The sequence below is a fragment of the Biomphalaria glabrata genome, chromosome 3 (genome assembly GCF_947242115.1).
Source record: "Biomphalaria glabrata chromosome 3, xgBioGlab47.1, whole genome shotgun sequence".
Classification (NCBI taxonomy): Eukaryota; Metazoa; Mollusca; class Gastropoda; family Planorbidae; genus Biomphalaria; species Biomphalaria glabrata.
Window position 1 is genome coordinate 50541652 of NC_074713.1, and position 120523 is coordinate 50662174.

Here is a 120523-nt window from a genome sequence, read left to right on the forward strand (position 1 = left end):
ATAGGCAGACAAATAGGCAGATAACGAAACAGGACAAAACAACGTATTGACAGCTTCGCTTTGTACTTATTATTATAGGATTTAGGACAGAGGCATAGCTAGGGTGGGAGAGGGGATAAATGTGAAAATTCCCCCGTGCCCCTACTTGAGGAGGGCCCCCAAATGATTTTATTTTTTACATTAAATAAAATATTAAATATTACGCAAAATGCAGGGGCCACCAAAAAGGTTAACCCCCCCCCCCCCCGTCCTCCAAATGATGGCCAATTCCTAGCTATGCCATTGACCTTGAATACAACAATCAAACCGCAGTAAAAGTTTCTCTAAGGCCGGATTTACCATAACATGAAAGATGCGTTACACACAAACAATAAAACGAGCAAAATAAAAACAAATTGACTAGACCTGGTGCTAATTTGCAATAAAGTGAGATTCATAAGTAACGAATATTCTCATTTGATTAGAGTAACACCTTTAGTAAAATCACTAAATTTAGAAAGCCTTCAGGACAGAAGACTCAAAAGTAAAGTAACTATTATACATACAACACTGAACCATAATCTTCAAATACAAAAACAAAATCTAATAAAATACTCAGAAAGACACAAAGATAAAGGCATATTCCTCGTCCCATATGCTAGGACAAATTTGTACAAAAACTCCTTCTTCCCTAGTGCTATTAGAGCATGGAATGGGTTGCCTGAGCTAGTCAGGAAAACCAGTGACTTGGCAGAATTTAAGGCATTGGTTAATATGCATAGGACGTTATCATCTTCTTTTTTGAAGTAACGTCTGTATTATATAAGATAAGATAAGAAAGGGAAAGCACTCTGTTTGATGTAATCTGTCTACGTGATGAGAGCATCCCCTCCATCACCCTAGGGAATACACTGCACACAACAGGATGGTGGCCTTGTGAGTTGCGCTCTGGATTGTCGTCTAGATGGTAGTGGGTTTGAATCCAGCCCTCCGCCACCCTGAGGCAGGTTTGGGAAAGGATCGAATAATATTCCATTCTGAAGAAACAGGTAGAACAAAACAGCATCACTTTGCAGCAGAAATGAAAGTTAATTATTAAAGTCATCCGAATGAATGGCGGTGATAATTTTTGAAAGATCGTAAAGCGAACATCAAAAATGTGCTGAACGTCTCTGTTGTGATCATTGAATCATGATTGAATATTAAGCAGACATGGTTTATATTTGGCGCTGGAGAATCGGAGAGATCCATCTAAATATGGACACCTTTTTTTTGATAGCGTCCATTATAATCAATATATTCTTTTTTGTTTAGTAGACCTGCGTGATGAGTGGAATGACAAAATGCATGACGCTTAGGACGTAATCATCTTCTTTTTTTTGAAGTAACGTCTGTATTATATAAGATAAGATACGATCCATTTGATTATTTTAAAGTCCTATTATAAACATTTTACACAGAACACATTGTTGGAGGGGGGGGGAGAGGGAAAAACCCGTTTAAATTAAGTTGTTTAAATCATTAAGTGCCATAGAAATTATAATCTCCGACCCACTCCCTGACGATCTAATGAGTCGCGGAAGGAGAGTATTTCAGAAAGTAAATACCATTACACGCAGAGAAGATAACTCTTATCAAGACCCAATCATAACACAATGGAAGAAAAACTTTTGCTAGTTCACTCCCTTCTGATAATAGCTGATAGCCTCTACCGTCTGGTTGTGAACAAATCGATCCAGTGAGTGCTTTGGTGTAGAGATTATTGTTGTTGTTTTTTAGCTATATGAGTCTGGGACGATTCTAGGTAAACGCAAACAGGGAGGTCTTCGGCGATGGAGGAGCTCAGGGCAGAGGGCGCCAGTTGAGAAGAGGCTGCAAGCATTGTTGGAGGCCTGTTTCTATGGAGACAGCTTGTCGCCAATCAAACGGTGCGGAGGATCTAAGTCTCCTAAATGCGAAGAGCATGAAGTTTGTTATGTGCTTGATAATTATTAGGTCATCCTCGAGTTCAGTAAGATGTCTTGTAGTGGGGCCTGTTTTATTCGCGTAAAAGACGTCAAAGATAGAGTAACGTTTTTAATAGATCTTTAACAGACGTCTCTTGCGAAAACCTTATGAAAAGACTTTAATTCGAATTTCGACGTTTTGTAAACGTTGGTAATAATGTCATTATATTTACAATTCAATACAAAATGTTTTGATATAATAAAAAAAAAAGAATAAATATGAAATTATATAAAAAAAAAAGCTTATAGATCTATAACGGAATATATATATAAATAACATTAGCTTTATCTTCCTTTTAAAACCCAATTAATCAATTACCCCTAATTAATAAACTACTTCTTCTTCGTTCTTATTTTTATGTTGGAGCGTTCAGATGACTAGACCAATATATGAGATGAACTGCGCAGTGGTTTCCAAATCAGGGAGCTCTCCATGTAGTTTCCTTTCTATTTGGGTGTTTTGGGGCCATTGTCTTGTACGGGCCTGTTGATAAAAGAGCAGTTTTTGGAGGACATGGACGGCATTCTCTGGTGACACTCCATATGGGTAGATTTCACTGGTTCCAATTTCGAGCTTCCGGTACATATGTTGTCGCATTTTGTTGTGTCCGGTCCTGAGTCGAAAGATTAGACGATGACCTTGTCGGGATAGCTTATAATAAGCATACTCTTTCTTGTGATTTGGATGAGAGCGTGTCCATTTCTCATTTAATTAACTAATTGGTTAATTTTTGATTTATTCAAATGTTGTCATTGACAATTAGTAATTGTGCAAAGTTTCAACTTGATCCAAGACTGGGAATTAAGAGAAATAACGTGTGCAAAATTTGTACCAGACAGACAGAGTGAGTTGATTAGAAGTTTTGTAAAAAAAAAAAAAGACCACCTAAGTGTCCCAGCTTGTCGATCTTCTCTGGGGAGAGTCAATAATTTTTCTAAACACACTTGACTTTTTGTATTGTTTTACTCAATGCGCTATGATCCTAACACTTCTTTGGACCAGTTGGGACAGGGCGGGGGAGAGGGGGTATACGTGTCAATGTTAGCGTGATCGCTTTTTAAATGCATAATAAAAAGAAACGTGTTCACTCGGGGCTCAGGCCTCCTCAGGCGGACTAATTTAACTTATACCACCACATCTGTCAAGTATGATTTCTTTCCCTTGTTCAATAACAAACAAAATAATTACCAATTATTAATTTATTTTTTTAAATTGACTCTTGTTTTGTCAGATACAAGAAATAATTGTGCAAAATTTTCAACTTGGTCCGAGAGTGGGTGCTGGAGAAATAACGTGTACAAGAGTTGACTATGTGAGTGGAGATAAGCTTTGTTAAAAAGGTCTTCAAACAGTCCTGTGGTTGACACATTCACTTTGAATTATGAATGCCTCAGATGTGATATTGTCTGTCAATAGACTATTATATGTACTAACGATTATAAAAAAAAATTGAACTCACTTGTCAATCTATATCATTAATTCATGTATCTAAAGTAGTATATGCATACCGTAATATTTAAGAAAAAATGATTGATGAAAACCAAATAAACATAATTTTATCTAGTAGAATACTTTTACATTTCTTACATATTTATTTGTACTATTATTGTTATCAAAATTTATAACAATTTATAATTTAATGACGACCTGCTAACTATTGTAAAAAGACGAAAGCTTAAAACCTATGGCCACATTACAAGATCTACGGGGCTCGCAAACACCTTCCTTCAGGGAACAGTGCCAGGGAAAGAAGAAGAGGCAGACAGAAAAAGCGATGGGAGGACAACATAAAAGAATGGACGGGCCTGCCATTGAGAGAGGTTCTAAACAAGGCAAAAAAAAAGGAGGAATGGAGAAAGACGGTTGACCAATCTTGCCTGGTGCCCCAACGGTCCAACAGACTAAGGGAGGTAAAAAGGTAAAAAAAAAAATTTAATGAAATGCTGTAGTAACAATTAAAAATCACATTCCTTTAATAAATTTTCATGTTTGTACAAAGCTTATATTAACTCTTGTCTGTCTGGAAAAAGTTAGTACACATTATTTCTCCGAAATAGTGCTAAATAAAAACAATTGGTAAAAATATTTCTAATCGCACAGATTTATTGTTGTTGGTCTAGATTTAAAACAAATATAATCACATGACTGATCCAAACTAATTCATAACAAACGAATATTCACATTTGACTAGAATACCACCTTTAGTAAAATCACTAAATTTAAAAAGCCTTCAGGATAGAAGACTCAAAAGTAAAGTAGCAATTATACATAAAACACTGAACCATAATCTTCAAATACAAAAACAAAACCTAATAAAATACTCAGACACATTCCATTATGCTAGGACAAATGTTTACAAATGCTCCTTCTTCCTTACTGCTGTTAAGCTGTTAGAATGGGTTGCCTAAGCCAGCCAGAAAAACCAATGACTAAGCAGAATTTAAGTCATTGGTTAACATGCATGACTAGATGCATGACGCTTCGGGCGTAATCATCTTCTTTTTTGACGTAACCTGTGTATTTTATAAGATAAGATAATTGATACCGTTAAATAAGATCCTGGCTTCTCAGTCAGCAATAAGCAAACAAATACCATTATCGTCAAGGCTTAAAACAATACTTCATTACCTTGAACAAGTGCACCTTTCAATTAAATTCGTATAAGTTTTTTTTTTTTTTTGTAAAATGTTTGTAAAATGTTTTACATGTTTCGGATGTTCCTTCAGAGTTGAAGATAATTACTTCCTAGTCCAAACCTCCCGCAGGACGACGGGGGATGGGAGCGGGCAGGGTTTGAACCCGGGACCATCGATAAATCTGAACGACAGTCCAGCGTGCAAACCGCACGACCAGGCAGCCATCCATTTTTTGGAAGTATGCTCTAGATTTCATACTACAATAATAAGATATACTTACTTAATTAGACATTGGGCGGTAAGCTGTCTCCACAAAAATCTGTCACTGGCAATGTCTGAAGCATATTCCCACCTGGGGTGTCCCCTGCTCTGAGGTCCATGTACCAATTAGGGTCGGTTTCTTAACATTGAAGGGCTTGCCATTTATCGGGCATTGTACGCCCTGTTAGGGTTTCCAACACCTTCTTCGGGGTTGGGCCGCATGTAAAATTATCTTTATGTTTCAAGCTTACCGTTTCTGTAGCAATTAAGGTTTTACAGGGTGGGGTCTCTAGCCCCACGCCAAACCCTCCTTCTTTCTCTGATATACATCGATTTGTAATTTTTCTCTTTCGGTAATAATACCAGCTACAATAATTTAAAAACAATTAAAAAAAACAAATATCTACAATGGTTTTAAGTAAATTATGTAAGAGTCTAAATTGTTGCAGTCAACACAATTTTTCCCCTTTACCGTTTGGGCTACTATAGGCCCTTCGTGCCATGGTTGTTACGCCACTGCCCACTGCCTCCACTTCCTTAAATCCAACCATGAATCATAGCAGAGAAAATGCACAAAACAATCTCAATACGTTTTCCTTTGACCTGATTTACTCTTTAAAATTCTTCACCATTACCTATTAGGCTAAATAAACGCTCAAAAATAATTTAGCAGTGCGCATTTTAGATTATGCGCAGATAAAAAAAAACGTCGACTAACTAACTAAAGAGCGGCGATCGAAAGGCATCTGCATCTTAGCCACTAGCGGATCCAGAACTTTGGAGTGGGGGGGGGGGGGGCGATTTTTTTCCAAACCCTAACCCTAACGCCCAGTTAACCCTAACCCTATGCATAAACGTGCGTACAGCATATATATATATATATATATATATATATATATATATATATATATATATATATATATATATATATATATGTATATAATAATAATAATAATAATAATAATAATAATCTTTATTATCCGTAAGGGAGAATAAAATAAGACTGTTTCTCAATCTTCCGCGAAAAAAAAACAGAAAAAAAACAGTCATGTTGAGGCCTTTCTCTTGCACGCTTGGGGATCTGGGAAAGCGCTGTAAGTTTCCTCAGTGGGGTTCGGGGCGAAGCCCCGACACCCAAAAGCGCTTTCTTGCATTTTTCACTGCAGAAACGCATTATCCTGACATCTACAGCTCATCACTTATTAGTGGGGTTCGGGGCGAAGCAGGTCGGCCGAGTGGGGGGGGGGGGGCGATCGCCCCTACCGCCCCCCCCTGGATCCGCCAGTGATCTTAGCTCTAAAGAAAGGATCTCTCCACAATCCCCCTCCCTTTTCTCCTCAATAAAATTTCCACAATATAGGATGTGGCGAGGAGCTATTTCTTGAGCATGTGACCATTGACCACTGGGGTGATAATTTGCATGACTCTGACCAGAAGAATGTTCTGGTCCCTTATTTTCGTCGCATTAAAATGTACTGCTTTCTCCCATTTAAAAACTTGGTCCCTGCTGCTGCTGTTCATGTATGTATCATGAATTTCCACAGCTGAGATTTATAATTATTTCGTTCTGACACTACTTTCTCCGTGTTAGCGCGCTAAATATGGGGTAGTAGAGATCAATTTTGTGTAGTTTAGATTTGAATACATTTTTTGGTCATTTTTTCTAATTTTCAGTGGATGCGGGATTGAGTCGCTGGATCGGGTAGGCCTACTGTTTAATATCGATCTCGTTTTCAATATTATGGGAATTCCCGTAAAAAAAAAAAGAAGTCCCCTTTTGTTTTGGTACACAACATTAAGGTACAAACAGTAGATCTATGTCACGGACTGACGAAATATGGCGGAAATAGTTGGCAATAGTACAACCGTTATTTTTAGCTCAAACTAAGCAAAAACATTTTGGATATAAATATAAATAAAGACATTATCTTTGACTGCACGAACATATAAACTCTAGAATCTATCTTGATTTAGATTCTAGATCTAGATAGGTCTAGTCCAGTGCTACATTTATACTCACAAACTGTGAAAAACTCATGAAACTGTTAAGTGTTTTAGTTTTAGTGTTTTAAATTGTTTATTTATTATAATTATTTATTATTATTAGACTTCGACTTAGACTTAATTAAGTCACTTAAGACTAGTCACTAATTAATAGTTAATTACCCAATTAAATTAATAATTATATATAATAGTAAGTAATTAATAGTGTAAACACATTTTATTTTTATTGACTGTCAGTGACAGTAATAGTATGTGACTATACAGTATACTACTATAGATTATTATAGTAGTTAATACTATCTAATTCTAATAGTGTAATAGTCTAGAAATAAAAAAAGAATACAATAACTAATGATAGTAACAGATTCTAAATTCAAAGAGTCAATCTAGTATCTACTGAGAATCTACTCTAGATCTACATCTAGTTAAGTAGTTTCTCTAGCTCTCTCTAGTGACAGTCTAGTCAGTGACAGGTCTATTAGTTATTAGAGTTGAGCACATCTGAATCTGATCTCAAATTTCCAAGACAAAGGCTAAATTCTTCAACTAGATCTAAATCTACTTCATTGGACTTCAAGACAGTCACAGTCACTAAGACCAAGTGTTAGTGAGCAACATTATAGATCTAGATCTAATTATTTTATATTACTTATTAAGTTATTATTAATTATTATCTATATATATATATAATTGTCTTCTTCCCTCAACAGTTTAAACGAGTAGTAAGGAGTAAAGGAAAGATCACTCTGTGGATAGTCCACGAGAAAACAAGAGAGGGGGAGGGGAGAACACGTAGTCACAAAATAGCAGGGCAGGACTGTTGGAATATCACTCTTTTTTAAAATTTCTACCTCACGTTAAAAAAAAGGGGGGGGGGGAGTAATCTACTCTGTAGTAACTATCGAAGTGACAGAGCATGCTCAACAGTTTGGACACAGTGGAAAGATCACTCTTTTATTTTAGAAACTCGGACGAAGGGAGTTATCCTAGGTAATTTAAGAGTGAAAAAAAAAAAAGAAAATTTTCGTCTGTTTATTTCAGGAGATTGGTATGAGTTTTCAAAAGATTTTAATAATTTCCGGATATTTACAGGACTTTTTCGTATATTTTGCAATTTTAGGAGATTTACAGGACCTCCTGTTAAATTGACAGGCCGCTGGAAATCTGTTATAAGTTATAAAATGGTTTAATTTAATAATTTATACACCTAAAAGTGCTGGGACCACTACGGTCGTACAGGTTGCAGTGGCCTAAGGTTGGCCCTGCAAAATATAGGCGTATGCTATGCTGCCGGTCAACTAGTTTAAATATTATTAGGCTAAAGACTATATCTATAGAGTCTAATCTAGAATAGTCTAAGTCTAGCCAGTCTAGAATAGCCTAGATCTATTATAATAATTATTTCAGGCAGAGTTGTGTTTACTGAGCGCCTAAAGGCAGCACGGAAAACCAACTCCTAGATACCCCCCCCCCCCCCCCCCCCCTAACTGGTCCACAAATGAGATTGGACCAAAAGCGCTCTGAGCATGTTATAAGCATGAAAGTAGCGCTAAATAAAAAAGCTATAAAAAAGCTATGTTATCTACAAATCAGTGGTTTTGTAAATATTACACATTTTATATCTGGGTTAAATAGTGTATTTCATAGAGTTAAAAGTTATTTTTGCCAATAATATTTTGTCATTAGGTTCTACATTTTTGTTGTAAAGTTCTTTGTTTTCTTCATTGGGTTAAATGCTCTCATCTTAAACTTCAAAAGTAGGGCCAAATCCTTTTTAAATGGACTTGGATAAATTAACTTGTCTTCCAAGTTTCTCATATCCATGATCTGTCATAATTTCTAGAAATTACATTTTTAATAGCCATTAGGCATATTGCACTAACCTATGTAATACATTTTACAACTTCTTTTAACTTTATTTTTTTATCATATTATTTGGATGGTTGCTTGGTGTATATGCTGCAATAATGTTTGGTCGTCTTAATTGTCCTGGGTTCATACCCTGCCCAATGCTATATCCCCGTCGTCTTGTTGGAGGTTTGAACTAGAATGTCTTCAGATTATTTTATTTTTAAACTCAGAAGGAACACTCGAAACGTATAACATTGTACATACAAAGATTAATTCATTATCTTTTTAAAAAAATGCTTCAATGCTTCCATTATTTGAGTTCTTTTGGGGGACTGCATTTTTCAATGGCAAAATAGTTAAACTTTATTAATGAAGTGAATTAAATTCTATAAAATTGAATGGAAATTTTTGATAGTAGAAACAAAATGTAAGTTTGCAAAAAAAAAAAAAAAGAAAGAAAACTTTTAAAATTGAATTCTAATTGAAATGGACTTTGGTACTATCTATTATGTAAGGAAATCATAGTCAGCTTTAAAAATAAAGCTCATCAATCAAACATTATACCTTCATTAAAAATTAGAAAATCAACTACCTTCTATCACTGCCACAGCCTATCTGCTCTAATAGCTTAAATAAACATTGTTTTTCCTTGAATCATATTATTTTACTTCTGACAACAGTAGAAATAATCCAGTCAGATTAGATTGTTTAAAATGTATATTACAAGTTCTAAGCTGGTGACATAATGATACTGTGTAAATGTGTGTATTTATAAAACTGATTCAATGTCATATTAAAGATAAACAAAAACCTATTAATATAAAGGTTGACATTTGATGTGTTTCAGGAAACAGATCAATGAATGAATACCTTACTGATATGTTTGGTTCAGATGACAGTTTTTGTGAGAAAGAAATCTCTCGCATTAGCTATCAGAATGGACAGAATGTGATGGAGGAGCTCCCAGCCAACCTTCCCCCTGAGGTATATGAGTGTGTACAAATGTTTTTTGTACAATAGTGTATTTAAAAAAATATCTCTACAAGTTTATTGTAGTTGTTTTTAATGTTACTATTCTGTTTTTGTCCTATGATGTCCATGTTTTGTTTTTCTTTTTTCCAGGAGGAGGAAGGAAATGTTGAATACAAGGTAATGAAAATTTTATGTATTTTCTAAGATAATTTCAAAACAATATTTAAATCACAAAAATAGATGTTAAAAAAACAAAAGGACAATTTTTAATTATAATTGCAACCAGTCTTAAAGAAAATTAAAATTACAGGTATTTTTTTTTTTTTACTAAATTTTTTGTTTTCACATTTTCTTAAAATTTACAAATGAAATAACTTAAAAATTAATAAAACTCTTCATCATTTCTATTTTCTATTTCTAAGCTGAAGCTGGTCAAGCCCTCAGACTTCCGAATGGAACATCTTGTAACTCAGATGAAATGGAGGCTAGAAGAAGGACAAGGGGAGGCAATTTATGAAATCGGTGTCGAAGACAACGGTTTTTTGACTGGTCTTTCTGATACTGAAATGGACGCATCCCTCTCAACTCTGAAAAAAATGGCTGATAGGTAGATCTTTTCTACTTAGCATATCCTATTATTTTCTTTAAAATGTCACTGTGTAAACTGCAAATCTTTGAATAATGTCAGTTTGCTCTATGGTCAAATTGAGTTAACAAACATCCTAGCAACACAATGAAATAGATTAAGTAAAAACATTAATTGGTAGTGACTAATAAATATAATTTTAAATAGGCTGGGTGCATCCATTGAAGTCCTGCGTGAAAAAGTGACAGAAGTAGGGGAGAGGAAGAGGGCAATGGAAGTTTTGGTTCGGAAAGTACCAGACGACCAACAGGTAAAGACTTATGCTCAAGTTCTGACACTTATTGCTGTCATATTTTTTTTCCTGTTAATCTGCTTTACTTACAGAGGGTATTTTATTTTCCAGTTCATTGACCTGAAGCTTGCTGTCCTGGGGAATGTTGACGTCGGAAAAAGCACCATACTTGGCGTGCTCACACAGGGGGAATTAGACAATGGGAGGGGGAGGGCTCGATTGAATCTCTTCAGACATTTGCATGAAATTCAGACAGGAAGAACCTCAAGTATCAGCTATGAGATTCTGGGATTTGATGGAAATGGACAGGTAACTAATAAGTGATATACTCTATCAAAATATAAGACCTGATTCATAAAGCAATATGCCTTTGCTACTATATCAACACTGTTTTGAACTGATTAAGAATAAGAGAACTGAGTTTTTTTTCTTTTAGTCCGCCTTCCTTAATGTATAGGTTTGAATTCTGTCTGATGGTGTGGACCATATCCTCCTGTGTGGCCCTGAATTTCACTGTTTGTCAAGAATATGTGTATATACAGTACTTTATAACCTTTATCCAATTAGGATGTTATAATAGGGATCATTTTAATAATGGAAAACATCTTTACTGTGTTAATGCATCACAAATGAACATTGTTAGCAGAAAGGTTGTGAAAATTTGTCTCATAACCAGTCAAAATATTTTGTTTGAGACCATAGATAGAATTTTTTTTTTCAGTTCTTGTTTATGTTTCCATGTCTATTAACTTCTTATCTTTTGAAATAGTCAACATTCACTTAATCACTATGCCCTTGTTGTTTTGTTATATTTGTTATATTATATATATATATTTTTTTAATGTTTACATTAAAACTATTTTACAACAAAAAAAAAAGGTGGAAGATGAAGAAAATTTTTACTTGAAATTTGTTAGTTAGGCTTTACTTTTGATATTTATATTTAAAGTTTTGTACATTTAATTTGCGTTTATTTATGATTATTTATTTAGGTTGTTAACTACAGTGCTTGCCGCAGCATTGAAGAAATATGTGAGAGATCCAGCAAATTGATAACATTAATAGACCTTGCTGGGCATCACAAGTATCTTAAAACTACAATCTTTGGACTGACTGGAAATTGCCCTGACTTTGCTATGCTGGTCGTCAGTGCTAACACTGGCATAGGTAACTTAAGGCAATTTAAATACTGAACAAAGTTTTATCACTAATATTCAAAGGGAAAAAAAACAAAACAAACTTTTCTCATATAAAGCTCTTATTGTAATGAATTATTCCACATTAAAAGAAAATGTGTTTATTAGAACTTATAAGAAGGATCACAATTTATTTTTGAGGGGGTAATTATGACACATTCTAAAGCTTTTTTTTTTGCATATAATGTCTTAAGCTTCAATTTGTAAAATTATAAAGATATCAATGAGGAACAAAATTAAATGGTTTCTTGCGGTTCATAGGTTTATCAGTCTTCTTTTCAATATACGACTTCTATTTGTAAGCATTTTCCTTTTCCAAACTCTTTTAGAGTTTAAATTTTAATTGTTAGCAGTCTTCTTCTTCAATGTGTTGTACACAAGCAAAGTAGATGTTAAGATATGTTAGAATATCTGTGAACTATCAAGGCCTCTTGAACATTGTTATATATAATTGTTTTGATCTACATCAACAATTACAGTCAACAAAGATTTTGTTAAAGTACCAAGTAAACAAAAATTGTGTAAATAGCAAACTTTCATTTAGAAAATGTAATATTAGTACTATATACTTCTATATACTTAGTCTGATGGACCGTTGGGGCACCACAAATGATCTGTCAACCATTTCTTCATTTTTTTTCCAGGATGAACTATATTAATTTCAAAGTTTGTTCATCTTTGTTTCAGCGGGCACTACAAAGGAACATCTTGGTTATGCCTTAGCCCTGAAAGTGCCAGTGTTTGTTGTGGTGAACAAGATTGACATGTGTCGTCGTGCAGTCCTCGACAGGACTCTGAATCAACTGGAACAGATACTCAAGTCACCAGGTGTAAAGAAAGTCCCATTCCGGATAGAAAATTCAGACGATGTTTTAACTGCTGCAGGGAACTTACTTGCAAATAAGTGAGTTTTTACAAATATTTTTTATGTCTTTTTATTCTGTTTTGTACTTTCTTTAAAATGTCATTTCATTCTGTTTTGTACTTTTTTTTTATGTCATTTCATTCTGTTTTGTACTTAAGTGTCATTTCATTCTGTTTTGTACTTTTTAAAAGTGTCATTTCATTCTGCTTTGTAGTTTTTAAAATGTCATTTCATTGTTTTGTACTTTACAAAAATTTTCATTTCATTCTGTTTTGTCTTTTTTTTTTTTTTTTTTTTAATGCTTCAGAAAAAGTGACTTGAACTCTTCTTACATGCATGTCTTACATAAAAAACAACAACATTATTATCTTGTTTTATTGTTTGTAAGTTACAAGCTTTAAATGGTGTGTCATACTTTTAAATGGCTGCATCACTTTCCATTGAATGTTTATAGTGTATAAGCTTCCATGGCTTCTATACAAAGCTGTTTGCTAGTCAGATGAGACGTCCTGCTAAGTACATGAGTTACAATCTAACATTGAACTCCTGCTAAGTACATCAGTTAAACTCTAACATTGAACTCTTTCCCTCCATGTTCCTACAAAACAAATCATTTTGTCCTTTAGAGTGTACTCCCCTGTTATGATTAAAAAAAACCAAAGATTTACTGCTGCAGGGGTAAACGACTGTATAGAAAATACATATTTGCATGTTTATTGTACTTTATTATTAAACTGTGCTTGTCTGAAATCACATAGTGATACTCCTTTCATGCCCCATTAACACAAAAAAAATTATTCATTTTTTCCCTACTTTCTAGATCTAGTTAACAGTACGATGACACGGGTAACTGCATATATTTGTCATAATACTGGCTCTTTGAGGTAACAAAATACCTAGAAACACTTTGTAACAAGCTGATTATTTTTGTGTTTCAGTATTACTCCAATCTTCACAGTGTCCAGTGTCACTGGAGATAACCTAGATCTACTTAAACAGTTTTTGAACATTCTACCGCCAGTGACCCCGAGCTGTGAAAGAGAGAAACGAGTTCAGGACATGACAGAGTTTCAAATAGATGAACTTTTCAGTGTACCAGATGTTGGTACTATTGTTGGTGGTATCATTCATAGGTCAGTAAAAATAGAATGAACTCTAGTGAGATAGTTCAGAAAAAATCCAACTTGTTGATAGTATATCAGGACCATAGTTAGAAGGATGGAAAGATAGGAGGTTCCAGATCATTCAGGTTGACATAACATCCAAATCCTATAAGATTTGTCAGGCTCATTGTAGGGTGTGGGTTTAAAAAGTTTGTTTTCTTTTATGCTCTACATCACCTTTACCTATCCCTTAGTCTGGTGGGCTGTTGGGACACCACACAAGATTTGTTTACCATCTTTCTCCATTCTTCTCTGCCTTGGATAGAACCTCTTTCAATGGCAGGCCCGTCCATTCCTTTATGTTGTTTTTCCATCACTTTCTCTGTCTGCCACTTCTTCTTTTTCTTGGTACTGTTCCCCGAATAAAGGTCTTTACGAGCTCCATCTTGTAATATGGCCATAAACTTTTATTTGCATTTTTTTACAATAATTAGCAGGTTTTCTTGGGGTTTAATTGCAGTAGTAACCCTGTCTCTAATCTCTTGGTTTGTGATGCGGTCTTTAAATATGATACCTGGGATCCTTCTGTAGCATCTCAATTCCATTGCTAGGCTCCTCCTTCTAGTTCTGCAGTCAGCGTCCAAGACTCGCAAGCATATAAGAATATGTCCATGATCAGTCTGATTTTGGTGGCTATGCCTTTGTCTTTCCATATTGTTTTGAGTTTTGCAAGTGCTGCTGTGGACTGTGCACTATAAGAGAACTGAAAAAAAAAATGCTATTAACTTGTTTGAAGGTTTTATAAATAGTGTCCATCTTTTTCTTGCATCTTTAAAAGAAAAACATTTTTTTGCATATTACTGTAAAAACTGTCATTTTAGCATTGGGAATAGAAATTCAATTTGTAATTACTACTTACCGAGATGAGTTTATAAACAATGAGTTGAATTGATGAGTTAATGTGAAATTGATGAAAACATTTTATCTTGTTTATTCATTACAAAATTTTTTAGTTTTGACCTAAGAAGATACATTCTACGTTATAAAAAGAATAGTTCTGATTATATGTTGTATTTACTCTTCTAGAGGTTCAATTCGCGAGGGAGACCAGCTTATGCTTGGACCCAATGACACAGGAAGCTACAGAGAGGTAAAGGTCAAAACTGTCCACAGAAACCGTCTTCCCTGTCGACTGATACAGGCAGGCCAGGCAGCATGTGTAGCTCTTATGGATGTGGAGAGAAAGGATATCAGGAAGGTCAGCATCACATGCCATGTAGTTTCTTCTTAATCTATCGTTATATCAACAACTAGCCGGATATGACCCGCGGCCTGCAGGGCCTTAATTTCGCTATTACTGATCTACTGGATTGAATTAAGATCTATGTCAAATTTGGAGAATGTTCCCTTCAAATTTTTTTATATTTTGCCACAAAAAAAAGAGTAGAGCATGTAAATGGGTTTACCTCTTCAGCTGAAATATTCATTTCCAATATAAATTTCTGAGAAAGCTGGGTTCACCTGATTTGTTAAAAAGTTTTGTTATTTAATAGAGATACAATTAGGTTACATACACTATGGTCTCCGCCATGATATAGGGAACTTTTACTTACTTAGACTTAGGTCCTCCCGCGCCGTTCGGCGCATTGGGCGGCAAGCTGTCTCCATAATGATCTGTCACTGGCAATGTCTGAAGCCTCTTCCCATCTGGTGTCCACTGTTCTGAGGTCCTCCATGAAGGTGTGTCGCCAGGTAATACGAGGACGTCCCTGTTTGCGCTTTCCTCGTTTTGGCTTCCATGTTATCGCAACTCTTGGTGTGCGTATTCATTTTGACGTAGAACATGTCCCGCAAACCTCATGCGACGCTCAGTCACAACCTCACTAAGTGTTCGACTCCCAGTTCGGCAAAGGATTTCCTTGTTTGAGATCCGGTCTGTGTAACTGACTCCCAAAATCCGTCTCAGCCATCTCTGTTGAGCCACATTTAGTCTTTTCTCAATTTTGACAGATGACTTCCACGTCTCACATGCATATGTAGCAGTTGGAATGACGATTGTGTTGAGAAGGTGTATTTTTGTCTCGAGTCCAATGGCTTGGCTAGTCCAAATAGGCTGCAGCCTTTGGAAAATGCTCCCTGCCTTTCCTATTCGGCACGCTACATCATGGTAAGCATCTCCATCATTTGTTATGATGCTGCCAAGGTACGTGAACTTGTCCAGCTCTTCAAGCTTTGACTCGCCAAGTCTGACGGGGACACCCTTTGCCTTATATCCCACTCGCATAATTTTAGTCTTATCCAAGTTTATGCGGAGGCCAATTTTGGGTGCCTCTCTGTCTAGGCTCTCCGTCATTTCTTGAATGCATTTATTTGTAGCCCCGAGTAGTGCAACATCATCAGCAAAGTCCAAGTCCGTCAATCGGAGTTGTTCATGCCATGGAATACCAAAGGCAGTCTGGTTCATTGCTCTCCTCATTATGTAGTCGATGGCTAGGAGGAAAAGGAAGGGAGATAAGATGCACCCCTGTCTCACACCTGTCTCAATTGTAAAAAACTCTGTTGTTCCCTCTTCTGTTTTAATGCAGCAACTAGACTGACTGTAAAGGTGTCGTAGGATCTGGACGAATTTTTCTGGTATACCGTATTCTCTAACTATTTTCCATAGTGATTCTCGGTGGACACTATCAAACGCTTTTTTGAAGTCCACGAAACTGATCGTTAGCCGTTGTTGGTACTCAAAACTTTGTTCTATGATATTTCGTAAAACGAAAATCTGCTCTGTACATGATCTGCCTCTTCGGAAACCTGCTTGTTCTTCTCTGAGCCTTTCATCTACAGACTGTTGAAGCCGTCTCAACAAAACAGTGCTGAAAACTTTGCCTGGGACAGAGAGGAGAGTAATGCCCCTCCAGTTGTTACAGTCTGCCAAGTTGCCCTTTTTTGGAAGCTTTACAATCACTCCCTTTTGCCAGTCCTCTGGGACTTTTGAAGTTCGCCAACAGAGATTTAAGAGATCAGTCATTCTGTTAACAATGCACTGTCCCCCATATTTTAGCATTTCTGCTGATATCATGTCTAGTCCTGGTGCTTTGTTATTCTTTAGCACTGCAATGGCCATGGTAACCTCCTCAGCAGTTATTGGGTCTGTCTTGACCTTGAGATCATTGTCTGGAGAGGGGTCCTTGAATATGTAAGTTATGTCTGGCGACAGTTGGTTAAGGGTCTCTTTAAAGTGCTCTACCCATCTTGCATCCTGTTCTTCTTTCGTTAACAAAGTTTTGCCTTGCTTGTCTTTTATTGGTGCCCCATGTCCACTCTTTGCTCCAGTGAGATCTCGGACAATACGATGGAGGGTTTTTGTGTCATTTCTGCTTGCAGCTGCTTGTGCCTCTTGTCCCTTCTGCTCAATCCAGTCCCGTTTATCTTGCCGACAGCTTCTCTTTACTTTCAGATCTGCTTCCCTATAGGCTTCTTCCGCTAGGCTGCGATCCTGTGTTTCATTTTTCTGATCTCGTCTACGTTTGGCCTCTTTCCTCTCATCTATCAATTTCCATGTTCTGTCTTGTATCCACCGTTCCTTGTATGAACCTCGCCTCCTTCCGATAACTTCTTCTGCGCACCCAATAGTGGTATCTTTGAAGTTGGCCCACTCTTCTTCAAGGGTCAATATATCTGCAAGAGCCTCAAAGCGGTTCGTTAGTTTCAATTGGAACTGTGCTGCAGTATTGCCGTCTTTAAGCTTCTCTACATTAAATGGGCGGGGTCGTGTGGCTCGTTTTGGTTGGCGTTTCAATCGGAGCTTACATTTGCCACTGACAAGGTAGTGGTCTGAGCCGATATCAGCTCCTCTGCGGGTCCGCACGTCTAACAGAGATGACCTCCATCGTTTGGAGATGCAAATGTAATCTATCTCGTTGAAGGTTTCCCCATTTGGTGATCGCCATGTTTTTTTGTGTATTTGTTTGTGCTTAAAATATGTGTTTCCAATTGAAAGGCTGTTGGATGCGCAGAGAGAAATCAAACGCTCGCCATTATCACTGATGTTTTCTGCAGAGCCATATGGTCCCATTACATATTCAAAGCCAGTTCGGTTGGGATTGATTTTGGCGTTAAAATCTCCCATCAGTAGAATTAGGTCGTGAGTAGGTGTTTCATCAAGAGTGGTTTGTAGTTGATTATAGAACTGATCTTTGATGGTATCTTCTGCATCCTCTGTAGGGGCATAAGCTTGGATGGTAGTGACTTTAATTTGCTTTGTTTGGAGTCGAGCTGTAATGATGCGGTCACTGATCGACTTCCAAGCAATTAGCGCTGAAGCTGCTATTTTAGACATGATGATTCCTACACCACCAATGTGCTCCTTGTCATGTCCTGAATATATTATTGTCTTGCCATCATTGATAATTTTTCCACTTGACGTCCACCGCATCTCGCAGATCCCAAGGATGTCCAGCCGATAAGAGTCAAACTCTCTTAAAAGTTGGGCCAGTTTACCGCATTGATTCAGGGTTCTTACATTCCACGTGCCTATAAGAGTCGGTTTCCTTGCGTTGAAAGGCTTGCCATGTATCGGGTATTGGACTTCCAGTTGGCTTTGATCCAACACCGTCATCAGGGTTTGGCCGCCCTCGCCGCATGTATAGTTTTCATTATGTGTCGAGTTATGCCAAGTTTTATCAAAATTGGTCAAATTGATTGATTTTTATTTGGGACATACATACACATATACATATGTCGTACTTTCTGCTTTATACATTACACTTTGTTATGTTATATGTAAAATAAATGTTTAATCTCTGAATTGTAATGATCTATTTCACAGGGCATGGTTCTAGTTAGTCCTCAGTCTCCAATAGTTTGTTGTAAAGAATTTGAAGCTGATATATATGTACTATTTCATAGTAAAAGCATTACCAAAAACTTTCAGACTACAATCCACATTGGTACAGTCAGACAAACTGGGACAATCATTCAAATAGACAGAGTAAGTACAATAGACAGATTCTAAAGTGTAATAGCTTTGTTTTTTTTTTTTTTTTTTGTAACTAACAGCTATTGAAAAATAAATAAAGAAAGAAAGAACATAATTTTGGAAAACTCTATAAAATAAAGAAATTCAACAAAATTTTAACTATAGCTATTGGACGATTACATGAGGCTGCAATCCAAAATCTCCCCCCTAGTATAAATGCTTGCTTCCAATTGGTTGAGATTCTCCATTGATCACTGCAACATCTCAGCGGAGATGCCACCATTTAGGTCTTAATTCCCTCATTGCTCTTGGCTAAGTAGTGTAAAGCTGACTCTTAGATCCACAAGAAAGCCTAATCACAAATCTGCATGTTTTGTGAGATGATGCCACCAAATTTGGAACTAACAGGATGACAGAACAATGTTCATCTGTCTTTGATTTCAATGTGTGAAGTTGCACTATTCAAGATTGGCCTAACTTGTTAACATGCATAATTCACAACATGCTTGAAATAAATGCTAAATCAGAAGGGATAAGAGCAAACATTCTTTTGGGACTCACTTGTAGCTGCCTAGGAAGACTGAGAAATAGCTATAGATTCAATACTAAAAATCAAAAGCAGAACAGATCCAGTCTCTTCGAGGCTTTAAATTCAAGCTTTCATAGTGTGTTTTAAGAAAACCTGACTATGAAGTTAAAAAAAACTATAAAAAAAAACAACCTGCATTTTGTAAAACTAAATGATAACAGTTGACGCTATGGCATATATCTGCCAACCATATTGCCTTGATATGAATCTTTATCGAGGTATCTTGGATTTTTTTTCTGAATTCTTGTACAATCAAAACACCAGTATTAATTTTACCTGATAATTCTTGTATAAACAAGTGCAGTTATTGCTGACCACATTATAGCATTGTAATTTTGTACACTTTTATAGGGAAACTGAAGCAGCATTCTTGTGAAGATATACTGTAGGACAAAACAATAACCATAACAATCTTTGTCTTGTATTGGTCTTTAAGATCACCTTTTGTGATGAAGTGTGCACCATTCAATGTTAGCCTTTAATATCAGCTTTAAGACTCTTATAAGAGACCCAGCTTGATGTGGCTTGAAATAAATATTTATTATTTTGTTGTATCTTCAGGTTACATTTTGACATTTCAGGCTCGTCTCAAAATTGTATCTTTATCCCTTGATTGTCAATAAAATCTTCCTACTCTCTCTGATTCCTTGATTGTTAATGACTACTTCCTACTTTCTCTGATTCCTTGATTGTTGATGAATACTTCCTACTTTCTCTGATTCCTTGATTGTTAATGAATACTTCCTACTTTCTCTGATTCCTTGATTGTTGATGAATACTTCCTACTTTCTCTGATTCCTTGATTGTTAATGAATACTTCCTACTTTCTCTGATTCCTTGATTGTTGATGAATACTTCCTACTTTCTCTGATTCCTTGATTGTTAATGAATACTTCCTACTTTCTCTGATTCCTTGATTGTTGATGAATACTTCCTACTCTCTCTGATTCCTTGATTGTTGATGAATACTTCCTACTTTCTCTGATTCCTTGATTGTTAATGTCTACTTCCTACTTTCTCTGATTCCTTGATTGTTAATGAATACTTCCTACTCTCTCTGATTCCTTGATTGTTGATGAATACTTCCTACTTTCTCTGATTCCTTGATTGTTAATGAATACTTCCTACTTTCTCTGATTCCTTGATTGTTGATGAATACTTCCTACTTTCTCTGATTCCTTGATTGTTAATGAATACTTCCTACTTTCTCTGATTCCTTGATTGTTGATGAATACTTCCTACTCTCTCTGATTCCTTGATTGTTAATGAATACTTCCTACTCTCTCTGATTCCTTGATTGTTAAGGAATACTTCCTACTCTCACTGATTCCTTGATTGTTAATGAATACTTCCTACTTTCTCTGATCCCTTGATTGTTAATGAATACTTTCTCTGATTCCTTGATTGTTAATGAATACTTTCTCTGATTCCTTGATTGTTAATGAACACTTCCTACTTCCTCTGATTCCTTGATTGTTAATGAATACTTCCTCTGATTCCTTGATTGTTAATGACTACTTTCTACTTTCTCTGATTCCTTGATTGTTAATGACTACTTTCTACTTTCTCTGATTCCTTGATTGTTAATGACTACTTTCTACTTTCTCTGATTCCTTGATTGTTGATGAATACTTCCTACTTTCTCTGATTCCTTGATTGTTAATGAATACTTTCTCTGATTCCTTGAGTGTTAATGAATACTTCCTACTTTCTCTGATTCCTTGATTGTTGATGAATACTTCCTACTCTCTCTGATTCCTTGATTGTTGATGAAAACTTCCTACTTTCTCTGATTCCAGGATCACATAAAAACGAATGAGAAAGCCAGAGTCACTTTTATGTTCAAGTATAAACCAGAACATATACGAGTTGGAGCAAGACTACTCTTTAGAGAAGGGAGATCCAAAGGCATGGGGGAGGTCACAAGAATCATCCCATTTGATGAAGATATTCACAGATGAACTGATGTGGGGAGAACTTTGTCGACTGTAGTGACTTTCTCTTACCTTTTTGTTTCCAACCCAGTGAATGTGTGAAGTAGTCAGGCCAGATAGGATTGGTTCAACTACTAGAGATCACTATTTATATCCAAACCTGTGATATTATCATCAATATAATGTGGAGTTAACTTCCTTCTCATGACATTCTTCTAAGAAAGAAAAGCAACATAAAACTAAACCAACAAGGTAAAAATTTATTGTAAACATTTACATGTTTTTCCTTTATAAGCTGCTCTGGATGGTATGGAAAGCACTTTTCAATTTGTACTGTTTAATAACTGAGCCAGCCTTAAGTGATTTTTCAATAAAGAAAACTTAACTCTTTGACTCCGGAATTATTTTCCACATGCATTACTAAATCAATGTATCTGCATATCTTAGTTTTATATCGTGAAGTGCTGCACTCTTCCTTAATCTTCAGACTTGAAGACAACCTTTTCCTAGTGAAACCACCCTTACAAATTTTAATATGTATTTCATAATAAGGTGATTTGTGTAAGAACTTTAAAGTCCTTATGGAAAACATATACATCTCTGTGTAATCCAGCTCAGAGTGTTCAGTCCATGTCAATTTACTGGGACAGAATATCATTTACCTTTCTCTTGTACAAGTTTTTTTAGATGATTCCGAAATCTGAGATAAATTTTATCATAGCATTTTTCTGCTTTAAAAGGTTAATAAAAGCAAATTGAATAAAAAATAAATTATTTTGCATACTATTAATAAATATATCTAGGGAGCTGCATGTTTATGAGAATTGCAATCGCAAAATAAAAACCTTATCCTTATTTGTGAAGGTTTTATGTAATTCACTTGAAAGTATCAAAGATTGTACATTTACTATTCTGTTTTTTTTCTTCTTCTTGTTAAAACTTTTATGGAATTTTCAATTTTTTCTTGTCAAATATCTTGAACAAATTATTTTTATAAGGCTGTGGGCACAAGACATACCAGTGGAATTTTACTCATGTTATTATGGAATGTTTACTTTCTTCCAAAAGTTATTGAGAACCTTCTCACCAATCTTGATCTTTAAACATGATTGAATTAAAACTCTTGTCTTTCTAGTTATAGTTTTTAAAAAGTAACTTTGTTTTACTGTTGTTTTTTTTCTTCTTGTTGAAGATAAGGCACTGACCTGTGTAGAATGGTTTAAACTTAATAGTGAATTTTGATAGGCATTTCCTATTACTAACTTCTGTCAAAAGTAATGGTTAGTCACACAGATGGAAAGATAACTAAATGATTTTTAAAATGATATATTTTTAAAAAGTTCCTTGAAAATCAAACAATTAATCAAATAGCCGGATAATTAGAAAGCATTTTGAGTTATATTATTACATAAAATATTTTACCAAATAGGTTTTAGTAGATATCTTACAATCATTAGTCTTAAAATATAAATATTATTTAGGTAATTCACTGTGATTGCGTTCTGGGTTTTTATAAAGTTGAGTATCCAAGTAATTGTGAAATTTCTGTGTTGAGTTACATCTTATGCTACACAAACTCATCTCTATTTTATTGAGCTTATAGTTGAAATACTGCTAATGAAAGCCACTTTTCTAATTGCCTATACAAAATTAATTAAGTCAATGTTTTCAGTTTCAAAGAAATGGTTGTCAGACTTTATATTTTTTAATAATGATGTGAAGTTGACTTAAGTGTCCATTTAGTTTTCTTTCATCCTAGACACTATACTAGTGTTTTATATTTCTCTGTAATTAGATCTATTTCTGTCTTGTAAATAATAGCTGTATGCACTCTATTTGTACATGTTGCTTTGAAACCATGATGTTGACAAATATTGAAAGAACATCAAACATTTTCTTTTACAGTTTGATAATAGCATATTACTCCATGATTCTATCTGGTGAATGTTTTTAACTATAGGAGAATTGTTTATTTATGTAAAAATGTATAGTGTGTGTATAAATCTTTCTGTGTGCTATATTTAGCTTTGATACATTTAGATGTGAATTCTATGTAATGCATTTTTTACTTCTCTTGAAACATTTTTAAAACTACATTTCCCAAAACATTTTTAAAACATTTCCCAAACATTTTTAAAACTACATTTCCCAAACATTTTAAAAACTACATTTCCCAAACATTTTAAAAACTACATTTTCCAAAACATTTTAAAAACTACATTTCCCAAAACATTTTTAAAACTACATTTCCCAAACATTTTTAAAACATTAACCAAACATTTTTAAAACTACATTTCCCAAACATTTTTAAAACTACATTTCCCAAACATTTTTAGTTTAAGTTTTTCTTGTTTTATCCATTTATTTTGAATGACAATAAAAACAAAATGAGCTTTTAAAAAGTTGTTTTGTTGTGTCTGCTATGTTTATGAAACAATTTTAATTCTATTTTTTGGATGGTTTTTCTTTTGTTTGACTGCTAATAAAGAATTGCTAACTTCCTCTATCTTCCCTTTAAATTGATAATTATTAGATTATGAAGGCGTTGTAAAATAAGTTTTTAGTCATTGATGAAAAAAACAGGTTTGAGGCTTACACGTGTGATGAATTGAACTAGAGTCAAAGTTATATTTACAGAAATAAATAAAGGATTTAGTTCTATAAATTTTCTTTCTTTTATTTTTTAAAATAAGACTTAAGTAAATTAGTCATGGAAATATGCTTACAGTCCACTAAGTCTCATTATAAACAATGATAGATATAGTCCTCTCATCATAAACATCATATGTGTGGACTTTGGTCATACTGATTCATGAACATAACATTAAAGAAATCAAATAGAACATTGTTGCTGCTGAATACTATACCATTGTGGTTATAAAGGAATTTTTTTCAGATATAGTCTCAAGACCAAACTTTATATTTCTGATTCTTATAAGTCATCATCACCAAACTCTATTTGAGTAAGGGCTTGAGAATCTTAAATCCTCTCTTTCAAAGTCCTGGACAAAAACTCTGCCATTTTGTGTAGTGCTCATAAATGTCAACATACAGGTCAAGAGCTTGAGGCTTCCCAGATGTAGAGATCGAATCTGCAAGTTTGGGACAGTCAAAAAGAGTATTGATGCACTTGTTTCCAGGGAAGGCCATGTCAAGGTACCTCATGTGCTCCCAGACTCAAGTGTTGTTTTTTTTGGGATTTGTCACAGTACTCAAACCATTTTTCCTTTTCTCTTATTTGGATTCATTAAGGTTACTCACAGGCTTATAAATAGATATAGATTAAGTCTTTCGTTTCAAATGTAATTCTGATAGGCAAGGAAAGGTAAACCTGTTTAAACATTGTCCTATTGAATTATCTCCTATTACAAGAAAATAAAAACAAAACAAAAATGTAAACATTATAATAAACATTGAAATTCTATGGCAACTTTTTCTGGATGGGGAAATTTTCTTAACAATTTGATTGGGGTGTGATCAGAGAGAGGCAGAAATGTAGGACATAGGGGCAGAGTTTTATATACAAATATTTATACCGTATGCAAGCCCAGACTATAAGCTGAGCTGTGATAACATTAAATGTATATTCTTTAAATTAAATACACACAATAAACATCATTTTTTAGAACAAGGCTAAGGAGCCAAAATAGCACATAATACAAGAGTATACAATCTAGTCTCAAGCACTGATAAAAATTTGTGATTAGAAAACAATGTCGTTCAATCACGTTTTTGATTACAAATGTTAGTGCCATTTTTCCTTCAAAATTCTGGAATCTTGGTCTATTTAATTTGTTATTAATGCGATGTAAAAATGTATAATGATCTCAGTGAAGTGACAAATGTTGTGTTTGGCTGACTCAGTTTTAAGAAACATTATTTCTATACACCATCATTAACAGTACTTGTGTGTATAATGTTATAATAATGAATTTATCAACAGAATTAATGAGTACAATACATTTTAAAAGCTCTAAAGGTTATGATCTAAGAAATTTTAAATGCAAGTAATTGTTTAACATTTTTTTAAGCAATAGAAATATCAAATACTATTTTAAAAAGAGTTGGTAAATTGGTAAAAATTCAGCAATTGGCAAAAACTTGGTCGACTTGTCGAGTCTGGTCGTAGGTGAATCAGTAGAATTCTATACCTTTCTTGAAAGACGCTGGATCCATAGAACTGGTGCATGTATTTGTATGTGACGTTTGACTCTATCCAAATGATTGATTCCTTCTTTACTGTCACCTCTGATTGGCATTGACTAGATATTGGACCACAAAAAGTAAAGGATATTTATTAGTGTTGACAAAATGATCATTTTTTTATTTAAAGCCATAAAATACAAGACCAGCTGTCATTTGAGCCCTAATGTCTCCAAGAGGAATGAGAGTGTAATAATATTCTTTGCTCTATAATTATAAATATATCTATGATAATATTAAGTACCTGTGGTGATTGTGTTTGTATATAGTAATGTAAACAACACTTGATAGAACCTTGGTTGTAAGATTTAAGGAATTCTATATTTATTCATTATTATTTATTATTATTTCATTGGTTGATTAGGTAAAGTGGGGTGACGGCCCTTGAGATTTGTTATTGTTGTCAGAGGCCTGAGTTTTGGAGCCTAGTTGTATAGTATAAGTAATATAGAAGTCAGTTTTCATAATTGTGCATATTTGATAGTTAACATTTGATGCGTTGCCTGCAACTACAGTTATCCTGATGACTTTTTATTAAAGTCATATTCTGTTATTAATTCATCTCTGGCTTCTCGTTGAATTATTGAGAGAAGTACGTTGATGTGTTACGTCTAAGCCAATGTACAAGTTCACAACAGTACCCCTTTCAGACCTTGCGATCTATAGGGCAGATGATGCAAAGGCCATCTGTTTCTGTGGCCCACGGTTAACGAGGGTGTTGTATGGCCAGCACAAAAACCAACCGCTTTTACTTTTCCCCAACTAGTGTCAGGTACCCATTAGAGCTAGGTGGACTCAGCCCAAAGATCCCGAAATAAAAAATCCCATTCTCTACCAGGATTTGAACCCAGGACCCCTGGTTTGGAAGACAATTGCTTTACCGCTCAGCCACCATGCCTCCTATCTATAATATCAGATAAAAAAAATTTGGGTCTTTATGATTTATTAATAATCATATTTCTAAAAGGACTATTGGCTGCCTTTCCTTTATGTCTCATTTATTATAATTTTTGTTAAGTGTTAATATCAATAGCTAAATAGTTGAAACGCAATAAGATTTTGTAACATTTTTATATAACAACTTAACCTATTACATGAGGACATTCAAACTCACACTAGGGTATACTAAATAGTCTGTCATAGCTCTTTACAAATGTATCAGTCTACAATATCTTACATCATGTTGTCATCCAGGGTATCTAGTGTTGATATGATTTATCCAAACCTACAGACCAACACCACAAATAGAAAACTGCTTACAGTGTGGAACATGAACATATACAAAACAAATCTGGATAAATATGTTACCTTTTTGTATTATGGCCTGTCTGGCTTTAACAAATGCTTGTATGTCTGCATCCACTTTACTGTCACCAGTCAGTGTAAAATTACCAACAGTTGGGTAGGCAGGTGGCTTGGATGTCCTGGACAGACATTGGGGCCAATGCAGAAATAATAGAGATAATTTGTCTTTATTTTCAACTTCAATAATTGTATTACAAATGGTAGTTTATATCAGAATTTAAAGAAAGCTTCAGGGAACAGTGCCGGGAAAAGAAGAAGAGGCAGACAGAAAAAGCGATGGGAGGACAACATTAAAGAATGGATGGGCCTGCCATTGAGAGAGGTTCTAAACAAGGCAAAAAAAAGGGAGGAATGGAGAAAGACGGTCGACAAATCTTGCCTGTCCAACTGTCCAACAGTCTAAGGGATAGGTAAAAAAAAAGAAAAACATTAAATTGATAAACAAAAATGATTTCTTCAGATTTAACTATGTGAAAAGCTTTATTGTCAACCACTATAATTTTCTTTTTAATTTAAAATTCAATTAATTAACTCTTTTAGTGCAGTGTTACTCTCAGCGAGTAACTTCACTAGTGCTGGCAAGTGCGGCATTACCCTAAAAAGTAACTTGGATGTGGGACCAAGACACTTTTTTTATAAGCAAAATGCAAAAAATACTTTTAAAAAACCAACAAAGCTAATGCTTATGTAGTTTGGATCAGTCATGTAATTAAATTTGTAATAGCAAAAAAAAATCTGTGCAATAGGAAATATTTTTACCAAATGTTTTTGTTTCTTGCAATTTCATGCTTTTAGCTTTCTTAATAAGCTATGATTCTTTCACTTGTCTGGACCAGTTGGAAAGGGATGGGGGAAGAAAGAATGGGGTATCTGGGTGATCAATTTTTAAATGTATTGCTATTAGAATTTGCTATTAGCATTAACTATCAAGTGTAATACATTGTAAAAAATACATAATAATTAGTAACTCACATGGGGTAAACCATTGTTGCAATTGAAAATTTTGACTAACTCTTTCAAAAATGGTAGCCTCCTTATAAACTGAGAATAAAACATAAGCTATAAAAACTTACGGAGTCTGACCAGAACTACTTCCCCTGTCACTGTCTGAAGAATAAGTTTCTCTGGTGAATGTTCTGTTTGTAGGAGGTCCTCTAGGTGGCGTTGGCACAGGAGGTGTGATTGGAGGAGTTTTCCAAGCTGACATTACTTTCTGATGACTGAACCCAACTTGAGACTGCCTGGATTGGGACTACATATTGGTTTGGGAGATCATACAAATATCAAGGTATTTATTAGAGTCTAGAATTGCATTATGTGTGGCAATGAAATGTACACATATAGTTTGACAATAAAATAAGAAATAAAGAAAATAAGAAATATAAAGAAGTTTCAATTTAGTAATTGAATGCAGCAATGTGACATACAAAAATCCATTAGTAAGTTTTTTAAGCTTACCCTATTTTGGCACATATACCCTGCATACACATATACATATAGCCTACACATATACCCAGCACAAATTACAAAATGAGTGAAAACAAAATTGCACAACTTGCACCCTTAATACCCCACATGTGAAGAGTAGATTTATGAAAAAAAACTACTGCTAACATGGTTCACTTATTGGAAAAAGGAAAGGAAGTGAATAGGATACAAGTTTCGATGGCTTCACTCATTCACTCACTATAGTGAGGACAGTTTCATTAGTGCAACTGGCGATTGATTGTGGGTGTATTGCATGCATTGTAGTCTATACATTTTGACACTACCAGTATCAGCAAATTAGTATTGTTGCTTATCACAATTGATTACTGGTATATAAAAAAATGCTCTGCCGCATTAGTACTTTTTGTTTTCTTGAGGTTTATAATGAGATGCGCATGAAGCTTTGCAATGTACATTTCATAACCACACAGTGAACTATAGGAGGCATAAAGACCCACCGGTATATCCATAGTTTCCAATATGCTATTTTTAGGAAAATACATTTTGTAAACCCTGTACCTTTGTATACCCCGCACAGCTGCCATTTGTTTGGAAAAATTGCATAACACGCAGGATATATGTGCAAAAAAAAAAAAGTTAATTTCAATGAAGTAATCCAACCTGTCTAGCACTGTAGTTCATCTGCTCAGCCCACCAAAGCTCAAAATCTTTCATAAGTTTGACTTTAGACTTTTCTAGGAAGTGTTGCAAATGTTCAATTTCTGTTTTCATTCCCCGAAGAGTTGTAAATGTTTCTTTGTAACTAGGTAGTGGATTGGAATAAAACATTGATTGAAGAATAAAACTAACAAGAAAAAATGATGTGAACAATTATTTAAAACAGAATGTAATTACTGAATTAATATGAAAGCTGTTTGAACACAAGTGATATAGGCCTACACAGGAGAACATTTATTTAAAATGTAAATATGCAGAACCAATAAATAAAACAAGAGTAACAATAATAAATCTGTGCAATTAAAATTTTTTTTGCTCAATTGCTCTTACTTAGCGCAATCTCATGCTTTTAGCTTTCTCAATGCACTATGATCCTATCACTTGTCAGGACCATTTTGGAAGGGGGAGGGAAAAAGGGGATATCTAGGTAAAGGTTACCATGATAGCTTTTTAAATGCATTTAAAAAAAGGTGTAGACTTGAATTAGAACTTGAGGTCTTAAGCCTCCTCAAGGGAACTAATTCAACTTATACCACCACATCTGTCAAGTACAATTTATTTCCCTTGTTCCATACTAAACAAAAAAATTGATTACCAATATATAGTTGTTGTCAGGTACAAGAAATTATTGTACGAAATTTCAGCTTGAGATTGGGTTGGGGAAAAATAAGGTGTACAAACCTTTTACCACACAGACAGACAGACAGAGTGAGTTGATATGAGATTTGTAATTATGCACGGTAGCTCAAAAGTAAAATACAATACAGTGCTTTATACAAAAGGTGAAGGTCACAAATCTAGGATTTTCTCTTAAACTTAAATTATTTCTTGCTTTTCTCAATAATGAATCAAAAGTTTTGAAGTCTTATTCTATATTATCTGTCCATCTATCCCATGTCCTATACCTATAAGTTACAGATGATTTTAAAATGAAATAATTACACACATCATTCTCTCACAGATTCAATGTCTGCTACAAGAAAATTTTATGAACATGATTGTAAAAAGAAAAAAAAATCTTTCCCATAATTCTTTTTCTCTCAAATGGTTTTATTCTGATTTATTACTTCATTTCCCTCAGACCAGTACTTTAATTTAATTTTGCTAATTTTGAAACATTTGAGAACTTTATTTTGTTTAGCAGTAATCAATAGTTATTTCCCTTTAACAAAAAAAAAATTAAAAAAATACACAATTAGGCTTTTTAATTTGATAATACGAACAATGTACAGGAAAAAAAGAAAAGTTTTAAAAACAAAATGACCTATTTACTTACACATGTTTTTCCTGCTCCATCTTTATTTTAATGTCTCTCTCTACATCAGTTTCACCATCTACTGGGAGATATCAATGAATTAAGAGTGATAGTGAAATGTATTTTGAATTCCATATTATTAAAGGCAGGCAAACAGACAATTATAATAATGACATAATCTTATAGGCAAATGTTTATGTAAAACAAAACAGATTCATGATGAAAAATTTTTAAATGTTAAATTCCATGATATGCAAAAAAAATAATTTTAATTGAATAATAATATTTAAATTTTATTTAAAAAATCAATTTTTCAAATGAAATGTTTGTAAGAGCTTACATAATAATGTCAAAATCAAAGTTAACTTCTGTCATACCATGAAACTGCATTACATTTTAACTCATTTTCAATTTTAGATTTATAGGCTATAATGAACAGACATAACATTTTTTTCTTTACTGAATGGGAAAAACTTAAAAACTTATTTTCATGACTTTAGAATAATTAAACCCATACATTTTATTAAAGAAGCCACTGTTGTTGTTTTTTTAAATATTTTACCTTCTAAGTTGTTTTGTGTTCTATACTGTGCCAGGATATTTTTCAAATGATCTGAAAACAATAACATCAAAGTAGTCAGGTACAAAAATATAAAAAGTAAAATTTTGTGTAAATAAAGTTTATATTTTTTTTAATTTTTTTTTTAAAGCAAACAAAGAAAATCAAACTCAGAAATACTAAATTGATTTAAAAAATCTTCAAACTATTAAAAAAAAAAGAAATAAAACATAAAACACTGAACCATAATCTTCAAATACAAAAACAAAATCTAATAAAATACTCAGAAGGACACAAAGATAAAGGCACATTCCTTGTTCCATATGGACACATTTGTACCAATGCTCCTTCTTCCCTAGTGCTATTAGAGCATGGAAATGGTTTGTCTGAGCTAGCCAGGAAAACCAGTGCAGTGATTTAGTAGAATTTAGGTAATTGGTTAATTTGCTATTAATCAGTATAACACATATATCTTACTCATTTTTTGTTTGGATTTGTTGAGTTGCTCTCCCATTGCTTTGGCTTCCCCATATCTTTGTTTCAATATCTGCTTGTTGGATTCTATCTTCTCTCTATCTCTGTAGTCCCTCATGAAGATATCAAAAGCTTCCTGTCTGCCTAGTGACATATCACCCACTGATAGAAGTAGAATGATAGAGCATTATTAGTTCATAAGAGTTGTTGGTGGTCTTAATAAGTCTAACAGAGAGGATCAGTAAAAGTGTTTGATCATTTTGAAAGCTATCTGTACCAATAGTTGGTTACAAAGACAAGTAATCTTTTCTTCTTCTATCTTGTATATATATATATATATATATATATATATATATATATATATATATAGTTCATCAACATGGTTCAATGATGACCCCTGGAGCTGGAGCTAGTGTCGTTTGCCTTGCTTTTCTTCTCTGGCGTTTTTCTTCTGCTAGCATTGTTCTTTTTTCCTCAGCAACCTGTGTGCCAGTTTTCACAGCGCGACGCCATGATGCCCTGTCATGTGCCTCTGTCTCCCAGGTGCCTGGGTCTATGCTGAATGCCTTCAGAGAAGCTTTGAGGGTGTCCCTGAAGCGCTTTCTTTGACCACCTTGCGAGCGCTTTCCTTGGCTTAGTTGGCCATACAAGAGCTGTTTAGGGATGTGGTGGTCTTCCATTCTGTAGACGTGACCTGCCCATCGCAGCTGGATTGTGTGGATGCTTTGCAGACACGCTCTTCGAAGGACTTCAGTATCTGGTATTTTGTCTTGCCATTTGACATTTAGTACTTTTCTCAGACATGTCATGTGGAAGTGGTTCAGTTTCTTTGCATGTTTACTGTACACTGTCCATGTTTCTGAGACATAGAGCAATGTAGGGAGGATGACGGCGCTAGAGCCGTCATCTATCTTGTAAAGCTTTTAAAAAAACAGTTTTTTAGGGTATCTTTTGTTCTAAAGCATGCTCAGTGTGCTATGGTCCAACCTCATTTGTGGATATGCAGGATATCTGAGGGCAGGTTTTCATGTTGTGGGCATTCAGCAAACAACATCTCAGTGTGAGCCAGGATTCAAGTACCATTGATGGGTATTCAAGTGGTTTATGACTTCAAATCAAAAATGTACTTTTTATAATTTCCTTCAAAATAATGTAATTGTATTGATATTCTAGAGTGACCGGCTATATAAAAGAGAAGAGCTGAATTTCCCATTTAACAGATCATACATTTTACCTCGGCTTTCAGGGTGGCCGAGTGGTAGAGCGCTTGGCTTCCCAGGTTCAAATCCTGGTGAAGACTGGGATTTTAAATTTGGGGATCTTTGGGCGCCTCTGCCAGCCAGCTCTAATGAGTACTTGACATTAGTTGGATAAAAGTAAAAGCGGTTGGTCGTTGTGCTGGCCACATGACACTCTCGTAAACAGTAGGCCACAGAAACAGATGATCTTTAAATCATCTGCCCTATAGACCACAAGGTCTAAAGGGGAACTTTTTTTAAAATGAAAATTCAAGTCCGTAAAATTCTAACTTGTCTATCAAGAGTGGTCAAATACTATAGTGATAGAATACCACTTGAATGTTGTTTCTCAAGAAAGTATATAGATAGGATAATATAACGGAAATTGTTTTTTTAGACCAATTTTTTTTTAATACTCAGGAAAGTGAACAGTTTCAATGCTCAATTTAAAAATAGACATTGGTCCAAACACCAAGTTGCATTATGCTCTACCAGTTCACTATTGTTCTCCTTCAAGGCGACAGCCCTGAAAACATACCACATTACCATGCAGCCATTCTATTGCTATTAGAATATATGAGATCAAATGTATTCAAAGAAAAATGTTTTCATTTCATAAAATAATCTCAGGCAGTAACTTTTAAAGGAAGAAATTAATATTAACTCTTTATCTCCGTAATTATTTTCCACCCTCTAGTACAATTTCTCATTGTTTACATTTACACATTCTACCCTGTTATGATTAACCTTCAATAACATTTTTGTTGGTAATCAGATATGTCACTTTTGATATAGAATTATAGGAGAATGCAAGCTCTTTTTATATAACACAAATTCAAGTTAATTAAGCCAAAAAGTAGTTTAATTTAATGGGGTCAAATCAACGATGGTATAATTAATTAGGAGAGAGAGAGTTAAAGATGTCTTACAAATTTTTGTTTTCAGTCTCTCGTCATTTTCTTGAGTTGCAGGACTTGACTTAATATCAAATGTCTTCTGTCTGTTCATTTTATTTTCTGACACAGCTTGGGACTGGCCGCCAACTTCACTCCCAGTTGAAAATCTTCTTTTATTTTTCTGCTCAACATAATCAGTTTCTTGTTCATTGTGTGAATTGGAACTGACAGTTGAGTGTCTGTTTTGAGTTACTTCCCTTGCTGTCACATCTGCTGTCCGCTGTCTTTCCTTCTTTAGCATATTTACAAGAATATCTAAATGTGGTTAAAGGAATTTTGAGCTTTGTTTACTAATGAAGTATAAGATACAAGGTCTAAAAAAAATATCTTTAGAACATAGAGTATAACAGAATAGGAAACAAAATTTATGTCTCAAATTGTTATAATAAATCCAACTGACTAGAAAACCGGAATACACTTCCCAGCCACATTGTGGCACCTGGTTGCAAATGGTCAATTGGGTAGTTAAACAAGACTCCTGCTCGGGTGCTTAAAACCATTATTTCATTGCACTAGTCAGGGATTAAATGAGAGCTCTAGCAATGCTGTCATGATTCACAAGCCGTTCCTCAAGGGGCTGCATCTTCAATGAACAACCGGATTGGTTAGTGAGTTAGTGTGATACTTTAAGAAAGAGGGTTGAGATCCCCGGTTTACTCTGGCTTTGGGGTTTGAGTTTTGAGTTTAGGCATTGGTCTCATCTCTATTCCCAAGCGGCTAGGTACTGGCAATAGGGATGTGATACATGAACATCTACTTGGACCCCTCCCATACAGAACAATTGTTCACGCATGCCAGCAGAAGTGACCTAGAATTTCAAGAATCTGGACTCTCTTGATAATTACAAATTATTGAATTAAAAAGTATTATATTGTTGTGATCAATACAAATTATTTATAGTTAGCAACACTATATGAAAACTAACAGTATTTTATAAACAAAATAAATTAATACATAGACAATTTAAACAGACAGTTAGAAAGCCAAAGTCAGTACAAATGTGAATGTGTAAATTAAGTTGATAAAAGTACCAACAATATACAAATATGTAGCAAAATATACATTTAAAAGAAACACTGTTAGACCAAATATATTTTGCTCACAGCAAGATAGCACAAAAAACAAGCAGTGCCTAAAAATAACCTTAGATTTTTCCCAAGACAAAGGATACTAATCTCATGATCTCTTTGCTCAATGAGTGACTTGAGTTTTGCTGTTTCTGCATCTCTGTAAGGACTTATGTCTGGAATAGATTCTTCTCTAAGAGGCTGAATTGAAGATATTTGAGAGTTGGACATGGAGCTCACTTTTTCATTGATGTATCTCTGGAATGAATGAAATGAACAAAAACAAAGGATTTACTTTCAGCTAAGTACAGATATGTTCTCATATAGCTCAAAAACAAATGATACATGCCAATGTCAAGGCCTAACTTAATCCCCAAAATATTTAATCAAATGTAATAATATTAACTACAGATCTAGTTATAATCAATTCCTACCTTCAAGATTTTAAAACATTTTTGTATTTTTCTTAAATCATGTCCAATAGATAAACCACATTCTGGATCAGGATCCTGCACAAAACTTTTCACAGCAACCTCACATCTGCATTCAATAAGCACATGATGTCATAACAGGGAAACAAATATTTATCTTTGGATTAGTTTTGAGTGTATCATGTACTTGAGCAGCATTTTAAGGAAATACAAAAACTAATTCACAACAATCTTAAATAATCATTCAAATTTGTATCAAAATTACTTAGGCTATTTTTTTTTAACCATAAGCTTATATTTCCTTTTTATTGCATTTATAAATACTAATGGCATTAAATGATCTAATATAAATTTCCAACATTAAATAGATCAAATGTAAACTAAAAAAAAGACCTATTATATAAAAAGGATTTTGTAAAAACTTGTTAAAAATAAATTGCACCTTTCAATATCTTCAAGTGTTAGCTCTTCAGAGATTTGTTCACCGGTTGCTAAAGCAAGTTGATCTCGCAGCTCTGCATTTTCTCGTTTTAACTTGGCTATCAACAACCTTGGGTCTAGTTCCTCATTCAGTGTGACATCATTTTTTATCATAGCAACACGCTGAGCAAATCTACAGGTTGAGATAGATTCCTGTCTCAAAAGAAATCAAATAATGTGAAGTTTCAATGCTGGAATTGAGTTTTTAAATAATTGTACTGTTTAGCCAGCACAACTTGAATAATCAGTCTGGGACAAGTTTTAAGATATGGGTTACATACACAACTGAACTGCTAATATTTATCATCAATGAGACAAATTATGTGAGTCACATATCTTGTATTTGTTTATTTCTGTCACCATGTAGGTATTTTAGATCATGAAATTTTTTCAACTAAACTGGAGATGAAAGGTTAAGATATCAGTTAAGTAAACAATCAATGTTTAGGTGGCGTATTGATACTGCTAATACATAAATTACATACATCTATGTTACTATGTTCCAGAGAACAAGTTGCAATCATTGTAGTCATACAGTTTCCTCCCAGACTGTCTCGCAGAACTGAAGTCATCATAGAATTCCGATATGGCACATGCTGGCGGTTCTTTTCTGACAATGCTATAATAACCTGAAGTGAGATAGAAATAAAACAAAATCTAGCAGCTACTAAAAAAAAATCAATCATTTCAGTAGACTATTCATTTCATAGGTTATTTTGCTTTTTAAAGAAAAATAAAATGTAATTAAACAAATTTTTAAAGTTTTATCATATGAATTTCAATTTTTTCCTGCAATTTGAATATTTACCTGTTCTAGATAATGAAGTGATAGATTAATGTATTTGGCTTCAGTCAGCAGAGTTCCATTCACTCCAGTTTTTGAAACTCTCTCAGAACTAAGTAAGTAAATATATATCAGTCAAATGTTTATAGCATTTTCTGCATTAAGATAGATTTATGTTCACATAAAACATTAATAAAAAAAAAATTAAATCTTTCCATTTATTTTTTTACAAGTAATGACAAGAAAAACTTTCTTTAATCTAGATCAGCAAGAAGATCTAGTTTTAACAGGATAGATTTAGATCAATGAGTATAGAAACAAAGATGTTACACTAGAAAAATAAAAAAAATTACAAAATGCATTTACCCCGCCAGGTCAACCAAATGAAGCTTTGACCGACAGATTGTTGCAGACCCTTCCTCTTTTGATGTTAGATGGACAGTAAATATACAGTGAGACCTGGAGGAAGCTTGGTTCATTGGAGTCTAAGTAAAAAAACAACAACTTTCAGTTCTAAGGAAACAATCTTTGTTTCGCACACAAAAAAAAGTTCATTTCCTGAAAGATATTTATCACATTTAGTTTACTGCAATAATCCTGATTGCTGGTATAATCTAGATCTGCTTTTTAAAAGTTTTCTCTATATTTTATGGTGGAACCTTATACCCATTAATTATACCATATTGCTCTTTTATTTTTTAAGACTGAATTTTTTTTTTAAAGCAAATTGCTTTAATATATTCTATAATTAAGTATTCTCTTTCCTAGAAGTCAGTTTCATTGCTATGACCATCATTACATTCATATTAAACTTATTTTTAAAATAATAAGAAATACAGAAAAATGTTCAGCAAATGTAATTAATTTAACATTTGGAATGGAAATTGATTGAGTGATGATGGATAACAAATACGGAATAAGCTACTAAGAATAGCCTACTTTAACAAGAATTGTGTTCTATTAAAAACAGGAAGATGAGAAAAAAACAATGCTGCAAACCTCTGCAATCATTCTGTTTGTGTCTCCAATGAAAAGCAAGTTGAGAGCATCTTCCTCTGAACCTGCCTGATGTACTGTCAAATTTTTGAGGTGAATGTTTTGGTCCGCATCTTCCATGAGAGAAACTTTACTGTATAGACAAAAAAAAAGCAAGCTTTGTGTGGTGGTATAACATTGAACAGAAACTTTAATAATATCTTTGGTTGTGAATGTTCACATACTTTACAGCCTTTGATACCTCCAATTCAATTTATCACAATACACTTGAATATATGCTTTTGATAGAAACTAATACAATGCAAATGAAATAGTTATCATATCATCAGTGGCGTAGCTACTTTTATCTACAAGTCCTTTTGCAAAAAAAAAAAGAAAGAGAGATGGGGGTGGGGGTGGGCAGTTAGGTGCTCTACATTACTGAAAATTATAAAGAAACATTTCTTGGTATTTTTTTATTGACACAGAAAAGAAACTAATAAATTATTAGGCCAGCAAACTTCCAGATTTTACATGTGAAATGAGTCTCATGGTATTACCTTAGTTTTCCGATTATAAAATCACTAGCAAACTGATTACAACACCAGTAGTAATAAGGGAACAATATGTAACAAAAAAATAAAATAAGACAATTCCAAAGACTATGAAATATCAGCATTATATAGGATAATAGCTGTTAAGAGGAACAGTTTGTCAAGTGATGATTGCCTAATCACTAACGTTTATGACTTTATAAAATAACATGCATAATTTAGGACATGTGGAAAATGTTAACTGTGATTAAAAATTATGAATGATCCTGATCAATGACAGTTTTAAAGTCAAAGGTCAGAAATGTACAACTCCCTGCAGAACACCCTCAACACAAATTTCAAGCTATTTCTACTTTTATCTATCCCTAACAGAAACAAACTAACATTAAATGTCACATAGATAAATAGGAATGATGGTATTAAAAAGACGACATAGCACTAAACATAAAATACATCACTAAAATAACAACTTACGGCAAGTCTTCCAATTTAGTGGCTTCGTGTTTAGGATCAAGTAAGTCGTAGCCATTGTCATTATAAATTTCAAGGTAAGAAATGTGAAATGTGAAAATTTTTTCGGGATGCTAGGTGAATGTGAAATAATAACAGAGTGAACATCGATACAACATAATAAACAAAAAGTAATCAGCTTTACTATTCCAAGTGATGGTACATTTGACATAACAAAACAACAATACAATAATAACATAATATAATATTAATAGGTGAGCAGTTTACACTGTTATATTTAAGTCGACATATATATACTTAATATTAAACTTGGGCAATGAACAATAGTTCTAGGTATTTCTGAATATTACAATTATCAGTTTATAAAAGAATGACTCTGTTTACTTGATTTAAATAGTTTACCTTTTCAATAATATCAAACAGATATGAAAGTGATCGAGGGATAATGCCCCTGTCTATATATTTCTCAGCTCCACCAGTGATAGTGAAAGTTTTGCCACTTCCTGTCTGAAAGAAATACAATCAAACCAATGTTACATTATAACAGGGGTTCTCAACCTGTGGGCCGCGGTCGATTGACAATTAGCCAGGGGTCGCCAAAGGCCATCGAAAAAAAAAATGGATTGTTTTTGTCTACTCTTCTATAGGTGTGTGTGTGTGTGCGGTGGGCGTGTGTCGCGGCAGAGTGGGAGATTGTAAAAGGGGTCGCCGAGCATAAAAGGTTGAGAACCGCTGCACTATAACAACAAAGAGCTTTTATAAAACTGGAAAAAAAAAGAGTATAAGCGATATGATATTTCATGGGTTGAAGATTGCCCATTTTTGTTTGTTTAACAGCATATTAATACAAGTAAACAATGTCCCCTTGACAAGAATTGAAAGACTGACAGAGGATGTAAAGGCAGATAACAGAGAAGACAGCAACGCGAAGTAAAAGAAAAAAAAAAAAAAAATTTTTTGAGCTACAAAATGTATTACAGCTTCTACAGCAAAAAATTAAAATATCACCACAGCAGTTAAAATCCTTACCTGACCATATGCAAATATTGTTCCATTGTAACCTTGAACAACACTGGGAAAAAAAGAATGGTTTGTTAAAATTGCTATGGTGAACAAGTCAAAGCAATTAAAATTGACAACTTTAATATTTGCACATATTCTTTGTTTCAGTCAGCAAGTTCTTTTTTTTTTATCATAATTTTTAAATGTTCTTAAAAAAAATAAAATAACCTTTATAAAATGAAAGCAGGCTTTGACCAAAAAAAAATATTAATGATAAAATGCATACTTGTCAATCACAGGCTTGGCCACCAAATTAAAAATTTCATCTTGAGTGGATTTCTGGTCAAACACTTTAGAGAATCTGTAGGTACAATTAAAAGAACATTAAAATTAAATAATTACAAATTGGCAATAAAAGTTGAGATTTGGGAAGAGATTTATGTTTGTCAATACAGCCAGAAAGGCCAGATGTCAGTGCTGTATTTAGGAATGAATGTACTCATTTACAACTGGGAAAAAAATCCTTTCCTTTGATTAAACAAAAAGCTGCCAAAGTACATTTCAAAAGTACACAAATGCAGAAATAATTAGTCTAACCTGCCAGGCCTGGCTTTGAGAATTTAGGAAAGTCAGTCAAATAGAAATTATGACCACATATAGATATTGAGCGTGATTCTAGTAGAGGCCACAACAAATGAGGTAGATTTCAAATCAGGGATTCCTATTTGTCAGCATCATGTCTTGGTAGAAACTTCCATAAAGAGAAAATAGATACACTAAAGAGAAAAGCAATCACATAGCCTTCTATGGGCGACATGCACATGGTGAGGAAGAAAAAAAAATAACACCTAGTTCTAAAATATATATGCCATGCTGTTTATCGCATGTTTCACATCTCTTGAGGGGGCTCTTCCTAAGTACTCATCAGCTTTTGGTATCACTTAAGTGAGGGACTTAGAGAAGCTGAAAGAGATGGATTCCTGAAATGAATGTGACTAAATGAGCGGTTTGATGGGAGCTCTCCAGAACGAGAGTTTAGCTAATAATTAGTCTCATTTACAATTAGGAAAAAATCCTTTCCTTTGATTATACAAGTTGCAAAAGTACTTTCAAAAGCACAAATATTCTGAAATAAACCACAAAGAGATTTTCATGTAATGCAAAAGATTTTCATCAGATATTAATTACAATTGACTGATATAAAAATATTCTAAATAAATAACATGTATGGCTAATTAAATAAGTTAATTATATCTAAAATAATTTATTTTTAAGATGTTTGTAATATTGTAATAGACTATCTGTGAGCAGGCCTGTATTTTTTTCTTCTCATGTCTTAAATTATCTGCATTTATAAAATGATTCTAGAAATTAAATCTAGATATAGATCTGACTAATATAAATTTTGTATACCTGAATTTGTAATTCTCTTTCTTATTGTTTACAAAACCAGATGCTAGTTCTTTAGGGACCACAACTTGCAATCTTGAGTGACCTTCTTCATCCTCATCAATTTCATACCCCTAAGAATAATTAGTAGAGATATGACAAATAAAATGGTTTCTCTTTATTTACGAACAAATTAATTAGATCTAGATTATAGATATATTTAATAACATTTTCTTGCATGGCGTCCTTGCCAACAACACTCACCCCAGTTTTAGAAGATTTTGTCGGCTTGATTCGAGCAAATATTTGTATAGTCTGTTTTACCATTTTCTATACTAGTAGTCTAGGTCTATTTCGAAGTGAATAATTTTGAAATATATTAGATCTAAATCTAAAAATTATAAACTATACTTTATTCGATGCAAAAACACAACATTGTTTACTACACATTCTTCCATTTTGCCAAGCATTGTAGTGCAGGACATAATTTCAACTCGACTTCTGGTTGGCTAAAATTCTCGCTCTTTCTACACTTCGCGTAAGTGTCAATGGTGTTTGGAACCGAAGCGTATCGACGAGTCGCAGCAGACGCGTGGATGCGGCTTTCCAACAGTAGAACTCAGGCTGTGATGCAATTCATTAACAAATGTTGGAAGTTCAGATGCGCCGGCGATGTGAATTTGTCATTTTCTAATTTTGGATATGTTAAATTAATTTATTTCAGGTAAGAGTTTTGTGTTTTTACTTATTAATTGTGAAAAATAGTTTGAATCTAATGAGTCATTTGCTTTATTTCTTTTATGATCATCTGTCTAAATCTCGGGACGGATGTTTCTGCTAGGAAAATTTTAGCTAGAACAGAGTATTGATTTTATCGATCTCTCGTGCGCAGTTCTTCTACTCAGCCTACATCACTGTGGCTAGCCACTGGTGTTATTAGTCGCCTGTAGAGTCCAGCATTCATTTCTATGCCGGCAATCCATAATTCTATGATGCATTATGTTATGTTCTCTTCCTATAATTAATTTATATCTACTGTCTGAGAAGTATATTCGTTTTTTATTTAAACGAATGGTCGATGTAACACAGTAATTTATTACTGATTTGATGCTGCCAAAATAGATCTAGATATCCAATCTAGATGATAGATAAGATATATAACTTAATTAAATGTGATTACGGAAATGATGGGTCTATAATAACATTGTAGTTTTAGAATCTATATCTAGAATCTATGACAATGTAGAGTGGACTGGACTCTCTTGACGTTCTCTTTGGGGACGCTTTAACTTTATGTAACACATTATAGATCTCTAGATGATTAGATCTCTATATCTAAATCTAGATCAGATATTCTAAATTAATTAAATGTGAACATGGAAATGATGGGCTTATAACATTGTGTGTAGATTTAGAATGTATATATCTTTGGACTGGGATCTCTTGACGTTCTTCTTTGGGGACGCTTTAACTGTATGTAACACAGACTCCATTATAGATCTCTAGATCTAATAAATTCATGTTATCTAGAGTCTAGAGTCAAGACCTATATATAAAATTAACGTAATTAGGTTTGTTTTCGTCCTTTCAGTGATGTCCGTGTGTTGTAAGGGGGGGGGGGGGGAGAGGGGAGGGAGGTGTCAAAACGACCTGATGTTACTTAGCACGTGTCAAATAACTCAAATTACTACAAACATACAGACCACCGCACTCCTTGCTCGTTTTTTTTCCCTTCCGTTCTGCTGTTTTCTTTCCTTGTTCCCTCCTTCTCTCCTCCACCTTCGGGGCAAAGTAAATCGTGTGCATGTCTTTAAAGATATAGGCCTACGTGTGTGTGTGTTGGATGATTAGGGAAGGATAAAAGGGCGTGGACATCGTGTCTTTATCTGTCAATACTTTTCATGGACTTTCTGGGGGGAGATCGGGAATCGAAATGGATTATCGCCATCATGTTGATTTTAAGATGAACAGTAGACTAATCTTCTTTACAACTGCATACTGTAGTGCAATGTGCATAAAAATGAGCAACATAAAAACGTATTTGTTTGTAAAAGTGATTTACAACAAGTACGAATGGGTATGAATAATGTAGACCTATGCATGTTCAAGGATTTGTAAAAGTAATTTACAGCAGGTATGAATAATGTAGACCTCTGCATGGTAAAGGATTTGTAAAAGCGATTTACAATGGGTATGAATAATGTAGACCTCTGCATGGTAAAGGATTTGTAAAAGTGATTTACAACAAGTACGGATGGATATGAATAATGTAGACCTCTGCATGGTAAAGGATTTGTACAAGTGATTTACAACAAGTACGGATGGATATGAATAATGTAGACCTCTGCATGGTAAAGGATTTGTACAAGTGATTTACAACAAGTATGAATGGGTATGAATAATGTAGACCTATGCATGGTAAAGGATTTGTACAAGTGATTTACAACAAGTATGAATGGGTATGAATAATGTAGACCTCTGCATGGTAAAGGATTTGTACAAGTGATTTACAACAAGTATGAATGGGTATGAATAATGTAGACCTATGCATGGTAAAGGAGATGGACATAAACAGTCGTAAATTTGTGAACGGTGGTGGCGGCATACAAAAAATATGTATAGCCTTATTTTTTAAAATTTGTCCCTGCCATCCTCAAGCCAGCAACTAATCTTCGGTGTATTAACGGTACATGTACAAAACGCAACATCTGGTTGATGTATAGATTACAAATATCAGACCTTCAGACACCTTCTGGGCGATATATAGTCTACACTCTACATACATCAGACAGGGAGGTTTTTTTTTATGTTGACATAGAGTAGGATGAGTAGGCCTACTTTTAGTCTCTCGTTTCCTGGTGGATGTCCAGCAGTAGGTCTAGTGTTGTCGTCCGATGTATCACTAGATTTAGACTCTGTAAACTGGACATTGTTTTGTGAAAATGTTTAATGTTTCTTTTTAGCTGTGTCTCCATGCTCAACTGTGCAGATTCTATAAACAACGGGACATTCCCCCCCCCCCCCCCTCACCCCCCACCCGGCTTCCACCATCAGGGACAATGGGCCTCCATAACCTGTAACAGAGTGCGCGGGGTCTTGGGCAAGTGTCAAATCAGGGCCACGAATATTTTGTACGATGGGCTGACGGAGTGACGGTGGCTAAAGATTTTCTAAATCGTGTGGGGGGGGGGACCTCCCCTAGGGTTGCCCCACTCGTCGTCCCACGTTGGGGCCGCCTCTGCATTTAATAAAAATACGTACACAACATTACAGTTATTAATGGAAGATTACTTCGAATTTAATGTTGGTTTTATCGTTCCTTGCATCCAGTATATAAATAAATTGATCGTAGCCTTAACCCTTAGAGTGCTGAGTATTTTAACAAGAGAGCATACAAAATGGAATAACATCCCTAGTGTGTAGAGGCTAAACTACCACACGCGTCTTAAGGGATAATATTGTGTATGTAGTGTTTACATATGGACACTGTGATGGTTGGTAATATTAAAGTCCTATAGATTGCATGTTTGCAGAATAATTTTTTTTTTTTTAGAAAAGCTTATTTAGTATGAAGAAATGTGTTCCTGAATAATTATAAACATCAGCATTTTGGTATAGGCCTTCAGTGCTTTCACCCTCTCTGAGGTCATCCTCCAATTGCGTCATCACATTCAGCAATACTCTCGAACCTCGTCGCACCATTTCACCCCAGGGATCGTAGGTAAAGGAGTGCAACTGAGGAGTGACGCTACACAAGTCGCTAACAAATTTATACAACAGACACCGTGCGATATTGGTAATGCCTTAGTGAAGAACTGATATGTTTTAACATGTTACATTTTACACTATTACAAAGACTTTTAAAGCTATCTCTTGAAATTGAAAATACTAAGCTTTAATATATTCTAAGAATTATTTCTTTTTTTTTTAAATATAATAGTCTTCTTCAAAGGGTTACGAGCCTCCTCAAATGATAATGTCCAAGACTTCTACTTCAATACATCCAGTCCTGCAGCATAAAGTAACAATTGTGCAAGTTCTAGAAAAATGAACACATAATGCATTTAAGAAAGAGAAAAACAGCAAAATCAGCGACTTTGGCGCATAAATAGTAGGCGTGTGTGTGGGGGTGGGTGGGGGGCAATGCCTTTTTCCTAATATCTCAAAAGATCTAGATCAAGATTGATGTTGTCGTGACGTCTAACCTACTTAGATGTCTATAACTTAAAAACGAAGGAACCACTCCACCACTGGTACAGTCTTATTGTATTTATTGTCTGACCCAGTTTCCCACTTATCGTATTTCTTGTTTGATGCCCTGGCCAGTTTTCTACTTTATAGTTGGACTCGTAGAATTTTTTGTTTTATTGATTACAAATAATAGTGAAGAACAATCAGAGCATACATCTGTATGGTGACCTTATGGCTCGCATGCACTGAAAGATGTAGAAACACACAAAAAAAAAACAAAAAAAAAACTTTTTGTTTTTGTTAAACTAGACTTTACGTCACAGTTTGTTCGTGCAATTTGTGACCGTGACCAACTTAGTGATGCGGAACATCGCACCTACACTTTTTATCTCGCAATTACCATCAAGTGTTAGTAGGCCTCTAAATGTTATTATATTAGCTAACATAAAGCAACGTATAGTATACCTCCATATCTCAAAGCTACATATAGTATACCTCGATATCTCAAAGCTACATATAGTATACCTCCATATCTCAAAGCTACATATAGTATACCTCGATATCTCAAAGCTACATATAGTATAGCTCCATATCTCAAAGCTACATATAGTATACCTCCATATCTCAAAGCTACATATAGTATACCTCCATATCTCAAAGCTACATATAGTATACCTCCATATCTCAAAGCTACATATAGTATACCTCGATATCTCAAAGCTACATATAGTATACCTCGATATCTCAAAGCTACTTATAGTATACCTCCATATCTCAAAGCTACATATAGTATACCTCCATATCTCAAAGCTACATATAGTATACCTCCATATCTCAAAGCTACATATAGTATACCTCCATATCTCATAGCTACATATAGTATACCTCGATATCTCATAGCTACATATAGTATACCTCGATATCTCATAGCTACATATAGTATACCTCCATATCTCATAGCTACATATAGTATACCTCGATATCTCAAAGCTACATATAGTATACCTCCATATCTCATAGCTACATATAGTATACCTCCATATCTCATAGCTACATATAGTATACCTCCATATCTCAAAGGTACATATAGTATACCTCCATATCTCAAAGCTACATATAGTATACCTCCATATCTCAAAGCTACATATAATATACCTCCATCTCGCTAAGCTATATATAGTATACCTCCATATGTCAAAGCTACATATAATATACCTCCATATCTCAAAGCTACATATAGTATACCTCCATATCTCAAAGCTACATATAATATACCTCCATCTCACTAAGCTATGTATAGTATACCTCCATATGTCAAAGTTACATATAATATACCTCCATATCTCAAAGCTACATATTGTAGTAACTCCAGTGGCGGACCGAAAGGGTTAATGTATGTGCGGCCTACTGATACACACGACTTAGGCCAATCACACAGTTCAACGGCTGTTGAACAAGGAACATTACTACTAGTACAACCCAATATGACCAGTATTATGGTCATGTGACCGAAAACCTTCACTGTCGAGAGACAGTGTGTTAAAAAGGACAGTTAAGTCCAGGACAGAAAAGCAGTAAGGACTGAGTGCTACAAAGTGAGTCCTCGAAAATGTAGCTGTACGAGCTCGAGAGACTTGTAGTGATTAGTTAGGCAGTTCTGTTGTGTGGCAAAGCATTTGAAGTCAGTGTAGCCAATTGTGTTTATTGGCTGTTGTTGATGTAATTGTAAATAAACCGCCACCTTGTTTATTGAAGCTCTTGTTGTCAAGTTCTTGTGTTAGATGTGCTGTGTTGTGTTTAGCAGTGTTTGCAGAAGGCCTGATTGAAAAGATCGTAACAATATAATATACCTCCATCTCGCTAAGCTACATATAGTATACCTCCACATCTCAAAGCTACATATACTAGGCCTATACATCCATATCTCAAAGCTACATATAATATACCTCCATATCTCAAAGCTACATATAATATACCTCCATATCTCAAAGCTACATATAATAAACCTCCATTTCGCTAAGCTATATATAGTATAGCTCCATATCTCAAAGATACTTATAGTATACATCCATATCGCAAAGCTACATATAATATACCTCCATTTCGCTAAGCTATATATAGTATAGCTCCATATTGTAAAGATAATTTTTTATTATTAAATGTAAAAAAAAACAAAGAAATGATAATCGATTTTCGTAGGGACAAGAAGGATAATGATATTGTTTCTGTAGCTGGAGAGACTATTGAAATTGTGCAAACCTTTAAATACCTTGGTACTATCCTAGACAATAAACTAAATTTTACTGCAAATACTGATTACATGAGCAAAAAAGGGCAGCAAAGATTACGATTACTAAGAAAACTGTCCTCGTTTAATGTTAGCGAAAAGGCCTTGGCTATGTTTTATCACGCTCACATCTGCAATATTTTAAGTTTCAATATCACTGCCTGGTATGGCAATCTGAGCATTAAAAATAAAAATAAACTTCATAGAATCCTAAATGCTGCTGGCAAAATCATTGGCAAAAAACAAACCCCATTTGGGCAGTTGTTTGAGAAAAACATCTATAAAAAAGCTAACAAGATCCTCGAAATAAAGAATCACCCTTTGTGTCAGGATTTTGTGATTTTACCATCACAAAAGAGATACAAGACACCGATAGCAAAGACAAACAGACACAAACACTCTTTTGTTCCCCTGGCAATCAAATCATTAAATAAGAACAATCTGGTATAAACTTTGTCACATGTAAATTATGAGTGAGTCTGGTGTGAATGTAGATTTTGGTTTCTTATAGTTATAATGTTTTTTGTTTGGTGTAATGCACAAATTGTAATACAAATTTCCTTACGGATAATAAAGATTAGTATTATTATTATTATTATATCTCAAAGATACTTATAGTATACATCCATATCTCAAAGCTACATATAATATACCTCCACTTCGCTAAGCTATATATAGTATAGCTCCATATCTCAAAGCTACATATAATATACCTCCACTTCGCTAAGCTATATATAGTATAGCTCCATATCTCAAAGATACTTATAGTATACATCCATATCTCAAAGCTACATATAATATACCTCCATATCTCATAGCTACATATAGTATAGCTCCATATCTCAAATATACTTATAGTATACATCCATATCTCAAAGCTACATATAATATACCCCCATTTCGCTAAGCTACATATAGTATAGCTCCATATCTCAAATATACTTATAGTATACATCCATATCTCAAAGCTACATATAATATACCTCCATATCTCAAAGCTACATATAGTATAGCTCCATATCTCAAATATACTTATAGTATACATCCATATCTCAAAGCTACATATAATATACCTCCATTTCGCTAAGCTACATATAGTATAGCTCCATATCTCAAATATACTTATAGTATACATCCATATCTCAAAGCAACATATAATATACCTCCATTTCCCTAAGCTATATATAGTATAGCTCCATATCTCAAAGATACTTATAGTATACATCCATATCTCAAAGCAACATATAATATACCTCCATTTCGCTAAGCTATATATAGTATAGCTCCATATCTCAAAGATACTTATAGTATACATCCATATCTCAAAGCTACATATAATATACCTCCATATCTCTTAGCTACATATAGTATAGCTCCATATCTCAAATATACTTATAGTATACATCCATATCTCAAAGCTACATATAATATACCTCCATTTCGCTAAGCTACATATAGTATAGCTCCATATCTCAAATATACTTATAGTATACATCCATATCTCAAAGCAACATATAAGATACCTCCATTTCGCTAAGCTACATATAGTATATCTCCATATCTCAAAGATACTTATAGCATACATCCATATCTCAAAGAAACCAGAAGGGAAGCAAAATAAAAACCATGAGGTTTTAAAGTATGAATGATCACAATAATCTTATTATAATTAAACTGATTATTCGGTGTTTCTATCTTTGCGCAATCTCCATCCCATGCATCTGCAGGTACATATACTTAAGTACATTGGAGAAATCCAGAAGTTTTTTGGCCCGCTCCCATAATTCCCCCATAAATGTAATTTCTCTTACTCCAGATTTTTTTTTACACACAAAGTTTTAAAATAGCTTTAAGTTTATTTTGTTTTTTCACAACTCTTTATTAGAGAAAATTGAAATATTTAAATTCGAAACTAAATGTGTATTAGCTGAACATGATGCTGATTGATTAACGTTGTTGTTGGTATCCCATAATTTTGCATGTCCACACACTATTTTATCTAGTCGTTTGGTATCAAAATTATGCAATTTCTTTTTCTCATAGTAAAAATTTAGATGTGCAGAATTTGTATAGCGTAGAATGGTCCACTTCGAACATAATTCTAATACTTAAAAGATTTGACAAGAATAAAGAATTCTTTTGTCTGTGGCGCTCTTCCTTGCTAGAACAAACTTTCTCCAGTTTTTTGTTCTCTCCAGATGGGTTCTCTGATATCAGATGCTGATCGGGCTGATACGAAGCTTCTACCTGTAAAGAATCCTAGGGTTTCATGTCAATCAGTTTGGAATCGCTCAAACTTTTTTTTTTTTGGGGGGGGGGCTTTCTTTTGCAAAAGATACAGAGTTTTGTGTGGCAAATTTATTCTGCACTCAATACATCCAAGGGGGGATACAATTTTGAGAACGTCATCATAAAACTGGGAAAATATCTTTTTTTTTTTTTAAATTATTTCGTTGTTTTACCACTTAAATTACATTTTATAACGATGTCACTCAAAGGCATGACTCAAGCACATATACTCACACATTTACACACACACACACATTTACACACACACTTTTTTTAGTTTATTTCGGCGTTGCTTTTTTTTTTTAACCATCATGATTCCAAGTTGCCCACATGTGTTAATTTGTTCACTTCTAGACATCCCATTTACTTCATGCCTACAAGTGGCCCACATGTGTTAATTTGTTCACTTCTAGGCATCCCATTTACTTCATGCCTACAAGTGGCCCACAATGTGTTAATTTGTTCACTTCTAGGCATCCCATTTACTTCATACCTACAAGTGGCCCACATGTGTTAATTTGTTCACTTCTAGACATCCCATTTACTTCATGCCTACAAGTGGCCCACATGTGTTAATTTGTTCACTTCTAGGCATCTATTTTACTCCATGCCTACAAGTGGCCCACATGTGTTAATTTGTTCACTTCTAGACATCCAATTTACTTCATGCCTACAAGTGGCACACATGTGTTAATTTGTTCACTTCTAGGCATCTATTTTACTCCATGCCTACAAGTGGCCTACAATGTGTTCATCGTTACAATGGCTTAGGAATATTCTTAACAGATTATTTTTGCAGATTAATGTCTGCGCTAGATGGCAAAATATGTAGGTCGCAGCTGGGTCTGCGTATCCACTTTGAAATACTACACTCCTCATTAATCATCACACAGTGTGCTATTTATTTTTATTGAAGCCTATATAGGGTAGTGCAATTGTATTTTAACTTTTTTTTTTATCAACAAAGTGGATGCATTTTGCCTTTTGCGGCTGTAAAACTAAACAAGTAGTGAGTTATTTATTTCATAAGGATTAAACTGTGTCACAATGTCTTTATTTACCTGTAGTCTAGACAGCTACATAGGCGGGAGAACAGAAGATGTACATCAACTCGTATGTTTAGCTTGCCGCTTTAAGGTTCAGTGGACATTAGTGCCTGGTTTCATTAGTCAAGAAATAGAACTACACGTGTGCTTTTCTCCGTGTGTGTGTGTATAAATTTTTGTGTGAGCGTTCCTTGATAGTTTTTGGTGTCTGTTGGACTTGGTAAAATACTCCCCCCCCCCCCAACCTTTCTGGACGCGTTGTTATGCTACGCGTATCTGCACACCCATTTCATTAAAGTCACGCGCCCTCCCTCTGCAGACGTAGACCTGATGATGTGTTTACAGTGTTTGTAAACATTGAGTGCAATGTAGAGAGACACGCTGCTAGACTACTGCCAGGCTACTAGTACTTGGGTTGCTACATTCAAAGCGTGCTTAGTATCATTGGCCTGACTAGTATTGTGAACAGATTTCTTTTTACAATATTGTATGGGTGGTAGGTTGTTTTATTAATTAAAATATCATTGTGTTTGTTACAGAACGTTGTTTGACATCTCCTGGTCACAAATTAGTCTTTTGTTAATTTCAATCCATAATTCGATAACTGGATGTAGGCTTAGCTAGTCTTACGAAATTAATCTTCTTTTTTTTTTTTTTGTTGAGGAAACGTCTGTAATATAGATCTATAAGATAAGAAGATAATATGAAACAATTCTCCTTTCTTTAAAAAAAAAAATAAAAAAAATCACTTTATGTCAATATATTTTGTGTCTCAGCTAATGGTTCTCTTAAAGTAACTTAAAATTAGGAGTGTTACAGTAATTACAGTGTCATCGACAGTGAGACTAATTGCACACGAGTATAGCGATGAGCAACACAAAACTGAATCATTTTAGTGTACTTTACCTATTATAGTGTGGTCCGCAATTTATTATCAAGGTAGCCAGTGCACTCATGGGCGTAACTGACCTTTCTTTGCTATGCGAAAGACACGCGAAGTTTAACGTGGTATATACATAAACTGCTTAAAAATTAGTTATTTATAAGTCACATACACATTTTCCTGACAATTTGATTGGCTAAACCTCTGTACTCTCTTATATGAGATACTGTTTTAACCCTACTGCTATTCACCCTGAAATGGAATACTAAACAGTTGCTGCGCAAGTTCCACAAGGAGATTAAAGAAAAGAAAATGTCCACCCCATGTTCGTTATCTCCTGCTCCCAGCAAAAAAATATTTGTTTGCATTTCTTTTAGTGTTTTTATATATAGTTTCTTGCATTCTCTGTTAATCAATCGCCATACTCATACAAAACAAAAGTCCCCAACAGAAGTGTCTTTATATATTGTATGCAACATTTCGATCAAACTTGTAAAAGAAAGGTGGCCTGCGTGTGATACGGTATTTGGGGGTTTCAAGTTACATTTTAAACACTGTAATCTCTGTTCTAGTTTAGCTTTCAATTTTTAAGATCCGGTTTACATAAATTCAGTAATGAACTACAGTAACGTAAAAAAAAGAAAAGAAAACGATATAGAGAAATATGGGGGAGGGAGGGGGGATAATGAATGAAGCTAAAGAAAAAAAAACATAAGAAAATAAGAAGATGAAGATTGGGAGAGAGTTTGAAATGACTAGAAGAACTAAACTTTTACTAAACAATGTCAAGGGCGCTATGCCGACACATCACTGTAACCAATGAAATAATAGGCCTAAACATTAATTTCTGCTACAAGCGTAAAAACTTAGAAATATAATTTTCCACTGCTTAAAGGCCCACGGAATTATCAGCTACCTTTTAAAATACATAGATCTAGCTTGTTTTTAGCAGAAGCACCAAAATACATAGATCTAGCTTGTTTTTACCAGAAGCACCAAAATACATAGATCTAGCTTGTTTTTACCAGAAGCACCAAAATACATAGATCTAGCTTGTTTTTACCAGAAGCACCAAAATACGTAGATCTAGCTTGTTTTTACCAGAAGCACCAAAATAGCTAGCTATGCATAATAGATCGACATACGATACTATTTTTCTAAATAATGAGCGTCATCAATAAAGGCCATTCTCTCCCAATTAAAAAAAAATACAACTTTGGCATAGGTCAAAGGTCGTTATATCTAAGGCTTGTAGGTCTACACTATGTCGATTAGCAGAATCATCAACAGAATCTTCCATTCAGGGAAAGTCAACCACAAAACAAATTCTCTACATGCGCACCGCGTTATAGCAGGGATTGTGGCAGTGTTTAGAGTACTTGATGATAAGGTTAGGGATGGCAGGGAGGTAGGCACACACGGCGAGGACTGCCAGGATGGTGTCAAAGTGAGTAGAACCTGAAGAAGTCACATCCTGAGGCAGGTCCTGGGGATTGGGGGAAGAAATAAAACAACTTGTGGAGGAGGTAAAGGGAGAGAATGAAAGAAAGGTGTGAAAAGAATGCCTCGCATTCACCTCTCCTTGACTCTGTGTGTGTATATGTATCTCCAGTCTGTGTGTATGGATGTTTGTTTATGTAGATATGAAAAAGAAAAAGGTCGATATATCTACAAGGGCGCCACCAGGCGGCTTTGTTGATTTTGTCAGCATAACTTGTTAGATACGTCATCACCACATGAATATACAAAGCATTGGTTATTTTAATCTAACAGAACAGTTCTTTTTAGTTTGTGTAGAATATTTTGTACTTTGTTGCTTGAAGGTTTATTCCTTAAATCTAACTGTTAAGTTTATTGGTTCCTTTAATCTAACTGTGCAGTGTATTGGTTCCTTTAATCTAACTGTGAGGTGTATTGGTTCCTTTATAACTGTTAAGTTTATTGGTTCCTTTAATCTAACTGTGCAGTGTATTGGTTCCTTTTATCTAAATGTGCAGTGTATTGGTTCCTTTTATCTAAATGTGCAGTGTATTGGTTCTTTTATAACTGTGCAGTGTATTGGTTCTTTTATAACTGTGCAGTGTATTGGTTCCTTTTATCTAAATGTGCAGTGTATTGGTTATTTTATAACTGTGCAGTGTATTGGTTCCTTTTATCTAAATGTGCAGTGTATTGGTTCTTTTATAACTGTGCAGTGTATTGGTTCTTTTATAACTGTGCAGTGTATTGGTTCCTTTAATCTAACTGTGCAGTGTATTGGTTCCTTTAATCTAACTGTGCAGTGTATTGGTTCCTTTCATCTAACTGTGCAGTGTATTGGTTCCTTTAATCTAACTGTGCACTGTATTGGTTCCTTTCATCTAACTGTGCAGTGTATTGGTTCCTTTAATCTAACTGTGCACTGTATTGGTTCCTTTAATCTAACTGTGCACTGTATTGGTTCCTTTAATCTAACTGTGCAGTGTATTGGTTCCTTTCATCTAACTGTGCAGTGTATTGGTTCCTTTAATCTAACTGTGCACTGTATTGGTTCCTTTCATGTAACTGTGCAGTGTATTGGTTCCTTTAATCTAACTGCGCACTGTATTGGTTCCTTTAATCTAACTGTGCACTGTATTGGTTCCTTTAATCTAAATGTGCAGTGTATTGGTTCCTTTAATCTAATAATATTGCTTATATGTACTGTGAATTTGTTCGTTTTGTTAATTAATTAATCTTTCAAGATTATTGACCAGTAATGAGAGACAGTCAACACTCCTCTATATATTAACTTATCTTTACAACTTGTTTTGAAAGGTCCAGAGTAGAAGAAAGTAATTAATGGAATTTAGGTCTATGCATTTCTATGCAGATTTTATTTTTCGTCCTTACAATGTGAGGTATTTTTTCCCCACACAAATAATGAATTATTTTCCCCAAGTCTGCAAATGTATTTCTATCATATGAACATCTTAAAATGTTTGCAATCTATTTTTGTTTCCTTCTGTTTTTTTTTTTTTTCGCCGTCACATTCTCGATGGCCGTTACAAAACCTTGCATTTAACAAGTTAAAAGAACAAAAGCAGAATTGATATTTAAAAAAAAAGGTGTTCCAGTTACCTTTTACTTTTGTTTAGGTACGGCCCAGGTGTGGACGATGAAAGCACACGTGTAATAAAGTTGTCTCAAAACATTAGTGAGACTTGTATTGTTACCTGAGCTATTTGAGCGCAAATGTCAACGGAACCTGAAACGTGGGATAGTAAATAAGATGTTTTTGAAATGGGCGTGAACACACGAGGAGCTCACTCTGAAGTGAGAATTGTTCTTTCCATCAATCTCGCGGGATAACAATAATTACATTTTGATAAGCTTTTGTTTTATTTGAGATTTACACTCAGTCTATATAGGCCAGTTACAAAACAATGAATGAAGAGGAAGTAAGAAAAATCGTCTGCCTTTAGTTGTTTTTGTAATTATATAGGTTTGTGATGTCTGTTGCTAATCAAATGAAATTAACACAAGAGTTATCTCTCGTGTCGTGCTCTTCCGTAAACTTTCGGGATTGCTTTTGGCGTCTGGTGTGCTCCGGAAGTCACGAAGTTTGACAAGAGTAAACCATTAGTTAGTGGCCAGAATTGTCTTCAGGGGATCACCTTTCCATTAAGTGATTACAGTAAGTCTTAATATGTGCATGAATTAATATGTGCGGAATGTGCATTGTACGTGTCATAGGGAAAATGAGTGTAGGCTACTAAGATTGATTACAGTAATTAGACAATAAACTATTTCGCTATGCGACCATGCGCTTAGATGTACCAGTTTTCTATTGTATTGGCAGTATAGCAAGAAAAAAAAATGTTTTTGCCACTGACTTCTGAAATCCAAAAATGTTTGGCATCCATTAAACGCGAATAATCATGATTCTGTAACACACTGGTAGCGCCCGGCCCTCTGCGTGCAGTAGGCAATTATTGTGTCAAGAGGATGGAGTTTTAACACGAAGGATTCCAAAGGGCTAATAACTCTTACTAATTATCGCCCCTCTCCCATTTATATTTGATTTCAGAATATATTTGTATTACGTGTAATCATGACCCCTTGCTGACACTGCCACATCATTACAGTTGTTGTTTATTAACAATTACCATTTTGTCCCCCATTCACGTATCATATTTATCTCAGAATTCCTGTGATGCTTCACTGACTTTCGTATGTCTCTTTGTCTTGTTCTCTATTGTATAACGCAAGGGTTCTTACATTTTTACTTCACTTCCAGGTCTGCAAATTTACTTTCGTAAAAGAAAATTGTTTAAAGATTGCAACCTTGTTTACCTTGAAATATTTTATTTGGATTATTAGATTACAGAAAAAGGAGTAGTCCTACTTTTTTTGGGGGGATATATGATCCGTTCAGCAGACATTGGCCTAAAATGTTGAAAAGCCTGGCCTTTACTCTGCTGTTGTTTTTTTTTTTTTTTTTTTGCAGTTAAGCCATCAATCGAATTCAGTTAAACTTACTTACAAATTGCAGAAAAAAAAAATTTCTAATCATCTTTATTGAACAGGTGTTCATGTATTCAAGGCTGTTCAAAATAAATCTTACTCAGAGCTGCTCTTATTCTTTTTGTTTCTGTTGTATTTCCCAGGCATAATGCAAGTATGTTGAAATCGTTTTCTTTGATCAAAGCCCATTAGACCAAAAAAAAAATCTCTCCATTGACTCACATAGAGGCTTTTTTCTTTTTTTCACATAGTAGGCTTCAACTATGATCTTTTTGAAGAACTTCTGTGATGTTTTTGAGAAATATGATTCCTCTTAGAGCCCTGTGGTTGTACAGCCTTTCATTTACGGACATGTTTCATCCGAGACATTGAAATTTTACTCTGTCTTGTTGATCCGTTCCTCCTTTGTAAGGCTTGGTCCTATTATGAGCTTGCTTGTGTCACGTGACCCGTCATGTGATCGACACTAAACTTGCTGTACTTTTTTGCAAATGTCCTTAGCGTGTCACGCAGCGTGATTGAAAAGATCAAGTTTATCTGGATGTAAGTATCATTGTGGGTAATGTAATGTACATCTAGCTTTTTATTTTAAAGAGAAAAAAGAAGACACAAAAATGGTAGTGGTTATATGACAAGGTTTACTATTTTAAAATGCGACTGGCAAAGTGGCGACAACCACGACAGAAATGTGACCCAGCATTACAAATAGAGAGAACCACTGCAGAAAAGCGATGCATTCTTTCTATCTGGATTATTCCAAAAGTGGAGAACCATCCCAGAAATTCGATGCATTCTTTCTGTCTAGGCCAGCATTAATGTCGATCATATTAAAAACATGTAGGATATAGAGTCTACCATTGAGACTGGAAGCAAACAAAGTCCTTCTATTTGTTTGTTTATTGGTCCTGAATGGTAGCACGAATGAGATGATGTCAACTGAGCAGTCAACCGTGTTATTACTTATCAGCTGCTGACGCTGTGTTTATCCCCCACCCCCCAACTGTACCCCCCCCAAAAAAATCTTCTCGCACGCCACAATGCCGTCGTTCAGGGCTTGTTAACTGGTACTAGATCTAAACCGGCCTACTGAATATTAACCCTTATCTAAACACAGTTTTGGCTGGAGTATGCTTTTGGAAAGGATCATCTCTCGACACACATAAAGTATTTCAGAGTGCAGACAGATTTATATACTTAACGTAGAGAGGCAACAATCCCAGACAATGTTACCGCACCATTAAGAAAACTATGTAGGCGTTAAAAAATATTTAAAAGAATGGGAAAAAAAAAGGGGGGGGGGGCTTGTTTCGAAGCATTACTTCTGTTCATGAGCTTATAATTGTAAAGTTTCGGTGAATTAAGACAATAAACCGAAATAGTAGAAAGACGTTGCTTCCAGTAAGAAAAATAATTTCTACTGTCTTGGTCAGTGTACTGTTGCATTGCCAACGTTTGAGACGCAGTCTTGAATTGTGTGCTGGTCTAAACTACAGAAGTGGAAATTCTAAATTTTCTAGTCAGATCACATACAATCAGATAAACAAAGAAAATATATTTTAAAAATACCTTTTAAAAAAAGGCTTATATTGAAGGAAATTAAATATTAAAAAAAAAAATCGGTCATGTAAGCCACTGAGATGTGAAAGTAGTTATAAAGTTGTCTATTATTTATAAACATTGTTAGCCAATTTAAATATTTCTCTTCGCAAGGATTATCTCTCCTTACCTTAGCACATTTCTATATTAGACGGATTAATTAATTACAACTAATTATTAATTTTTTTAAATTGATTCATGTATTGTCGTCGACATTCAATCATTTTGTAAAGTTTCACCTTGACCCGAGAAAGGGAAGTGGGAGATATAACGTGTTCAAGATTCCACCCAGAAAGAGTTGATAGTAAGCTTCCTAAAAAAGAGTTTGTAATATAATGCAAACACATAAAAAAATAAAGGTTTATACAATTGTGAGTTCTCTTGTTGAATGCTTCACTTGTATTTACCAAAACTAAATCAGCAATTTTTTTGTTCAAATACCATTTTATAATTGTCATCTAAGCATATACACAAAATACATTTCATCTTTTATGAAAGTGTCCTATATTTCTTGTTGAAGTACAAATCATAGAAGGTACAGCCATCAGAGATGTACAAGAATGTACACTATACATTTGCAAGCGGAAGTGTATGGAAGTCTAAAGATCATTCCCTAATAACACTTATCTTCACACGTGATACTCCTCTCAACAGATTGGATTGGCTTGTTAAGTGCCCCCCCCCCCTTTTCACATCACGCTTCGCTAGTTTTTCATTTTGCGTTGCTAATTCAGTTCATCGCCGACAATTTCTTGCCAACTTTTTTGTTTTCTAAAAAAAAAATAGTAATAAAGCTGGGAAGAATTTTTATTGACACCGCTTTTATGAAATGTCTACATTATAGGAAATCGTCTTACTGTAAAACCTTTCTAAGCTTACTTATCTTTTCTTGTGTTTTTTTTTTCTTTTTTTTTACTGCGTAAGTTTAATTTTTTTAATGAGAAAACTGATGCCACTTTTGTTTTTTTACACTATCTCTATTCAGGTCACATATTTTCATGGAAACTGTATCCGTCTGGGTTGGGTTTTGGACACTTTTCTTGAAAACAGCTCTAACAATTTACCTAGAAATTTGATCTGATCGATATGTTTGGGGAATGAACCACTAGCTCGTTGGCCACACTGGGGAATGAACCACTAGCTCGTTGGCCACACTGGGAAAAACGTGCCCGTTAAAATTTTTTAAAGTATCAAAACAAAGAATTTAAATTTAGATAGAGGACTAGAAAATATCATCCTCTTAACAGACGTGAATTAGGTGATAGAAAGTCTGTGCAAATCTAGAAATATATAGTCATTCTATATGTTTGTAAAATGTTTTACATATTTCGGTTGTTCCTTCAGAGTTGAAGATAGTTTACTTCCTAGTCCAAACCTCCCGCAGGACGACGGGGGATGGGAGCGGGCAAGGCTTGAACACGGGACCATCGATAAATCCAAACGACAGTCCAGTGCGCAAACCGCACGACCAGGGTGTTCCAATACCAACACACTTAGGGCGCTGCCTTCATGGGTCCGAACCCTGTCTATCGCCATCCCCCCTCTCCCCCCCCCCTCCACCATCCAGCGGGCGTTTTGATCTAGGATGTAATAGTCTTTAATTTTGAAGGGAAAAAAACGACATCTAAAACATGCAATACTCTCTGCAAAAGCACCAAAGCACAAGTGTAGTAAGATTGATATGTTAATTATAGTATCAACTTTTTTTTTTACATTATTAGATTTAATAGCCTTGCTGTTACTTGAGTCCCTGGATTAGTCAGTTGTTTTGTTATGTTAACTTTTCTCTCAGTATGTACCTAGTGTGGATGCACGGGTGATCATGTGATCATCTGAATGCAGGCAATCAACAGTGTCATTGATGTCGTCCACCACATGCTGGGATCAAGACGCCACCCCCCCCTCCCCTCTTTTGTAATAGAGTTATTGGAATGAAGGAAGATAGAGCGGCAACAATTAGGGAGGAAAGGGTTAACTGAAAACTTGTGTAAACTCTCTGATACAAGCTGCACGGAAGGTTTTTCTTTACGACATTGTCAATATTCCTGTTTTTTTGCGACATTTTAAAAATAATTAAAATAATTAATGTATGTTACCACACTTTAGTTTGCACACCAGATACACCAAAAAGGTATCTATTTATAGTTATCCCGATATTTATGAAAATTTTCAATACCGACTCGACAGTAGTCTCGCTATTTAATTTCATATTCAAGTTTTTTTTTTGCAAACAAATAAAAAAAAAACTATCTCCGCTCGTGTCACGTGTCTATGTCACGTGTCTATATGTTGGAAAGCATGAATGACAGTGAATGGGAGCAAGTAGCCAGGAAGTAAAATTATTTTTTTTTTATATACACGTCGCCGCATTGCGTGGAATGTGCCAAGTTGTGTACATTTAGACTGATCCACGCTTGGTGAACAATATGTATTGAGTTGGATCAGTCGTGTGGTAGTGTTCTGTTTGTTGTGTCTACATCTTCCTCCTCTGAAGCCATGGCAGTCATTTTGTAGCTTCCCTTTCACAAGAGACTGTCACATGACCCCCTGACCCCTAAACTTAGAATAGTATTTGTGTCGGCTATGAAGTTTGTATATTTCATTCTCCATATGAACATCCGTTTTCCTGGAAGGGTTTACTTCTTGTTCCAGATCTACATTTCTGAATAGGGTCAAAGCCGAATTTGTGTTGTTTTTTTTCCCTTTACAAACTAAAACTTTTACTTTTTTGGATTGTGCATGGATTTGAGTTATCTTCTGGGTATTTTAGTCTTAGTCTTTTGTGTATTTGTTCGTGTTATTTTGATGTTATGGTATTATTTTTTTTTTACAAAGCTTATGTCAACTCACTCTGTCTGGTAAAAAGTTTGTACAGGTTATTTCTTCCGCATCCACATCTCGGATCAAGCTGAAATTTTGCACAATTATATCTTTTACCTGACAACACAAGAATCAACTTAAAAAAAAAAATTAACCAATTAACTAATTAAGTATTGGTAATTAGTTATTTTCTTTGGTATCTTGAACAAGGGAAAGAGATCGTACTTGACAGATGTGGTGACAGATATAAGTTGAATTAGTCCCCTTGAGGACTCTTGATCTCTTAGTCAACATTTTTAATGCATTTAAAAACAAAACGATCATGTAAACATTCATAAAGATACCAACTTCTCTCCCCCTTTTCCCAACTGGTCCAGACAAGTGATAGGATCATAGAGCATTGAGACAGCTTAAAGCTAAACAAAAACAACAGGTAAATATATTTCTAATCGCACAGATGTATTATGTCTACGTTTGTCGTGTGTATAGTTATAAGACATCCAAACTAGTTGATACAATTACTTTTAATATAAGCTTTATATTTTTAAAGTGTTTTTTTCTATACATTTTTTTTTTTAGGTTGAACTGAATTCAATTTATGTTAAAACTAAAAGCACACCCATTTAAAATCGAGTTATTGAATGTCTCCCAAAACCTTGTATTTTATTTGTATTTTTTAGAAACAAATTTGTGTTCGCCTATGCTAAAATAACTTCATTAAAAAGCTAAACATAGCATTATTCGAAATTCAAAGCATAATGAAAAGAAAGAAAAAAACATCACTAGTGTAAATGGACGTTTAGAGACGTGGCGTTCATATAGTGTGACGTGTATTACTATTACACACATGAGGCTGCTTACTATTAGTGTGTCGCGAATGCGTAGAATGCTGGGTTCGTGCTTCCTGGAGTACTCTTGACACGTGACAAACATAGATACCACAAATTGACTTAAGTCCGTTTCAGCAGACAAATATAAAGTTTATTTGATACCAATAATAATAATACTGCATTCCTTGTTAGTTTACACAAGTCAAGAAATAAATCCTATCCGCATAACAGCGGTATCAGATATATGCAATACGTTAAGCTCTCCAGAGTAGATTACAAATCACGTCCGCATCTCAGCGGGTAACACTGTAAAGAATAATACAGAATAACTACTAGAAATACATGTCTCAAAAGACTACTGGCATCAACTGCCCAAGAGTTACTACCTAACTGAAGTTACTACTCGACTAGTCGCTACTGTCCGTCGCGAACCAAAAATACTACTTGACTGCCCGGTCCAAATGATACCACTTGACTGAACTAAAAGTCAACTTTATTCATTCTACTTCCTGTTTTCTACATCAGGAATTCCACGTGTCTTTTAAACTCTTAACATGACGTGAACATTAAATCAGGCAATGTCAACTGAGACTGTGACAAATAGTTACAACAGGTGGCTGAGCGGTAAAATACTTGGCTTCCGAACCGGTGTCCCGGGTTCGAATCCTGATGAAGACTGATTTTTTTTATTTCCCGATATTTGGGGGCCTCTGAGTCCTCCCTTCTCTAATAGGTACCTGACATTATTTGGGGAAAAGTAAAGGCGGTTGTTCGATGTGCTGGCCACATGACACCCTCGTTAACCGTGGACCATAAAAAAACAGATGTCCTTTAGATCATCTGCCCTATAGGTCGCATGCCCTGAAAGGGGAAACTTTACTTTACTAGCTACAACAGAGAGGAAGATGTAAGGTATTGCTCACATGGTCATCTTCAGCCTCTAGTTCAAGATCAATGGAAAGCTATGGACAGTGAAAAAACACGGGCCTCAGCTTTAGAAGAAAAGCGTACCATAGAAAAACCACCAAAGCGAAAGCCACCTTAACCTGCGATATAGGTGGACGGGATTGTCACATGAAAAAAAGTGTTCTACGAGATGAAACATAGTCGTTAAGACTGAAGGAGGTCAAGATAGTAAAAGTTCTACATCTAATAAAAAGAAGAAAAAAATTGTTAAGACTGAATAGAAAGCACTTTATGAAATTACAAAGTTGATTCTTTTTGAGTCCAAGTTCTCCAGAGTATGTAAACATTTATAAGTTACTTTATTTTGTTGTGATCATTTTATTGTTTTTTTTTTTTTTTTTTTTTTACTATTGACTGTTATTTAAAATTTGTTTTTTTTTTTCGTGAATATTTTTTTTTGTCCCCTGTTCTTTCTACCCCTAAGTACCTCAGTTCCAAAAAAAAAAAAAAGGTACCGGTATTTACAAAGTCTTACCAAAACCCTCGGGGAATAAAATGTGTTCCATGGTCTAATTACAGAGTCAGTTGTACAACTTTCTGTTATCTTTAAAATCTTTACAAATCTACCTGAATCTTTGGGAGGGGGTGGGGTGGAAGACTGTTTAGAGATGTGTGAGGCTGTTCTTAGAGGGGGGCATGTGTGTGGGATTGTTGTGGTGGGTGGAGGGGGGGGGGTGTTGTCAGGGAACAGAATCTCCGGCTTTTGCTCTACAAGGCATTTCAAAGTAATTACATTTTCTATTTGCCACCTAGACATTTCAGATCCCAATCTAGACATCTTCAGATCTCAATCTAGATTTTTTTTTAAAACACTGAGGTAGTCGCCAAAATGTATTCAAACATGAAGAGCCAACCACGTTTTCTCAATAGTTATACAAACATTAACGCAAGTCTAACACCTAGACCACTGTCGAACAAACATTTAGTAAGTAGGTATAAATTGTTTTATACACACAAGATTTCAAGTTACTTTCATTAACAAACTTGTTGAATTTTTTTTTCTTTCACTTTGAGAATCTCCGAAAGTCTAAATTGTAGCTTTTTAAAAAAAAATATATTTTGATGGAAGGGATTTTTCTTCAACTTTTCTTCTAAAACCAGAATTTTGTAAATTTTTAAATATGATATTTCAATATGATATGCTGATGTAGTCTTAATTTTTTTCTTCTGACACCATTAAGTTGTTAACTGTCATGGACTTGTAGCACCAAACTGCTGGTAGACAACTAAGCATATTAGGATATTTTTTCTTATAATTATAAAACTTGAAATAACTTCTTTGTGAACAATATTATATATTACTTTTATTACAATATAGACAAAAATCAACCTGAGATGAAATTAAATAAATGTAGAAGACTTTAGTAATAATACAAAATAGTATTTATAATAAAATCTAACTCACTACAAAAACACACGTCTTTTCTCGCAAGCGTTCTCGAGTCGTCTGTCCTATCTAAGACCGCTGACGACACTGCCGCTTATCTTCCACCATTCACAACCAATCGCTGACCTCTTCCCACCGTCACCACAGAAACACACACATACACACACACACACTCCATAACTTTTTGTCTCTCGTTTAATTAAAACAATAATGGAAAAGAAAGTCATGTGATTTTTTTTGTTATTTACTGGTACGAGTAAAAGACTCTGTTAGGGTCTGTATGGATCTGAATATTTGTGAACGTTTTTGTTTTGATTTTTTTCTCCAGGGATCACTAGGTTATGCCTGCCCGGCAGGGCTTGTGCTGGTGTCTCGGGGGTAGCCCCCGGCCCCCAGAAATAAAGCATGGGCTGGACATCGCCGCCCCGCTGCAGCCAGTGCTGCTGGACATACCGATGCCGACGGACGAAGCCGAGCTGAACACACGATTTGAGGAGCTAGTGGTGAGTAGAAAACTGAAACTGAATATTTTGTTGTTTTGTAAATTATTTATGCATGACCTGCAGTACCAAAAAATAATGAAAAGCTCTCCTGTAATATTGACCTACTCTCGTCACGGAGCGGATATGTGTACAATCACATCTCATAGAGATGAATGCCTGGACATTAGCTATAGTCGGAACGATGTCGCCCACAAAGCAGCCCCCCCCCCCCCCCCCCCGCCACTCCCATCTCCACAAAGCTGATGTATCCAAAGAAACGGTAAGTGCCAATACAGTTTGGGGTCAGTGGCGCTGTGTGCTGCAGGCTGCCTATGGGTCGCGGCTTCTCATTTTTCCCCAGGGTTGATTCCCGAAGCCTTTATGTTTACGTATAACTGCAAGACAGTATATGCTTGAATTCGGTTTTCACAGACAGGAAATGGGGCAAAGCCTCCAAACCAGAAAGCTTCGGGTAGAAGGAGCTTGTAAACCTTGCCTGGCTACCCACCTAGTTGATGGAAAACTTGAGTTCCAACCTCTTTTCTCCTATAACAGAACCAGTAAGTGTTCTCTGACTTGAAAACATTCACTATTTCTGAACATTGGCTAAATTAAAAAAAAAATTCGTGATATATTCTCTAATTCACGGTAACATTTGGATGTTTATATGTTCTTGTATTACAAAAACATCTTCTGTTTACTTTACCCGTTTTGAGCACAGCCATTGACCATTGGTCACAATTGTCACATTGTCACAGTACGTCCTGATTCCTAATTAGTTCCGCGTGATATGTGTTTTTTTTTCTTTTAAAGTTCAATAATGTCACATTTTATTTTGCATAAATAATTGTAGAACTATTTGAAAGGAACAGTCATAGGCTTATATTTACATATATACTATAACTAGACTGGACATTGAGATTTTCTAACTCTACAAAAAATGTCGTGAATTTTTTTTAGAATGTTAAATCTAGTAATTGAACATCAAAAATAAGAGTACTCTCGTCTCATTATTATTATTTTGCAATTTTTAGATACATAATCTAGAAAGATCTAGGTAATCAATCTATTTAAATGTACATAAGATGATTTAAATCAACATGAATTACTTCGATCTAAGATTTTTGAAACCTTATCTCAATGGAAACAAACAGGAAATGACTTTGTTTCATATATTTGCGTAAATATCTGATAAGTGATTTTGCATTATTTCTAAACTTTGAAAACAAAAGATCATTACTTTTTTAAGACAGAAAAGATTGATTGGGGCCACTCCCCTTAGAGTCTGAAAAAAGGGTTTACATACATAAAAATCTATCTATGTATAGGTCTGTGAATCGATCAGTCGCGGATAAGAATTTATTTCCGGTTTCCAGTCTAGATATAATATACAAGTCTATGGGAACAGTTTTGTTTTTCTGCATCATGCTTCAAGCGTTTTTGGATTCCAATTTTTTAAAAATACGTTACTTTGGTGTAAAAAAAAATATATATTGAGCAATTAAAAAGAAACAACTAATTCCCTTCTAATGTCTAGTTTACGTGTCGATAAGCTACTCCCCCCCCCCACTACCTTTCCTTCACTCCTCACTCCCCCCCCTCCCTCCAGACTTAGAAAGCTTTGATCCCGATTCATTTAAATGTGGGGTTCTAACAACTTACTTCCCTGTTAAATCTTCGTTAATGCTCTGTACTCGTTCTCTTCATTTCCTGAATAGGTTTCCCATAGAGTCATGGGCGTCAGTTTTTAGTGAGTCAATAACTAGCACGTGTAGGAGCACGTGGTCTCCCCTGTACTCTTACTAGATTACCCACAAGTCTTCAGTGCTGACAACGTATTTTACTTTCTGCTTAATTTCTTGTGTATTTGAAAGGCTGAGCTTGGACTTGACAAGACACACAGGGATGCGCTGTACGGTCTACCCGCGGAGAAGAAATGGCAGATTTACTGCAGCAAGAAGATGGTAAGTCTTGCACTGGTCCACAACACCTAAACCTTGCCCCATGCCCCTAACACGGGAGGTTCTCAATCTGTGGTGTAGCATGAACAAACTGAGAGTAGTGAACTAGGGTCAATGTTGTCTTACTCAATGTTAAACATTTACCCATGTTGTTTTTTTTTAGAATTAAATTAATAACAATAATAATCTTTAGAATCCGTGAGGAAATTTGTTTTACAATTGTGCATTGCATTATTTTAAGTTACATAACTTATCATTACTTCCGGTACTCAGTACACCGGATACATGGGTTACCTTTCCCTTAGTGTGAAAATCCCTCATAAAGTTTACCTGGGGTAAATTTTGTGTAAGTAGCTAGGCATTGGTGGCGCAGGAGTATTGAATCGCCTAACGAGAAAGGGAGAGAGGTATTATAAGTTGTTGTTGTTTTTTGGGAGGGGGGTGGTGAGTCAGCTTAAAATAGTTAACTTTATGGACAAAAAATTTTCTTCAGTCTGCGCAATGACAAGTGTTTGTGTGTGTGTATGCGTGGAAGTAACTTAGGCTGCATTGAAATACAAGAAAAAAAAAGAACGCGTGTATACTCGTTAAAGCTGGGGGGGGGGGGCTTAGAACATACGAATAAATTAATTAGGTTATTAGTGTACAACCATTTTAAGGTTTCTGAATTTAACTCCACTTACCTCGCTACATTTTAAAACTTTCACCTGCTATTTGTTGTTGTTTTTTTAGCTAGAAGTCAGCTAAAAGTGTGTTCAATGTTTTGACATTTCTGAAACTTGCAGCATTTTGTCTTTTTGCGCTATCAATCTACTTATCATCTCTATTTACTTGTCTTGGTTCTATATGTCGATGCGGAAATGATGAGCATTTTGTTTATTTTCTTGCTTATATGTCAATTTCATTTCATGTTACTTTAGTAAGTTTTGCAGAGAGTATTCAAATAAGAACGCCGATGATGTTGTATGAACTGGTTAATCAAACACTTCTCTAATTAACAATAGGATGTGCTTCTAAATTAAAAATACAATTCTGAAGCCTCCAATGCATTATGAAAACTTACAACAGTTAACAAGCAAAATATAAGCCTATATAAGGGAAAGAACTTCGCACTTACAACTATATCTCTCAATAATGTAGATGTTATTTCACTTATTCGATATGAAAAATTAATTACTTATAATATCTTGACTAATTGGTTAATTTTTTTTATTTATGTTCTGTTAGGTACAATACATAATCGTTTAAAAGTTTTAGTTGATCCGAGAATGGTGTGAGAGAAATGAGGTGTTAAATTATTAGAGGGGAGGCAACCCTACATATTTAGCCGTATCTGTGAATGATAAATGATTAGTTGCCTAGTTGTTATCAAACAAAATAATTAACTACCAGTAATTAATTGACGAATTGTTTTTTTTTATTGATTCATGTCTTGTCTTGTGAAAAAAATAACGTGTACAAACTTTTTACCAGACAGACAGAGAAACAGACAGACAGATTGATTTGTTATAAGCTTTGTAAAAATAAAGTCCTCCCATCCAACATTCTAGTACCAGCCAACTGAAAGGTTGAAAGCATCACTTTTTAAAATAATTTGATCCAACTTGTTGGAAATGACAACTTAACCTTTATAACAATGGAAGTCTGGCCGCCGTAACAATTACTTCTTATGCAAGTAAATAAAAGGTTAATTTCCTACATTTTTGTGTTTGTTAAATTATCGTGACTGGAAATGGAAACGAAAAAGAATACATACATAAAATCTCGATTGATAGAATTGTAATTGAGAGTATCTTAAAACTGAAACGAAAAAATCTGGACAGTATTTGTAATTTTAATGCGTATAGATTTATAACCATGAAGAAAAGAAATCTATTAATTGTTACCAAGAAGTCTTTTATTTTTTAAACTCTATTTCTTTTAATAGGAGAAAACTATTTTCTCGAATGAAGAGTTACCAAATGTGTTAATTTTTAACACCATTGTTTATAGTTATTAAGGAATTGACGGAACATAATAATACGATTTACTGACGGGCATGATGGCACTAAAGAATTTCTAAAAGACATTTAGTGTTAAGAGAATGAACTCACTTATGTAGCATTCTTATCTTGCGGTACAATAGTGCTGAAATGTATTGGAAGAAGATAAATAAAATACCACAGTGAAGGAGGGGATACATAGGTCAGTGCAGTGTGGTATCATATAAAGTCGTGTAGTGATGCTAAGTAGAACTGGTCAAATAAAGACAAGCAGATATCTAGATCAGCCGGTACTGTCATTGAAGTGAACGATTTGTGTAGACTCCATAGGGAAGGCTATTGTCACACTTGTAGAGCAACATTTAACTAGTTATTCAAAAAACGATATGGTGAATAGTGGATCTGCAGCATCCCGTATCTTTAGTTTTAATACAACACTCGCCGAGTCTTATTTTTACAAAAGTTTTGCGAATTTATTTTTTTTTTTATAATTTGGATTGAATAAGTCTAGAAAAACCTTTCTCTAATTGTTTCTGACTCACACCCCCCCCCTCTCTCTCTCTCTTTTATAATGGGTAGAAAAAGTTGGTACTCATCTTAATAAGCTCAACTCTGTTATATGCTCCGTCTTCCATCTCTCTCTCTTTCTCTCCCTTATCCTTCCCCACCTATCTCCTCATGCACACACACATATTCTCTTTCTGTCTTTATTCCCACCCCCCTTCTCACTCCTCTTGTTTCTTTCCGATATCCTTTTCTTCCACACCTCCCCCCTTTTCCTTATAGAATTGATCCTCTTGTTTTCTGATGTAACGTCTGTAGTTTATAAGATAAGAGATCACTTCAAATAAATTAGCAGGCGTCAAAGAGAATAAAATGTATGACCAGTTTTTATTTTTTGTTTCGTAACATTTTCGAGCGTTTCTGTTAGCGAACCGTTGAAAAACTTGTTTCTTTTTTTTTTAAATGAGCTCGATACACTCGCTTAGCTGAAAGTTTGCCGTTGCTTATTGTAACATAAAATGTGTATGCTAAACGAGAATTAATTAAATAATGAACTAAATTGGGTAGGAAAACTCCCCCTTTTTTAAAAATTGAAAAATATGGTCCAGTCTTTTTAGTAGACCAGTTCGGGGGGGGGGGGGGGGGGAATTTGAAAATCACCCCTGTCCCCCACTTGAAAGGGGTTCCCAAATGAGTGTTTGAAATTTGTTTTTTTACATTAAATATTAAATATTACACAAAATGAAGGGGCCTCCAAAGAGGTCAAGCGCCCCCCCCCGGGAGGGGGGAATCTGGGAGGTTTCTTTGCTGCCTTTAGGAGGGTTTCGAACTCCAGCCCCCTTGATAGGTAGCCCCCCCTCCCCCTTATCTTACTATCTTTAGAGCTCTAGATCTAATTTAAAAAATCACGATTTATATTCATCTTTAATATTAGCAAACAATAATACTATGTTAGCGAAACAAAACATAATACGAATACAAAGATGGGTCCTTCGAGTATTGGGGAGCTTCAAAACTACTACCCGGCAGTTTCATCTCTGAATTACATTGGAAAAATAAACAATGAGACCGCGAATGGCGCCCGCGACATGGTGTATGAAACTGATAGTCACCTCTCTCTATATATATATTAACCGCAACCTCTAGTAGAGCGTACTGACACAGGCGTTTAAATCATTTTGATTGGTCGTGTCAATACTCCAGTTGAAATAGAGGTAGCATCTAACCGACAGCTCGTGCCCAGGAAGCTATGCAAACAGAACCTTTTCATAATAGAACTGTAGATGACACGATTTAAAACTCTGGCTTCTCTAGCGTGAATCCAATACCTCCTTCTGCTCCAATTATTATTTAGTGTATGTTTTAAGCGGTTCTCACACTAGCCATAGCTACAGCTCATCTCGAATAGTTAAATTTGGGTTTTCCTGTCTGGAGTGTCCACCTGTCAGTATTTAATTTAGTTATTTCTAGAATTTTACCTATTACTAAACTTAAAAAAAAAAAAAAGGTTTGCTATTTAAATATTGTACTGGCGGGTCTAGTTTGGACGTTTTGTTTCCCCAACTCAAAGCCGCTGGTCTGAATCCTAATATGGAAGTTTTAGTCTTGATTGGATGACGTGCTCAGTCTATAAACCTAATTTGGACATCCGCCTAGCTGGTCTTTGTCCACTTCTGACTATAGACCTTAGCAAACCCTGCTTTTTGCTGTCAATCGCATTGACCTCTCCAGCTGACCTTTATTATCCACTAGATACAAATAAAAGCTTAGAGAGTGTTCTCATTAAGCACTAGACCAAGATGCGAATCCGGGACTATCGTTTTGGATAGCCGACGCACTACTGCTGAACCACTAGGTTCAGTGTCAGATTGACAGTAAGCTTGAAACAGAATTCAATGGTTTCTTTTAAATTGTAAAGCGAGAGCACGCGGTGTTACTGGCAGTTTTTTTTTACGGGGAAGGTCAGTAAATCAACAGTGCCACTATTTGACTGGACATGTCACTATTTGGCTCAAAATGACACAAGTTTGGCACAAATAATTCAAGTTTCGACATTGGTGTCACGTAAGGTGAGGCCTGGGGGGAAATATCTTTTGAACGAGACTGTTAATCGTTTGTGTTTAAACTTAAAAACCCATTGTTATCGTTTTTGTAAATATAAAAGTGATACTTTTTACAAAATAGTAAATACAGCTCCACTTTATTTTGGTATTTATTTAATCATTTGTTTAGTTGTTTCTTCGTAGAAGCTTTTACAGTTAGTTTTACATGTTTTGGATGCTACGTCAGATTGGAAGAGTCTTATTAACTCTAGACATCTTGATCCAAACCTCCCGCGGGGGGAGGGGGTAGTGGGCAAGGTTCGAGCCCAGGACCACCGTATCCATTGAATGGCAGTGCAGGCCACTACCCACAAATGATAGCCTCTTTCTGTCATCCTTACCACTTATACTATTCAATCAATTTTTTTTTCTAATACACAGATAGATCTGTGTCATGTTATCTGTTTACCCAATAGGCCTACATTACAGAGATTACATCTGAGCCTTGTTAACAGTTTAACTTTCAAATAAATATACACTTAGATCTAGATATGTGCCAAGTTATCAGTTTAACTAATAGGCCTACACAATTAGATCTAGATCTGTGCCATGATCTCGATATCAGTTTAACTGATATACAATTAGATCTAGATCTGTGCCGTGTTATCAGTTTAACTAATACACAATTAGATCTAGATCTGTGCCAAGTTATCAGTTTATTTTTGTAACACACAATTAGATCTAGATCTGTGCCAAGTTATCAGTTTAACTAATACATAATTAGATCTAGATCTGTGCCATGTTATCAGTTAAACTAATAGGCTACATAATTAGATCTAGATCTGTGCCAAGTTATCAGTTAACTAGATCTAGATAGATCTATGCCATGTTATCAGTTAAACTAATACACAATTAGATCTAGATCTGTGCCATGTTATCAGTTTAACTAATACACAATTAGATCTAGATCTATGCCATGTTATCAGTTAAACTAATACACAATTAGATCTAGATCTGTGCCATGTTATCAGTTTAACTAATACACAATTAGATCTAGATCTGTGCCATGTTATCAGTTAAACTAATACATAATTAGATCTAGATCTGTGCCATGTTATCAGTTTAACTAATACACAATTAGATCTAGATATGTGCCAATTATCAGTTTAACGTTTCATAATTTTTTTTTTCATTTTCAATACAATGTTTTTTCTTCATCGTTTTATTTATACTTCGTTGACCTCACAACCCCCCCCCCCCCAATTTGGTTCTTTCTTGCATTCGTTTTGATCCCCCCCCCCTTTTTTTTTTTTCACCAAGACTCCATTTGCTGACCAAATTAGATCTACCTTTGTTTGCGGAAAGGGAAGTGTCTGCTTTGAAGTGTGACGTCAAAATAGTTGTTTGATTGACATCTCTCCCCCTCTCTTTCTCTCACTCTCTTTCACACACTCAAATCTCTCCCTCCCCTTGCACTGCCTCTCGTCAGGTTAACACACCCACCCCCCTCTCCTCAGCTAACTCTCTAATGTTGTCCTTTTCAAAAATCGCTCCCACTCGACACATTGACTTCTGGCTCTGACCACATTGCATTTGTGTGACCAAATAGATGGACGTATTCCACGGTAGCACTAGCTTCTTAAAACTAGATCCAGTTACTACTGGAATAATTGTGACCACGTCTATTCTCGACAGTTTCACCAATATTTGTCCGAATAAAACAAGAATACAGAAGGGGTTTACTTGTGAGCAGTCCTCGCTGGTCAGTCGCGCTCACACATTAATTAGCTAGCACACAAAACTCATACCGAAATTTCACAGTTATTATGGGGTGTATTTCATCCAACTTTTGTATAATACGATCAGCCTTTTAACTCTTGTTTAAAAAAATGGTGTAGATGTTTTACATAAAATATGCACAGTTTATTTTTTTATTCTACAAAAAAGTTGGTCTACTTTTCTAGAAGACCATATATAGCTTAATGCCTTTGACCTGTTTTAAACAAGTAACTGATTATATTAATTGAATTTTCTAAATTTAATTTAGAATCTCACTACACAGAGAAAAGATCATGGGAAATTGACAGCTTAAATGTAATAACGGCTTTTCGCTGCAGGGCATTTAATGCATTAGAAATGTCACTTGTGGTGTGGTTTTTTTTTAAAGCAGATCGAGAAATTAAATCTAATAACAAGGCAATGTTTCATACATTGAGTCCTGCACTACACCGAACGTAGACACGTTTGGTTCAATGCTACTACTTTCTGTACAAGTACAACTAGATGTATGTACACAGAATTTGTACTTTAACGGTTAACAGTTTGTTGTATTGTTTTTTAAACTATTTGACAACCACTGGTCTAGACATTGACCTTGCAAAGGCTGTGTTAGCCCAACGCTGGCCAGCAGCGAACCTTGTTGTTTCACATGGTGATACAATTGGGACCTTAGCCAGAAAAGAAAAGAACGCAGAAAATGCAAAGACTTGTGGATGAAGTCATTAGACTAGCGAATAGAAAACAGCAAGTTTAAAAAACAACAACAAATTGGCTGAGACTTGCTTGGACACCAAAGATGACAAAGTTTTTTAAAAAAAGAGGGGGGGGGGAGTAAGAAAGGCAATACAAATACAAACGATATAAAGTATTTTCAAAAGTGCGAAAGAATTCAATAGCCTCACTTATTTTGTTGTCCACCTTCTTTGCTTTCCTTGAGTGAATGTGGTCACTGTTTAGACGTCAATACTTTTCGGAGTATCGTCACAATAGTCCAGAGATTGAGTCCAGTCCGCCGTTATCACTTGTGGCCGTTAAAGTACTTAAAGTACGTCTGAAAGCTTCACGTCCAATCTAAGACACGAATGATTGGCTTGACGTATGCAAATCAAAGTAGAAACAAATGTTTTACAGCTGTGCGTGTTACACAACAAGTCAACATTCAGCAATCACATTCAAACATGCATTCTTGTAGATACAATCAATTTCCTCCTCGTCTGACGTCTCTGACGTCTGTAGTGTGAGGTTAAAGGCCATCATTTGAACTGTGCAGTCACTATGCTTTGCCTTTTACTCGTGTGATGTAGCATCCAAATGTGTTCTACACGCCAATTAGTTTTTAATTTACATTAAATTCAAACCCCTGGAAATGCCGTTTATGGTCTGTGCAGTTTGCAATACATGTTGGCCACTTAGTGGTAGATTGTAAGCTGTAGATAATCTTTCCTTCTCCTGGCCTCTGTTACTAATCCATGGATCTATAAATAACTACACAGATCTATTAGACCGAAGAGAGGACAATGCACAAGCAACGTCTTGATTATATAAGATATATCCGACTTCCAATGAGTATTCACTATTGTTCTTTGTGGTAGTAATAAAAAGTCTATAAATTCCATCAATGACTTTGTTTTTGCAGTTGGCTAAAACAATATCTGTATAACCATTTTCTGGTAGTATATTTGGCCCAAATGCTGGCTACAGTGGCCGCCCCTCGAGCTGACCTGACCAGAAGGTTGGTCTGAATAAATCGCTCAATAATCCAATAAAGAAATAAACCAATAAAGAAAGGTTTAATAATTGCTCCAAGCTGTTCTACTTAGCGTCTGCCTGGAAACGCCTTCTGGTTATGAAGTCAAGGCTGTTTCCACCTCACTTCAAACTAAGAACGATAACTGTGAGTTCATTTTTATGCTTGGAAATAGTTACCTTTCCTGTGTTAGATTTAAATTGTATGATTATTTTTTTTTTTTTTTGGTAGCGGTGGAATCCTACAAAAAGTCATATTGTTTTTTTGTTGTTTTTTTTTTATCCCTTCCTTTGGTACAACATAATTTGGTTATTCCACGATTTTTTCAAAGTAGATGTACACAGGCTTTGGTCAATGTTTCGAGGAGGTAGCAAGGAAGTTAATCTTAGTTTGTAGTTGTTGCGTCCCCTGAAAGTCCACGCTAGTGGGAAAATCTTTAAAAAAAAGCTAACAACAGAAAAACTCCCCAATCAAGCCCTGTTTTGTTTGTGGTCAGTTCGGAGTGTCCAGTGATTGGACAGTTGGAATGGCCAGAAACTATGTGTTCTGCCTCCTTTTCTTTCTTTTTTTTTTTTAATGACACTGATCATTGCGAGGAGTAAATTGTGACGGAAGTGTGTCACAGAGACCCCGAAATAGCTCAAGTCAATGCTGACACATCTTCGAGCTGAGTGATTACAAGCCTGACAACAAGGCGAAGAGAGACTTCATCTAGCACTTGTTTCAACACACGAACTAACAGCCACAAATGAGTATACATCGTCGTCTGCAATGACTTCACGTTTGTAATCTCGCCTGAATTATTTCCCTTTTCCTATTAGTCCAAAATAAAAAGAAGAATGTCTTATTAAGATTAAAATCATTTTCATATATTTTAAAGAGTAAAAATATGTCTAGTTTTTGTTCAATGACAATATTTTAGATTAAAATAGCAGTCAAAAATATTCCATTGTGGTTTCTAAGTTAGGCTGAATCCTTTCAGTTTTTGTATGTTATTTGTTTGTAAATGTTTTACATGTTTCGGATGTTCCTTCGGAGTTAAAGATAATGAACATCTTACATCTTAGCACAAAGCTTCTCCGGGACGACGTGGGACGACAGCGGGCAGGGTGTGAACCCGAGGACTTTCGAGACGACCGAACGATAGTCCAAGCGTGACCTCCGTGGCCCCTATGTCGAAGGTGCCGGTCCAACGTGCATACCGCACGGTCAAGTAGCCTCTATCATTAATTTGGGCATTGTGTAGTCAACATAACAAGCAGCCGCATAGACTCTTCCAAACGCAGAGCTGGAAACGTCCCCTAGCCCTAGTAAAAAAAATAAGATTACAAAGAAAGTTTGTGTTATCACACAAACTCAGAGCTGGTTGGAAGTGGAAGCGTCCCCAAACCCTAGAAAGAGAAAAAAATCTATGTGAAGCCTAAAGTGCGCTTATCGAGATATATGTCAGTGATTTTGCGATTCTTCACCTTAGATAAGCTTTGTTTTTTTTAAGTAATATTTTCATATTTTGCCTTTTTTTGATTTATGAAAAACATAATTCTAAGTTTCAGTATATTGTTTGTGGTCTATATGTTTCGGACGCTCTTTTGGAAATGAAGATTATTACATCCTAGCCCAAACCTACTGCAGGACGACCAATCGGAAGGCTGCCTGGACGTGTGGTATGCAAGTAAAGAAGTTAATGTTCGATCTATAGGGCAGATGATCTAAGTCCATCTGATTCTATGGCCGATGGTTTACGAAGGTGTCATGTAGCCAGCACAACGGCCAACCGCCTTTACTTTTCCCATCTGATGTCAGCAACCATTGGAGCTGGCTGGGCTCAGGATCACTCTAAAAATCTTAAAGTTTAAAATCTCAGCCCTCACCGGATTCGAACACGATACCGGTCTGTTTGAAAGCCAAGCGCTTTACCACATCCACCGCGCCCCCTTAATAAATAAACAACACCATTGTTCCATCTGGTGTTCTCCGCGTGCATATTTTGTTCTTCCAGCGTCTCGAGAAAACTTTTCCACTGCAGAGATTCCATCAACCTGGAGGTCAAGAAGTCAGGGCGTGGACCACAAGGGCGATCTGTCCACGTGAAGCATTCCTCAGTTTGTAAGATTACTAAGTATACAATGCGGCCACTCAGAAGGTAAAATGGGCTCTCGCATCGACCGAGGCGATTCAAATATTGACCAGGTAAACATTTGGGTCAGAAATCCTTCAACTTGCGGGAGCGATGGACAATTTCCTAAACCATAGACTTGCGTCCACACATATAGAGGAATCCATTATTTTCTAAAGATCAAAAATGTGGTGTTTTTTTTTTTTCTCTTTTGTTGATTAGCAGGGAGGGGAGAGAGAGGAAGGGAGAGAACTTTTGGGTGGGACTGTTCATGACATCACTCTTGTGTCACCGAGTCAAACAAACGATTGTTCTGAAGTGTATCTTCAAGTTATTTCAGTCTATCTCTGAGATGCACCCCCCCCCCTCAAACCGCCTTTTTTTCTCTTAATTTTTTTATTAACGGCTTTTAAAGTTGTTATGTTTCCATGGCGACGCCCATCTTTTCCTCCTTGCCCCAACTTTCCTTTTCTCTTACTTTCAGTAAGTTACTCCAGTGTGTGGTGGTCTTCGTTATAACCCGCATCTTGAACAGTGGGCCCTATAACGCAAGCAGCTCCCTAATTCTAAATGCGTCAAAATTTACACCAATAATATTTCAAACATTAAAAGTATTAGAGTTATCTACACAACATTATTTTTTATTCACATTTGAAACGTATTTGATAATTGTTGTTGTTGATGTAGCATGTCAATCAACGAGCATCTTCATAGGAATAGTAGAGACACAGAAGGTTTTTGCATCGCCAATCGTCCATTATTCCCTCGGTTGATATAAACATCAGAGCTTTTGATAACCTCTTTAGTCTCTGTATGCTTTAAATTAGGTTCCTTTAGTCTATTTGTTTTTCAATTTCACTTTCCCGTATATTATGAGATAGTTGCGATTTTTTTAAATTTTTGTTTGTTGTTGTCAATAATAAACATGGCGATTGAAATCCACCGTCCCGTCAGTCAAAATAAGCCTTTGCCATTACAAGTAATAGAAAAAAGAATACTTAAAAAAAAAAAGTTATTTAAAGGAAAGAACTGCTAATTACTGACATTTATTTGAAAATTACAGGGCTCATCTCCCTTTCTGCTATATAAAAACAAAGTTAATTAATTAAAACTAAGTGATTAACTAATTGGTCAATTTTGAATTCATTCGTGTATTATCATCAACTATGAATAATTATGCAGAAAAACTAATCATTGACTAGGAAGTTGGAGAACAAACGTGTCAAAACATAAAAAAAGGGATTAAATCCATACATACATCCATATCTCTCATCAGGTAGCATTTATTCCCCTTATTTCCATATCAAACAAAAATAATTAAAAACCAACAATTAATTAGATAATTAATTAATGTTTTATTGAATTATGTATTGTCTGGTTAAATAAATAATGGTGCAAAGTTTTGACATGATCCGAGAATGGGAAATAGAAAAAAAATTGTTCGAACATTTAACCAGACAGAGTGGCTATTAGCTTTGTAATAATAGGTAATTAAGTATTGAGTCTTTGATTATGCTTGTTGGTGATTCATCTCGCGGCTCCTACATGCCCTTTATTATGTTTAATTATTAATTCGAAGATCAAGAGAATGTTCCATAATGGAGTCCAACGTATCTGTTTCTTCAAATCCCCGAAAAGCTGTGCTCTACTTCTCTTAGTCAGTTATGATACCCAGATAAAACACAGACTCCCAGAGCTGGATGCCGTGTTAATCTCAAGATCAATAACCTGCTGAATAGAACGATGTCTTTGACGGTATGGGAATTTCCACTATAGAGTTGACTAGAAACACTTGGGAATGCCACAGTGGGCAATATGTTTCTCCAATTTAATATATCGTTGAACTGTGACCTCTTTACTTATGTCCCTTTTATATTGCTTATAACTTTATAGAGTTTAAAATCATATGGCATATTGTTCAGTTCAGCTAATCTCTGTGAGTGGGCTACTGTAGGATACATCTGTCTGTGACATTTTATTTGTTGGAAGATGATTTGTCCCTTTGCAACATCTCGTGCGACTAAAGAGGCCAGTCCTTGATACACAGCTGCGGTCACAGGTTGGACGTCTGTAATGACCAGATGCTGTAGTATTTTTCATCCTTCTTTCTACTCCTGGTGTCTGCTCCATCTGCGATCCAGGACACTTCCTTTATGCTTGGTCTCCCTACTCCTGGTGTCTGCCCCATCTGCGATCCAGGACACTTCCTTTATGCTTGCTGTCCATGTGGATCTCTCCAGTGCTTCTATCTTCCAGCTGTTGGTGGCCATTCTGAAAGGCTTCTTGTTGCGCTTGTATATGTCGGTATACCGTAGAAGTGGAAGACTTGCAGCTCTCCTGCCTTCTGTTAGATCACCTTACAAAATATTTTGTATTTTATGTTTATTAAATTACTAGCCGGATATGACCCACGGCCTGCGGGCCTTAGTTTGGGTATTACTGATCTTTTTGATTATAATTCAGATCTATGTCAAACTTGGAGAATGTTCCCGCCACATTTGTTATATATTTTGCCACGAACATAGAGTGTGAAAATGGGTTCTCCCGTTCAGCCAACATATTCATATCCAATATAAAATACTGTGAAAACGGGTTTGCCCGATTTGTTAACAAGTTTCACTCTTTAGTAGAGACACAATTAGGTACTTTTTGTCTATTTTTAGGGCCCTCCTTTTGTGGTAGGACATTTAACATGCACTTCGGTCTCCATCTTGATTTAATGAACATTAATACCCAGTTTTATCAAGATAGGTCAAACGGCTTAGACTTCTATCCGGGACATACATACATGCGCCTTTCTTTCTGCTTTATATTATAGATATTTGTAATGCTAATGTTTTGGCTCAGTAAGGTTTACGTAGAGTGACTAAACATTGTAATATAATGGGTCACTTTACAGTGGTACATTTTAAATATTGGATGGTTTTGGGCTTTGCATATATTGTAAAATACTCCCAACAATGCTGCCTTTTCCTGAACGTATGTGGCTATTTCAAATATAGTTTGGTTTCTACTTTCTACCTCGAGGCGTAACTCTTTTTGATTACTCCTCTTGTTGCACATTTGTGTTTTTGATTTATCTCTCAAAAACAGAAATCTTTTTCCTTTAGAATAAGATCCATATGCAGTTGTAAATGTAGGCTTCATAAAATTAGTTTATATGGTTGCCTGTGACCCGAGGGTTCATGTTTTAGTATCCCAAATGAGAAGACATACACAAAATAAATAAAATGAAGACTCCTTGCTCATTAGTTTGATTGGCTGACAGTGACATCTACCGACATCTCCTACGCGTGATCTAGACAAAGCTACCTAGCAACAGATTAAAGAACATGGCTTTATCATCCTCTTTCTTAGGAACGGCTACTCCTGCATTTTTTTGTTATCCTCAAGAGTTGTCCCAAATGTAAGATGATTACTTCCCGTTTTATCCTTTTCATCTCCCCTTCGTTCTCCTCCCACTTGCTTTTTTTTTCTCGTTTTTCCCGCCATTTCTCTCTCTCTCCTTCTCCCTTATTTTTTCTTTTTTTTCCTCTCTCCTTCTCTTCGAAGTCTAGAAAGGTTTGAAAGCAAAAAATCAATAACCTTGATTTGGGACCAAGGTCAGTTCTTGAAGATTTTTTTTATGTCTTCTGAAAGGATGAGAAATATGAAGATTTTTAGTGTTTTTTTTGTTGTTTTTTTTGCTAGAGAAAAAAAAGACGGGTCGGGGGAGGGTGGAGGTGCCCGAGTGTTTCACGTTATGTTTTAATGATTGCAGTTCGAGTAGGATTGGGTCTGTTGGCCACGTGCTGCATGCCTACTTGATGAGATATGTTATTACATGTACACTTAATATAGTCAAGTGAGCTGAAAGTGAAAGTGGGGGGGGGGGGAAGCTAATGACGTACACTTTTGATGTTTGGAGTGGTCAGTAAATTAAAACCAAAATTGTGTCATTATTTTATGTCAGTAATTAGCTCCACATAAAATGTTGGGATGAAAGTTTGTAGACATAAATTTAGACTTCAATCTTTTTTTTTTTAAACATTCCATTGACTTTACATTTGAAACACGTTACCTTTAAGTCTATGAGTGATGCGTGGAGCAGATTCTCATTAAGGCTTTTATCATTAATGATTTTTTTTCTTTCCATTCGGAAAATTATAATTAAAATTCGACAGAATTTATGTGACCTAACTTATAGTCCAATATAATATCATCACGCATCTCGAAAGCATTAGTGTTCATTTCATTTGGTGCAGGAGTTCTCCTTGTTTAACTGGGTGACAGTTTCAACTTGTCAATTTCAATTTATCTTTGTAGGGAAATCACTTGCTTATTTACCATCAAAAATGGCCACTCTGCGGTGGATAGGTAACAGAGGTGCTAAAGACCTTGCTGTCTGGGCCTGGTCTGCCAGGTCCCCCGAACTCACTGTGTGCAATCTTTTTTTTTTTTCTGTGGGGGAGGGGGGGTGTAAGTTAAAGACAAAGTTTTCGTTCCACCGTTGCCAGAAAATATCAATACCAGAAAATATCAATACCAGAAAATATCAATACCAGAAAATATCAATACCAGAAAATATCAATACCAGAAAATATCAATACCAGAAAATATCAATGACATGAAAGATCGGATAAAAGCTGCAATCAACTCAGTGGACTGGGACATCCTAAAGCGTGTTTGGGAGGAATGTTCATATCGACTTGATGTTGTCGGTGCCGCTTTGGACACTCCGTAAAGCATGAAATAAATACGTAAAATTATATAGGCCTACAACACTTGTGTTCCTTCAAGTATCAATGTGTTGTTTTTTTTTGTTTTTTTTACAAAGCCTATATCAACTTACTCTCTCTGTCTGGAAAAAAAAGTTTGTTCACGTTATTTCTCCAACACCCTAGAAAAAAGGGAAATAAATTGTACTTGACTAAAGTAGTGGTATAAGCTGAATTAGTCCCCTTTATAGTTCGTCGTCTAAGTCTTAGTGAACACAGACATGAAATACGAGACTTTAGAAACAATACATAAATCTACGATCTTCTATTTTCTTAAGAACTTGTATAGCAGAGTGGTTCCAATGTCGGCTCAAGGAGGCTTGTGCCATGAGTTCAAATTGAGGACGTCCGCCTCCCTTTTTTTTTATAAATGCTTTTTTATTGTAAGTCTCAATCTATTACAAATTTAATGACATGACTGATCCAAACTAATTGATACAACTATGCTCAATACAAGCTTCTGGAATGCAGCTCAATGTTTTAGGCGCATTCTATTTAATTACACTGTATTATTTTGTTAGTTGTGATATTATTTACTTTAACATGAATATATAAAAAAAAAATCCCCAGATTTGACAAAGCCAGATATCATTAAGGCTAGAGGATAAGACCTTACTTAATAAGCTCGTGTATGTGTGTGTTAGAGATCATTTTTGAAACTTTTATTCCTACCCAGCAAAAGCTCAAACGTTCATGAAATGGAAAGGGGGAGGAGGTATAGTTATTGTAGTAGCCTGAAATAAAACAGATGAAGGCAAAGAGAAAAAACGCTCAATCCTTTGGGAATTTCTTTTTTTTTCAATTTCTTATGGCAGCATATAGAAGGGGTCAACTAACTGGCCCTATATTTTTGATACAGTAGCTTAAGAGGGGTCAGATATCCAGTTCCTTATCTGACATGAACCACGCTATGGCTTCTAGCTTAGCCAACTCTCCATAGAGTTTGGCTTCCCCCCCCCCCCAAAAAAAAAAGGGGTGGGGGGTGGGGGATTAGAGAGACAATTCGTTATAGAAGGCCTCAACACTGACTTGCGACGTCACAACCTGTGGGCAGCGCTTTCACGGCCTTCTACGTTCATTGATTTAAACGTACAAGCTGCTGGTATATCAGAACTAAGAAATGCCCAACAAGTTTACACTTTACTCACTTAGACTGTGACGGATGTGCTGACTCTTGACTTGTAAGTGTCACACTATGCATGTGTGTGTGTTTGAGTGTGTGTGTGTCTAAGTGGTTGCATATGAGAAAATGGGTTATGCTACGTGAACCAAATCCAGATTCGAGACTTACACACAAAAGCAAAAATCTAAATTCGGTTATTGTGACTTTTTCCCCACTGAAACAAATATGTCAGCCAGCCATAGCATCTCCTGTACTTGTCATTCAGTACTGGGCAAATATTTATCTAGTTATTTTGTTCTGTCATGCGCAGTCCTCGTAATAAATGCTGCCACTAGATAGCACTAACTGCAGGCCCACATAAACTAGCTAATGAAATTCAAGGGAGAATAGTCATAATAATAATTCAACAATCTAAATCTTTATTATCCATAAGGAAAGTTGTCTTACAATTTGTGCATTACACCAAATATATATATATCTATATCTATATATATCAATATCTATATCTATATATATACGATTAGGAATTAATTATTTACTTAGTGACGATGACATGAGAGATCTTTAAAAAGTAAGAACACTCTAGGAGACCTTTAAAAAGTAAGAACACTCTAGGAGACGCTATAAACAAGACGCTTTTCTTATCACAGCAGGAACAAGAAACATTATATAGACGGCTAGAAGTAGGTGACATTCGACGGTTCCCTTCTTGAGTATTAAACGTGTTTGATGTTCAACACTAGCGTCACTACCAATATTGATTGTTTCGGCCTTTCGTCGCCGGTGTTACTGAATTGGTTTAAAGGTTACCTCCTGTTTATTTCATTGGTTGTACTCGACACCGCGGATATATATATATATATTTATATATATTGAACCCGCCTGCCCTCTCTTAAATCCGGCCCTGTTAATAAATTTGTTATGATATTAGCACCTAGAAACTCAGTATCAAAACCACTTGGCCAGTTTGTTGAACCTGCTTTCTACATTGGTGTGAGGTCACACTGCTCCATGACATTGACTGATCATATTGTTTTCTACACATTAAAGCGAATTACTCACAGGGGAGCCAGGCGCCCCGTTGCGCCTTTGTCTCTATTCTAAATATTTACGCGCAGTCGTTTAAACGTGTCAACAAATGAAGCATCGGTCGTCCAGCTCACCTTACATACAAACCCCCCTCCCCTCGTTTTGACTAGAATCTGTTAGAATCTGGTAGATATACTAGGTCATGTTGAGGAAATGGATCCCATCAAAGCATGATGTGAGGTCAGTTGTTGAAGCTTTGAGTAGAGACAGTTCACCTTGGGATCCCAGTAGTTCAAGTCGCGGTTACTGCAACGCTGGAGCACTTGTTATAAATAGCGAAAACTTAAGGTAGTTTGCAAAAGCTACTTTATTATATTTTTATTGTGTCAGTTAGATAGCAGTCTTGACATTGCATCCATCCCCAAGTCTTCTCAGGTTTGTAACACAAAACTTGATCACAACTTCAGCTCTCCCACCAAATTCCAATCACAGATCTCTTGTGCTTATTCAGAAATGTGACTTTTTTTTTCTTTATCTTATCTTATCTTATCTTATATATTAAAGACTTTACTTCAAAAAAAAAAAAAAAAAAAAAAAAAGAAGATAATTACGTCCCACGCATTTTATGTGTCCATCTAGTCATGCATGTGAATCAATGACTTAAACTCTGCTAATTCTTTGGTTTTCCTGGCTGATTCAGGCAACCCATTCCATTCTCTTGTGGCACTAGGGAAGAAAGAGCACTTATATGAACTTGTTCTAGCGGATGGAATAAGAGATGCGCCTCTATCTTTGTTTTTCTATTTCTAAATTATGGTTTAATGTTTTATGAATTAAAGCTACTTTACTTTAAAAGCAACTTTCTGAATTCTATATTTTACAAGTATTTTTTTTTTTAAGCTGAAAGGTTCAAAGCTGTTTGGACATCGTAGTTCTTCCAAAAGTTTGATTATAAAATGTCTAGATATTTCCTCCCAGATTTGTATTATAAATATTGGAGCATCCATATATATATATGCATTTTAAAAAATACCTAATTTTGTACAAATTGCTTTCGAGATTTTTGGCTTGAAATGTTGGCATTTAGCTACATGTGATAGTCCCCGCGTGGGTTGGTGCTGGAGATTTTCTTTCTTTGTATCTCCTTACATTTGCTGGTGCTAGAAATCGTGACATTTAGCTTTTTTTTTTTTTTTTTTCTCCTATATCTTGTGGTTGGTAATGTAAATAGTGTATGTTCAGAAACCTTCACCTTGTGTTGGACGTACTTCTGCTCCAGAGAGCTTACACTAATCCTTCTATTTCATCCTACAGTTGCACTGAGACCACACAGAGAGCCATTGTACAGATATCGCGCGTAGGAAATATTTAAATATAGATTTATGGAAAGATAGATTTAAACTACGCTCGCTTAAAGTACGCTTGAAGATTCTCACACTTAATGCCGCGCCCCTTCCTTTCCCCCCAGTCCCACCACAACAGGACCAAACAAATCGTCATCTGGCAGTTATACCCACGGGTCACGTCGCCCTGACTCTAACAGATGGCTCACCCAGTGAGTATCGCGTGCAAGGGAACTCACTTCCCGGTTATATAATGTATACACGTCGGGATATCAACGCACAAAGGTTTGGGGTGGTAACACTAACAGTCCACTTGATTCTTACATCAAACAACAATTCAGACCACTCAGCTCCCCTTATGGAACGTTGGTGTGTAGAATCGGTATGAATCACTCGCACTCAATGCACCACTCTTTATGTATTGATCAATTAGTGAACACTTATAGCTAGTAGTTAATATTATGTGTAGGTATAAAACTGGACAAGTTTCATTATTTTAACGACTCGTTTGGAATGAGTTATCTCACGAGTTGGTGTTTTATCCTCATGGCTCTCTTAGTAATGTGCGTGTCGCTGTATTTCAGCCTAATGTTATCAGCACTGTTGATTTGGATTTTGTCATGTCCCCAGGAACCCTGCTGTGTTGTATCGATTGACTAGAACACCGCGGTGTGGGAAAGGGAACTGAGTGTGTGCCAGCCTCTCACACTGTCTCTCTCTCCATCTCTGTCTTTCACTCCTTCTCTCGTCGTTTTCTCTCATCTTGAACTCTTTGTTCGAGTTGTCTCTCTTCTTTTTACCACTTTGCTGGAATTTGTCTGCAAGATCTATAAGGACATATTTAAAAGACAAAACTGAGGCTCAAGTAAAACGTTCGATCTATGTTGTAAAGGTCATCTGTTTCTGTGGCCCACGGTTAATGAGGGTGTCGTGTGGCCAGCAAAATGACCAACTATCTTTACTTTTTCCACAAATAATGTCAAGTGGGTGAACTCAGAGATGCCGAAATTAGAAATCCCTGTCTTCGAGGATTGGAACCACGTACCCTTAGGTTCGGAAGTCATGTGCTTTTCCAATCACCACCGCGCCTCCAAAGTAAAGTTTCTCTTTTAGACCTTGTGATCTATGGAACAGATGATGTAAAAATCATGTGTCTCTGTTAACGAGGGTGTCATGTTTCCAGCACCGCGCCTCCAAAGTGAGCCAACTATCTACTTATTTATATTGAATGAATCTTGATACCTTGTTTCTCTATGCCAGATTTTTTTAAAAAGTTATTTGAAAATCTAGAATTACATATTTGTCTCGTGAATCATTAATAAATTTTGTTGCCCATTAGTAATAACAGCAATTGCAATGTCCTATTTCTGCCAAAAGTGAAGTGTAAACACCAAATACATGAGAAATCAGTGCTAAGCAAAAGAGGGACTTCATTGTTCAAATTAAATTAAAAAAAAAAGCTTTATGCATTTACCGTACAGAACAATAGCAAAATAATTGATGTAATCAGGAAACACTTAACATATGTGGAACATTTGGATTTTTATATGTTTATAATTATGTTGATAGATAAGTGAATAAGAGACGGATGCTCATCTTCTGTGATCTAGTTTTGTTTCTGCGGGAAACTGGAAAGCAGACTGTTCTCAGATGCCTTCACATAATGGCCGGATCACGTGACTGAATGAAACGTTTTATAGTTAACAAGTGTTTTCATTTGAGTCTCTATCAAGTTTTCTGAACATTTCCTGGTTGCAGGTTTTAAACTTTTCATTCATCAGGCTGCTTAATTGATCACGTTCACATTAAAATCTTCATTTTTTTATCGGTTGGTTTCTCCTTTCATTTTCCTTTCTCCTTGCTTCTCGTTGTCATTTATGTATCTCCTCTCTCTCTCTCTTGGTTGATGGTGTGCACTCATTAGCCAAGAAACAATGGAGGAAGCTAGCACATTGTCCATAAGTTTGAATACAAAACTCAATTAGGTCAACTTTAACACCAGACTCCATCTTGTTTCATTGTTGTTTCGACCTTGACATTTTATGTCAGGTTTTTAAAAATCTTATCACCAAATATTTTACCTAGATTTTCAGATTTATTTTCTAAATATACACCGTTATGTTTGGTTTAGAAATGACTAAAAGGTGATTTTATAATTGACAAATTAAAAAAAAAAAAAAGATGAAGTCTGTGTGTATTAATGACGATGTCAGGTAAATGTCATGTATTGACACTCTACAGTTTCTGAAACCGCGAATGCAGCTTTCAGTTTTCGTCTTAGACAAATGTGTCCCCCCCCCCCCCTATGTTGGTTTGATGGCTGCCTGCTTGTGTCACTCGTGTGTTATGTGCTCTAGGGTGGCGTCTCGATGGTCCTGGGATCGAAACTTGCCCGACCCCCCCCCCCCCAAATAGTTCTGAGAGTTGTTTTTTTTTGTTTTTTTTTCTTCAATTATGAACGAAAATCCGAAACAAATGAAAATGTCTTTGATTCCGAAGCAGTGATTCACATGACTATGCAGACCCAGTTGCGACCTGCATATTTTTCCGCATGTCATGTAGATAAAGCCGTTGTCCGCTGGCGGTCTATTTAATTGTTCTTTCCGTCTTCTGCGCCTGTCTTCAATAATGGCTTTTCTTTGAGTGTCAAATGTTTGTCCCCTGCCTTTGTGAGAGCTCTCTGTCCCTTTCAGAGGCCATTTGCTGATAGCTACTTTTGTCTATGTCAGTGAGGGCGAAATGACGCCTGCGTTGATTTTTATAACGCGTACGGGAGTGCACCTCAGTTACGCCGTCCTTCTTTGGCATGCGGTCGTCTCCCCTGCGGAATGATTGTCCGAAACAAGTAACACAAAGTAAAACACCTCCCACCCTAATAAATGTATATATTAATTCGTGTTTTTTTCTCACGGATTTTATACTTAAAACTTCTAACACACTCATAAACTCGAATTATAGTATAATATATCTTCAATTGTAGAACACTACTCTCCTAAACTATCTAACGGCCAGATACCCCTCCTAGGCTGTTAAATTAGTATTCGTATCAATCTGAAACTACGTGGCCTCTTGTGTGAAATAAAAAACCCAACTTAACCATCGCAAGTAGAATCCTTCAGGGAGATAACTCATGCTAGGACCTAATGAGTGCTTGTTCCTTAGCTCGTAAATATCCACAGTAAATAGTCCGGGGTCCAGAGAGACGGCTGGGAATACTTGCTACGCTTCTTTCTTCCTCGCGTGAAAATTGAAAATATTTGCTTTGAGAGAACACGTGGACCTGAGCCTCCATTTTTTTTTTTTTGCTTCAACCCATCTTTCCTGGAGATTAGTGTTTCCAAACATTCAAAGCAATAATAGCCCCACTCTCACTAATGTGCGATGTCGTGACTCATGTCTTTATGGCATCCTTATAGATTTTGTATATTCAATTTTTTTTCTAAATTTATTTTTCTTAAAACAATTATTTTCTTCTTTTGTTAAAAAAAAAAGTTATTTGCAGGCTTCTTAGTTTCTGCCATAATTCCACTCTAATCTAGCGTAAGTTAACTTAGTTCCCAACCCCTTTTCAAATCCATCCATCCTAGTGGCGTTACAGCCTATGGAGGGGGCCCTGGCCTGTTTTAGCACATTCTGATATATATCCATTGCCTTACGTCCCCATGGCCGGACTTGGTTCACTGTAAATTATCTAGAGTTGTGGGTGTTATGTTGTAAGTGTTTAGTTGTGTCTGTGTGTGTGTCTTGTTTGGTGTGTCTAGTTTTATATGTGTTCAGTTTCTTTCAAAGTTTATATAGACTCACTCTTTCTGTCTGTCTGGTAAAAAGTTTGTAAAGGTTATTTCTCCGACACTCAATTTCGGATAAAGTTGAAATTTTGCACAATTATTTCTTTTATCTGACAACACTAGAATCAATTTTAAAAAAATAACCAATTAGTTCTTCTTCTTCTTCTTCGTTCTCATTGTTATGTTGGAGTGTTCAGATGAGTAGACCAATACATGAGATGAACTGCGCAGTGGTTTCCAAATCCATATAGTTTCCTTTCTATTGGGGTGATTTGGGGCCAGTGTCTTATACGGGCCTCTTGGTATAGAGAGCAGTTTTGGAGGACGTGGTCTGCATTCCCTGGTGATACTCCACATGGGCAGATTTCACTGGTTCCAATTTTGAGCTTCCGGTACATGTGTTAACCAATTAGTTAACTGTTGGTAATTTTTTTTTGGTATATCCAACAAGGGAAAAAGATTGTACTTGACTGATGTAGTGGTATAAGCTGAATTAGTTCCTTTATATGTAGCCGCTTTAAAGTAAGTTTGTAACAAACAATAGACACAACCTTCTATTTTCATAAGCACCTCACTAGCAGAGTGGTAAGAATGTCGGTTTGAGCCATGAGTTCGAATTCAGGTTGTTCCCTGATCCAAACTAATTGATATAATTACACGTCGTATAAGCTTTCTTGTTGTTGTTTTTTTTTTTTTTAAACTAAGCTATTTAAAATGTTTTCCTTTTAGCTATTTAAAATGTTTTCCTTTTAGCTATTTAAAATGTTTTCCTTTTAGCTATTTTAAAATGTTTTCCTTTTAGCTATTTAAAATGTTTTTCTTTTAGCTATTTAAAATGTTTTCCTTTTAGCTATTTTAAATGTTTTCCTTTTAGCTATTTTAAATGTTTTTCTTTTAGCTATTTTAAAATGTTTTCCTTTTAGCTATTTAAAATGTTTTTCTTTTAGCTATTTAAAATGTTTTTCTTTTAGCTATTTAAAATGTTTTTCTTTTAGCTATTGTAAATGTTTTCCTTTTAGCTATTTTAAATGTTTTCCTTTTAGCTATTTTAAATGTTTTTCTTTTAGCTATTTTAAAATGTTTTCCTTTTAGCTATTTAAAATGTTTTTCTTTTAGCTATTTAAAATGTTTTTCTTTTAGCTATTTAAAATGTTTTTCTTTTAGCTATTTAAAATGTTTTTCTTGTGTTTTGTTCAGTTTAATGTGATGCGACTTTACCCATAAAAAATGGTTTAAGAACTCTTGAGATAAAAAAGGAAAGAAATGATAAATTATCATGTCTATTATACCTCACAGTCACTCCAAATTATATTAAGTTCAATTTAAATATACTTGGCAATTTTCTTCAGAAATTCAATGTTTGAATTCAAAGATTGTTTTCTTTGTTTCTGTATAGCTTCAATGGGGAGATGATGTCATAAATTGTAGATAGGTCTAGAGATATTGTCTTACATCTGTACTAGCAAGTTTGTCCGACGATATATCTATGTTAGATACTCGACAATTGTCTAGCTGTTCACTCGCGTGTCTTTCTGGTGAACTGCTGGTCATTAGGAGTACTTTTGATCTATTGGTTGAATCTGGATTTTGTCATCGCAGCACGTGCCCAGATTTTTTTTTCAGCAGGTTTTGAATACACCCTCTCTCTCTCTCTCTCTCTCCCACTCACACACACCCACACCCACCCACACTCGCTCAGCTCAACATTTCAACTGTTGCCAGACATGCTTTGTGAGGTTCATTCTGGTGGTAGCGTGTTATTGATCAGTCCTTGACCCGCGCCCTTCCTCCTCCCCCCCCCCTCTCCAACATGCTTCTTTAATAAATGACCTTTCTTCTAGCAGACTGTTACTCCAAGGCAAGAAGCCAAGACATTTGTAAGAATTGATTTTTTGTTTTTTATTTTGGCGCGTGAGCCAGAGTTGGTATAAATGTGGGCCGCAGGAACTAACGAAAAGCAGGAATAAAAATTTGTGGCTCTTATTCCGTTCCCACGAAAAGAAAGAAACCCTTAGGACATGGAGCTAACGAAGGAAATAAAATTTACCTTGAAAGCTGACTCGAATGAGTCATTCTCGGATGGCATTTGTGTATTTTCTTCATACTTGAAGTTATAGACACAAAATAATGATGCTAACACGTTGGAACAGTGGCTCGGAACACTTCGTACATTCTGAGTATTTAGCGGAACACTTTGCTTATTTTGTGAGAGAGATTAATTCACGTGGGAGTTGAGTTGAGTTTTGAGCTTAGGCACATCGGCACAATTTAGGCCATGTCGTGCCCGTAATCCTTTAAGGATCACGTCGTGGCCTACAAGTTCATTATTCCAGTAGTTCCTGCAATCTTTAAGCTAGACGTATTTGATTATCGTGTATAAATTTTAATCCTGTTATAAGTTATTACAACCATAGGAATCTCCAAAAACGGCCATTATTTATACAGTAGCCCAGAAAAATGACACTCTGAATATAGGAACCTCGAAAAACAGCCACTCTACATATAAAACCTGAAAAAAAGCCCCTCTATGTATAGAAACCCCGAAAAACCGCCACTTTATATATATATATACAGGGACCTCGAAAAAACGTTATTATATATACTAACCAAGAAATAAACGCTACTCGGTATATAGGAACCTCGATAAAACAGTACTCTATATATAGAGAACGCAAAAAAAAGGCACTTTACATATAAGAGGGTTTTGGTTACGCGGTTACAGCACTCTTATGATGCAAGTCAAGGGACAGATGACATGAGAAAGATGAGATACATATCGGGAAAAAAAGATTTTTAACTTCTCGTCAAACTGCCGAAAAATTCCCAAATTGATAACATAGTCCTTGACTAATTCATACAGACCATATATCCTGATGCTAGAAATATAGTTGAGAGGCACTTAGTAATTATAACTTTATTGGTTGCCTATTGTGACTCTATGTCTTGGATCACAGATGGGCGATTATTTCTCGCTTATCCGATTATGAATGATTTCGAGTCCGGTCTGTCTGCGGTACTAGATTACCAACAATCGTTGCGCTGTTGAGATAGTCTGCTAGTAAATAGTACCTTGGGAGTTCAAGCGATGCTAAGTCCTCGGGTCAGACTTTCGTTTGGTATGAGTACATTCACGGGCGCCTTCTTGTTTTACTGGCGCGTTCCGAGAGTTGCCGGTAAACTTAAGGTAAGTCTAGGTGTCAGGTAACTTGGAAGTGGGGGGGGGGGGGGGGCGGAGTAGCATGTACCCCTGAATCCCAACAGTATTTTTTTTTTGTTCTTTTGTTCTAATGTACGCGCGCGGAATATGCCAAGCTTTAAATAAAGACTTTTCCAGGCAGGGCATGTACATCAGATGTAAAGTGGCATTTGGCTGATTTATCAGTTCAGTTGGTTCTTGGCTCTGGGGCATAGGTAAGAACAATACCGGTTAGTGACCAGGACTGCACTAGGATTTAGAAAAAACAAAAAAAAATGTTTTCTTGTCTTCGGTTCGTTTGTGCATCAAGCTATACAGGCGTAGAATGAACATAACCTCTGTGATAGTAAGTAGATGGCCTGGTTGGAAAGGTCGTGCATCAAGCTATACAGGCATAGAATGAACTTAAACTCTGTTATATTAAGTAGATGACCTGTTCGGGAAGGTTGTGCATTCCTTCACTTCTCCATGTCCCACTGGGGTTTCGAACCATGATGTCAGAGTAACCCAAATTGAATTGGTTTATGGGTATGTTGAGGTCGAAAAAAGAGATGTTTGGTTTGTGTTAGACCAACATTGCCCGACACAGTGATCTAAACCTGGTGACACAATCTAGCGTGCTGAAGGTCCGTTGGAATAGAAACATTATTGTAATTTGAAATGTGGACATTTTCAATTGCACAAACTTGATTGGTAGAGTAAACAAGCATGGCATCCACGGTCACAGGCTTGGACATTTTCCACTCGGAAAATACTGAAATGAAAATCCAAATTTAGAACTGACTGCCTACATTTTCTATTTCCTTGATCGCTTTACACCTGCAACTAAAGAGATGTGCTAAGACTAAGATTCTGTAGTCTATGATAGACTATCGTAAATCTCAAAGAGAAGCAATTTATGAAAGTTGTTATTGTTACAGGCGAATAGTAGAAGGTGATGATAAAACGTATTTTATTAGATAATACATTTTGCTTTTCAATTGCTGGTGTATTTATTTTTGTTTCTTTATTTTTAATCTTCTGTTCTGGAGTGACTCCGAATTTTGGCATTTTAGTTAATGAATGCATTCATTAAGAAATATAATATACTGCCCCCCCCCCCCTTTTTTTTTAAAAAAAAGATCTGTTTAGAAGAGTAGTTTCCCCCTCGACTCCTAAGTGTTGACTACTATCTTATTAGTTGATAACTGTTTCCCAGGAGCGTCTCTAACTATACATCTTAATGTGTCACGTCCATTGGCTTGACTTAGGCCTCGTTTTCATAAGGAGGCTTAAAAGTAGATAAATAGTTTTTAAAAAATGACTCTGACTATAGACGCTCATTGTCTAACTATTGGAAGTCTGTTTTGTTTCGTCTGTTTATGAGTGAATCTGTTTATTAAGTTTTCCCATGGGTTTGGAAGTGTCTAACTATTGGAAGTCTGTTTGGTTTCGTCTGTTTATGAGTGAATCTGTTTATTAGGTTTTCCCATGGGTTTGGAGGTGTCATAAAAAAACAATTTTCCTATTACCATCCTGAAATAAGTTAAAGTAAAGTTCCTTTTTCAGACCTTGCGATCTATAGGGCCGATGATATAAAGATCATGTGTTTCTGTGGCCCACGGTTAACGAGTGTGCCATGTGGCCAGCACAACGACCAACCACGTTTGCTTTTGTTTTAACTAATTTCAGGTACTCATAAGAGCGGAGTTGACTTATGGGCGTCTTAATAAACCCGAAAGTCAAAATCCCATCCCACTGGTTCGGAAGCCTAGCGCTTTACCACTCAGCCACCGCGCGTCCAGAAATGACAACATATGCTATTTAAAGAAAAAAACTCAAGGAGTTTCTGTTCTACCAAAGCGCGCGTCTTTTTATTAATGGACCGCATTCACCCAAACGAACGGTCACGTGATGATATTGATAAAACAACGGGGGAAAAACTGTCACGTGATAACCATTGTTGATTCAAAATTACATCGTAATTTGTATAAAGAGATAGAGAAGCACGTGACTCGATGTTGTTTGTTTACGATCGGTGAATGAGGTCCAATCTTCTCTTTATGAGGAACCGTCTGTAATTTTTAAGCTTATAAAAACATGGCATAATATCATAAAGTGTCATGCAAGCATGCAACGTTGTCTGGCGTACAGTTTGAGGTGATCCCAGCGAGAAGTCGCTTACAATTTTATGGCAAAATAAAACACCCAACCAGCCTCTTTATGTTGCTATAGCAAATCTAAAGTCAGTGAAAGAACCAAAGGATTCAGAAAAGTTGTAACTCTTTCTCTCCTAACTGACGATACCAACATTGATTCCACCAGAATGCGGTAACTAATTACGGAGAGAAAGAGTTAAGACTAAGACTAAATAGCTTTTAGATACTCTAGAATCTAGAACAAGAAACATAAAGATCTACATCTACTTCTGACTTAGTGGGATAAAAACAAATTATTCACATGCCCTCCAACCTTTCTGTCCCCCATAAGTGCAAATGAAGAACTGAAAAAAAAAGGGGGGGGGGGATTGTCTCCGATTTCTCCCATTGTTTTTCTTTCAGTCCAGGGGACTGTACTCAGCAACTCCTGGCCACGCCTCTAGATTAAATTAACACTGTAGTCGCTTTAAGTTATGAGTATGGACCGGGAGGGGGTGCAATTAGTGTGTGCAAAAGCTTGGGGTGAAGGGGAGAGAGCCCGCCCGTTTCCAAACGTGAGTGCTTTGTACTTTAGTGGTGACGTAAGCTTGCGTTTAGTGGACCACACCAGCCCGGTGGTCATTGTTTGATAGTCTTCTCATTGTGTGCACGTGGGGGGGGGGGGGGAGGAAGCCACTTGATGGCAGCACTGTGCTGTGAACATTTGACTTGATCGTACTTCAGAATCTGGACTTGGGTCTAAATCTTTTAGTCTTAGATCAGGGGTTCTCAGCCTGTGGGTCGCAACCCCCTTGGGGGTCGATTGACGATTTGCCAGGGGTCGCCTAAGAACATCGAAACTATGGATTGTTATTGTCTACTCTTCTATTGCTGTATGTGAGTGTTTGGGGGGGGGGGGTCGCGGCAGAGTGGGGGATTGTAAAAAGGGGTCACCGGGCTTAAAAGGTTGAGAACCTCTGTCTTAGATCTAACAATAGATACTTTTTTTTTGTACATCTCATTGGTCGGGAACTGCAGAGCATAACAAAAATTATCTAGTTATTGTCATTATTTGTTTTCATGTTAATGTAGGTGCCCATTAAGGTTAAATTCGATGATATAAAGAGCCGACACTAAGTATGTCTTGTAACAGCTAATAGGATGTCTCTTAAGGCGCCATCTTGGCTAACGCAGCTAAGATCAAGGGACATTACTAACATAGACAAAGGAGCGTAACTCTTGTAATAGACCTACATATCCTACTTTTCTATGACTTGAAATGTGCATGTGTCTCAATTGAAGTAATCCAGACCATTATTTTGTTATCTTGAGACTTCTTGTGATTTATGAGGTTTTGAATTAAAGTACATCTCTACTCAGATTTTGTTTAAATGAAGGCGCTCAATCTATTGCGCCACTTATCTCCCCTTCTTCTATTTTTGTCGTCTTCAATTACCGTTTTCTTAACCGCTTTACCTTTTCCTAGTGACACTTCGTGGAGAGAGAGAGTGTGTAATAGAAAGATAGAAAGGGAAAACACAATGGCTCCATTGTGGGTTATCTTTCTTTACTGGTTCGACTCCATTATCTCCCCTTGTTTAGGAGGCGGACGAATGTTTTATTATCGGCCCTTGTGCCTTCATTGGGGTGTGTGTTCTGCTGCGGCCTGCCATTTGAACGTTCTTAGCCAGGCATTCGTGTCTGGAAGTGGCGTCTTCCTGGCCCATCCACTGGGTGGTATAAACTACAGGCCCTTTTCATCATGGAAGGTTAATGAAGACACAGACATAAAGTAAATCGTTTTTTATCCGGATTTTCCTCCCTTATTTCCCCTTTGAGATGGGAACGTCGAGTTTCAGATCTTCATAGTGTGTTCCATTTATCTTTTTTCTCCCTATATAGATGTATTAGCGCCCTTACACATCTTGGAACCTGGGCGGATGATGTGCAAAATGAGTACTGCTATTGAAATGTTAAGCCGTACAATAAAATATGAGGAGGCAATAACAAATAGTTGTGGGAGACAATAACAAATGGTAAGGGAGACAATAAATGGTAGGGGAGGCAATAACAAATTTTTTGGGGAGACATTAACAAATGGTAGGGGAGACAATAACAATTTTTTTTTGGAGGGTGGCTATAACAAATGGTAGGGGAGGCAATAATAAATGGTTGGACAGTGTGATGTGGATGGTTGTGTTTGTTATGTTTGAATTGAAAGGCTTTTTACAAAGCTTATACCAACTTACCCCATCTGTCTGGGTGAAATGCTAGTTAAGTAAAGTTCCCCTTTCAGACCTTGTGGTCTATAGGGCAGATGATGTCAATGTCATCTGATTCTGAAGCCTACGGTTTACGAGGGTGTCATGTGGCCAGCACTACGACCAACCGCCTTTACTTTTCCCCAACTAATGTCAGGTACCCATTAGAGCTGGGTGGACTCAGAGGCGCCCAAAGATCCCGAAATTGAAAATCCCAGTCTTCACCAGGATTCGAACCCGGGACCCCCAAAAGCCAAGCCAAGCGCTTTACCGCTCGGCCACCGCGCCTCCTGGTGAAATCCTGGGCACATTATATTTACCCCCTTCCCATTCTCGCATCAAGTTGAAACTTAGCACAATTATTCCTTGTCTATGACAACACATGAATCAAGACACAAATTATCCATTTCGTTCATTGTAATAAATTCTGTTTTACATAGAATTGTACTTAGCTAAGGGAAGATAAGCCTTGTGAAGAGAATTAGCCTTAGTGGCTGACGCGTCGGACTGGCATCATGGCATCAGACTCGGAGCAGTTTTTGTTTGAATTAGATTTTGAAAAAAACAGCACGGGAACTGGTAGGCTATTTTCATATGTCAGGGTTGTGTTAAAGCCTTAGCTCGTCTGCCCGGGCCCCTGACATTCAACAGACACCTTCGTGCTTACAATAAATAATTGGCTCACTGTTCACAATGTAATTGTTTAATGACATGAATATAAGTTATGATGACAACTGATGAAGTAATGACATTGAGTCTTAAACAATAGTTCTTCACCTTGCTATCACACAACGTCACACGTTCAACACTGGCCCACTGCCGATAATAAACTCCAATGTAAATCTTGATAATCCCATAACTAACTCCCTGTAGAGACATGAGAAAAGACAAAATGAAAGTTCTAGTCCCAAAACGCTAAGGCAGTGAAACAACTGCGAAATGCAGTAATGCCTTAAATACTCACCCTAAACAGGGGAACACAGAAGAATCTCAAACACACGACGTTACACCAGCATAATAACAAAACCACTCCATAAGCTTACAAACAAGGCAACAAAAAAGGTGCGTTCAAAAATTGTGCACCTAATAAACATTGGTGCTAGAATATCATAACCATAGACATAAATAAATATAGACTGGAAAAAGGAAGTAACTTCATGTAACTTGAAAACATGTATATCTATTGTTGTCGGATTTCCGAATTATGAAAAGTTGCATGATCTCCACGCTGAGAGATTTAAAAAAAACACTAGTGAAAATATTTTAATAGTTATATAGGTTATGGCTGAAATAGATATGAATACTTAACTTTTATACTGCTCATAAATGCTGTATAATAAAGTACACAAAATTGCAAGTCACAAATTTTCGTTTCATAAAACTCTTTAATCGGCCAGTCTATATTTATTTATGTCTATGATCATAACCTACGCTCGTGCTATTTTCATACATGGCAGAAAAACTATAAATGTCTATTTATTTGGTGTATCCGGTGTACAAATAAATAAATAAAATAAGTTTTGATAATTTTTTTTTATTATGTGCATGGTACTTTTTGTGCACTTTTTGGCACTGCAGAATCAAATTTTATTTCATCTCTTCTGTTTGTAATCTAATCTACAATCTAATTTCAATAAGGACTTTGATTGGACTTTTAAACTCTATGACTTTTAACCTATTTCAAAACAAAATGGCAACTAACGCTGGGTAGGTCTAATAAAGAAGAATTGATAGGTAGATACACTGCCACGCATTGAGACAGTGTTACAATTAGAGCTCAGTTCTTTTTTGATTTAGTTGGTAACAGTGGAGCTTAATAGTCCTTGACATTGGTTAGCTGAACTTGAACATCTCCACTAGCGCACTGGGCATGTTATCATTGCCATAAGCAACACTGTAGCGCTAAACCGCGGCTAAACATTTTTTTTTTTAAATTACATTTTTCTTTCTCTCTCTTTACGCCCTATTATTTTCCTTCATCACATACCCCCCCCCCCCAACACATACACGCACACACATGTGCATACACATTTGTACTATTCCAACATTTCAATGTTCATTCGTCTTCTTGGTGGTTCATTTTCCAACTCGCGAAATTCTAATAAGTTTCAATATGGGTTTAAAATGTACAAAGGCTTAGAGTTAGACCCTCCAAGTATTATAGTGACTTTCACGATGTATAATACAATTAAACCGTTAGTCTTGCTGAATTATTTTATAACTCATCTCTGAAAGAATGGTAAGTCATTAATGTAAGGGAGGTAATCAAGTTTATTTACTGAAAGTCTAGTTTACGCGCAGGAAATAATGTAATCAAAAGAGTTACATCCCTTATTACATTTACTTACCTGTCTTCTACTCTATGCCTGTGATGGGGAAGCACTTTCCTTCATTGTGGTAATTGATTGTGACTGGTGTATAGATTATCTTAGTCCAAACTTGATTAGCATTGTTTATGTGTAGACGGTGTTTCTTATAATTTAATGAATGTTTTTGTGTCAAACATTGTTTAGAGTGTAGTGTTTAGAGTGAAGTGTTCTTCTTCTTCTTAATCTTAAATAATATAGATGTTAGTTCAAAAAAGAAGATTACGCCCTACGCGTCATGCATTTAGTCATGCATATTAATCAATGACCTAAACTCCGCCAAGTCACTGGTTTTCCTGGCTAGCTCAGGCAACCCATTCCATGCTCTAATAGAACTAGGGAAGAAGAAGCTTTTGTACAAATTTGTCCTAGCATATGGAACGAGGAATGTGCCTTTATCTTTGTGTCTTTCTGAGTATTTTATTAATTTTTTTTTTGTATTTGAAGATTATGGTTCAGTGTTTTATGTATAATTGCTACTTTACTTTTGAGTCTTCTCTCCTGAAGGCTTTCTAAATTGAGTAATTTTACTAAAGGTAAAATGTGAATATTCATTTGTTATGAATCTCACTGCTCTATTTTGTGTGTGTTCCAGTTTCTTAATGTTTTCTTGAGTTGAGGGATCCCAAACAGAGGATGCATATTCTATTATTGGCCTAACCAAGGTTAAATAACATTTTAGTTTTATGTTCTTATTTGATTTATAGAAATTTCTTCTAATAAACCCTAATGCTTTGTTTAGAGTGTAGTGTATTGAGAATCACTTCCTTTAATTCTAAAGTTTGTTTTCTTCTATAATACTTTGATTTCTTCTTTTGATGGGTTTGTTTCCCTTCGCTTTATAGCAGAGCAAGTGTTATACAATTTTTGTGTTTAATATGTAAATCTGGTCATGTCATCTACAGTTGTAGGCATGCTAAAGATTGTAAATAGTCTTGTAGAAATGTTATGGGCAGTCAACCAAAGCATTGATAAGTGAGTACAAATTTAGATTCAGAACCGTCAGATTAAGTGGCAGCTAAGGTTAAGTCCCATGGGGAAGGAATATCTTAATGTAAGTAGGGTAGGTAGGATGTGTGGCTTATGGTTAGGGTTAGGTAGGATGTGTGGCTTAGGGTTAGGTAGGATGAGTGGCTGAGAGATTAGAACTGCTTTGCTAGGGCTTGGCTACCTAACAAAGGGGTTTTGAGTTTGAATCCCGACTCAAGCAGAGTTGTGTTTGCTGAGCACTTAAAAGCAGCACAGAAACCTTCTCCCAGATACCTCTTCCACCCCTCCCCACCCAACTGGCCCACAAATGAGATTGGACCATAGTGCACTGAGCATGTTGTAAGCATTAAAGATGTGCTTTATCAAAGCAATTTAAAAAATAAATAAATAATAAGATTCTCTCGGAATCCAGCCAAAAGCTTTGGTCTTCCACTGAAATGCAGCCATCATATTTGATAGATGGTTAGAATAAGGTCCTGTATCACGGATGGGTAAAAAAAATAATTCTGGCCTGTGACAATTACTTCCCTTATTCGTTACAGTCCAGCTCAAAATCACTACTATAAACAAATGTTGTTGTTTTTTCAACTCAGGATGTTGGCACAAGTAAACAGAATACTGCAGACTATTACATCGAGAGAATGTGTAACATCAACTCAGTAAGTAATGCCACCTATTCTCTTCAGATCTACAGAGGTTTTTTCAAACATTTGTTAATTAATAGCTTATAGACTTTTATTTGGTTAACTGGTTAATGTGTGTAGCCCTAACTGGCTAGTTCAGGCCACTCTTTCTGGGTCTTAATGACACTTTGAAAGAAATCATTTTTGTATTTCAGGTCTCAGAATATATTTCATCCCTATTTTTTTATTAGTTTGATTGCATAAGCAATGGATCAGTTTTGTATAAAAGTTGTAATTTTTTAAATGAAATATTGTTGAGTTAGAAGAAATGGGGAGGTATAAGGAAAATAAACATGTCTTTTACCAAATATGTTACAATATTAACTCTTTGTCTACAGCAAAACTGGTCTGGCCTTAGTGAAGACGATATCAATTCCCATGTTAATCTTGTGGAAAACTTGAAAACAGCTCTGAGAACCCAGACATTAAGGTATTGTTACTATTAAACTACAGAGTTGTAAGTAAATCAATTTCTATTATTGAATGATAACATTTAATTAACTCTAATTATCTTATATTTAAAATGTATTTGATTGACATAAAACTGCTTTGATAATTCTGAATATATTTACATATGCTAGTAACATTAAACTACCTTTTTTTTTCAGTTTTGTTGTGTCATTTATTGAAAAGTCTGGTCTTCAGTGCCTTCTGGACTTCTTATCTAAAATGGAGTACGAAACTTCAGAAGGACCTTTACACACAGCCATAATTGGTTGTATTAAAGCCCTGATGAATAATTCGGTAAGTGGAATTGCAAAAAAAAAAAAAAAAAAAAAAAATTCAACTACTTTAACGCTTATGTCTATATTTAGAAATGTTATTTAAAAGTATAACCTTAGATGTTTTATTTAAGTGCTTTGTAAGATCTGCAAACATTTAAAAGTGAATTGTAACTTATTGGTAAAACATAGTTTTGAAACACAATAAAATAAGAAAACTATTGTAATAGTGTAAACCATGTGTATATTATCTTTGCTGTCCAATTTTATTTCTATTTTTTCAGATTTTCAAACAATTATTACAATATTTCACTTTAATTTATTGAATTTATTAAAATGCACTATTTTAAATTTGCCACAAATTCTGTATTAAATTTGGCCACTCTGATTCTCTTCCTCAGCAAGGTAGAGCCCATGTGTTAGCCCATCCAGATTGCATCAACATAATAGCTCAAAGCTTGGCAGTGGAGAACATAAAAACAAAGATAGCAGTATTAGAAATTCTGGGTGCCATTTGTCTTGTGCCAGGGGGTCACAAAAAGGTTCTGAATGCCATGTTACATTTCCAGAAGTATGCTGGAGAAAGGACTCGCTTTCAGGTGATTAAAAAAAAACTATTCGTCTTGGAAAAATTAAAATTGAATTTAAGATGTAAAATATATAATTAGTTAATATTAGGATTTATCTAAAAGTCTTTTTTTTTTGGTCTACAGTTATTGATGTATGATTTAGACAGAAGTACTGGGAAATATAAAGAAGAGGTGGCCTTAAAAACTGCAGTCATGTCTTTTATCAATGCGGCACTCAAATATGGAGCTGGTCAGGTCAGAGTTCATGTGATTGTCAAAGAACCCTAGGCTTGCTCTGAAATAGATTGTTAATTATTAATAAAATAATTTCATTATGTTTCTACTTTTTGAAACTTAATAACTCATTAGTACTAATAATTAAATGAAAGAATATTTTCATAGGATCATCTTGAGTTTCGCTTACATCTTCGCTATGAGTTTCTCATGCTGGGTATAGTTCCTATCATGACTAAAATGAGAGCTCATGGAAACACAACATTAGACAGGTTAGAAATTGTACTTTGTTAGTGATAAGCTGATAGTAAGCAAACATTCTTGATAACACATTTAATTCTAACACAAATAATTCCATCTTTATTTGTATCACAATAAATTCAGTTATATCCCTTTGATCATAACTCATTTATTCTTAAATTGGCACTGTACAATAATTATATTTCTAATTTGGTCGATACAAAAAATTTGTTTCAGGCATTTAGATTTTTTCGAAATGGTTCGCAATGAAGATGAAAAAGAGTTTGCCAAGAGATTCGATGGTGTAAGTCTCAAAGTTTTTAATTTCACTGTTATTGCTATAGTATGGTTCATACCAGATCTAATTCTGTATAATGTTTTCAAAGCTTGAGTAATGCAACAAGTATTTAACTTTACTGTATTACAGGTTCATATAGACTCAAAAAGTGCCACTGCAATGTTTGATGTTATTAGAAAAAAGCTGCACTTGTCCACAGCCTACCCCAACCTCTTGTCTATCTTGCATCACATGCTCTTGATTCCGTGTAAGCTTCAATTAATATATTTAAAATGTGTAAAATATTTTAACAAATCTGTGTCATTTTACATTTACAGAGATGTTTTTTCCTTTTGCAAATTCTCACAGGTTAAGCATCTGTTATCTCCAGGGGCTGTTGCACTTTCACCCTTCTTTTTAACTTCTGGTGTGTAAGCTACTAAGCTATAATATCTGCAATCCAGGACCCTTCCTTTATGCTTGCTCTTCAAGTGGCACTATCCAGACCCTCTTTTTCCTTATTGTTAGTGTTAATTTTAAAGAGCTTCATGTTGTGTTAACATACATCATTATACCTTAAATGTTAGTGACCAGCGGCTTTCTGCCTTCTGTTACATCACCATAGAGAATGTCTTGTTGGAGTCCACCTTGTGGCATTCTGTGAACATGACCAAGCCAGCCAAGGCATCTGCTGCTGATAACCGCACAGACGTCCTGGCACTCTGCTCTTGGCAGCACTTCCTTATTGGTTATTTTATCTTGCCACTTTATTTGAACAAAATCTGCATTAACCTCAGTAATCTTTAATTCTTTTTAATCTGAATGACACTTTTTGTGATATTAAAAATCTAATTATCTCATAAAATTTAATTAAATGATTAAAAAATGAGGAAACTTAAAATTGAGATTTGCAAGTTTTCTTTAGTTACAGTACTGTAAATTGCAAAAATAAACTAGATACATGCAATTCAATTATTATATGTATATATTGGACTACAATGAAATTCATTTTTTTTAAAATTAATAACCTTAGTCATTGTTTTCATTAATTAGATTTTAAACTACTGATACAATTCATAATTTTTAAGTTATTACACTGGGCTTTTCTATAATTTTTCCTTTTTCTATTCCAGATGGTAAGAATGATGTGTTACAAGTCTGGCCTCTGGTAGATAAAATAATTCAACAGATCGTATTACAGCTCAAGAAAGGAGAAGATCCTGATGGTGCTCCACTAGAAGAGATAAATGTCAAACAGTTAATTAGACAGTAAGTAACTTTCTGGTCATAAGTTCAGTTAAAGTACATAATGATGACCTTCTGCTCTCTATTAGTTATTGTACTAAATAGAACTTTTTCACTTACAGTATACAGAAATTCTTATCTTACAAATTACAGAGATTACTTCAATCTAGTCATGCATGTTAAGCAGTGACTTAAAATCTTTCAATTCATTCATTATCCTGGCTAACTTAGGCAACCCATTCCATGCTCTAATAGCACTAAGGAAGAAGGAGCACTTATATAATTTATACTTCATCATAACTCTGACATCAAATTAATTTTATTGAATTTAACAAGTAACTTTTTTTTATTCCCAATTTTTCAGGCTAGCCAATGATACAGATGTCAAAAGTTTTCAAACCAAACTGAGAGAAGCGGAAAAGTCAGCAGATGAACTTCAAGCCAAACTGGCAAAGAAAGAAAGAGAGTGTGAAGTCAGGGTAGAAGAAAAGGTGCCCAGATTTTTTTAATTTAGAAAATTAAAATGTCCATGTTTTCGGCCTCAAAGTAAACGTCAGTTCATGCAGTCCAGGTCAAGAGTCTTTTATTGTAGATTATCTTAAATTAATATTTTCCTTGTGATTCATCCATGTTTGGTCTCAATATTAATTTTTTTTAATGTCTACCCTTGGAGCTACTATACAAGATCTGACTTTGCTACAGTTTTGTTCAAATCTTATTAATTTTCTTTCCTTGTCTTATATGAGAAAAAGCCAGTCAGGATAAATGTAACATGAAGTTATATCCATTTCTATTCATAACAAGGCTGCATATGCATGAAAGTAATAAAGAATGTACAATTTTTTTTTGTCTGATATTTTGAATGTTTTTTTTAACAATACTTTAATGCTTTCCAAAATCTTGTTGTTGTAGAGATGTACTCTACTGTAGTTCTTGTCTTTTTAATGTCCAGGAAGAGCTGATGGCAACTATGAACTTGATGAAATCAAAACTAGAGAAAGAAGTGGCAGCACATGCAGAGACCAGAAGTCAGTTGCAAGATCTTTTATCTCGAGTAGAGGAAATCAGATCCCAAGTAAAATTTTTAAACTCTAATATTTAATATTGACAAACTATTCAATAATCTGCTTAAGTTTGTCACTACAATCAAATATTTATGACCATTATTAATACTTTCTCAAATATTATTTTCTGTGGTAGAAAATGAAATGAATCTATAATAATTTACTTTTTCATGATACAGTCAAACACAGTTAATAGGACCAACTACGCAGTCATTATGGTCCTAATATTGGCTGGTTAGATTCAATAGTATAATAGGTTTTGATTCAATAATTTAGGATTTGGTCCTAATAAGTGGCTGTTCCAATTAATTGGATGCGACTGTAATTAGAATGAACTATGGCAGTATCATTAAAACTTAATGTAAACCATTTTTTGTATTCATCAACATTGTTGTATCTCATAAATATTACTGTTTCAGTTGGACACAGAGAGAGGAGAGAAACAAAAATTACAACATTTGGTACAGAGCGGAAGTTTGCCAGATGATGCCAAGATGGGACTCACTAATGCAGCTTCTGCCATCATTTCCAGCATTGAGTCTAAAAACAAAGATCTGCATTCCTTTATGCCACCTCCCCCTCCCCCGCCACCTGGCATGCCTGCTCCACCCCCACCCCCAGCTCCTGGAGCACCAACAGGCCTGCACTATGGTGAGACTTAAACAGTCATTAATAAAAAGTATAGATATGATTGTTGAATAAAATAAGTTTTAATATTTACCAATATACTTTGTTTTACAGGCATGAATGGCAGTGTAAATTCCAGCTATTCTGCCAAATTCAAAGGCAACCCAAAGCCCAATGCACCAATGAAATCTTTCAACTGGACCAAAATCTCAGAAGTAAATTTTTTTTTAATGAAATAGATGTGAGCTATAAAACATTAAGTAAAATTTCAACTAAGTTTCTTATATAAGAAATCTAACATAACATTCTTTCTTCATTTATCTGAAGAATCAAATCTCAGGCAGTATATGGAATGATCTGAACCATGCAAAGGTAAGCTTAAGTTTGACATTTCTTTTTTTTTTAATGGTAACATCTGTGCATATGTCTAGGCTTAGTTGATCAGTCAGATCTAGTATACACATTATTATTTATTTCTTTGATTGCAGGGCTAGACAACAATATTTGTTTTAAGCAAAATAGTTCAAAAATATAAACACTAAAGAGTCTTTGGACTGCTAGGCAGTGTTGTAGCCCTGAGGTCATGAGCTGATTCGAGCTTGTCTTTATTACTCTATATTTTCTCTACATTTTTCTCTTTTAACATTAATTATCTTCTAGTGCTCATCTTCATTCTTGTAGTCATGTCTGTATTCTGTTTTTCATGTGGATGTCATCATTAATTTGTTTTAGCACTAAGCTCCACAAATATCATCCTTATATTCATCAATGGACATCCCAAATGAAACTATCCAGCTAAGATTCTAAAAAGTAAGGCTGTGTCAATTGAATGTAATTGATATCCAATTTTGTTTCCATTAGATGTATGCTAGTTTAGATCTTGAAGAGTTCCAGAGAACTTTCTCAGCCTATCAGAAACCTGTTACAGAGGAAGGGGAAGAAGACTCAAAGAGCACCAAGTCCAAGACTCAGGTTTTAACTGTCATTGATGGAAGAAGAAGTCAGAACTGTACAATCTTGTTGTCCAAACTGAAGCTGACCAATGAGGAACTGGCCCGTGCCATCATGAATGTGGATGAAGGAGAGGACCTTCCTAAAGATATGGTGGAGCAGGTCAGACTCATTAGCATCACTTCTCTCCTTTTGATGATTAGTTTTACAAAAGTAATATTAACTCATTTAGTCAATCTGCATGGAATCTTGTACATGCTATTTCTCCCACTTTCCATTCTTGGACCAAGGTGAAACTTTGACAGCACATAAATCAATCCAAAAAATTAAACAATTAGTTAATCAGTTAATATAATTTAATAATTTTGTATCATAAAAAATGAACAAAATTAAGGAGTGATAGGCCATTTTTAGAGAATTATTGTTGTTTGCTACAAATTTGAAACTAACAATAGATAACTATAAAACCTTTTTTTTTAACATGTACTTGACTAGCTCAGTGGCTAAAACATCCTATCTACATCATGTGTTAGGACCTTGAATTTAAATTCAGACTAGCAACTTTAAAAAAAAATAGTTTTTAAATAAGCAGCATGGAAATCTTCTCCCAAATTTATTATTGTTTTTTTTTTATATTAAAAATTAATTGCAAGATTGATTCAAAATAACAAATGCAATTTCACTCCATATAATCTTTCTATTTTTATATTTTACTTGTTTCAAAATCTAGACATAAAACCTTTGAATTAATGATTTCAATGCTAATGCTATTACATAAAAACTTTCATTTATTCTAGCTTTTATTTATTAATATGGCTATGCCTATGTTTAAGATATGAATATCCAATTCATTGCCTATAAGGATGTTTAATCATGCTTCTTACTAGTGCAAATGAGAAAGCTTAATAGAATATTTATCAATTTGACCTTATCATTTTTTTTAACTTAATTGAATTAAGAATAATGAGGTTATTCTTTTAGACTTAAGGCATGAATCATGTGTTCACATTTGTTCTGTTGTGTAGTATATTTGTATGGACACCTGTACACCTTTTATTTTAGTATTTCATTATAATTCATTCTCCACTATTTAGTGAGATATATATAAATATATTTCTTTGACTCCTGCAGCTTTTGAAGTTTGTACCAACTGCTGAAGAAGTTCAGTTGCTGTCTGAGTATGCTCATGAAATAGAAAATATGGCCAGAGCAGACAGGTTTCTCTTTGAGATGAGCAAGTAAGTCCGGACATTTGCCTCTTCTTATTCTTCTGATTAGATTAGTAAGAAAAATATTTTTTTTTAGCTTGTATGAAATAAAAGATTCTAAAGCTTGTTTTAAAGCTAATTATTATTATTATTATTATAGCTTTTATATAGCGCTACTTTCATGCTTATAGCATGCTCAGAGCGCTTTTGGTCCAATCTCATTTGTGGACCAGTGTGGGGGAGGGGGTATCTAGGAGTTGGTTTTCCGTGCTGCCTTTAGGCGCTCAGTAAACACAACTCTGCCCGAGTCGGGTGTCGAACCTCGAACCCCCTTCAAGGTAGCCAAGCCAAGTTTAAGCGCACTTGGCCTCTCGACCACGCTTCCCACCAGTTTTATAATTATAGCAGTTGTAACTATAACTATTATTTATTTTTAGAATAATTCACTATGAAGAGAGATTAAAAGCACTGTACTTTAAGAAAAAGTTTCAAGAAAGAAAAGTGGACTGCAAACAGAGAATTGATGGTATGTACATTTGGGTTATCTGGCCAGTTATGATAAAGGTGAAAACTTAACTACTTAAAAATGAATGTATTACAACATTGTTTAGATTTGTATTTCTATTTTATTTCCAGCTGTTTTTGAGGCCAGTAAGGAAGTATTTAGAAGTAGAAGATTCAAGAAACTTCTGGAACTAGTTCTTGCATTGGGGAACTTTATGAACAAAGGACAGAGGGGTAATGCTTTAGGATTCAAGATCTCTAGTCTGGGTAAAATGATGGACACCAAAGCAAGCACCAACAAAAACATGACACTCTTGCATTACATTGTGGAGCTGATTGAGAAAAAGGTAGACAACTATAAAAAAAGACTAAAAGGTTGTCTTTCTTGGCTAAGAATTAAACCAAATACTACTTCTAGACCTTTTGTTTTTCTAATGATAAATGCACATACAATATATGAAATGAATTATTCTTTAAAAAAAAAAAAACTTTGTGTCTTTAGTTTCCAGATCTGATTAAACTAGAAGAAGATATACCTCACATCCATGACGCAGCTAAAGTTAAGTAAGTTTATGATACATTTGATGCACACTCCTTATGTCAGTTAATGTCTTTGTTGTTATGCACGATCTTTGGCAAACTCAGCCACTCCAAAATTGGCTTGATCAGTCACTCCAGATTTTGCCCTGTCTCAACAAAACCAAAGCCATTGACTCATCTGGGCATACCATTGTCTTCCAAGACGGAAGGAGTCATACATACATATACATGCAGTTAGATGGTTAAAACTTCAATCCATCCAATCAAATCATTTTATTCTTTTGTGACTAAAATTTTATTTCAAACTTACAGCTAATTTTAAAACAAAATGTTTATTTAAAGTTATGGACTAAGCTATAGATCTACCCAACATTTATTTTGTTTAAACTTTTAATTCATTGGAATCTTTTTTCTTCTCTTTAAAAATTGTTGTTTCTCCAACAGTTTTACAGATCTGGATAAGGAAATCACAAACTTAAGGAAAGGATTACAAAATATTGAAAAAGTAAGTAGGATGTTTAATGTTATCTATTCTATTGCTTCATTTGTCTACCAGCAACATTAGGGGATTGAAAAGTAGGAGACAGTAGATCATGCTGCAAAATGTTATTTAAGTAAACAAAAAATGTGTTAAGACCATTAAGGGTTGTTGTAACCTTTTCTCCCCCATTATTGGCCACCACTGAATGTTATGTCTTTTCAAGAAATGGATCAGAATTTTTTGCTAACATTTCTTATAAAATATCATAAACTTTAGTAGCAGTTCAACTTGATACATTGTAGTCTCATTGCCTCACTTTTTGCATTTAGTTCTTTTACTAATATCCTTCTCCCATTTGGTAGCTGGTATTTAAAAACTCTTGTAATGGTTTATCTGTATTCTGTAATAGACACACTAATGCAAGAAGAGTCTCAATTAACTCATTGATTTTATTCGTCTCTTGTTCGTCTCTTCACTCCCGCATCTTGTTATCAATCTGACCCCCTCACACAATTTTACATGCTGTTCACTCAACCATGTACAATGAAGGTCAACTGGTCATTTCATACATAGACACACACACACTGCATTACCGACATTCAAATGCATACACTTACTATCACATATTCAATAGTTCCATTGTGCTGTTTTGTAATGTGTTTTTTTAAATCAAAACTTACCTACTAGAGTAACAGAGCAATCTTCTTTAGCCTCTGAAAGAAGTAGGCCTTTTAAAGTTCCTGGCCAGACAACTACTCCCTTTTAAGTGAATATTCTTAAATATTTTTTCTCTATAAAATATCAATATAAACAACAATTTCTATATATTTGTCTCTAAAGTATCTAATGAATATCCTGAATTAACTAGGAGAACCATCATAATTGTATGTAAATAAATATAAATTACTATTTAAATTAAGGAATTTTTAGAATGTAAAAAATGTCTAGTACAACGTCTAAATTGTATCCAATACTGTTTTTGCTTATTTTCTAGGAAGTTGAGTTTTTTGAGAAGAAGTTTAGCATCAGTAGTCAAGACAAGTTTGTGACTGTGATGAAAGATTTCTGTACAGTAGCGGCCTATAACTTTACTTCAGTGGAAGATTCCTGTAATGAGATGAGACTCAAGGTGACAGTTTACACTTTTAACATATCAACTAGAATTTCTGTTTTTTTTTTTTTTTTTTTTTTTGGAGGGGGGGGGGTCTAGTTTTGATTTTAAAATGATATAAGTTGTTGTTTTTTTTAAAGTGTTGGATGCCATGGTGTGGGGAAGCATTCCACTATCAAAGACAGAAGAGATGAGTTTGATTGTTGTTAGAGGGGTTTTTACTTTGGGATATAAAGACATCACTGAGTCTACTCACATAGAAATCTGTTGGGAATATTAAAGAAGGTTATTTATGTGTTTGTCACATTGCTTTTTTTTTTTATCATTGATAACATCTGGGGGTGAAGTTTCCACTATCTATTCAATAATAATTGTAGAATACCATTTTTTGACATTTGTGTGTAAATTGGATGAATAGCAAATGATTATGCATGTGTTGTTTAATAGTTCTAATACTTCAGACTTATTTTATCTTGAGAACTGAACTTTTAAAATATATTTTTGTTACTGCTTGCAGTTTGAGACTATTGTGAAAACATTTTGTGAAGACCCGAAACAAGCTCAGCCTGAAGAATTTTTTGGTTCTATTGATACTTTTATCATTGGGATGAATGATGCCAGACACGAGAATGAAAAGTTCAAGAAACAGAAAGAGGAAGAAGAGAAAAGAAAACTCTTGGAAGAACAGGTTAGAACAGAGCTAGTCTTTAAGTAGTTTATTCTTTTTGTGTTGATTGGGCTCTCTGTTAACAAATAGTTGATTCTTTACATTGATTAATTAAAGTGTAATTAGCATTCTTTCCTTAAATCAGGATTATTCTTAGAAAAGAGGAAACGTATAGTTAGGTTTCATTCCAAAAGAATCATTCCTTTTACTGCCTTCAACTATATAATAACAAACAGTTTCTAAAAGAAAATGGCATAGCTTAAGAGTGGTCTGTATATTTCAGTTGAAAAAAGAAAGAGAAAAACGTATCATGTTGAGGAGAGGCAGCAATCTGACAGACAAGAAGATTGGAGGTGTCGCAGTGGAAAATGGAGATAAAGGTAAATAAAACTCTACGCTGCTTTTATAAGCACAACTTTATCTTCAAAATATAAAGCCAACGTCAAGTTTTTGGCCATATATATATATATATATATATATATATATATATATATATATCTGGTTACTTGGACCACTGGTTAATCAGACCATCCTCTTATTCAGACTGAATTCTAAAGCACTAAAACAAATCTTATTATTCAGTTGAATCCAATTAATCAAACCAGCTAATTATTTGGAACAAAATGATTAACCAGATTGACTGCGCATAAATTACAATTGTGAACATAGACTAAAAATTAGTTGTTTTTTTTTTACATCTTCTCATTATTTTGTTGTTGTTTTTTTTCTCTCAGAAAGAATTCATTGAATCTTTTTTCTCTCTTGAAGAATGTTATAAATGAGTAAAATAGAAAATATCTAAATATTATATAATTATGATTTTTTAAAAATCCAACATTTTATAATCCGAATACTTGTTTACTTTAACTGTGTGTTGGGATTTGAATTTACAATACCAGTTTATTGTGCAATTGTATAAAGGTTTGTTAAAAAATAGTTTGTCTTCTTTTATTCTTTAGGTGAATTTGATGATCTGATCTCAGCCTTGAGAACTGGAGATGTGTTTGGAGAAGATATGGCCAAACTGGCAAAGAGGAACAGAAAGAGAGTCAACAATGCTGTGGATTTTGCCAGGGAAAGACAAGGGAGTGTGACTACATCATAAATATATTACATATATACATTATGTTACATAAATGAAACTACAGTCCAAGAAATAACTTTCCAAGTTACTTTTTTAAAAAGTAAAGTATGATGAATTCCAGATCTTCATAATATCATGAATGAATGTGTTTGTTTTAAAACTGCAGTTTGTAACTGTTCATAGTAAACTGCACCAATGACATTTGGAATCTCTCACAACTAAGTGTTGACATTCATACAAATTTGTTGCTCTTTGTTATCAATGACTTCATTTTAAAATTATTTTCAACACATTTTATGTAATCATTATTATGGTATTTTGTATTTTTATAAGCTAGAGATCAACTGAAGTTTTTTTTTTTGCTTAAGGAATAGTCTGATTAACATACTTCTGAATATTTCTATATTTAGAAATTTAAAAAACTTCATTCTGAAACTAGTTTTTAGAGATATAATTATATTAAACACTTCATTTCTTTACATAATGTGTTCAATTTTAAGTTGTATTTCCATCATGAAAGAACCCAAACATAGCGTTGTGTCCATGCTTATAGTTGACAGCTTATCACCTCACATCTTTGTGCAATATACTTTGTTCTTGTATTTTGTATTACTGTATAGGAATTCTGATTCCAGTGTACCAGTATGTATAAAATATTTGATTTCTTGAAACATACATCTGTAAATAAATATTTGGATTGTGCCACAGTGAATGTAAATGTGAGTGTAAATGTGTAAACCACAACTTTATGACATTTTGTAAACTTGGCCCCACAGAATTCTTATCAATGTCTGTTACTCACTCTTAGAAGGAAATGTAAAGTGTTTCGCTTTTGTACTGATGGATAGGAATTTGAACTAAGGGAGTTTTAGGATGCTCTTAGAGTCCATACAACTCTAATGGATACCTGCTGGAGCTGTTAAGGCATGTGGTTGTTGTTCAACAACCTTTGAGGTTAGAAATAGATGAGCTTTACATCATCTGCCCCCTTAGATCTCAAGGTCTAATAGCGGTACCTTTTACCTAACCTGCCTCTCCAGGATCTCAACCTGGCCAACTGAGAGGTACCTAATTTAACATACATTTCTAGATTAATACATGCATATTGCGTAGGACGTACTTATTTTCTCTTTTATAAGAGAACTGTCGTCCTGATGGTTCATACTCCTCTCACAGTCATTTCCGGCTGATTTCTTTAGAAGCCAGGAGAGGAGGTAGCAATCAATAGATTTGAAGTAAGTTGTGAGGCTTCCAGAACAACATATATATCTGTTCATTGAATTATCATTACTTTGTTCTGCCATTATGATGTTTGCTGTGGGTGAATTCATGTAAATAATGACCTCATCTTAAGGAATGATACTACTTTGTCATTGTTTGATGCTTAATGTTTGCTTTATTACCTTGACAATCATTCAAATCTCATTTTTTCACAAGCGTTCATGTACAAGAGATTATGGAAGATAAGACTTATTTCCTTGTCTTGTATTGTGTAATATAACTTTATTTGTCACATATACATGTTCATTCTAATCATTCTGTTATAATACATAACATACTTGATAATTGAATTGTCATATTTAATCATTTTATAAAATGTATAAAAAAATTTAATGTTGAAGCTGATAAGAACCAAATACATCAGAAAAAAACTTATTAGATTTTTTTTTTACTAATTACTTTTTATAGCCTACTACAGTTGGTTATTAACCTACTCCAATTCAAAGTCTTTAAAAAATAAAATTTAATAAAGAACTATTCATATCTAGATATCATTTCACTAAAATACTGTGTACATCTGAATATGAAAAGTGTGTTAACTTTTTTTCAGTTAGTCTTATTTCCCAGAACAAAAATCTGGCCTCCTTGACTGTGTTTTTTATGAGCTTCAACATTAAAGACAAAGGTTGTGAAAACCACTGGCTCATGTAACCAGGCTGTGAACATGTACAGTACTTTCTGTGGACTTCTTCCTATTGCTATTGTGTCACAAGATAGCTTCTTTCTCTTTGCATTGTCATCAACATTGAATTTTTTTTTCATTTTTACCAACCCATTCAAAAATGGCTTTTCTTTTCTAATTTCATGATACATTTTAACTCAATTTTTTTTATTAATTTCTAATGAGATCTTGGTGAAGCTTTTTTGTTTTGTTTTGTTTTCCAGACTTACCAATGTTTCTATATGAAGTAGTCCAACAACAAACTTTCACTTCAGAGTTTATTTCAATTAAATTTCTATTCATTTTTCTCAGACCTTTTTTAATGCTTTAATGTTTTACTTCATTTACACAATTTAAATTCAAAGCAGTTGTAGTTACTAATCAATATAATTTTTTTTTAATGGTAGTAGAGATGTAAATTTCTTTTTGTTTGCTATGCACTATGCAAAGAGCTTGCCTTGTTCAGACATTTTTGTTTTTCTTATACTTCAAAACACGTTTTTAAAGAGCACAGTGCATGCAGAACCCTTCAGCTTAAATATACTCACATATACAGTCACACATTGGACTTTATATATATATATATTTATATGACATTGCTCTTTGTGTAAATGTGTGTAGTTTCAATGTCGATGTCCTGTAGATTTAATGTCAGTGGTCCTCAAAATCAAGGCATACATAGATTTAAAGTTGGCTACTACTAACTGTGTTGTATCAATAATGGGTGGTGATTAGATGATGAAAAGTATTCTTCTGAAAGTATTGCTTCCGTTGAACCCTTCAAAAAGAACAAAAAAAAATTTCTTGCTGTTTTGAAATTATGATTAAGTCCTACGTGTGTTCTTAGGTCAATCTAGTCATGCCCTTTAATTGCTGCACAGCTTTGTTGAGATCAAATCCTTCCCTTTGGTTGAGGTCATAGCACAGTGCAAGCTCACCTCTTATGGACACTCTACAAAGGTCAGATGAATAGGTCACTGTTTGTTCTCCCTTGCAACATAAAAGCTACTAGCTCCTCTAATCTTGGGACTCCATTCTAGTTCATGGACATCACCATCTGTTTTACCTTTCTTTGAAGATCACTGCCTTGCAATTTGTTTGAATTTCCTTAGATACTGGGGAAAACATAGGTGTCATTTCCTTACTGGTAACAGAATATTCTAGGTCAAAAATTGGCATTCCATCAACTAAACTATTTGCCATGATGATAACAAGAAAAGATTTTTAGAGCATAGCTTGAACTTGGCTTAAGGCATAGAAAATGCGCCATTAGTGAAAGGTAAAAAAATGTGTTAAACATTTTTGGGTTTATTGCTACTTGTTGTATTGATACCAATCTTGTTTCTTGGTACACTTTCGCGTGTTCGAACACATCAAACTTTTCAGTTCTTTTGTACAAGTGATCATCCACTCTTTCCTCCTGAAGTTTAATTACTTTCACATCCCACTGAGCACTAGATCTACAACTTCTCTGTGTGGAAACATTGTGTAATCACAATGGCTTGTAGGATGGGTTACTCTCAAATTCAACATTTGTGTGCCAGAGTAAATACAAACATCTTTCGTTTTCTAAGTAAAAGTACCAAGACATGCATTGGTCAATTTGTATTGCAGGATGTGAATTGCCTCAGTCTGTTACAGAAGGAAAGAATCATTCAAATTCTCTTCACCTAGTTAGAATTCCCTTAAAATGACAAGATTAGATAACTTCCTATGTGCAAGTAGTTTGACGACTGAAGTGATCCCCCTTTGTGGTGTAAAGTGTAAATAGATTAATTTATTCTGTGTGCTGCTTTGATGTGCTTTGATATTTGACATAATGTTGAGATTTTATGAACCATTCTGACTTTTTGTTTTCTTCTATGTATCAAGATGATACAAATATTTCATTGATGGTATAATAACTGGAAACTATTTATCAGATAACATCTAATGACTTCACTGGATCTAATCTTATCAACTAACTGGTCAGCCGCTATTCACTAAATTGACAACCAATTTTTTTATTTACTGGCTACAATCTGATGATCTAAACCAGTCATTTTTCCATCACTGACCAGCAAATATTTTCAGTTTGTCAATTTTGGAAAGAGTAGAAATAAGTGATGTGACCTTTGTTTTTTCCTAATTACAGAATCTAATCAGCATTATGTTTTAAGACTGACCAGCACAATTTGTTTAGTTCAGTGCTTTTAGGACATTTGGTTTCTTTCCACCAGTTTGATTATGTGATCCACTCAGATATTTATGATCATTTCTTTGTCTATTTATATTTTATGTACAAAAAAAAAAATAAACAAATATCATTTTGTGTATTTTTTTGTTTAAATAATATTACCTGGGATATGTTAGTGATAGAAATATTTGTTGCAGGGTCCTTGGTTCAAACTTTGTTGTTGGGGTTTCCTTTTTGTGTGTGTGTGTGGGGTTAACCTCCACAACAAATTGTCATTGATGGGTTAATAGGGGATCATAGACTGTGTAAGAATTGTACTTTTTAAAAGTGATCTATGAAGTTGACTATAACCATGGGCAACACTCTGTAGAGAGAGATGATGATTAAGAAAGCTATAGACAGCAAAGAAGCAAATACCTCAGCTCTGGAAGAGAAGCCAGCCAAACAACACATGGCTGGTTCCTCTACCACCAAATCGAATGCCGGGCCGCCATCTGTAGAGAGAGATGATGACTAAGAAAGCTATAGACAGCAAAGAAGCAAAGACCTCAGCTCTGGAAGAGAAGCCAGCCAAACACATGGCTGGTTCCTCTACCACTAAATCGAATGCCGGGCCTCACTCTGTAGAGAGAGATGATGACTAAGAAAGCTATAGACAGTAAAGAAGCAAAGACCTCAGCTCTGGAAGAAAAGCCAGCCAAACAATATATGGCTGGTTCCTTTACCACTAAATCGAATGCCGGGCCGCACTCTGTAGAGAGAGATGATGACTAATAAAGCTATAGACAGCAAAGAAGCAAAGACCTCAGCTCTGGAAGAGAAGCCAGCCAAACAATATATGGCTGGTTCCTTTACCACCAAATCGAATGCCGGGCCGCACTCTGTAGAGAGAGATGATGACTAAGAAAGCTATAGACAGTAAAGAATCAAAGACCTCAGCTCTGGAAGAAAAGCCAGCCAAACAATATATGGCTGGTTCCTTTACCACCAAATCGAATGCCGGGCCGCACTCTGTAGAGAGAGGTGATGACTAAGAAAGCTATAGACAGCAAAGAAGCAAAGACCTCAGCTCTGGAAGAGAAGCCAGCCAAACAAAAACATGCCTGGCTCCTCTACCACTAAATCGAATGCCGGGCCGCACTCTGTAGAGAGAGATGATGACTAAGAAAGCTATAGACAGTAAAGAATCAAAGACCTCAGCTCTGGAAGAAAAGCCAGCCAAACAATATATGGCTGGTTCCTTTACCACCAAATCGAATGCCGGGCCGCACTCTGTAGAGAGAGGTGATGACTAAGAAAGCTATAGACAGCAAAGAAGCAAAGACCTCAGCTCTGGAAGAGAAGCCAGCCAAACAAAAACATGCCTGGCTCCTCTACCACTAAATCGAATGCCGGGCCGCACTCTGTAGAGAGAGATGATGACTAAGAAAGCTATAGACAGCAAAGAAGCAAAGACCTCAGCTCTGGGAGAAAAGCCAGGCAAACAACACATGGCTGGTTCCTCTACCACTAAATCGAATGCCGGGCCGCACTCTGTAGAGAGAGATGATGACTAAGAAAGCTATAGACAGTAAAGAAGAAAAGACCTCAGCTCTGGGAGAAAAGCCAGGCAAACAACACATGTCTGGTTCCTCTACCACCAAATCGAATGCAGGACCTCACTCTGTAGAGAGAGATGATGACTAAGAAAGCTATAGACAGTAAAGAAGCAAAGACCTCAGCTCTGGAAGAAAAGCCAGCCAAACAAAAACATGCCTGGTTCCTCTACCACTAAATCGAATGCCGGGCCGCACTCTGTAGAGAGAGATGATGACTAAGAAAGCTATAGACAGTAAAGAAGCAAAGACCTCAGCTCTGGAAGAAAAGCCAGCCAAACAAAAACATGCCTGGTTCCTCTACCACTAAATCGAATGCCGGGCCGCACTCTGTAGAGAGAGATGATGACTAAGAAAGCTATAGACAGTAAAGAAGCAAAGACCTCAGCTCTGGAAGAAAAGCCAGCCAAACAAAAACATGCCTGGTTCCTCTACCACTAAATCGAATGCCATGCTAACCTCCGTTATAATCGGAACAGAGCTCCACAGTCACATGGCCAACTCTTCTACAAGATGGGGGGACTAAAGTGCGTCTTAGGGCAATTTTTTTTTTTGGCAAGCTGAAAGTTGATAGACGTAACAAAGGTTTCCCCCTGAAAACGCTTTAAAGACCAGCCTAGGCGCCATCTTGTCTGACATAAATGCAGGCGTCATCCGAACGAGACAGTTGGAGATTTCTTCAAACTTCACCTGGCCCAATAGTATAGCAGAAGTTAGTCTGTGCAAGACTCAATGAGCATATAACACGTACACGTTTTGAACCAAGTCCTAGAACTCTGTAGCTTGTAAACATATCTTGAAGGGAAGACGTAGGCAATGTCGGCAACCGCCCATGGCCACGCGATTAGTGACTTTTAAAATTGTAAGTCTAGTAATACTTATGCACATTATAAATAGTTGGTATCTTTTTCCAACAGTTATCCACCCTTGACGAACTATCCTTCCGTACATTATTTTCGGTAGTACAATGACGTAGAGAACTCTATAAGACTTTAAATAAACAAAATTGTTCTTTTTTTTTTTTTTGTCATAAAGAATTTGTTTTACAGCAAATTGTAAAAATGGCATAAGTTATATAAAATATTTTTAGTATTCTATATAAAAATTCTAAAAAACAAATTAAATTTTATCTATCTATTAACAAAACAAACGAATATATTTTAGCATTATACATTTATATTCAAAGCCAATATTATGTTTTATAGCTTCTTGATAAAAAATGAGGAACATTAATGTCCTTTGGTTGTAAGCAGTACATATTTTCTATAAAATAAGAAAGCTAGAGACATGTCTTATAGACTTATCAGTGGGATGACCCCAATTTTAAAAAAGAACAGGCAAATGTCCATGAATGTTAATTATGTCATCTTGAAAATGCTGATAACGAGAAGCATATATGTTTGGAATGTCCATTATTTCTTAAAGTTAAAAATACTGTAAGCAGTAGCGGCCTTAAGGGGTGGTTAGCGGACAACCGCCTCAGGCTCCGCGCCTGAGGGGGCCCCGCGCCTGAGGGTTTCCTTTGTCGCCGTCAGGTCGAAAACCAGACAATTCTCCTAATCGAGGACTTGTTGCTCAATATTTCCTGGCATTTTTATGCTACCAATGACCATGTAAGCCCTAGGACATTTTGGGTTTCGAAATACCGTTCAGTTTCGATAAAAGACATCATCTTATAACCTGTACATTCTAAGCGGCTATCGCTGTTAAACAGATCACCTTGGAATTTAAAAAAAAAACAACTAACACGTAGCCGGAAGCAACCAATCAAAATTGTTTATTTCTTAAAGAGTCATACCGTACTGTTATGTCGCATTACAGTATAAAAATAATTGGTACGTATACAGTAAACTGTCACCTTAGTCGGCCATAGAGAAAAAGGGACGGGAATGTGTGAGAAGGATTCCTTGTTTTGTACTGTGGCCTAGCTCGTATAATTATTTCGGCCAACCAGCATCAAAAAAGTTTGACGATAACGTATTCATTTTTCCCCTAATAGACCACTGTGCTTATACATCGGATGGCCGTGTTTCAGTGTACAAAAAATGGACCACTGTAGCTCTTGTGGTACACGTTGTTCTTATACCAAAAGACTAAAGACAGTTTTTTTTCTTTTTCTAGTCAATTGTCGGCACGATAGCTACTGGAGGCCAATTAGCAAACGAAAGCTGATGCGACTGGAAACATCTTGGTCATAAAATTCTGTTAGTAAAATGTTTCGGATGCTCGATACTTTCATTCCCGGTGACTTCCTAAAGTCCAAACCTCCCGCAGGACGTCGAGGGATGGCAGCGGGCAGGGTATGAACCAGGGACCACCGAGACGACCGAACAACAGTCCAGCGCGCAAACTGCCAGGCAGCCATCCATACTTATTTCAGCTCTGAGAATGTCCAATGGTAGCGCAATGGATAATTTAATGCTAGAACAAAGTAGAAAAGAAAAACGAAGCCAATGTATTATTATTTAGAACTACCTCCTTTGTCATTTATTTAGACTACCATCATCCTTATTCAATCCTGTAATAATACAATAGTACAGAGCAGTGGCGTAGCTAGCAATGTGCGGGTGGTGCGGGCCGCACGGGGCATCAAGTGGTGGGGGGCATCAAACTGAGGACAAACTTTCTCCGTATAACTACATATTGTAATTACACAAATAAAATCACATTTATTTGTTTTGGTAATTAATTATGCCCTTCTTTCTTTTCTTAAATTACATGTAAGCTGTAGACCAGCTGAAATCAAATTTTACCAGATTTGTTTCAATCTCTGAAGGCAAAGCATTTTTACACTTTTTTTGAAGCCTTACATGATGTTACTTCATTGTTGAATGCACTGGTTATGGAGAAGTTTATATTGGTCTTTTTTAAAGTATAAATTACCAATTAGTGATGGTCCAATCTCTTGTGGAAAAGTCGGGTGATGAGGTATTGGGAGAAGGTTTTCCAACCGCTCAGCAAACACAACCCTGATAGAGTCGGGATCCGAACTCAAACCCCCTTGTAAGGTGGCAAACCCGTAGCTGTCAGGAGTTTTTTTTTTCGGGCTCATCTAGGGTATGATGTACGGGCTCCGGTTTCCGCTCCTGAACAGTGTAAACCGAGAACAAAGAATACTAGCATCTAGAACTACGGCTTGCTGAACATTGAATACATGTCATTCAACTGAACAACTGATAAATAATAACTCCATCTAACAAAGTTTTAAAAAATGTCTTGTTCAAAACTAAACGATTGGGGGGGGGGGAATTGGGGAGGGGTAGTTAAGATAATTAAACTGTTACTGGCTGGTCAACATTCTGTACAAAAATAGGTCATAAATCGTAAGTCCAAGAAATGGTCAGCTTCTATAGATAAGCTTAAAGACTAGGAATGACTGGAAAGCAGACACAAATAAAAGATAAAATTATCGATAGTTTGCCGGCGAGAAAGCACGTGAGATTCACTTGTATTATCTTTTTGTAAAATCGATTCTTTGTGAAATAGCAATGCTTAAATTATGAATACAATTTATTTTGATATTAGAAACTTTTCGCTGTTTTAAAACGTTTTTTATTGGGGGGGGGGGGGGGGAGGGCATCATGAGAAACTGCCGTACAGGGCATCAAATACCCTAGCTACGCCACTGGTATAGAGTCAGTATAGACTACAACTCACGACTAGCACAAGAATGTTATTTTCAAT

General features: G+C 35.4%; 3 protein-coding genes across 8 annotated transcripts; 2 read left to right on the forward strand and 1 right to left on the reverse strand.

Moving 5' to 3' along the window:
* Positions 1–6702: 6702 nt before the first annotated feature.
* On the forward strand, positions 6703–23912 carry LOC106076290 (GTP-binding protein 2-like). 4 transcript variants are annotated; one of them, XM_056022512.1, is made up of 12 exons: positions 6703–6927; positions 9586–9722; positions 9861–9887; positions 10133–10317; positions 10504–10606; positions 10700–10897; positions 11581–11755; positions 12472–12688; positions 13588–13782; positions 14839–15010; positions 18575–18736; positions 21113–23912. In XM_056022512.1, exons 2-12 carry the CDS (start codon positions 9597–9599, stop codon positions 21272–21274), a joined length of 1722 nt encoding a protein of 573 aa, XP_055878487.1. In that variant the 5' UTR covers positions 6703–6927; positions 9586–9596; the 3' UTR covers positions 21275–23912. The 4 variants fall into 4 exon arrangements, with proteins under 4 accessions (XP_055878487.1, XP_055878488.1, XP_055878486.1 ...); XM_056022513.1 differs by lacking the exon at positions 6703–6927 and adding an exon at positions 7212–7494; XM_056022511.1 differs by lacking the exon at positions 6703–6927 and adding an exon at positions 7212–7490.
* LOC106064863 (kinesin-like protein KIF6) lies at positions 23899–41040 on the reverse strand. 2 transcript variants are annotated; one of them, XM_056022510.1, is made up of 21 exons: positions 40821–41040; positions 40581–40690; positions 39454–39528; positions 39195–39237; positions 38568–38672; positions 38169–38278; positions 37165–37294; positions 36532–36650; positions 36190–36277; positions 35867–36010; positions 35344–35534; positions 34905–35010; positions 34575–34728; positions 33377–33658; positions 31213–31371; positions 30739–30789; positions 30198–30255; positions 28865–29006; positions 27829–28007; positions 26759–26874; positions 23899–25509 (listed from the first exon to the last, which is right to left on the reverse strand). In XM_056022510.1, exons 1-21 carry the CDS (start codon positions 40881–40883, stop codon positions 25490–25492), a joined length of 2445 nt encoding a protein of 814 aa, XP_055878485.1. In that variant the 5' UTR covers positions 40884–41040; the 3' UTR covers positions 23899–25489. The 2 variants fall into 2 exon arrangements, with proteins under 2 accessions (XP_055878485.1, XP_055878484.1); XM_056022509.1 differs by having other exon boundaries at positions 30198–30258.
* Positions 41041–41123: 83 nt separating this feature from the next.
* LOC106055442 (disheveled-associated activator of morphogenesis 1-like) lies at positions 41124–115381 on the forward strand. 2 transcript variants are annotated; one of them, XM_056022524.1, is made up of 27 exons: positions 41124–41280; positions 63665–63839; positions 65693–65782; positions 99513–99578; positions 99941–100032; positions 100211–100346; positions 100726–100923; positions 101038–101148; positions 101296–101399; positions 101605–101671; positions 101795–101912; positions 102778–102913; positions 103254–103380; positions 103842–103964; positions 104373–104604; positions 104695–104795; positions 104908–104952; positions 105442–105693; positions 106663–106769; positions 107177–107265; positions 107376–107590; positions 107746–107807; positions 108228–108288; positions 109259–109393; positions 109893–110063; positions 110326–110422; positions 111002–115381. In XM_056022524.1, exons 2-27 carry the CDS (start codon positions 63678–63680, stop codon positions 111145–111147), a joined length of 3243 nt encoding a protein of 1080 aa, XP_055878499.1. In that variant the 5' UTR covers positions 41124–41280; positions 63665–63677; the 3' UTR covers positions 111148–115381. The 2 variants fall into 2 exon arrangements, with proteins under 2 accessions (XP_055878499.1, XP_055878500.1); XM_056022525.1 differs by lacking the exon at positions 41124–41280 and adding an exon at positions 54795–54907.
* The last annotated feature ends 5142 nt before the right edge of the window (positions 115382–120523 follow it).

Excerpts from the sequence above, each read along its gene's own strand:
- LOC106076290 (XM_056022512.1), top strand. The coding sequence starts at position 9,597 with ATGAATGAATACCTTACTGATATGTTTGGTTCAGATGACAGTTTTTGT. Across the intron at positions 9,723-9,860 it reads CAGCCAACCTTCCCCCTGAG|GAGGAGGAAGGAAATGTTGA; the intron begins GTATATGAGTGT and ends TCTTTTTTCCAG. Across the intron at positions 10,607-10,699 it reads AAGTACCAGACGACCAACAG|TTCATTGACCTGAAGCTTGC; the intron begins GTAAAGACTTAT and ends TTTATTTTCCAG.
- LOC106064863 (XM_056022509.1), bottom strand. The coding sequence starts at position 40,883 with ATGGTAAAACAGACTATACAAATATTTGCTCGAATCAAGCCGACAAAA. Across the intron at positions 36,278-36,531 it reads CATTTGGTTGACCTGGCGGG|TTCTGAGAGAGTTTCAAAAA; the intron begins GTAAATGCATTT and ends TTACTTACTTAG. Across the intron at positions 35,535-35,866 it reads TGGAACATAGTAACATAGAT|GAATCTATCTCAACCTGTAG; the intron begins GTATGTAATTTA and ends CTTTTGAGACAG.
- LOC106055442 (XM_056022524.1), top strand. The coding sequence starts at position 63,678 with ATGCCTGCCCGGCAGGGCTTGTGCTGGTGTCTCGGGGGTAGCCCCCGG. Across the intron at positions 99,579-99,940 it reads GAATGTGTAACATCAACTCA|CAAAACTGGTCTGGCCTTAG; the intron begins GTAAGTAATGCC and ends CTTTGTCTACAG. Across the intron at positions 105,694-106,662 it reads CTAAAGATATGGTGGAGCAG|CTTTTGAAGTTTGTACCAAC; the intron begins GTCAGACTCATT and ends TGACTCCTGCAG.